The 142,588-nt window shown below is 46.3% G+C and overlaps 3 protein-coding genes and 1 pseudogene across 12 annotated transcripts; 1 reads left to right on the forward strand and 3 right to left on the reverse strand.

Annotated features, from left to right (window-relative positions):
• Positions 1–641: 641 nt before the first annotated feature.
• LOC111162041 (tuftelin 1) lies at positions 642–64,865 on the reverse strand. Of its 10 annotated transcripts, XR_002641556.1 has the most exons (15): positions 64,708–64,804; positions 57,439–57,510; positions 39,655–39,729; positions 39,164–39,265; positions 34,782–34,868; positions 34,139–34,228; positions 32,533–32,598; positions 28,716–28,829; positions 25,054–25,182; positions 24,332–24,426; positions 22,014–22,119; positions 20,508–20,591; positions 19,840–19,940; positions 16,044–19,233; positions 14,383–14,466 (listed from the first exon to the last, which is right to left on the reverse strand). XR_002641556.1 is itself a non-coding variant. In XM_022526217.1 (14 exons), exons 1-14 carry the CDS (start codon positions 64,765–64,767, stop codon positions 876–878), a joined length of 1,191 nt encoding a protein of 396 aa, XP_022381925.1. In that variant the 5' UTR covers positions 64,768–64,805; the 3' UTR covers positions 642–875. The 10 variants fall into 10 exon arrangements, 9 of the variants coding, with proteins under 9 accessions (XP_022381925.1, XP_022381924.1, XP_022381923.1 ...); XM_022526217.1 differs by lacking the exons at positions 14,383–14,466; positions 16,044–19,233 and adding an exon at positions 642–885 and having other exon boundaries at positions 64,708–64,805; XM_022526216.1 differs by lacking the exon at positions 16,044–19,233 and having other exon boundaries at positions 14,411–14,466; positions 64,708–64,805.
• A 1,503-nt stretch (positions 64,866–66,368) lies between these two features.
• Positions 66,369–90,029, reverse strand: LOC111162022 (cingulin). The gene is made up of 21 exons (XM_022526179.1): positions 89,965–90,029; positions 83,055–83,936; positions 82,275–82,375; positions 82,052–82,121; positions 81,857–81,952; positions 79,738–79,865; positions 78,735–78,867; positions 78,219–78,431; positions 77,620–77,768; positions 77,281–77,413; positions 74,055–74,255; positions 73,531–73,737; positions 72,901–73,158; positions 71,746–71,916; positions 70,865–71,026; positions 69,722–69,811; positions 69,214–69,297; positions 68,985–69,103; positions 68,579–68,687; positions 68,052–68,215; positions 66,369–67,757 (listed from the first exon to the last, which is right to left on the reverse strand). The coding sequence occupies exons 2-21, from the start codon at positions 83,919–83,921 to the stop codon at positions 67,619–67,621; spliced, it is 3,594 nt and encodes a 1,197-aa protein (XP_022381887.1). The 5' UTR covers positions 83,922–83,936; positions 89,965–90,029; the 3' UTR covers positions 66,369–67,618.
• A 13,530-nt stretch (positions 90,030–103,559) lies between these two features.
• On the reverse strand, positions 103,560–127,218 carry LOC111162026 (cingulin). The gene is made up of 21 exons (XM_022526185.1): positions 127,154–127,218; positions 120,247–121,128; positions 119,467–119,567; positions 119,244–119,313; positions 119,049–119,144; positions 116,930–117,057; positions 115,927–116,059; positions 115,411–115,623; positions 114,812–114,960; positions 114,473–114,605; positions 111,246–111,446; positions 110,722–110,928; positions 110,092–110,349; positions 108,937–109,107; positions 108,056–108,217; positions 106,913–107,002; positions 106,405–106,488; positions 106,176–106,294; positions 105,770–105,878; positions 105,243–105,406; positions 103,560–104,948 (listed from the first exon to the last, which is right to left on the reverse strand). The coding sequence occupies exons 2-21, from the start codon at positions 121,111–121,113 to the stop codon at positions 104,810–104,812; spliced, it is 3,594 nt and encodes a 1,197-aa protein (XP_022381893.1). The 5' UTR covers positions 121,114–121,128; positions 127,154–127,218; the 3' UTR covers positions 103,560–104,809.
• A 3,209-nt stretch (positions 127,219–130,427) lies between these two features.
• Positions 130,428–131,572, forward strand: LOC111162062 (annotated as a pseudogene).
• The last annotated feature ends 11,016 nt before the right edge of the window (positions 131,573–142,588 follow it).

Genomic DNA, 142,588 nt, shown 5'->3' on the forward strand with positions numbered 1-142,588 from the left:
CTACAACTCTCTAAAAAAAGAAATAGACCCAGCAACGTGTCATAACTTGTCAAAGGACACTCAGCTGATCAGTGGCCAGAACTCAACACTAGTGAAAAAAAAAAAATTAAATGGCTTAAATGAGGCAGTAAGGTATATCATTACCCATGGACTCACAGGTTGAAGAAAGCAAAAAGAGGGCCCTTTTCTTAGCCCCTTTTCCTAATTCTGAGTCTTCTATCCTTCTCACTATTTTTTCTGTACTTTCTCCATGAAGACCACATGAAAATTATTTATTATTTATTTTTTTTGTAAATTGAATAACTGATTTGCAAGAGTGAATAATACCTACAGACTAAGGGGTACGTGAATCAAATTTCTTATAGCTGCAAGTGACAGAAACTTAATCCAAACTAGCTTAAGCAAAAAAGAGAATGTATTGGTTCACATAACTGAGAAGGACACTGGGTATTCATGTTAACTGTAGCTATATAATGAACCATCCCCAAACTTAGTGGCCTGAAACCATCATTTTATTATGCTTATGGACTGTATGTCAGGAATTCAGATAGGACACATAGAGATGACTGGTTTCTGTCCCACAGTGCCTGGGGCCTCAGCTGGGAGGACTCAAAAGCTCAGGGTGACTGGTGGCTGAAGTCATCTGGGCATGTCTTACTCCTGGCAATTGAGACTGGCTGTCTGCTGGGACTTCAGCTGGAGCTGATCTGATGGCCTGACCCCCATGCATAGCCTCTTCATGTGGTTTCTTCTTCTTGGCTTCTTAAAGCTTGGTGTCAAAGCTCCAAAATCAAAGGTTCCGGTGCATGAGATTTTTATGACTCAGCATTGAAAGTCACATGACATCACCGCACCATATTGTTTTGTCCTGGTGGTCACAGAGGTCTGCACAGGTACAATGGGAAGGGACACAGACACAACCCTAGATGAGAAGAGTGTCAATTTTGCAACATAATCAGAGTGGGATATAGCACAGTGGCCATTTCTGAAAAATATAACCTGCCACATTGGGATGGCTCCTTGATTCTTTTTAAGATTTTATTTATTTATTTATTCATTCATTTTTAAAGAGCTTATTTATCTATTTGACAGACAGATCACAAGTAGGCAGAGAAGCAGGCAGAGAGAGAGAGGGAAACAGGCTCCCCGCTGAGCAGAGAGCCCAATGCAGGGCTCGATCCCAGGACCCTGAGATCATGACCTGAGCAGAAGGCAGAGGCTTTAACCCACTGAGCCACCCAGGCGCCCCAAGATTTTATTTATTTACATAGAGAGAGCATAAGCAGAGGGAGCAGCAGGGAGAGGGAGAAGCAAGCTCCCCACCAATTAAGGACCCCAATGTGGGACTCAATCCCAGGACTTCAGGATCATGACTTGAGCCAAAGACAGATGCTTAACCAACTGAGCTACCCAGGTATCACTGGCTCTTTGATTTAAACCAAGCACTATAGAAACCAAGGCCTTTTAAGTGTCAGACACAGAGAACCTGGGGCCACCTAATTCTTTTTCATCTGCCTTTCATTTTTGTTCATCTCTGGTTCTCTTTATCTATTAGCAAAAAACACCTTATTTTTCTCAAAATCCATGTATTATTTTTCAGGAAGGACTTTGGCCCTTTCATGTGCACATTACCTGGACCAATTCAACTTGCCTGGACAATGAAGAAATATGATTGTCCGAACCTGGATCACATACCCAGGTCACATGCCAAAAGAAAGCTTCTGGGTGAACTATAAAAAGTAGCTAATAGAATCTATCACAGGCTTAAGTGAGCATTGGAGTCAGCTTAGTATGTAGTTATAATTATGTTACTTCTCTAGCAGCACCCTATAGTTCTGGTGTCTCAAAGCCCTTCCCCAGCCATCTTCATGTCATGCCCTTGTCTCCCATTTGCTACATACCACCTCTCCAAGATTTGCTGGGCTTCCCATGGGAAAGAAAAGCTCCCTGGCTCTTATAGCCTTACTTGCTGGCTTTTTTCCATCTAGCCCTTCTCATCAGACTTGACTGTTATGTTTCAGCAGATCGTTCCCAAATAACATTTTTCACCATCCTTCCAGTTGTAATGCCCTAGGCAGTTGTCACTCTGTGTCTCTCGTCGTTTTCTCTGGTGCCTCCAACTTTTTCCTCAAAATTGAACTTAATCTTCCACAGGTCCTTTTTGCCAAAAATTACTTCCCACAACCAACAGTTCAGAAATAATACAACAGGTTGGGAGATCGCATAGCAAAAGACCAGTCCTGAGGCATTAGCATCATCCAGTGGAAAAGGGGAGTGAGACTTGCATCTTCTACATTCCTGCTTAGCTGTTATCCTTCAAAATCATTGAGTATTTTTTTAGTTGTAAATACAGAAAATTTAAAAGCGCTTTAAACAGTAAGGAAATTTATGATCTCACATAAGTATCAAGATCAAGGTGGGGGAGTTCCAGTGTTGATTAACTCAGCAGCTTATTCATATCACCAAGGATCACATTCCTTCCATCTCTCTCCTCTGCCATGTCAACATTTGCTAACTCCTCCCATAGTGACAAGATGGCTGCCGAGCTCCGAGCATCACCCACACAGGTGACCACTTTGAGAAGCAGAAACTAGGATGTTTCTTCTTGTGTCTATTTGTAAAAGTAAAGAAACTCTTTCTAAAGGTCTTCCTTCAGCTTTCTCTTATGTCTCTTGGCCAAAAGTGTATCATCTAAACCAGTCATTAGCAAAAGAACAGAAATTACTGTGATTGAGTCAAACTAATCAAGATTTACTCATGGAGCTAAGAGTATTCCCTGGCATAGCTTGCCAGTAATATGAGAACAAAATTGGGGCTCTGACAAAAGAAAGAAGGTTGTGAGGGAGAGAGTATAGGGGGATACAGATTTGGAAAAGCATCCAGTCATATCTGATGTACTTATCTTCTCTTCACTCTTCAACAGTTTCTCTTCAACAAACTCTTCAACAGTTTCTCCAACTGTAAACTAGAGATGATGATGTCTACTTTATCTACACATGGAGATACTTTAAGAAATAAGATTTTGTGGGGCACCTGGGTGGCTCAATCAGTTAAACATCTGCCTTCAGCTCAGGTCATGATCTCAGGGTCCTGGGATCAAGCCCTGCTTCGGGGTGTGGGGGCACCTGCTTCTCCCTCTCCCTTTTCCCCTCCCCCCATTCATGCACACGCTCGCTCACTCTCCCTCTCTCTCAGATAAAATCTTAAAAAAAAAAAAGGATTTTGCAAGATACACTTATGAAACAGTGGTGGCTCAGTCAGTCAAGCGTCCGACTCTTGATTTTGGCTGAGGTCGTGATTATCAGGGTTGTGAGATTGAGCCCCAAATGGGGCTCTGTGCTGGGAATGAAGCCTGCTTAAGATTCTCTCCCTCTTTCTTCCTGTGCCTCTTCCCCTCCCCAATAATAACAATTAACCAGTGAGACAAATGCTACAACATTGATGAATCTTAAAAACATGCGAAGTGAAACCAGCCAGTCACAAAACAAATATTGTATGGTTCCACTTATATGATGCCTAGAGTATTCAAGTTTATATGGAAAGTGGAATGGTAGTTGCCAGTGGCTGGGGGAGGAGGAAATGGGGAGTTCGTGTTTAATGGATATGGAGTTTCAGTTGGGGAAGATGAAGTTCTGGAGGTGGATGGTGGTGACCATCGCACAACAATGTAAATAATACTTATTGCCATAGAATCATACACTTAAAAATCATTAGAATAGTAAGTTTTATGTTATGTCTATTTTATCACAATAAAAAAAATTAATAAAATAGTGAGACTATTTAAGATATACAACAAAGTGGGGCACCTGGATGGCTCAGTCAATTAAGTGTCTGCTTAGGCTCAGGTCATGATCCCAGAGTTCTGGGATCGAGTCCCGCATCGGGCTCCCTGCTCAGCTGGGAGTGTGCTTCTCCTTTTCTCTCTCACTCTGTGTCAAATAAATAAAATCTTGATTTAAAAAAGATATACAGTGAAGGAATTGCACTAAACTTGAAAAAGGTACAAATGTACAATATAAATTCATGGTTCTCTCTGATAACCTAATGTTGAACTTTTGCCCATTTTAATTTGTGGGTGAGAATCATTTCTAGCCTCAGCAATCACTTCTTTCACATTCCTGTGTCGTCCTTCCCTCTTTTCTCAAACCCGCTGTTGTTTTGATTGACATGCAGTTCAAGAAATTCCATCCCCCCAAAGTGCCCTACAAGGGAACCCCCAGCACAGAATGGAACCAACTACGATACCCACTTCCTTTCCCCTTAAAGGTTACCTGCCCCCTTTCTTCCTTTGTCTCCCAGTCCTCTTTTGGTACAGCTGGATCTCCCCACATCCATGCCAAGAGGCTGCGGGACAAGGAGGCAGAGAGGAAGACTCGGAGCCAGAAAGGAGCACAAGGACTTAGCACCAGCAGGTGCTGGCAGTTCTCACAGTCTATTTACCGACAACACATATCTACTAATATTTACTAATCCCTCAGATGTTTGCAGATGAGGCAAAGCTGTGAGGAGCTGTGCAGAGAAGTGACAGTTATGTATCCAACCCCAACACCCATTCACGGAGGGCCACGTCATTCCACAGGAAGCTACCGAAGCCCCACCCCGTGTCCAGTGCCCAGAGCTGAGCAATTCTGTTACATAAACTTACAATCAGAAGTCTCTGTTCATGTTTACCTACTCACTCCAAATAGTCTTTTCCAAAATACATAAATTATGCAGCTCTTCAATAGGGAGTACCCGTCACTCTCTCAAATTCATGTTCCGGAGCTTAATCACATGATCAGAGAAACTCTCCTTACATGTAATCTTGTTAAAATAGATTCTAGGCAAATGGGCTCCATTAAGTTTTGAATGCTGTGTGCCTTCTAAGCACGAACATTGACTGTTAGCAGTTTTCTGCATTTAGTTCCTAATACCAGGCAGAGCTCCAGGGCTCCCTTTAGGAATGGTTTCATTTTGTTCTGTGATCCTGGTCAGTCACCTTGCAAAACACTCTGCTGGTTACAGGAAAGAGAATCCATTTCTGGTCAGCTGGCATTGGCTGAGTATCCACAACGTGCCAGGCACTGGGCCAGGGCTGGGGACACAGACATAAATCATCAGCCCTACCCTTTAGGAATTCTCAGATCTCGGGGGAGAGACAGACATGAAAACAAACAATTTCTGTAGAATGGGATAAGTTTTGTACCAGCTGCTATGGAACTACTGATTAACTGTAGGCGATTCTCTGTGGAGTCGGGGAAGACTTCACCAAACGGTGTCATTTCAGTGGGGGTTTTAAAGGTTGAATAGAAGCTTGTTAGAAGGCTAAGGCAGGGCAGAGAGTGCCAGGCAGAAGGAACAGCATATGCAAAAGCAGAGAGGTGGGGAATGGCACACAGTGTGTTTTGGAACCTCACAAGGTAGTAGAGGTCCAAAAATGAGACTGGTTGAGTAAGGCAGTGGGCAGCTTAATCCCAATCATCACCCCTTCATGGCCCTGGGGGTAGGGGAAAAAAGAAATTGAATTTCTAGCTCTACAACTGATAATTAAGCAAGATTCTCTTTCTATATAAAGCTCATATCCTTACGTTTTTGTTGTGTGGGTGTTGTAGAAGTTTTGCAAGATTGTGATCTGCAATGGGAACTGTCTTCTCAAGGAATCAAGGTTTTTTATATATTTGAAAAAGCCCATGGGAAGGTCATCTGGAAACTCTGGGCTTTTGTGATGATCTGAAATGTGATTATTGGTGACTGGAACTCTGAAGAGGTTCAGCCAAGCCAGTACACGCAGCAGTCCTCAACATCCTCACCAAGCTTCCTCTCCTATCCACACATTAATGTGCCCAGGCTGGTGTTCTTCATTCAATGACACATGATAATTTGGGTTATTTTACCCTCTCTCTCAACAACAACAACAACAACAACAACAAAAAGTGGTGTCTTGGTTGAGTTTCCAAAGAGCTTTGGAAACTTCCAGAACTAATTATTTCCTGAGGAAAGGCTACTAAACATGAGCAAAGGGCACCTGGGTGGTTCAGTTGGTTATATGACTGCCTTCGGCTCAGGTCATGATCCTGGAGTCTCTGGATCAAATCCCACATAGGGCTCCCTGCTCAGCGGGGAGTCTGCTTCTCCCTCTGACCCTCACCCCTCTCATGCTCTTTCCCTGTCTCCCTCTCTCATTCTCCCTCTCAAATAAATAAAACTTTAAAAAATAAAATAAACATGAGCAAAATAAACTGAAACTTCTCAAGTAGCTTTAGGAAACACTGATCTAACACATGAGCCTCAAGTAATTTTTTTATGGTATACTATTTTATTAACATAATGTATTTTTTTTTCAGGGGTACAGGTCTGTGAATCATTGATTCACAGCACTCACCATAGCACATACCCTCCCCAATGTCCATAAGCCAGCCATGCCATCCCTCCCCTACCCCAGCAGCCCTCAGTTTGTTTCCTGAGATTAAGAGTCTCTTATGGTTTGTCTCCCTCCCAGGTCCCATCTTGTTTCATTTTTCCCTCCTTTCCCCCCACAGCCCCCCACCTTGCCTCTCAAATTCCTCATATCAGAGAGATCATATGATAATTGTCTTTCTCTGACTGACTTAATTCGCTTAGCATAATACCCTCCAGTTCCATCCACTTCGTTGCAAATGGCAAGACTTTGTTTTTTGATGGCTGCATAGTTTTCCAGTGTGTGTGTGTGTGTATGCGCCACACCTTTTTTTTTTTTTTAAGATTTTTATTTATTTATTTGACAGACAGAGATCACAAGCAGGCAGAGAGGCAGGCAGAGAGAGGAAGGGAAGCAGGCTCCCTGCTGAGCAGAGAGCCGGATGTGGGGCTTGATCCAGGACCCTAGGATCATGACCTGAGCCAAAGGCAGAGGCTTTAACCCACTGAGCCACCCAGGCATCCCTGCCACATCTTCTTTATCCATTCATCTGTCAATGGACATCTGGGCTCTTTCCATAGTTTGGCTATTGTGGGCATTGCTGCTATAAACATTCAGGTGCACATGCCCCTTTGGATCACTACATTTGTATCTTTAGGGTAAATACCTAGTAGTGCGATGGCTGGGTCATAGGGTAGCGCCATTTTCAACTTTTTGAGGAACCTCCATACTGTTTTCCAGAGTAGCTGCACCAGCTTGCATTCCCACCAACAGTGTAGGAGGGTTCCCCTTTCTCCAAATCCTTGCCAGCATCTGTCATTTCCTGACTGGTTAATTTTAGCCGTTCTGACTGTTGTGAGGTGGTATCTCACAAATAAGTTTTTAAAATCACCTTTAAGCCTGTCATACTTTTTATCAGCCTGTAAAATGCTCCCAGCTCTTCTCAAAGCTCTGCCTCTGATGATGTGAGCTGTAGGCAACTTAAACTAGGACAGGGATACATTTTCAATATTTCATAAAATATTTACTTTCCTAGAATCCAATTTCTTTTTAGGCCTGGTCTTTCATCTTTTTGGTGCTAGACTTAATTTGCAAAATTGCTCCCTCGTCTCACCCTAAGCTTGCTGGCTGCCTTTTGCTAAAGAAGTGAGTTTGGCATTTATAACAGGAAAACTCTGGGACCCCAGGCAAGGTCCTGGAGAGAGCCTGCTTCTCTTCCTGCGGGGCCCACCCGGGCCATCTGCCCCGGGGCTCGAGGACCTGCTGCCCTCTTGTGGCTGCAACCTGCAGTATAGCAGAACCTCCACTTGGCAAACAAAAAATCCTTCTGTTTTTCAGGGTTACTGAGTAAATGTGCTCTGAAAGCATTCCCCACAAGACCCACGCCCTTTTAGAGCTGAAAGAGACCTTAGTCCACCCCCACTTTTTTGGCTTTTTTTTTTTTTTTTAAGAGAAGGAACCCAAGGATCAGAGAAATTCTGTCACTTGGCCATCCTCATTGGAAGACAAGGCAGGAAGAGGGAGCTGCCATTTGAAGTTTAGAAAGACAGGACGATACTAAAGACTTGGTGAGCCAGGCAAGCAGAGAAGATCTGATGGGCTTCTCTCCGTCTGTCCGTGACACCCCCAACCCCATCTTCTGCTCCCCAAGGAAAGCTGCTTTGGAAACGCATGCCGGCGTTGGATAAGGACCATCTCCTGCCTTTTTGGACACTTTCTTTAGGCCAAGGACCCAGTGCTCCAATGCAGGAGTTCTGGATTCTCATCCAAGCTTCCACCTTGAGTGACTCCCCCCACCCCCACTTGGGCCTCAGTGTTCTCACCTGTAAAATGAGGCAGTTCTATGCTCTGTGGTTTCTTTCAGCAGTGAGAGTTCATGATTGTTACTTTGCCTCTGGGCCCACAATTATCTAGTGGCAGCAGCGAACTGGTAGCAACCTGAAGGCGGAGTGTGTCTCTTCCTGGTCACACTCCCGGAGCCTAAGCCTATTCCTCTGACACGTTACATGCTCAAAAATGTTAACAACATTAGCGTATCCAGTGTCTGCTGTGTGCCAGACCTGTGGCACATGATCCTTCCATATGGCTTTGTGGGGACCATGGCCACACCTCTGAGGTTCAAAAGCAGCCCAAGCACAGGAGCCATGGGATTGGATGGCCTAGGACCCACTCCCAGTTCTACACTTCTTACCTGTGCATGGTCAGCCTCTCTGCATATCCATTTCCTCATCTGTAAAATGGGACTCAAATGGCAGTGCCTGGCACATGGTTAGCTCTCGGTAGATGTTGTGAGGTGGACATTATCGTTTTGATTTTATGGATGAGCAAATTAAAGAGAAGATAGATTAAATAAATGTTCCAAGCCAGCATGGCCAGTAAATGACAGATCTAAGATCTAAGATTATAATCAAGATCCAAAGCCCATGCTGAGCTTCGGCTCTATGCTACACCATTCCCCTATGACTAAGCCCATATAAGAACTAATGAATGAATGAAACTCCTCATTGCTGGTGGCAATGCCAATAGTGGCCCTTGACTTTTCCATGGGGAATGCATTAGTACTCAGGATTGGCCGCCTCCTCACTCCCTCGAACCAACTAAGAGAGAAGATGAAAATAATTTTTAAAAAAGAAAAAGAGAAAAGAGAACAAAAAAGAAAACAGAAGTAAAGCACCCTCTTCAGCATGGAGGAGAACACAGGTCTCTTCTAAATCATTAAAGACTTACTGAGCATCTACTTTGCAGCAGTAGTAAGGGCAGGCATTGAGGGGCTTGGAAATAGCCCTGACCTTTTAAAAGCCTGTAGTCTAGGGGTGCCTGAATGGCTCAGTCATGTAAGGGTCTGCCTTCTGCTTAGGCCATGATCCCAAGATCCTGGGATCGAGCCCCGCATCAGGCTCTCTGCTTGACGGGAAGCCTGCTTCTCCCTCTCTCTCTCCCCTGCTTGTGTTCCCTCTCGCTGTGTCTCCCTCTGTCAAATAAATAAAATCTTTAAAATAAAATAAAAAGCTTGCAGTCTAGTTGAGGAAACAAACACTTGCAAAGTCTGGATTATAATGTTGCACCCTAAAATGGGGTGATACAGATTATTTGTGTTAAGTTCAGAAAGGGAACACACAGCTTGAGAATTCTGGGAAGCCTTCCTGGCAGAGGAACCCAGGCCATCTTGAAGCATGAGTGACTTTCCTTGATGTTATCTTTGATTTTTTTCTCCCCATGTCCTGCATTCAGTTGGTCAGGCACCAGGACCTATCCCATCTTTCCAAATGACTATCGCAGCAGTCCCTTACTTTCCAGTTCCGTGGCCATTAGCCCAGGTCAGTCTCTCATTACTTCATGCCTTGGATGTGCCCTAATAGTCTGTTAATTTGTGTCTCTGCCACCAGCCTTGACCTTTTCAGTCTGTGTCATCTACCTCTTTGGGATGAGCCTTCATTCCCACTTCCCTTCAACTGACATTTATTGAGCACCTACTGTGTGCCAGGAACCATGCTTCTATGCACTAGGGATTCAGTGTTGAACAGGACAGACAAGGAAGACCCTTGTTCCGCTGAAACCTACACACTAGTTTTTTAAAAACTCCGTTGGAGACCCGTTATTGTAAAGATTAGAGTCCAGATTCTGGGGGCAAGCCCACCCTAGCTGCCTCCCACACCTCCTAGTCCGCCACTACTTCTCCAGCAGGACTCTTCAGCTATGCCCACTATCCCCCACACAGGCTGATTATTTCTCACTTGGACTTTCTTTTTGCCCTTTCTCCTGGGACCTACCTGCCCAAATCCTTCAGGGTCTGCTTCTAACCCCACATCCTCCCCACCCTTCTCTCACAGCACTACTTGCCTCTCTCGTGTTAGCATTCCACATGTTGTTGTTTTTCCCCTACCCACCTGACTAGATGGTAAGCTTCTGGATTTTTCCAGTCTCCCTTAGCACCTCCCTTAGCCCACTGTGCAAAGAATAGGCGTCTTTCTCTTCCTCCCCACTCCTTCCTTTTTATTTCCTCATGATAAAAACTAACATCTGTAAAGCTCTACACAAAGTGTTTTCTTGTACACTGTGTTCCATGCATTCCACAAATATCCTTGTGTTGATTATCAGTAAATGTCTAACGGGTTAATAGGTCAAAAGAGGAAGGCATTCCAGGTAAAGGAACCAATACCGGAAAATGTACAAAGACAAGACTGATCCCTGCATGAGCCAAAGGCAGTGTGGGAAGCAGCCTTGCTGGAGAGAAAAGAATGAACGCCATAGGAAATTTGGAAAATGAAGGGTCAAGTTAGCAAAAACCAAGCAGAAAAACAAGCCACATTGCACAAGCATGGGGAGTGGTTCAGAGTATTTATTTCTAGCCTTTTCAGAAACATTTTTTTCTTTTGCAAAGCTGTAATGAGTGTCCCTAAAATGTTGTGCCCTACTTTTCGTCACTTAACATTCTAAGCACTGTTCCCTGATGCGACATAGTCTTCATAAAGGCCATTTGTAGTGAATGCATAATATCCCAGGGAAGCCACATTCTCATGTGCCGGACCCATTTCTCTGCTGTTGGACACATGTTGTCTCTCATTTTACACTATTACAAGAAGCACTGTAACAAACCTCTTGTGCAGAGAGAAGAAAGAGAACAAACCCAGGTCTTTAGTGAGACCTCAGAGTACTCTATGGACACTTGCCTGGGCCTACAGTGTCTCTGACTTTCCTGTCACCTGAACCGTAAGACTGACCCTTTATTGCTTAAGCCCATCGGACTTGCAACCCACGTTCTCCACCTCGACACACTTGTCTCCCTTGGTCACCCTAGGGGAATCCTAGGACCAAGGCTACATGGCTTGCATAGAGTGGGAGCTTAATAAACATGTGTAGGAATTATCCATGCTCATATTGACCAGTGGTCTAAGGGGATCTTAGTATTTTGATCATTTTGTTTGAGCTTATCAGTAAAAATGTGACTTTTTTTTTTTCATCTTTGTCACTAAGAATTCCTCATTCTTTTGGCCTTCAGTTTAATTCAGAAGTCACATTTTTGTGAATTAAAAATTTTTTATTGAGGTATAATTGACATACCTTCATGACCTTGAGGACTAAAATTCTAAATGGATCTCCTCTCAGAGTTATTAAATTATATTTCTGCCTACAGTTAACTTGTAATATTTCATTTGCCTGGAATTTATTTAGTTGTACTATTTAAGGATAGAGTCCTCTACCTGCTCCCATGTCCCAAATTTTAACCAACTGTTCAAATGCCTTTCTCCCCATTGTTCTTGTTATTTTTTAAAAAGATTTTATTTTTTTGTCAGAGAGAAAGAGAGCACAAGCAGGGGAAGGGGCAGGCAGAGAAGGTAGAGGGGGCAGAGAGTGAGGCTGGCTCTCCACTAAGCAGGGAGCTCGATGTGGGGCTCAATTTCAGGACCCTGTGACTAGGTCTAGAGCTGAAGGCAGATGCTCAGCTGACTAGGCCACCCAGGAGCCCCCCATGGTTTTTTTTTTTTTAAGATTATTTATTTATTGGGGCACCTGGGTGGCTCAGTGGGTTAAAGCCTCTGCCTTCAGCTCAGGTCATGGTCTCAGGGTCCTGGGATCGAGCCCCGCATCGGGCTCTCTGCTCGGCGGGGAGCCTGCTTCCTCCTCTCTCTGCCTCTCTGACTACTTGTGATCTCTCTCTCTCTCTCTCTCTCTCTCTGTCAAATAAGTAAATAGATGTCTTTAAAAAAAAAAAAAAAGATTATTTATTTATTTATTTGACAGCGATCACAAGTAGGCAGAGAGGCAGGCAGAGAGAGAGGAGGAAGCAGGCTCCCTGCTGAGCAGAGAGCCTGCTGTGGGGCTCGATCCCAGAACCCTGGGATCCCTGGGATCATGACCTGAGCCCAAGGCAGAGGCTTTAACCCACAAGCCACCCAGGCGCCCCCCCCCCCCATGGTTCTTTTAAAAGGCTTATATAAAATTGAGTCTATTTTTGCCTCGCCAGTCTGTTAAATTGATGTATAAGCTATATAATGTTTTACTATTTGCCAAGGCTAATACTCTTCCCAGTTAAGCTCTGTGTTCAACATATTCTTTGCCATCTCCCCTATTTATTCTTCCAGATAAATTTTAAAATAATTATAGCCAATTCTAAAAGGACTCTATTGGGATTTTCACTGTAATTACACAAAGCCTGAAATAAATTAAGAAAGAATTGACATCTTTACAATTTTAACTTTGCCAGTCAGGGAAGTTTTCCTTCATTGATTTTTCCCATATTTCTCAACAAAATTTGGTCATTGTCTTCACGTTGCTCACTGACATTTCCGATAAAGGCGATTGCCAGGTATCTTTTTAAAGATTTATTTATTTGAGAGTGAGCAAGCACAGGGCAGGGGGCAGAGAGGGAAAGAGAAACTCAAGCAGACTCCCCGCTGAGCGCAGAGCACATTGCGGGGCCGATCCCATAACCCTGAGATCATGACCGGAGCTGAAGCCAAGAGTCCAATGCTGAATCAACTGCACCACACAGGTGTCCCAATTTCTAGGTATTTTATATTTCAGAGTGTTTTCAAATTGGGCTATTACTGGTGTCTGCAGGGAAACTTGCCAACTGGACAGGACAGTCCAGTTGACTCTCTCCTTGTCCATGCATTCTTTCGTTTCTTGGCAGTCTCCCACCAAAACCACCCACAGACCCAAGTTCTGCCCTCTGGAGCCAGATGGAGTAAACCTGCCCCTCCTCTTACAGGTAGATTTTCATCTTTGGAGACTGACCTGTTTCCCCTCGGTCTTTTTTCATCCTGGCTGAAGGATGAAACTTCAGCTAATAGGATGAACCTAGTATTGGGGAAAGATTCAAATGATGGTGGTAAGGAGGATGGGCTTGGGATAGGTTAGACTAGAAGGTAGGAAACCAGAAGGCACTGGCTTCTGAGGCAATCCAGCTTTTAAGGCTGACTGAGACAAGGCTGTGGACACAAGAAGAGGCAAGTCTGAGGGATTTCTCAAACAAGGAAGCGTCAGGACATGTTGACCAACTGGACACAAGGGATGAAGGAATGGAAAGAGGAGTCAAAGACAGCCCAAAGTCTCCAGCCTGACTCACTGAAGAGAGTGACTCTTTTTACAAAGAGAAAGAGAATGGGGTAGCACTATTTGGGAAGGTAGTCAATTTCTGTCCTCCTGACCCTGAGATTACAATAGATCCAAGAAGAGAGGTCTGTACTACAGACGAGTTGAGAGATAACAGAAAAATATATATACTTATTGGTTTCAGCTCTCAGTTCCTGGCACAGAGTTCCTAAAAGCCTTGTAATATCCTAAGTGATAAGAGCACTGGGAACATTTCTTGTTCTCATATTTGGTTTTTGGCCTTGGTTCCCAACACAGGGCTCCCGTAACCCTTGCGAATTCCTAAGTGATAGAACACTGGGAGCATCTTTGTTCTTGTGAGGTGACTCTGGGCAAGCTCCTGGGCAAGAGCTGGTCCCAGAAAGATCAAGCCGTGATTAGAAGCTTGGCATTTGCAGCCTCATCCCCAATTCTTCAGAGAGGGAGGGCCTGGAAATGGGAGTTAATAACTGACCATGCCCATTTGAGAAAGCCTCCAAAAACCCAATAGTATATGGGGCTCCAAGAGCTCTCAGGCCAGCAAACATGTGCGCACGTGGAGGGTGGCACGCATCAACCCCATCTCCAGCTCCACGGGGACAGAGACTTCTGCACTTGGGACCTTCCCAGACCTCGCCTTCGGTATCTCTTCACCTGGCTGTTCATCTGTATCTTTTATCATGTCCTGTAATAAACTGTAAACTTCGATGTTTCCCTGAGTTCTGCGATCCACTGTAGCAAATTAATCTAAGCTAAAGACGGGGTTGTGGGAACCTCCAATTTGTAGCGAAGTCAGACACAAGTTGTGGGAACCTGGGGAGCTGCTACTTGTGATTGGCATCTGACGCAGGGAGCAGTCCTGTGGGTTGAGCACTTACCCTGAGGGAGAGGCTGGTGTCTCTGGGCAGATGGTGACAGAATGAGGTTAAATTGCAGAATGCCCAGCAGGGGTCCTCAGTGGGGAAGAGGGGGAAGCCTACCCATTCTGTGACCAGGAGCCTCAGAAGTGAAGTGTCCTGTGGAAGCAGTACAGAGGAAACATAGGTGGAAAAGAGAGGTTTTCCTAAACGACAGAGTTTTTTAGATTTCCCCCCCCAATAATGTTTTCCATAGCAGGCAGCACACACACAAACACAGAGACACATAGAAGAGGTATAAGGGTCCCCAAACTCCTGCAGACACAGTACCCAGAATACCGGGGAGAGGGAAGAAAGGCCTAGGTGTGTAAGCAGCACTGAGCTAGCAGATTAAGTGATGGGGATGAGTGACTTCTTTCCCTCAGCTGTCTGAGATCCTGTGGCCTACAAGTTGGTGACCAAGACCTTGTCAGGAACTGCATTATCCTGTCACCGTCCACCCTCAGTCCCACGTCCCAGGAGGCTCCAGCGGGAGAGAGGTTGCGGCTGGAAGGCCACACACATTTGAGAGTTCAAAGCAGTCTCACTGCCAACCTGCAGAGCACGCAGAGCTATCACTCCCTGTAAGAAACATCTCCTTTGTCCTCAGCCTAGAGGAGGGTCTAGGAACTATTTAGGTCTCCAACTTTGAGTTTCAAGGCCATGGTGCTCAGAACTGGGACAGGGAAGACAGGACACACTTTCTCCTTGTAAAGCCAGAGTGCTAAATCGAAGCATGGAAAAGAGGCCAAGGGCCCTAGGCTAACATCTGCTGTTGGGTCAGAGCTTGAACAAGCTCAGGCCCAAGCTCTGTGATGCTTGGCTCTGAGGAATGAGGGAGCCCAGGGGATTATTAAAAGCCCCACAGAAAACAGCAACACATCCTGAAGAGCTCATTAAAGAGGAGAGGCCGCTTCAGTTCCCTAAGGGACACTGCCCTCCTTGGTCAGATTAAGTTGTTTTAAGCCATATCTTATCAAGAGCATCTTTCCAGAGTAAATCTTGGAACACTTCATAGTGAAAGATTCTTTTAAATAGAGATGAAGATACGCAAACCAACTTTGGGCTTTAGAAATTTATTTATTTATTTATTTATTTATTTATTTATTTATTTATTTATTTATTTGACAGCGATCACAAGCAGGCAGAGAGGCAGGTGGGGGCAGGGAGGAAGCAGGCTCCCTGCTGAGCAGAGAGCCTGATGAGGGACTCAATCCCAGGACCCTGAGACCATGACCTGAGTCCAGCTGAAGGCAGAGGCTTAATACTAAGCCACCCAGGAGCCCGGGCTTTAGAAATTTAGTTAAAAAAAAAAAAAAAAAAAAAAATTGCCGAGGGGCGCCTAAGTGGCTCTGTCGGTTAAGCGGCAGCCTCTGGCTTAGGTCATGATCCTGGGGTCCTGGGATCAAGCCCCCAGAGCCTGCTTCTCCCTCTCCTCCCCACTCATGCTCTCTCTCACTATCATTGTCTCTCTCTCTCTCAAATAAGTAAACAAAATCTTAAAAAAAAAAAAAAAGTTGCTGTGGGTGGGGAGATGGGTTAAATAAGTGATGGGGATTAAGAAATGCAGAACATCCAGTGTTGTGTGCAAGTGTTGAATCATTAAATTGTATGCCTGAAACTACTATTACACTGTATATTAACTGGAACTTAAATAAAAACTAAAAGAAATAAAAATTCCAGAAGTTGCCATGCACCTCTTGGTTGCAATACCATGTCCCTCTTGGGCTTTTTTCTGTTTGCAGAAGGGTACACGTGAAGGGATGTGGGAGCCGAGGAGTGCTCCTGCAAAGCTGCTTTTCCCACGTTGGGGCTGATGCTCCAGGTTTGTAGGAAACTGGTTGCTGACGGCTGCGTGTCCGGGCAGCCCTCAGCACCCAGCTCAAAGAAACAGGCCTTCATGGCAAAGGTCCCGGGTGGGCAGATTCAATCTTCCCTCCACAAAATCATCAGGCAGCACAGAAGAGTTGGCTTACCAGTGACCTAACACAGGCAATAAACAGATTGCTGAAATCAAGGAGCAGCTTGCTCACCACGCCCTTCCTCAGGCTCTGGTCTCCATGTCCTCCTCCCCTCTCTCGCTCTCCATTGGAAAGGTTGCTAAGACATAAATGACCTTTCACTTTCCCACCGCTTTCTCTTCCCATTGTTCCTCCTTAGCCTTGGGAGCAAGCCCCTGCTCCTTTTCAATGGTGAGACAAGTAGACAGGGGCAAATATATAGGAAGGCACGGTTTGGTCCCAGGACTTTCGCAGAGCCCCAGTTCTAGTCTCCAGACCACTTCTTTATTTCCAATCCAAGTCTCTGCTCATCCCACCAAACCCTTGAGGCTCTGGGTGAGAGCATCCCTTTCCTGTAAGGCAGTACATTCACTCCTGCCTTCCAGCTTTGCAAGTCTTGGCGCCACAGGCAACCCCACCCGGCTTCCACCCTCTTCATACTCTGTGAACAAGCACAGTCTAGATAGACCCAGGTCAAGCAAGACTGCCAAAGAAAGAAGAGAACCCTGGGCCGTCAGAACACAGACCTGGGTCTGTAATGGAAGGTTTCCAGTGCATTCTGAAACCTTGGGTGTGAATTTGCTGACAAGCAGAAGGGAAGAAATGTCCTAAGAGAAAAATTTCCAGGCTTCCCAGTGAAGGAGAAAGGGGAATGAGAGGGAAGGGGCCAGGGAATAAAGGCAGCTCCATTTCTAGTTTCTTTGGTCTAGGAAAGATTTGTGTAAACTTGGCTATGCCCCAGGGGGCTCTGCAGTCAACTACATTCTTGGCAGAGAGAAAGAAAAAGATCAGTGGACTAATTGAATGATGCCCAGAGAGAGTCAAACGCAGAATCCTTAAACGGCTGCTGTCAGCATTTCCAGAGTGCTAGGCGTTTCCACAAAGGGCCTAGAGTGGTTCCCACTTCCTCCCATGCTGATTGGTGAATCTCTAAGTGAACACAGAATCTCCGCTGTGACCAGTTCTTCTCTCCCATCAAGGAGGACACACATTGGCTAACTGTAGGGCTCCCACAAAGCCACCACCTCAGATAGGGCCATAGTTGGGGGCCATCTCCTACAATGAAGACCCAGCCCACAAAGCTGAGCTGCTTCAGAGGAACGTTCTAACTCCTCTGAATGCCACAGTCCTATAGCGTTTGGGCTGCTTGGCCCGTACCTTCCAGATGTGGACAACAGGGGGCCCAGCTTCAACAGGCACTAAAATCATGTTTTTTCATCCTCCCAGAAAAGTTGGGGGTGGTGGAGTGGGGCAGGGGAATAGGCCAGCAGCTCAAAGAGACACATTTAACATATTTTATTAAGTTTGCCATACAAAGACTATGCCACAGGAAAAAACATCAGAACTGGGAGGGCCCATGGGAATTATCCGGACCCCCTCATTTTACAAATGAGGAAAGTGAATGAGGAATACCAACATGGCACTCTGGACAGCCCCAGCCTGTCCACCCAATCCCAGCACACAGAAACACGGTATTCGGGCTTCTGGTTTTGAGCCAAAGAGGAGCTAAAGACTTAACCCATGTTAACTTTGAATGTTTCTGTGCCCTACAGTAGTACCACATTCTGATGCATATCTCCTCCTTGAGGCTGCAGGAAGAGCCCTAAAGAAAACACGATGAGTGTCAGGGTCATTCAGAGCCAGGGAAAAAGATGGATTGTGGAGCAGAGGGTGCAGAGGGCTGAGGGGAAGAACTCAATCCCTCCCCCAAGAGTCCTGATCACCCCTTTCCCTCAAACAACACACACTCAGACCCCAAAGCCTCAGGACAAATATGCTTGCCGCCCTGAGGTTCAGATCAGGTTTGAAGGAGGAAGGGAAAGAAGCAGGTAGAAGGAAAAGAGAGAAAGATTTACTTCTGAAATCAACAAGTCCAGTGGGAACACAATTTTTCCCAGCACAGAGCAAATCCAAACACCACAAGAGAAGGCTATAAAACTAGTATTAAATCAATCGTGAGATGTAAGGGAAAACACCAATAACTTAGCAAAATAAATACAATGAGAGTTTCACTGAGATCAATGTAACCCAGTGAAATAGTTTTTAGGCTCTTGAGTCAAAAAGACTGAGGTGTACCTTGCACTGCATCTTAGGGGAAAACCCTAAAAGATGCTGGGAGTCTCCCCAGCAGAGAGAAGTCACACATTACTCCCTGTGGTCCCACAGAACCTTTCCACTAAAAGCTACTCCCGGAATGTACATTTCCTTCTCACAGGAAGACAAGGCTGGCCAGTCAAAGCTGCAGCTCACTGACTCTGTCCCAGGCCATGACAGGTCGCCCTGGGTCTGTCTGTAGGAGGCCTGGGTCAGCAGGGGCTGAGGGCAGAGTGAGTGGAAAAACAAACAATGAGTTGCGAAGAACTGAGCTGTGTTTGTGGAGGGAACTTCATTCCCCCTTCCCCGGACACCCTCCCCTCGCTGCAGACCTTGGTGCCTCCAGCTTCTCTGGATGAGGGAAATCTTGCCACCTCTCCCGACCCAGTGAGGGCCTGGATCCTGGGGCAGCTGAACTCCAGCCTACAAGAGAAGGGCGGCTCTACTATAGAGAAAACTAGTAACTACAGGAATAAGGATACTGCCCTGGCTCTCGCTGGTGGGTGAACGTCCTCCAAGGGCTGCAGTGTCCAGAAGGGGTGTGCATCCTCTGTCTGCCCAGCACACAGGGGACGGGAGCTTGGAAACAGTGGGGCACATGGACCCCCAGCCCTGAGTGTAGCCAGGGATCAGTCAGGAAGTCAAAGTCGGGGTGAGCAGCCTACAGGGGTGGCGGCTTCTCCGCAGGCGAGAAGCAGCGGCAACAGTAGCGTCCAGCTCTTCTGCTCATGTTTCCACCACTCGAATAAGAGGCATGGGCTTATTAGGGCTGGGGGGCTTGGATATCCTCACGCTGAAAGAAAGTGGCAAACACTGAGTGCTGCTTGTCGCCTGCCCCACACGCAGCCACCTCCCGTGTCTGGCCCCCCACCCGGCCCCGGGTTCCACACGTCAGTGCCAGCTGAGTTCTTGGTTCTCAGACTTCAGAACCGTAACTTTCAGCAGTGTCTAAGAGAAGAGAAGGGGGGGGGGTGCTGCTATCTGAGGAATAGGGGTGGCGGAAAAACGGAGCAGTTCAACAGCTGAGAAGCGGGTCTAGCGGTGATTCTTGATTTTTTTCAAAATCTGGGACCTTTCTGTGAGTCTCTTGGAAAAAAAAGGGCCTCTCTCTAAAAATACACACTTTGCTACACCTTCAAGATTTTTGCAAACAATTTCAGGGGGTCCATCTGCATCCAGAGGCTGTTTTGTGAGCCTCCCTGGGGCTGTGCTACCAGGCTCTACTCCGACCTGGTTAGAAAATGGTTCAGGTGGAGAACAGGTCAGATTAGACACTGACAGCAGAAGCAGGATTTAAAGAGCCTTGTCCTTGGCCTCAGCACTAAAGCTTTCCTTCCCACAGCTCTGTCCCTCCTCCCATATTCCTCACCCAGGCCCCACCATGGGCACGCCCACTTACCTGCCCAGGTTTTCAGTCTTGGTCCAGGTCTGGGTGCTAAAATGGCCATGACTGATCTGCTTTTCTATCAGGTGTTCCATTCGGTCATGCATCTCTAAATTCTGTAATACAGGTTGTGGGGTCAGAGTCGGCCAGCTGTGACATTGTCTCTGCACCTCTGTCTGTGCTGTGGTCCCCACTACCCCTGCCATGCGTGCCACCACCAGGGTACCCTCTTCCCTCTTCCCTCATCTTCACCACGCCTGACCACCCTCTTCCTCCAGCTCTCACTCCTGCTTCCTCCCTTTGAGAATTCTGTGTGACACTGATCGTTCCCTGCTGTCCTCCCCAGCTCTCAGAAAAGGGGGGAATTAGACTAAAAACTCATGAGCTGATCGAGGCCACCACCTCCTATGGAATGCCTCCCCCTTTACAGCCCAGCTCGCCGTCTCCTCTTTTGCTAAACTCATGACATGGGATGATGGGCCCCTTTAGAATGGGGACAGGTTTCACCACCATAACTCCCTGAAGGGTTCCAGAAAGCACTGACTCCACAACAATGATCCCAGATGCTCACTTCAGAGCAGCAGCCAGGCAGGACAGACACCCTCCAGAATCTCTCTCCCTCCCTATGTACAGTCCTGTCTTCAAGAGCCTGCTCCCTTCCCAGGGCTGCCCAGTGCACACACCTCTGCTTCCAGATAGGCGATTTTCTCCTTGAGCTCCTGGATAGTGCTGTCCTTTGACTGGACCACAGTTTTTGAATTCTGGAGCTGCAAAGATGTGGGAGACAATAGGGTTCATTTTAAAATGACTCAGTATTATGCTTGTCAAACCTCCCCCCGCTGTTGGGGAGCCAGCAGAAGCAAAAGGCAGACTTTTGCACCTCTTACATGACTTTCTTAGCTTTTCGAGAAAAGCCTCCTTTCAGTCCATATTGAGCTCTTGATTATCCCAGGTGTGAGGGGAGGGGTGGTGAGAACACCATCCTGACGTTCCAAAATCAGGGATGGCTTAAAACCCATTCCGTTTAATGTTGAGAAATACACATTGTTCATTCATTCGTTCAAGAAGTAACTGTCGCGGGGTGCCTGGGTGGCTCAGTGGGTTAAAGCCTCTGCCTTCAGCTCAGGTCATGATCCCAGGGTCCTGGGATTGAGCCCCACATCAGGCTCTCTGCTCAACAGGGAGCCTGCTTCCCTTCCTCTCCCTCTGCCTGTCTCTCTTTCAAATAAATAAATAAAATCTTAAAAAAAAAAAAAAAAAAAGAAGTAACTGTTGGGGTACCTGGGTGGCTCAGTTGGTTAGGCATCTGCCTTTGGGTCCTGGGATAGAGCCCCACATAGAACTCCCTTCTCAGCGGGGACCCTGTTTCTCTCTCTCCCTCTATCCATCCCCTCCACTTGTGCTCCCTCTCTCTAAAATAAATAAAAATCTAAAAAAAAAAAGAAAAAAAAAGAAATACTTCTCGAGTGCTTACTATGAGACAGGCTCTGTTCTAGACACCAGGAAACAGCAGGGAACAAAACAGAAAAATCCTAGTCCTTGTGGAGCTGACAGGCAGCAGATATGCCCTCCCAGTTAGGGTGTTCTAAATTCTGAAGACTATTCTGCAAAACACCATATCCTGAGTTTGGTGGGGGAAGGCAGAAAATCTGCTGTGAGGGTCAAAGGTTGATAATCTGCACCCAGATAAGTGACTTTATTGTGACTTCATTATTCATTTACCAGTGTTCTTCAACATTTAAGAGAGACTAACCTTTTCCTTCCTTCCCAGCAGAAGGCAAATGACTAAAGCCAAAGGGGAAAGACAGGAGAAAAGCAAATACCAATCACTCGAACATAGTAACTGGTAGCCATAAATGTTTTTCTTGTTTTTTTTTCTTTTGTTCTTTATTTTAATTTTTATTTATTTGAGAGAGCAAGAGAAATTCAGAGAATGAGTCAGCGGGAGCAGGGAGCCCAACTTGTGACTCCATTCCCGGACCCTAGAATCATGACCTGTGCTGAAGGCAGACGCATAACCAACTGAGCCACCCAGGTGCCGCATAAATGTGTTAATATAAGGACTATAAGCCAAGCTCCCCAGGAGCATGAACAGCAAAGGCATAGACTTGACAGGAAAATAGGGCCGGACCCCACGTAGTGACTTCCCGAGAGGGTGGGTGGCACAGGGTGACGCGGGCGCAGCTTACCTGCTCTATCATTTGCCGCACTTTCCGCTGCTGGCTCTTTAGCATGTCATCCAAGTGGTGGATCTTCTCCCGCAGCCCGGCCACTTCCTTTTCCAGGTTGGCAGCCCTGGGCAGGAAGAACAGAAAGCTGAGGTGAGGAGGGAAAAGATGCACTTCTCTACCCAGTCACGGAAAGAACCTGGGGCTTGGGGGGTATCCATGACCATGATCCCCTCTGCCTGATGCCCCAGTGGTCTGCCACAAGGAGGAGCTGCTTGGGACACCTTGGAACAGTGTGGTGGAAGCCTCGCTAGAGGTCAGCTAGCCTGAACAAGGGAACTGCGCTCAGAGAGGTAAGAATGGATAAGTCATTCTGGAAAGTTCTAGAAGGTACAACTAGAACCGACAGGTTGATGTCCAGGGAATCAGTCCTCATGCTAACACAGGACAGACTTTCTCAGCATTCAAGCTGTCAGAACATGCCCTGCCTCAGGTGTGATGAGCTCCTCATTCCTGGAAAGATTTGGGTGGGAGCTGGGAGTATGATACCCAATGCCATCAAGCTGTTGGAGAGGACTCTGTGTCAAGAGGGAGATAAGATTCAAGTGTGTTCCTGAATCTCCTGATTTCAAGAGACTGATATATTCTCTGCATCTTCTCAACTGGGCCAAGATCCCCAGAGGTCCAGCGATCAGGCAGGGTGTCCAGGAGTTCAGACTGCTAGCACCCATCTCTCTCCTCTCCTGCCTGAAGAAGCAGGAAGGCAGGGCTCCTGGTGAGGTTGGGGTGGAGTGTAATGCACTCTGAGCCCTGACATCCTCCCTAAGCCTCACACAGTCTGAGTGTCCACCATCAACTCTCCAGTGCCCTACTGACCAGTCTCCTTTTACTAAGAAAACTAACATTTTTGGTGCACAGCCATTTCGTGCCATTCCCAAGCCTCAGTTTTGGATTATCTGGGTCTTTTCTGTTTCTCCTGATGCTTCCTCTCAGTCAGATGGTTCCCATAAGCACCACTGCTGGGAAAGGAGTGCTGAGTAATTTAAAACAATTCCGTGATGACATTGAGCCCAAAAGGAGGCTACGATACAATGTCTGCGTTTCCCGTGCCTAGACTGAGGTTATCCGGAAGGAGGGAAGATACTCTCCACGGACTGTGGGGTCCAAGCAGGCAAGGATCGTGTCTGTAGGGGCACCTGGGTGGCTCAGTTCATTAAGCATCTATCCGCCTTTGGCTCAGGTCATGATCTTAGGACCATGGGATCGAGCCCCACATCAGGCTCCCTGCTGTTTGGGAGGCTCCCATCTTGGGGGAGTTCATTTTCCATGGAGTAGGATGTTTCTGTGTGCTCTTTGGCAGCACACAGAAACTTCCCAGCTTCATCCAGCTACCTGGACAGACAGCTTGGCCCTGCGTTATCCAGGTCCACCTGGCAGCTATGGCTGCTGTTCATGCTCCTGGGGAGCCGGCTTCTCCCACTCCCCCATTTGTGCTGCTCTCTCATGCGCTATCTCTTATCAAATACATAAATAAATTCTTTAAAACAAAAAAGAAAAAAGATCATGTCTGTTCATCTTGAAATGCCTTAGAAGGCCCTCCAGGTGATGTCTGTTGAATTTAAAAAGATCCAACTCACACCATGGAGAGCAGGCCCAAGATACTGATGTTAACTTTGATTTACCATTTGAGGTCTTACTTATTAATTACCAGCAGCATAAAAAATTTCCAAATCTTTAAAGGTCCAAAATGGCCCATTCTTTGCTCTATAGGTTTCACTGGTAGGACCTGGGATCTCTGATCAGAGGGAATCTGTGAACATCTTGGAGCGGAAAGGATCCCAGCGACCCTGGTTCTCAGCTGGAGTAGCTTCAAGGGACAGGAAGTTCTGAATCTCTTCATGAAGATGCTCATTGTATTTTTCGAAGCATGACTTGTGAGGAAGTTATTTGATTTGCCCTCAAATAATTTCCAGTTGGCCTTTGTTTTGAGGGGCGGAAACTGTGGTGCAATACTACCACACGTGCATCCCGTATGACGCCTGTAGAATGATGTGCCAGAACAGCAGGAACTTCACCAGCTCCCACTTGACCTTGGCACTAACACCGTGGAAGCCTTTTCTTTAGGCTCCTACTCCGTGGAAAATGAACTCCCCTAAGATGGCAGCCTCCCAAACAGTATCTCCCTGGGCAGGGCCCCACCCAGAGGAGCCACACTGTGAGTCAGAGCTGGAAGATCTGACATCAGCTCCAGCTTCCTCCTTCAGGCTTGGAGCTTCAGGCTGCGTGGCACGCCCTCCCCTCCCTTCACCCCAGCTTCCCTGGGGAACATGGGCCCTTACTTTTCTCGCTCTGTTTGACAGTCAGTGTTCTTGCTCCGAAGTTCCTCCAGGGCTGTTTCCCCCTCCCTGACCTTCACCAATAAGGCCTGATGCTCCTGGATGGGCCAAAGGGAAGAAAATCTAGGATAAGGAGGTAGCAATGGTTTCTGTGTTTGGGGTGATAGGGGCCTGAGGGCTGGGGCTCAGCCCCTATTGGGCCTGGGATAGCTGCCAAAGAGCAGCAGACCAAGCTGGTTTGCTGAGGCACCCTCCCCTATCAGGGATAACCCTTCCCACCCTCAGCACACAGAAACTTCCCAGCCTCACTCAGCTACCTGGACAGAGAGCTTGGCCCTGTGTTATCCAGGCCCACCTGGCGGCTATGGCTGCCGGTCCCTGGCAAACCAGGCCCTGTGGTTCCTTAAGAGCAGTCCCATCTTTTCTTTTTTTCTTTCCTTTTCAGCACACTTCACAAACCCATAAAGGGCAGCTCTACAAGAACCCAACTGAAATGGAAATGGGTTCAACTCTAGTTAGCAAGGGCTGAGCTTAGCAGAGAGAAAGACCTCTTGTTCCTTAAAGGCTAAAAGGTTCTCGAAAGTGTTTGCTGAGGAAGCGGTGAAGTGTGTTTTACTGGTACTGCTCAGAAAAGCAGACTACAGTGGTCTCAGTTATTCCCAGGACCACCCCCTCCTTCCCCCAGTGCAGGAGTTAGGCCCTGAAGGCAGGACTCCAACTATTACCACTTGCATGCCTAGCAGGCGCTTCTGGAGCTCTCCGACATCAGCCTCCTTCTGCTCCACTCGGTCCTCTGCTCTCTGAAGGGCCACTTGACTCTGTTCTGCTTCTCTCTGGTACCGGCTGAGTGTGACCTAAGACAGGATGCAGATGGGTGAAGGGGATGGAGGGGAAAGAGCAAACGTGGATAAAAACCTTAGGAGAGAACCCAGGACCCAGGGTCCAGGGCGCAGTGATGGGGGAAGGGAGGCACCCCCCTCTTTCCCATTCATGGTTCTAGGATGACTTGGGAAACCAGCAGGTATCTCCACTTCCAGGGTTCACTGGCACATAGTTGATCAAGCTGTATTTTTTAAAAAATTTTTAAAGATTTATTTATCTATTTGAGAGAGAACATGCAAGGGGTGGGGGTGTGGGGAGGGGCAGAAGGAGAGGGAGAGAGAGTCTTAAGCAGACTTCACACTGAGTGTAGGGCTGGACACCAGGCTCGATCTCATGACCCTGAGATCACGACCTGAGCTGAAACCAAGTCAGACACTTAATTGACTGCACCACCCAGGCCCCCTGATCCAGCTCTACTTTAGAATGACATCTGGAACCCATTAGCGCTTTCCAGATGGTAGACTTTGTCAATATCTCCTCTGCCCCCGCCCCCAGTTGGCCAGTGCCACCCAAGATTAACCCAGGGCTGTGACTTCCCTATAAATGCAAATACAAAGAATCCAGGGGAGCATATCTCCATGTCCTTCCTTCTGTGTTCCCACTTCCTCACCCTCACATCAAGCAATACCGCAGCCTGCATAAAAAGGACAAAATAGCACCTAGAAGGGCACCAAGAAGAATTGTTCCATTTCCAAGATGACAGCCAATTTGGGAGAGAAAGAAGCAGAATTTTAGAATGAAAAATTAAGGAAGAACTTGCCTCCCTTCCTCCCGCATGCCAACTTCAGGTCTCAGCTTAGATATCCTTTCTTCCAGAAGCCTCCATGCCTGGTGAGTAGTCCTTCCATTGTGTGGCCTTCCTTCTTAGAGCACTGAGGGGATTTTGCCCAGTCACTTGTGTGCATGCCCCAGTGGGCCACCAGCAAGAACCATTATATTTCCAGAGCTCAGCCCGGTACCTAGCACACAGTTACTGCTCGCTAATGTCATGAGAAGAATTGGTACTCATCTAGTCTAATCCTCTCCTTTTGCAACTAAAGGTCAACTGATTTACCCAAGGTACAGAGCTAGGGAATAACAGAGCCAATGCTAGAACACAATGACTTCATTATTCATCTCAGTTCTTCCCAGATACCCCACACTGACTCCCCAGTCAGTTGCTACAGAAGAATCCATATAACCTCTCAAAAGTCCACACAGCCCTGGGAAAACAGAACACCAAAGTCACCAGTTTGTCTGACCCCTCCCAAAGTCAGACTCAAGAGAAAGCAAAGCCCAGGAGGACATGTGATGAGACACATCCATGCTGCACACCAGCCCTGTGCAGAGCCAACTCTCTGCGAACCCTTCCTGACAGCAGGCTGCTGCTGGTGGAACAGAAAACCCATGCTCATTGGCAGGTTATTTTCACTGTAATTGACAATCTTGCCCTTGCTACCCCCTTTACAGAAATGTAGATCAGAGAGTTTCATTCACTAGAAAGATGGAGAAAAGCCTCCACAAGTCCCTTTTTAGCCTGGAACAGGCTAGCCCCATCGACAGGAACATAAAAACAAAAGCTCTCACTTCTGTACCTAACACTGCACGCAGGTTGGTGTGTCCTCAGAGCACAGCGTTAACGGGTCATGGGCTGATCCTCACTCTGCCGTGGGATCACAAAGGAAAAAAAACATACACCTCTGCCACATTTGTCCCTGTTGCTCTAGTCAGCAATGCCCCGAAGGAGCCTCTTAATCCTGAGAGGGTGTGCCAACCTACCCCAACAGCGGAAACAGCACCTCTGACTGCAGGCAGTGGCTGCTTATTAAGGCCAGCCCCTTCTGGGAAACTTGGGGCAGGTGGCTACAGCCGTCAGGGACCTTCTGGCCTTACGGTTTCACTCTGGACCCTTTTGTTCAAGCACTGAGACCCAGAGCTAGCAGACCCCCCACACAGATGGCCCAAACCAACAAGTGCTTCATAACACCCCTCAGTGTAGAAATTTCTTTCCAGGGCACCTGGGTGGCTCAGTGGTGTAAGCATCTGCCTTCAGCTCAGGTCATGATCCCAGGGGCCTGGGATCGAGCCCCGCATCGGGCTCCTTGCTTGGCAAAAAGCCTGCTTCTCCCTCTCCCACTCCCCCTGCTTGTGTCCCCTCTCTCACTGTGTGTCTCTCTGTCATTAAATAAATAAAATCTTTACCAAAAAAAAAAAAAAAAAAAAAAAAAGAAATTTCTTTCCAAAATTCAGAGTCTGGTCAGTGCCAAGAAGGTAGGGAGCAGCTGATCACCAAAATGATCCATTGTCAACCCACTTATCCAAATTGTGGGTTCTGAAACAGATGCGGCGAACTCCTTTACTGCACAACTACTTTGTTCCAAGAACAAACTTTTCACAGTATCATGTGAAGTCCAAGCTATTTAGGATAGCAAAACCCGCTTAACTAAATTGATCACTAAGAAAAATACAGGGTTATCTTATGTTTCTAAAATCCTATGGAGGAATATATGTACGTACGTGTCTTACCTCTCAATTCACATACCACACTTGTATACTTAAAATGACCCCTTTTTACATAACTTGGAACTGATACTTAGGTTAAATTACTTGCTCAAATAACTGATCATCTCTAAAGGCAATTGATTAGCCCTGTGCCTTCTTCTGCCCCCTCAATATCCCTCTTAAAAATTCTCTCTCTTAGTCCCACAGAAGAGAAGCATTCAGTCTTCGTACCACCAGCTCCTGGCATGCCTGGGAAGGGCACAGCCTATCATTACATATTTATGACACAGAAATTCTTTACACGTGGATGAACAATAGCAGATAACAGATGGTTAATCTCATGCAAAAGCCTAGTGTCTTCCCAATGTAACTCATTTTATACTCAAAGAATTTTCTGGAAAGTATGGCAGACCTCACACACTTTTAAATTGTGGGGGGCTTTCACTCTCAACAGACTTTTGTACTTTTTTAATCTTCCATAATAATTTAGTATTACTTTTGTAACAATAATTGAAATACTCATTCCAAATCACAAAGCTCTGCATATAAAATCAAGACTTGACTTCAAGAAGTCCTCTGACTCCATGGGCACAGATCTTTCTACAGCCATATTGTTATACCCACTTATCCAGTCCACATTTAAGAGGTACCCACTTTACGTCAGATGTTATGCCAGACATGGGTGACCTTGACAGCAACAGTCCCTGCCTGTGAGCTGCCTAGAGCCCAGTAATTCTTACTGTGGTAAGAGTAACGGCCCCTGAGTTACCCGCTATCCCAGACCAGCACTACCACTCAACTTCAGCAGAGAAACAAGTGCCAACCTTTAAACCATGGACTCGAACAGCAAAAACTATAAATGCCCAGGAATGCGAAAAGCAGACAGAAAAGTGCCCAGGCCTCAAAGCCTGGCCTCTCTAGGGGCTGGCACATGGCCAGAAAGACATGAAGTCCATGCTAAGTCATGGCCTATATTCAGCAGCCCAACCCTTGGGGCACTTTCTCCTCGGACCCCGAATCTTACCTCAAAAGCCACTCGGTCTGACTGGTGCTGCCGCTCAGCCTCCTGCAGCTTGACAAGCAGGTCCCGCACAGTCTTCCTCAAGCTCTCGGCATCTTCGCTTATGTAGGCATCCACCTACAGTCAGAGCAGGGAAAAGAAGGTGAAGGCCCCGTGTTTGTGTAAGAGGAGGTTCCCTGCAACACACAGGTGGGCCCTCTTGTCCAGACCACTGAGTTATTCACACGAAAACACTCTTCATATCCTGGGGAACTCAACTAGCCTCAACTCACCTGATGATTTTAGGACACACCCAGTAATTTTTATACAGGTATCAATGGATTAACAGGTAGGCTGATGCCATCCTCACCTGTAGGTCCTGCTTCCATTAGACGAGTTCTCTGAGAGGGGAGACCGTGTTCCCCTTTAGACTACAGTACCCCAAGGGCAGGGACTGGGCCACACCCACCAGGAGGGTGCCCAAAGGCACAAGTTTTGGTCTTCTCTGCAGCTAGCACAGAGACCAGCACACAAAGGGTTACTGATGGACGGGCAGGTTTAGAGCAAAAACACCCAACCAACTACAAGGAATCTGATTCAATTCTTCATCGAGGTTACCACAAGTCTCTCCCCAGACACACCCAGTCGTGGGTTGGTGGTTAGCACTGTGCTGGCATGTGGGGTCTTGCCCCCAGTTACCAGCTCCCAGCAAGTCTGACAGAAAAATCTTTCCCTGTCTTGCACTTTAGGAAGCACGGAGCTCTCAGTTGGGAGGCGGACCGCAGGGCCCTAGTTGCTGCACCATCACTGAGTCCAGTGGGCCTTTGTGAAGCAGCGAGAAGATGCCTTATCATGCCCTGCCTCACAGGCTGACTCAAATATAAGATAATATCCGGCAGGGCTTAGAGCTCGTGAGGAGAAAAAGCTGAACAAATAGTACCAGATGTTATTATAACCTGTTACCAACTATGGTGATTCAGGGGAAGGGAAAAAAATTCAAGCTGCACATCTAGAGTGAGCAGCTAGAATCACAACATGCCAAACTCTAGCCATCAAGAAGTTATCCAATTCATGGCCCTCGATCCATACCTAAGTTGCTGAGCAGGTGAAAACAATTTAAAAGCTCCTGGAGCAAACCACTATGTGCTGATTTCAGACGGTGTTCTAATAAGGCTATTTAATGACATGGAAAATGTTCATGGTATAATATGAAGAGAAAAAAGTTAGTTACAAAACTCTGCATGTAGGAGTTAGAAACACACCAGATTTAAGTACAGCAGTGTGGATAGACCCTAAGAACATGGTGTTGGATAAAAAGGAAAACAAAATTCATTATGAAAATTGAAAACACAGACATATCTAAGCCATACATTGAATATATTAGAATGTATACTTTTTGGCAGGGTAGGCAGAATCAAAAAAAAAAAAAAAAAAGTAAAAGGTTATTATGAGACCAGAGATGATAATATGCCCTAATGGATGGGTAGATTTGATTCAGACCTGCACTCCAGAGCCATAAAAAAACAATCCAACAACAAAACAAAACAAAAAAGCCCACCCAGACAAAAGAAACAAACAGAAAGAAATGCTATATACAGTATAATCTCGATATTGTAACACACATTTGCATTTAAAACTGTCGTTTTTCAGGGGCACCTGGGTGGCTCAGTGGGTTAAAGCCTCTGCCTTCGGCCCAGGTCATGATCCCAGGGTCCTGGAATCGAGCCCCGCGTCGGGCTCTCTGCTCAGCAGGGAGCCTGCTTCCCTTCCTCTCTCTCTGCCTGCCTCTTTGCCTGCTTGTGATCTCTGTCTGTCAAATAAATAAATAAAATCTTTAAAAAAAAAAAAAACAAAAAAAAACTGTCGTTTTTCAGATGAATGGATAAAGAAGATTTGCTATATATACATATACAATGGAATATTATGTAGCCACCAAAAAAATGAAATCTTGCCATTTGCAACAACATGGATGGAACTAGAGGGTATCATGCTAAGCGAAATAAGTCAATCAGAGAAAGACAATTATCATATAATCTCTCTGATATGAGGAATTTGAGAAACAATGCAGAGGATCATAGGGGAAGGGAGGGAAAAATGAAACAAGATGAAACCAGAGAGGGAGACAAACCATAAAAGACTCTTAATCTCAGGAAACAAACTGAGGATTGCTGGTAGGGAAGAGGGTGGGAGGGATGGGATGGCTGGGTGATGGACATTGGGGAGGGTATGTGTTGTGGTGAGTGCTGTGAATTATGTAAGACTGATGAATCATAGACCTATACCCCTGAAACAAATAATACATTATATGTTAATAAAAAAAAAAAACTGGCTTTTCTCTGGGTAGATTCAAATGATATTTTTCTTCTTTCACGTTTGTTTCTGAATTTTCTAAATTTTCTATGATAAGCATATCTTATTACATAATCACAAAAGGTAATAACAAAGCCCCCGCCCCCTTTTTTTCCTAACAACGATAGCCATGTTTATTTCTTAATTATACCTCAATAAAGCTGGGGATAATTTTTTTCAAAAAGGATAGCCAGGATGAGCATTGGGCAATACATAGGATTGTTGAGTCACTATATTATATACCTGAAATTAATGTGACACTGTATGTTAACCATACTGGAATTTTAATAAATAAATAAACAAGGACAGCCATGGAAAGGAATACCACTATGTCATTATTCAAAAGGAGGAGGTAGATCTACATGTACTAACATAGAGAGAAGGCTATAAATTTAATAAACTTTACGTTGATGGAAGCTACGGTTTAAAAAAAATTGAAAAGCAAGCAAGGAATAATGTATTTATCATGACCCTGAATCTGTGCAAAGTATGTGTATATTATACACATGTATTTATACATGTGTCAATGGTATGTATGTATATATTTATATACAAACAAATAGGCATATGTTATCTAGATAAGGTGGTCTATGTATAGAAAAATACACTAGAGGGGTGCCTGGCTGGCTCAGTCAGAAGAGCATGAGACTCTTGATCTTAGAGTTGCAAATTTGAGCCCTACATTGGATGTAGAGATTGCCAAAAAAAAGAAAGAAAGAAAAGAAAAACATATTCAGCTTTAGCTAGACATTAGAATCCCCTAACGAGATATATTCTCTTTTTTCTAAGATTTTATTCTTAAGTAATCTCCACACCCCACATGGGGCTCAAACTCACAACCCCAAGATCAAAAGTTGCATGCTCAGAGTGCCTCAGGGGCTCAATCAGTTAAGCCTCCAACTCTTGATTTCCCATCAGGTCATGATCTCAGGGTTGTGAGATCGAGCCCCAAGTCAGGCTCCACATTGACTGTGGAGCCTACTTAAGATTCTCTCTCCCACTCCCTCTCTCCACAGCCCCCCTCAATAGATAGATAGATAGATAGATAGATAGATAGATAGATAGATAGATAAAAAAAGAAAATTAATTAAATTAAAGTTGCATGCTCTACCCTCTGAGCCAGCAGGCTCCCCCTGAAGAGATTTTTCAAGTCCCAATGCCCAGTCCACGTCTCAGACCAATTAAATTACAATCTCTGTGGCTGACACCAGGCTTGTCTCCTGAAAGCTCCCAGAGCCATTTTAATCAGCAGCAAAGGCCAAGAGCACTGCTCTAAAAGGATCCACCCACTTCAATCTGTTAACAGTGGATCCTTCAAAGGAGTGGAACTGGGCAAGGAGAATTTCCAGTTTGTATTGTTTCTCTGCTTGGATTTTCACAGAAACTTTACTCTTACCTTTAGTGAGAGAGGAAGAGTGATAACAAGGGGATCAGGGAGGAAGCTATCCTGCCTCTTGGCAGTGAAGTAGTTACCATTTTCCCTATTACGTACCTCAGGTGGGCCGCTATACTGGGTTGTGGAGCTTGGATTTAATCCATTTGGCTTTTCTAACACTACCTGTTCAAAGGAAAATAAAATCAGTAGTTAAAACAGCCCAAACAACCAACTTTGAAACATTTAATATCCAAAGAACTCAAATCTCAGTATAAAAGAAAGAGGTGGAGAAGATAGAGAAAGAAGGGGAAGGGGAAGTGGAGGAGGAAGAGAAAGAAGAAAAGGAAGGAAGGCGAGTAGGAGGGCAGGCAGGAAGAGAAAAAGACTTTGAGCGCTCTGTGGAAAATGGAGAGGACAGGCGGTGGAGAAACGTGTGTGGCCTTGGAAGGGAATACTCTATCTAGCCTTGTGGGGAGGATGAGAGGAACCCCAGGCTAAAACCTTTCAGCACACAGAACAACATGCAGGCTGACTCCTGGAAGCCCAGGGAATACATGCAGCTGCCTGCCACCAACAAAGAGCTTCCATTGCCCCTCAGGGATCCTGACAAGGTTTGATGAAGCATAAAGCGGAAGGCAAAGCGGCCTTTGCTGTAATCCCTTCCAGCCCAAAGCCTGATTATTCATCATATGACTCCTGGTCTGTGCAAGCAAGGGCCCTGGACTTTCGGGCCTGTCTCTGGGCACATCAGGCTCTTCAGTCACCTCACAAAGCACCTCCCAGCTGCCAGATGTGAGCTCGGGCAGTGAAAGTCCTACCTTCCGTCGCAGCAAAATGAATTAGGGGGAAACACCACACAAGCCTCATCCACGCTCACGCCAGAGAGGAACCTTGCTGCCATTAGCTTCCAGGTCACTGTTTCCCTCAGGAGAATGAGGGCAGGGGCTGCTGGAGAAAGACTAGCCCCCACCACTCCCCAAACAAAACACAGATGAAGGAGATACAACTCAACATCTAAAGGAGGATGAGGGTGAAATGGAAGGGACGGGTCTGTTCTCCTGAGCACACTTCTAGCCTCCAATTTTAGAAAAGCCAAAAAGCAAGATCCCAGGGTTACTCATCCATCTCAAGAAGACCTCTCCAATAGGTTCAGTATGACATTTACTGATGACCTTCTGCATTGTTGACCCTGTGCTGAGTGTGGGGCTACAGAGACACAGGGTGGGATGAACCCTAACCTCAGGGAGCTTCTGGTGCCTGGGTAGAGACAGCTACATACACAAATAACACACAAGGACCAAGACCTCCAATTCACACCATGGTGCCACCCCAGTTAAGCAAGATCGACTAATGAGAAGTTTACATTTATAGGCAAGTGTCTGCTTCATGAGACTCCATGTCGCAAAAAGATCGATCACAGAATCCTCACAGGGAAGAGGTTTTCATCAATAACTTAATGGTAATTTTATTTACATAAGTTCTGTTTTTACACACTGCTTTGGGAACATGTATACTTCTTATAGGTTGATAGGTGTAAACACCAGTGCCCAACAGCTGGAGAGCACTACGAAGGTCGTGAGTGCTCTGAGAAAGCCAATATTGCCTGTATTCACGCCTTTCCTGGCAGTGGTGGGAGACTCCATACCCACGACTCGACTGGCAAAAGGGACTGCCCGGAACAACCTCTTCCATGAGGATCCGACCATCAACCATTTCCTATTACCTGTATCTCCTGTCCACGGAGAGAATCTCCCGGATCTCTGTCAAGCTTGCTACTTAAGTCCTCCCGGAGCTTCTGCAGGCAGTTCCGGGCCTGGGAGGGGAGGGCAAGAAGCCTGAGCTTTGGGAAAAGGAAAGAGAGCATACCACCTCACCCAGCTTTGTGTCCATCCCCGCCCCATCCTCCTGTGAGCCAGGTCCTGCCCTCAGCACTGGCTGGGGGCAGGAGGGACCCCAGGCAAGTCCCTCCTACACAAACAGGAAGCCCTGCCTGCCAGAGCGAACATTTTTGTTGCAGAGACACACAACGCGAAAGGCAAACACATGAAACATGTAATATGTTATTACATGATGACAAGGGCCAAGGAGCCAACAAGAGCTATAGGGGAGGGTCAGGAAAAGCGGGGGAAAAAAGACCGGCAGTCTTAGAGATGATGTCTGGGGTAGTACAGTGCTGTGCACATGGTAGTCGGTAACTACTGTTGGTGAATGGATTGGCTGACTGATGGAAGGGCAGGAAATGATACCTGACACCAAGGGCCCTGGTGGCATTTTGGGGATGAAGGGAGCAGATGGGAGAGAACCAGACCCTACAAAAGAAGGGAGTCAAAAACATGGGAGGTTCCCACAGAGGGATGGGGGCCCACCTCCTGGATGTATTGCACCTCACTCTTTAGCTGTTTGATATTCTTCTCATGGATCATCTTATCCCCAGACCGCCCCTTCAGGTACACCTGCAATAAGGAAAACAGCACCACTCAGTTACGGAACCCCCTGGTGAGTTCATGGTACACGGGCAGGCTCATACACTGCTGCTGGGAAGGTAAACTGACTGCCTTTCTCATGCCAATTTGACCACTGAAATCAGAGGGCTGAGAACGATACTGACTCTTTGACCTACCCAATCTACTTCTGGAAATTTATCCTAAGGAAATAAATTTAGCCAAACTGGCATAAACACTCATATATATATATGTAAATTTATGCAAAGGAAGTTGTAAAAAGAGATTTACACATTTTTCTCTATACATGCTTGACTCTTTCACAATAAAGAAAATATTTATTACCTGTATTATAAAAGACATCCACAATGTAGTAACATGTTCAGCAAAATATTGTTTATGACTACAAAAATGGAAATAGGCATAATGTCCCACAATGGGGGATTACTTAAATTGTGGTATGTCTATAATAGTATACTATGCAGCCATTAGAATACCAGACATTTACATTTATGGACACAGATGATGTTACAAACCAACATTTAAAGCATTACATTGTTGGGGGGGGCAAGCAAATTCTAGGACAGAATATATACGATACAATTTAACTTTTGAAAAAATACACACATGAAGGAAAATGTCTGAGAGGATACACAACAAAGTAATAACAACAATGACTACATTGATAGAATTATGGGGTGGTTTGGCTTTCTCTAAGGGCCATGCAATGACTTTGAATAAGAAACAGAAATTAATTAAAGGCATTCAGATTGAAAAGAAAAAGGAAAAACTATCTCCATCTGCAGATGAAGTGATCATTTATATAGAATACGCCAAGGAGGGGTGCCTGGGTGGCTCAGTGGATTAAAGCCTCTGCCTTCGGCTCAGGTTGTGTTCCCAGGGTCCTGGGATGGAGCCCCTCATCGGGCTCTCTGCTCAGCGGGGAGCCTGCTTCCTCCTCTCTCTCTGCCTGCCTCTCTGCCTGCTTGTGATCTCTGTCTGTCAAATTAAAATAAATAAATAAATTAATTAATTAATTAAAAAACAAAAATGTTAAAAAAAAAAAAAGAATACGCCAAGAAATCCACTCCAAAACTATTAGAGGTTGTAGCAAGGTTGTAGGATATAAGATCAATATACGAAAAGAAAAAAAAAAAAAAAAACTATTTCTAGACACTAGCAAGGGACAATCTGAAATGAAATTTAAAAACAACTCTATTTACAATAGCAACAAAAAGAAAAAATACTACGTGGATGGAACTAGAGGGTATTATGCTAAGTGAGATAAGTCAACTGGAGAAAGACAAATAGCATACAATTTCATTTATATATGGAATTAAAAAAAGAAAACAGATGAATACTCCCCAAATTGATCTACACTTTCAACATAATTCTTATCAAAATCGAAGCTGGCTTCTTTGCAGAAACTGACAAACTGATCCTAAAATTCATATGGAAATACAAAGGACTCTGAATAGCTAAAGTAATCCTGAAAAATAACAAAATTAAAAATACTAATAAATATTAACAATTTTTTAAAAAGATTATATTTATTTGTCAGAGAGAGAGAGAGTGAGCACAAGCAGGGGGAGCATCAGGCAGAGGGAGAAGCAGACTCTCTGCTAAGCAGGGAGCCCAATGCGGAGTTTGATCCCAGGACCTTGAGATTAAGACCTGAGCTGAAGGCAGACGCTTAATGGACTGAGCCACCCAGGTGCCTCAGTATTAACAAAATGTTAACAAAAATACCAAAGCTACAGTAATCAAGTCAGTGTGGAATTGGCATTAGGAGACCCATAAATCAGTGGAATACAACTGAGAGTCCAGAAACAATAATAACACAATAAAAATATCCTAAACTGATTTTTGACAGGATGCCAAGACAATTCAATGGGGAAAGAATAGTCTTTCCAACAAATGATGTTGGTATAAATGGAGATCCACATGGAAAAGAATGAAATTGGACCTCTTCCTTACGCCATACACAAAAATTAACCCAAAATGGATTATAGGCCTATTCAAAAGGGCTAAAACTATAATTCTTTGAGGAAAATATAGGAATAAATCTTTGTGACCTTGGGTTAGGCAAAACCTTCTTAGATATGTCACCAAAAACCCAACAAGAGAAAAAAAATACGTAAATTGGATTTCATCAAATTAAAAACTTTTGTTTCAAAGGACATCATTACGAAAGTAAAAAAAACAAGGGGTGCCTGGGTGGCTCAGAGGGTTAAGCCTCTGCCTTCAGCTCAGGTCATGATCTCAGGGTCCTGGGATCAAGCTCTGCTCAGCAGGAAGCCTGCTTCCCCCTCTCTCTGCCTTCCTGCCTCTCTGTCTACTTGTGATCTCTCTCTCTGTCAAATAAATAAAATCTTTAAAAAAAAAAAGAAAGAAAGAAAAAAAGTAAAAAACAAAACAAAGAATGGGAAAATTTTTTTAGATATTTCCAAGTCATATATATCATAAGGGTCTAGTTAGTATCCAGAATATATAAGGAACCCTTATATCTAGAAAATTAAAACACAATTGACTTCTTTTAATAAATATGACAATGTTTTATTTATAATATTCATATATCCAAACCCTTTTTGGCCAATTTAATTAATCATCATTACAAGTCTTTTGGACTATTCACTGCTATTTAAAAATTCAAATATAGCAAAGATAACACCATGGAGAAAGTGTGGCCACATCATCACTTGTACCTACATATAAACTCTTTAAACACAACTGAATTTGTATTTATTTAATTTTTAAAAATATTTTATTTATTTATTTGACATAGAGAGACACACAGCGAGACAGGGAACACAAGCAGGTGAGTAGGAGAGGGAGAAGCAGGCCTCCCATTAGCAGGGAACCTGATGCAGGGCTCCATCCCAGGAGCCTGGGATCATGACCTGACCCAAAAGTGGACCCTTAATGACTGAGCCAAGCAAGCATCCCCACAATTGAATTTTTTTTTTAAAGATTATTTATTTATTTGACAGAGAGAGACAGTGAGAGAGAGAGAACACAAGCAGGGGGAGTGGGAGAGGGAGAAGCAGGCTTCCTGCTGAACGGGGAGCCTGAAGTGGGGCTTAATCCCAGGATCCCAGATCACGACCTAAGCCAAAGGCAGACACTTAACGACTGAGCTACCCAGGTGCCTCCTAGTTGAATTTTTAAATGGGCAAACTATTTGGATAAATATTTCTCTGGAGAAGATACACAAATAGGCAATCAGCATATGGAAGCATGCCATCAGAGAAATGCAAATGAAAACCACAAGACATGGCTTAACGTGCAATAGGATGGCTATAATTAAAAAGACAGATAATAACAAGTATCAGTAAAGATACAAAGAAACTGGAACCCTCCTACCTTGCTGGTGGGAATACAAAATGGAACAAATGTTTTGAGAAAAAGTCTGGTAGGTCCTCAAAAGATTAAATACAGAGTTACCAAATGACCTAGCAATTCCACTCCTAGGTGTGTACCAAGAAAACCAAAAACATCCACATAAAAACCTGCTCTTGAATATTCATAGCAGCATTATTCATAACAGCCAGACAGTGGAAACAACCCAAATGTTCATCAACTGATGAGTGGGTAACAAAATGTGATATATATCCATTCAGGGGATTGTTATTGAACCATGAGAAGGATTAAGTATTGACATATGTTACGACATGACTGGATCTTGAAAATATTATGCTAAGTGAAAGAAGGCAGACACAAAGGCCCCATGTTCTAGGATTCCATTTACGTGATCTGCCTGGAAGAGGCAAATCCACAGAGACAGAGAAAATAGATTGGTGACTGCCAGAAGCAGAAAGGAGTGACCGAAAATGTTCTGGAATTAAGAGTGGTGATGATCGCACAATTCTGTGAACATACTAAAAACCTGAATTGTACACTTTAACTGAATCGATTGTATGGTATATGAATTATACCGCAAAGAGCTGCTTTTTAAAAAGAAAAAACAAAAATTGCTTTATTAAAAAAAAAAATAGTAAGTTCCCTAAACACACCTCCCACCTATCTTCACAACCTCCAGCAGCTAAATATGGATAGTGGGATAGGCACCTGGAAAGGTCCTCTCATCCATTCTCTTGCCTGGGGTTGGGTTGCACCAAAGTCACCACACACTGACTGTGGTCTCCTGGTGCTAATTAAGATCTTTGCAGGAAAATACCCAGGAACTAGCATTCCAGGTCTGGTTCCTCCTAGTCAAACCCTGTGGCAAAGTCAGCTGCTCCCTCTCGCAGGCCTATAAGGAGAGAGAGGAGAGAGAGAGAGAGAGAGTGCAGGTGAACTAAGCTTACCTTAATGATCTCCTCATGTCCGTCATTGGACTCCACCAGTTCTGAGGCCAGGGAATGACTGGTCGAGGAGCCAGACACCATGGCATAGGTCTTCTTGCCCGCCTGCCAGAAAGAGAGAGAGAAAAATGGCTCAGAAATCATGACAAGCCCGGAACATGTGCCCCTTGCCCAATGCAGAATACCTGCTCCTCAGAAGATGTAAAGGGTTAGTCTGATTTCCCCGATAAAATTCACTTCAGAACCTCTACCAGAAGCCACACAGCAGCAACACCAGACAAGGAAAATTAGCAGAAATTGCAGGTTAGTTTCACTTTCAGTGGGGTCTCCCCTCGCCTCAAAGCCGTGCGCAACGCCGCGGTCAGGTGGTGTGTCTGAAAGGTGATCCTGAGCAGCAGCGGAGTTGGCTCCCGGCAGCACTGGCATGGGAAGTCAGCAGCAAGGAAGGAGAACTGGCTGAGGGAGAGGCCTCACCCCGCCAGAAACCTCCCTACCTTCTGGGCTAAGTGTTCAAGTTCATCTCCTGTCAGTTCTCTCTGTAGAGTCAGCCTGAGAATGTCCACGCTGCCCTAATAATGACAATGACAGCAACAATAACCCCTTACCTTCACCGTCTGGGACTGGCCCAGGGACGCTTTTGCCAGCCCTGTGGAGTGGGCCTTCTCAGCACCACTGGACAGAAAAGCTGAGGTCTGGAAAGGGGACATTAGCTTGCCTAAGAGTAGTCACTCCTGGGTGGCAGGATGTCCCTGGGGCCTCTGACCGTGCTCTTGATGCCACGCCAGAGACTGTCCAGCATGCTGCTCCATGGAGCTCCAGAGGGGCTAGCCACCCTGATCCTCAGATTATAGCACATTGCACGCACCGCCATTTTCCCAGCCTCAAAGAAAGCACACCCAATCCAAGGTTCCCACACCTGACAGCCAACCAGGAAGCCACCGACGCACTTTACAAGCCTAAGATACCCTTCCTGAACCAAACTATGGGACAGACGCTGAATCCAAACCCTCCCCCTCCTTTTTTTTAAGATTTACTTATTTATTTGAGAGTTGGAGGGCAGAGGGAAAGGGAGAGAGGAACCTAAGCAAACTCAGCACTAAGCGCGGAGCCCAATGCGGGGCTCAATCTCACCACCTGATCACAACGTGAGCCAAAACCAAGAGTCAGAGGCTTAACTGACGTGCCACCCAGGCGCCCCCAAGCCCCTGCTTTTTTTTTTTTTTTTTAAGATTTTATTTGTTTATTTGACAGAGAGAGAAATCACAAGTAGGCAGAAAGGCAGGCAGAAAGAGAGGGGGAAGCAGGCTCTCCTGAGCAGATAGCCCGATGCGGGGCTTGATCCCAGGACCCTGAGATCATGATCCGAGCAGAAGGCAGAGGCTTAACCCACCGAGCCACCTAGGCGCCCTAAGCCCCTGCTTTTACAAGGCATCCAGAAATTATCCAAATGAAAGAAGGCAAGACAATAGATATCTATTTACAGATGAGTCTCATTTCAAAAGAAGAAGCAGGTTTTCTTGCCTAACTCAAAGAAGGTTTAAAACACAAACTGTGGGTCAAATAGAACACATGGAGAGGGAAATCCTATGGTAAAAGGAAAAAGCAGGTGGTGGAGATCTGGGGAAATAACATTAAAGAGAGGGTCAGCAAAGCAGAGAGGACCCAACCCTGCCAGTCACCTGCATTCTGTGTAGAGCTGGATGGGAGATGTAGCCTTGCTGGGTCTCTGGCTTGCACCAGAAAAATCAGGAGTTGGACTAAGTATCTCTAAGGTTCCTCCCAGCTTTGATACCATGAGAGCATGAAAAGGGAGTATATGCTTCCCTTAGGCAATGATGGGAAGATGGATGCTGAGCTACCCAAGGACAACAGTGACCTTGAGGTCCAGGAGTATGAATGCCATCTTGCCCTTAACATGGTTTTAAGGAACCTTCCTAACATTCCAAATGTCTGGTGGAAGGAAAGGAGGAAGAAAGAATGTGCTCCATGGAGGGAGCTGGGAGAAGCTTCTCTGGGCAGGGAACAGTCCTTCCTGTGCAAGGAAGAGAATTTGGGAGAGAAGAAATCACTCTCTGTGGTCAGATACTTAATTCTCAGTGTTCTCGTTATAAAATGGCAACACTACCCTCCAACACTACTAGGGGGTTTTGCTGAAAATTAACTGAAAGTGTATGGAGGTTGTTCTCTGCCACATAAGAGAGAGGTACTCAAATATTAGCCTCCTCCTACTTCTGGAAATGAACCCAAATTTGGGACAGATGGAAGACACTCCCACATGGCTCTTAGGGCTTCCCAATCCTAGCAATGTAGCTGCTTTTACAAAAACACTTAATTCCTACCAAATACAAGTTAGATCCTTAGTGGGGACATTTCAGGCCCTCCAGAGCCTGGGTCAACTCATTTCTTCTGTTACTGCTCCTCATTGCCCCCAGTCCAATACATCCGGGCTTTTCCACCTTGGTGACTTTGCTTTCACCATTCGCCTTAAATGTCCTTTCTTCCCATCTTCACATGGGACATCCGCAAGGCCCTCAAGAGTTCACACTGAAATGCCACATCTTCCATGACACTTCCCTACCTCCAGTGGGAAACATACCCTCCCCTCCCCGAGCTCCCTCAGCATCACAGGGCCTCCCATGGCACCTGCCTCTCAGTTAGTCATGTTCCAGGAGGAATTGCCCCTTCTGCTAACTCCTTGTGGGCTGCTGTCTGCCACAGTCTTTTACACAGGTAAGTATTTTCTGAATGCAAACAAGTACTCCATGACATCTAGGTCAAGAGAACATTACACAAGAAAGAAGAGGAAATGATTTCAAAATAGCCAGAGTGGCTGCCAACTCTTTCTCCCCAGGACACAGATAGGCACTTTGGCTATAATATCCTCTCCATACCTGGAGGCAGTTGAGGAAACCTGGGGCATCCCTCAGCCAAAATAAAGAGGTCATTATTAGCTAGTGAAGATCATCAAGTCTGGTTTATTGTATGAACCCAGGCATTCTAATTGAAAGAGCACAGACAACTAGGCTAGATGGGAGCCTATGAAAAGTTACCTCACCCATACATGTTATCAGAATTCCAGGTGGACAGGAGAAAGTAGGCAACTTGCAAAAGTACTCAAAGAAATAATGGCTGAAAACTTACCGAATTTTACAAAAGATATAAACGCACAGATTCAAGGAGCTGAGCAAATTCCAAACAGGATGGACCCGCAAATCATGCCAAGACACATCATAATTAAACTTCTGATAACTAAAGGCAAAGAAAAAATCTTTTCAAGTCAGAAGGAAAAAAAAAAAAAAAAGATACCTTACTTATAAGGGGAAAACACCCTGAATAAAAAGCAGATTTTTCATCAGAAGTCAGGAAGGCCAGGAGAAAATGGCACACTAGTTTCAAGGAATGAAAAAATCTCTTAATCAACAATCCTATGACCAAAAAATCTTCAAGAATGAGGGGGGAAATCAAGATGTTCTCAGGTAAAGGAAAACTGAGAGAATTTCTTACCAATATAGCTACACTAAAAGAATGGCTGTAGAGAAGTCTGGTGGCTCAGTCAGTTAAGTGTCTGACTCATGATTTTGGCTCAGGTCATGATCTCGGGATCGTGAAATCAAGTCCCACATTGGGCTCTGTGCTCTCAGCATGAAGTCTGCTTGTCCCTCTCCTTCTGCTCCCCTCTGCACCCCCACTCTCATGCTCTCTCTCTGGAATGAATAAATAAATAAATAGATAAAATCTTAAAAAAAAAAAAAAAGTGGGACATCTGGGTGGCTCAGTCAGTTAAGCAGCTGACTCTTCATTTTGGCTCAGGCCATGATCTGGGGTTCTGGGATCCAGCCCTATGTGGGCTCGGCATCCTATGACAGACTCTGCACTCAGCACAGAATCTGTTTAGGATTCTGTCCCTCTCCCCTCTGCCCTTCCCTGCCTCCAGAGCTCTCCCTCCCTTTCTCTCTCTCCAAACAAACAAACAAACAAAAAAGAACAGTTGTAAAAGGTCTTCAAACATAAAGGAAACAGTACAAAAGGAAGTTTGGAAAATCAGGAAGATAAAAACAACATTGATAGCAAAAACATCGTAAATACAATAGGTTTCCCCTCTTCTCTTGGGTTTTCTAAAATACGTTTCATGGTTGAAGATAAAATTATGACACTGTCTGATTCAGTTCTAAATGTACTCAGAGGAGGGGCCACCTCAGTGACTCAGCTGGCTGAGCTTCCAACTCTTGATGTCAGCTTAGGTCACCGTCTCAGGGTTGTGAGATCGAGCCCCACTCAAGCTCCACACTCAGAGGAGAATCTACTTGAGATCCTCCATCTCCCTCTCCCTCTGTCCCTTCTCCACTCTCTCTCTCACTCTCTAAATAAATAAAATCTTTAAAAAAAGAAATAAAAAAGAAAAAACAAAAGTACATAGAGATAATATTTAAATTAATTTTATTATGAATGGGAGAAGGTAAAGGAAGGTAAGGTTTCTATACTTCACTCAACTGGTAAAATGGCACACTGGTATACTGTGAAAAGTTTTATTATATAAATTATTATATAAGAGTAATACCTCGAGCAATCATTAAAAAGTCTATACAAACAGATAACACTCAAAAACAACAAATGAATCAAAATGGAATCCTAAAAAGCTGTCAAGTAACCCACAGGAAGGCAGGGAAAATAAAACAGATAAATGAAAAACAGAGAATGGAAAACAAAAATAAAATGGCAGACTTACCATGCCAATAATTACATTAAATGTAAGTGGTCTACATACACCAATTAAAAAAGGTTGGCAGAGTTGACTAAAAAACATGAATCAATACATGCTGTCTAAAAAAAGCATTTAAACATAAACATATAGGCAAGTTAAAAGCAAAAGGATGGGAATAGATATATCATGCAAACACTAATTAAAGGAAAGCAAGAGTCGCTATATCAATATCAGATAAAGTAAATGTCAGAGCAAAGAGAATTATCAGAGACAGAGAGGGTCATATAATGTAAAAGAGTCAATACACAAAGAAAACATAGCAATCCCAAATGGATAAGCACCAAACAACTAAGCTGAAAAATATGTGAAGAAAAAAAACTAAAGAACTAAAAGGAGAAATACACAAACCCACAATTATAGTTGGAGACTTCAACATGCTTCTCTGAGCAATTAATAGAACTAGGCCAAAATGAGCAAAGATACATAAGAGTTCAACATCACCAACCAACACCATTTAATCAACAGTTATGGAACATTCCCTTCAGTAGCAGAGTAACACATTCTTTGTATGTACCTATAGAACATACAGTAAGATATACAATAATTTGGCCATAAAACAAACCAACAAACTTGAAAGAACTGAAATAATACAGAGCATGTTATCTGACCACAGTGGAATCAAACTAGAAGTAACAGAAAGAAAAAATGAAAATTTTAAATACTGGGAAACTAAACAACATACTCCTAAATAATTCTTTGGTCAAAAAGGAAGTCTCAAGGGCACCTGAGTGGAGACCACTCATTTAAGAGTGGTTGAGTGTCTGACTTCAGCTCAGGTTATTATCTTGGGGTCCTGGGATTGACCCCTATATCCAGCTGCACAATCAACAGGCAGTCTGCTTCTTCTTTCCCTCCCTCTTCCTATGTTCCTCCCCCCACTTGTGTTCAGTCACTCTCTCGCTCTCAAATAAATAAAATAAAAATAGGGCACCTGGGTGGCTCAGTGGGTTAAGCCTCTGCCTTCAGCTCAGGTTGTGATCTCAGGGTCCTGGGACTGAGTCCCACATCGGCCTCTCTGCTTGGCGGGGAGTCTGCTTCCCCCTCTCTCTCTGCCTGCCTCTCTGCCTACTTGTGATCTCTCTCTCTGTGTCAAATAAATAAATAAAATCTTTTTTAAAAATAAATAATAAAAATAAAAAAAAGAAAACAGTACATACTTACTAATGTAAAAAAAAAGGAAGTCTCAAGAGAAATTTTAAAAATCACTGAACTTAAGAAAAATGAAAACACAAAATGTCAAACTTTGTGGGACATATCTAAAGCAGTTCTGTGGCTCGATCAGTTAAGCATCTGCCTTTGGCTTGGGTCATAATCCCAGGGTCCTGGGATTGAGTCCCGCATTGGTCTCCCTACTCAGTGGGGAGTCTACTTCTCCCTCACACTCACGCTGCTCTCTCTTTCATAAATAAATAAATAATCTTTAAAAAAATAAATAAAGCAGTCTGAGAGGGAAATTCCTAACACTAAATGCATACATTAAAGGGGCACCTAGCTGGCTCAATTGGTAGACATGAAATTTTCTCTCTCCTTTTTTTTAAAGATTTATTTATTTTAGAGAGAGAGAGAAAGAGAAGAGAGCACAGGAGTAGGGGGAGGGACAGAGGGAAATAATCTCAAGCAGGCTCCCTGCTGAGCAGGAGTCCCATGTTGGACTTGATCTCACTATCAAGAGATCATGACTCAGGTGGAAATGAAGAGTTGAATGCTCAATTGACTGAGGCACCTAGGCGCACTGAGCACGCGACTCTTGATCAGTCAAGGTCATGAGTCTGAGCCCCACACTGGCCATATAGATTACTCTAAAAAATAAATAAATGCATATATTAGAAAAGAAAAAAATCTCAAATCAACAATGTAAGCTTCTCACTTTTAGATAAAGAACAACAAATTAAACCCAAAACAGGCAGGAGGAAGGAAATAATAAAGATAAGAGAAGAAACGAATAAAATTTAACACAGAAAAGACCAAAGACAATTTTTTTTAAAAGAAAGGAAAGTAGGGGCGCCTGGGTGGCTCAGCTGGTTAGGCAACTGCCTTCGGCTCAGGTCATAATCCTGGAGTCCCAGGATGGGGTGAGTCTTGCATCCAGCTTCCTGCTCAGCATGGAGTCTGCTTCTCCCTCTGGCCCTCTTCCCTCTCATGCTCTCTCTCTCTCAAATAAATAAAATCTTTAAAAAAAAATAATAGAAAGAGAAAAAATACAAAGAAAGAAAAACAAACATTACAGACCAATATCTCTCATGAACATAAAGTTCTGTTTCTTATTATTTTGTTAGAATATGGCTAAAAGACACGAAAATACATTTCACTTTAGAAGATATATAGATGTGAATAAGCACATAAAAAGATGTTCACTGTCACTGAGGTGATACAAATCAAAACCACAGTGAGATACCATTATACACCTATCAGAATGGCCAAAACAAAAAACAGTGACACCACCAAGTACTGACAATGTGGAAAAATTGGATCCCTCACACACTGCTGGTAGGAATGTAAAGTGACAGCCACTTTGGGGCAGAACAAAAAGGTTGGCAGTCTCTTTAAAAACCATACAAATACTGGGGCGCCTGGGTGGCTCAGTGAGTTAAAGCCTCTGCCTTTGGCTCAGGTCATGATCCCAGGGATCTGGGATCGAGCCCCACAACGGGCTCTCTGCTCAGCAGGGAGCCTGCTTCCTCCTCTCTCTTTGCCTGCCTCTTTGCCTACTTGTAATCTCTATCTGTCAAATAAATAAATAAAATCTTTAAAAAAAAATTTTTTTAAACCATACAAATACCATATGACCTAACAGTTGTACTCCTGGACATCTATCCAGGAGAAATGAAGACTTACGTTAACACAAAAACATGTACGCTAGTGTTTATAGCAGTTTTGTCTGTAATACTACAAAACTAGAAACAAACCAGGTACCCTTCAATGCAGACAACAAACTGTGGTGTATCTATATCATGGACTACTTACTACTCAACAAGAAAAGGGAACAAATTATTGTTTGTTTCCTATTGTTGTACACATCCCTATTGATGCATACGTAAATTCCCGGAGAATTATGCAAGGGAAAGAAGCCAATCCCAAAAGGTTACATACTGTATGATTCCATTCATTTAAGGTTATTGAAATGAAAAAAATTATAGAAATGAAGAACTGACTAGTAGTTGCCAGGAGGTAAAGAGAAGATGGGTGAAAGGAAGTATGTGTGAGCTTCAATGTGAAGTGTCTTTGTGGTGATGGACATATGCTGTATCTTGACTGTATGAAGTACATTCTGGTTGTGATAGCATGCTGTAGTTTTGCAAGATGGGATGGGGAATCTCTATTATTGCTTATAATTGCATGTGAATCTACAATTATCTAATAAAAATTTAATTAATACTTTCAGGGACAAAAATTGAAGACTATAATGAAGAAAATAAGTACTTATAATCCTACTACCTCAAAATAGCCACTATTAAAATGTTAGCATATTCCTTATAATTTTTCTACACATTTTTTAAAAACATACTACTGTACAAAGTTATATACTTGCTTTTTCCCTTTCATATTTCATCGTTAATTTCCATCATACTCAACATTCTTCAAAATTGGCTTTTAGTGGCCACTAGTACGCCACTGAATAGATTAAACCAAATAAACTTAGGTATTCAAACTAAGCTCCTTCCCTTGCCCCCACTTTTGTAGATTACTGTCAAGTTCTTTTTATTTCTTACATATTTATTTTTTTATTTCAGAAAATATGTTTTCTTTTGACAGTTAGAACGAGATGATACACAACAGAACCTAGATCACCACCAAATTTATTGCCTGGTCCATTACCCCTCAAGCCCAGTTGGCTTTCTCTCTTCTTTGCAGAAAAAGAATCACCTTTGGAACAGTTGGACTTGTGCTCGAACACTGACACTGGCTTTCATTTGTTGTATGTATTGATTTATTCTCCCCCTTATTAGTTGGTAAGATGGACAGTATAATGCTTAAGTGAAAACACAGTGATTAAAACACGCAGATAAACAAAAGTTTCAGTTCCTCAAAATTTGATGTAATGCTCCTTTTCAAAATACCTGCCACAGTATATGCTTATAAGCTAAAGTAAAAGTGTCTCATTGGAAAAAGACGTATATTAACTTCTACCTCACACCATATCACAAATATCAATTTCAAGTGGATTGCTTATTTATTTATTTATTTTAAAGACTGTATTTATTTATTTGTCAGAGAAAGAGAGAGCAAGCACAAGCAGGGGAAATGGCACACAGAGGGAGAAGGAGGCTCCCTGCTGGGCAAGAAGCCTGATGCGGGACTTGATCCCAGGACCCCAGGATCATGACCTGAGCTGAAGACAGCCACTTACCCAACTGAGCCACCCAGGCGTCCCTGGATTGTAGAGTTAAATGTAAAAAGAAAAAAAAAACTTCCCTATAAAAAATTTGATAAGTTGGACTGTATTAAAGTTTTGAACTTTTGTTAATCAAAAGAGAGTACATGATAATCCACAGAGAAGTTATTCACTCTGTATTTATCTGGCAAAGAATATTCAGAATATATTAAGAATTCCTATAAAACAAAGAGACTAAATACAACATGGCCTCCTGGACTGGATCTGGATCAGAAAAAGTATATTAGTGGAAAAACCGGCAAAGTTCAAATAAAGCCTGTACTTTGTTGTACATTACAATGTTACATGTATACATATATAACATTATGTTACATATATAACATTACATGTTACAATGTATACATACAATGATACAACAATGTTGTATCAGCATTAATTTTCTTAATTATGACAAAGGCACCATGGTTATGTAAGGTGTTAACACTGGAGGAAACTGAGCAAAGATTGTATGAGAATCTCTGTAATATCTTTGCAACTTTCCTAAAAACTTAATATTCCAGAATAAGAAGTATATTTAAAGAAAGAGAAAGGGCAAGGAGGGAAAGAAAGGGAGAGAAAACAGGTGCCCAACAGAAAAATGGGCAAAAGACTTCAAAAGACACATCACAAAAGAGGTTATCCAAATGGTCAATAAACATCTGAAAAGGGTTCAGTCTCATTAGTCATCATTATCAAAGAGCTAGACACTAACCACAAGACAATACTACAGAATACCCATCAGAATGACTACAAATGAAAACAAAAAAACAAGTGTTGGGGGCCATGGAACAATCAGAACTCTCCTATACCGATGGTGAGACTGCTCGTTACCATAATCTCCTTGGAAACATCTACCAAAGATGAACATTTGCAAACCCTGTAACATAGTAATTCTAATCCAATTTATCTACTCAACAGAAATGTATACCTATGTTCCCCCTAAAAACAAAAAAATTCTACCCATAAAAAATGACTAGGGGCGCCTGGGTGGCTCAGTGGGTTAAGCCACTGCCTTCGGCTCAGGTCATGATCTCAGGGTCCTGGGATTGAGTCCCGCATCGGGCTCTCTGCTCAGCAGGGAGCCTGCTTCCCTCTCTATCTCTCTGCCTGCCTCTGTCTACTGTGATCTCTCTCTGTCAAATAAATAAATAAAATCTTTTAAAAAAAAAATGATACTAGATTGTTCACAGTAGCATTTCTCCTAATAGCCAAAAATTAGAATTTATCCAAATGTTCCAGAATATAAAGGATAGGGGCACCTGGCTGGCGTAATTGGTAGAGCATGTGACTCTTAATCTCAGGGTCGAAAGTCTGATGTACAGATTATTTAAATACATACATACATACATAAAACCAAAAAAAATTTTTAAGACTTTATTTATTTGAGAGAGAGAGAGAGAGAGAGAAAGAAGCAGACTCCCTGCTAAGCAGAAAGCCCAATGCAGGACTCAATCCCAGGACCCAGAGATCATGACCTGAGCTGAAAGTAGATGATTACTGACTGAGCTACCCAGATGCCTCTTTATTTTTATTTATTTTTCTTCTTTTTTAAAAGATTTTATTTTTTCCAGAATTATTTATTTTTAGAAAGAACGAGCATGTGGAGGGGGGACAGAGAGAGTATTAAGCAGACTCTGCTGAGCACAGAATCCAACATGGGGCTCCTTCTCACAACCCTGAGATCACAACCTGAGTCAAAAACCAAGAGTCAGCCCCTTAACCGACTGCATCCCCCAGGCACCCCCTAAAGATTTTATTTTATTTTTTAAAGATTTTATTTATTTATTTGAGAGAGAGAGAGAGAGAGCAGGGAGACAAGAGAATCTCAAGCAGACCCCATGCTGAACATAGAGCCTAACACGGGGATCAATCATAACCTGAGCTGAAACCAAAAGTCAGACACTTAACCAACTCTACTACCCAGGGGCCGCTAAATATTTTATTTTTAAGTAATCTCTACACCCCCAACCCTGGGATCAAGAGTCACATGCTCTTCCAACTAAGCCAGGTGCCCCTAAAACCCCATTTTTAAAGATTTTATTTATTCATTTGTCAGAGACAAAGTGTGAGCACAACCAGGCAGAGCAGCAGGCAAAGGGAGAAGCAGGCTCCCTGCTAAGCAGGGAGCCCAATGTGGGATGATCCCAGGACCCTGGGACCACAACCTAAGCTGAAGGCAGACGCTTAACGACTGAGTCACCCAGCTCCCCAAGTAAAAGAATTCTGACACAGAAGTATACTATACAATTCCACTTACATAAAAAGTATAAAAACAAGCAAAACTAATATATACTTTAAAAGTCACGATAGTGGTTACTTGTGGAAGATGGGGGAATGTACTGACTAGAAGGGGATAATGACTAGAAGCAGGGGTTTCTGTGGTGCTAATGATTTGTTTCTTCCTCTAGATGCTGGGTCGAAGAATATGTCCAGCTTGTGAAATTAACTGACTGTACGTTTATGGCACATGCACTTTTCTGTATGTATGTTATTGTTAAATAAAATCTCCTAAAAAAATTAAAATTCCCCATGGCATTAAAGTCCCCTCAGAATTAGGCTTATTATGTGGTATATTATCTATACCACATAATGTCTTGACTCCTCCTACCATCCTACTTGTACCCTACACTCTATCCCAAACTTTCCCGATCTGATAGTAGGAAGGCAACCAAACCAAAGGCATTAAAGTCCCCTCAGAATTAGGCTTATTATGTGGTATATTATCTATACCACATAATGTCTGGACTCCTCCCACTACCCTACTTGTACCCTATACTCTATTCCAAACTTTCCCGATCTAATAGTAGGAAGGCAACCAAACCCAAATCTCTTACAGCTGATGAGTCCTGTAATGCACTATGTGTCTCACCTCCCCATGAATGCACATGTTGCTTTCTCTTTCTGGGACCCTTCCCCTCCCTTTCCTCTTTGGAGAATTCTCAGCTCAGGCATCCCTGCTCCATGGGTCTCACCCCAGCACTCCTCAGTCAGAGCCTGCTCTCTGCACTCACTGCATACATATCGTACACTGTAACAACGATCCCCCTTATAACTACTTATTTATGCATCTCCCCCAGTAAAGTCATAAGCTTATTTAGCACAGTGTCTGACCTAAGTAGGTTCTCAAAAAATACACATTGCATCAATTCCAGATGATGAGACAGAGGATCTCCCCAATTCCCTCTCTTTTGAGAAACAAACTTCTCAGTGTAGTGAAGCAATAGGAAACACTGGAAAAAGCAAACACAAAAAGAGGGGAAACAAAAATAATGAGCAAAGTCTAAGAAAGGTAACTCTAAGAAGAAATATAAGTAGCTAATAGACTAATGAAAAGATACTCTGCATGGAGAAAGAAGGTAGCTACACTTGTGAGCACAGCATAACATACAGACTTGTTGAATTACTCTGTTGTACACTTAAAACTAATGTCACATTGTGCGTCAATTATAATTCAATTAAAAATAATGATATAGGGACGCCTGGGTGGCTCAGTTGGTTAAGCGGCTGCCTTCGGCTCAGGTCATGATCCCAGCGTCCTGGGATCGAGTCCCACATCGGGCTCCCTGCTCAGCAGGAGGTCTGCTTCTCCCTCTCCCACTCCCTTTGCTTGTGCTCCCTCTCTCGCTGTGTCTCTCTCTGTCAAATAAATAAATAAAATCTTTTTAAAAAAATGATATAATAAAATTTAAAGTTTAATGTATAAATAAATCAGTTGGTAGACAGAAGGGTCATATGGATTGATAGATAAAGGACAGGTTTGGTCTGAATATAGGGAGTTGGGTCAGTTAAGTCAAGTCATTCACTATCAAGAACTATGTTGCCCAATGTGGTAGCCATTAGCCACATGTGGCTATCGACCACTTGGAATGTGGCCAGTCCAAATAGAGATATTCTGTACAAAGACACAGTACAAAAAAATTGAACAATTTCTTTTTATACTGATCACTTGGAATGATAATCTTTGCATATATTGGGTTAAATAAAATCTATTATTGGAAAAATTTTTAATGTAAAAGTTAAAAATATATGAAAGATGCTCAACCTCACCAGTAATTAGGGAAATGCTATAAAAAAATAAGGAGTTATCATCTTGGGGAGAATTTCATTAAATTGTAAATTTAAGAAGTGTAGGGGTGCCTGGGTGGTTCAGTCAGGTAAGCCTCTAATGCTGGGTTTCTCAGGTGATCTCAGGGTCCTGAGATGAAGCCCCATGTCAGGCTCTGCACTCAGCCCTTAGAGTCTGCTTGGGAATCTCTCTCCCTCTCCTTCTGCCCCTCCCACTCATGCTCGCTCTCTCTCTCCCACTCTCAAATAAATAAATTAAATCTTTTTTAAGAAAGAACAACAGGGGCCCCTGGGTGGCTCAGTGGGTTAAGCCTCTGCCTTCAGCTCAGGTCATGATCTCTGGATCCTGGGATCGAGCCCCATATCAGGCTCTTTGCTCGGCAGAGAGCCTGCTTCCTTCTCTCTCTCTGCCTGCCTCTCTGCCTACTTGTGATCTCTCTCTGTCAAATAAATAAATAAAATCTTTAAAAAAAAAAAAAAAAGAACAACAACAACGAATAGTAATAGTAGTAGAAGTAGTAGCACCAGTAGTAAAAAGGAGAGGTGCCTAGGTGGTACAGTTAGTTAAGTGTCTGACTCTTGGTTTCCGCTCAGGTCATGATGTGGGGATTGTGAGATTAAGCCCTGCATCAGACTGCATCAGACCATTAAGACTCTGCGCTCAGCACAGAGTCTGCTTGAGATTATCTCTCCCTCTTCCTCTGCCCCTCCCGCTCATGCTCTCTCTCCTCTCTCTCCCTCTCTCTAAAATAAATAAATAAATATTTAAATTTTTAAAAAGAAGAGGGGGGTGCCTGGGTGGCTCAGTTGTTAAGTGTCTGCCTTCAGCTCAGGTCACGATCCCAGGGTCCTGGGATCAAGCCCCACATTGGGCTCCTAGCTCAGTGGGAAGCCTGCTACTCCCTCCCCGACTCCTCCTGCTTGTGGTCCCTCTCTCACTCTGTTCTCCCTCTGTGTCAAATAAATAAATAAAATATTTTTAAAATAAATAAAACATTAAAATTAAAAAAAAGAAGTGTAAAAAGGAAACAAGCAGATGTATGCTCACAGCAGCATCTGGGCAATAGCCCAGATGATCGGCTGACAACAAAATGGATAAATAAAGTCTGGCCTTTTAGTACGATGAACTAGTATTCATCTGTGAACATAACTGAATTACAACTTCATGTATCAACATGAATGAATCTCCAAATTAGTGGTAAGTTTAAAAGCAGGCTATAGAAGGGGCACCTGGCTAGCTCAATTGGAAGACCAAGCTAGTCTCGATCTCAGGGTCATGAGTTTAAGCCCCACATTTGAATATAGGGAATATAACTAATTTAATTAGTTAATTAAATTAATTAACTAATTAAAAAAAAAAAGCTAGAGAATATAGAGAATATCATGAATATAAAGTTCAAAACATGCCAAACCAAGCACTATATCACTTGTCTATGTAGGATAAGTATAATAAAGAACAAAGAAATAAACACAAAATTTGAGACAGTGATCACTTCTGTGGAGGAAGCAGAGCATTATGAACTAGGAAGGAGGACCCCAGGGGCTTCAGAAAGATTGGTAATGTTCTATTTCTTAAGCTGGGTGTTCAGTGCACAGCTGTCCATTTTATTGCTTTGCTTTGTTTAAAACTTCCCATATACTCAAGCCTTCTTTCTAGCTCTCAGTAAAGCAATGGACTTTTCCTCATGTAAATCCTGCAGAAATAGCATTTGTAGACCAACAAATTGGCAAATATTAACGATACTGGGGCACCTGGCTGGCTCAATTGGTTAAGCGTCTCCCTTCAGCTCAGGTCACGATCCTGGGGTCCTGGGGTCCTGGGATTTAGCTCCTCATCGAGCTCCCTGCTCAGCGGGGAGCCTCCTTCTCCCTCTCACTCTCCCCCTCCTCTCTGCTCGTGCTCTCTCTCACAAAATAAATAAATAAGATCTTTTAAAAAAAATAATAAAGATACCGATAAGGTCCAGGATTGGTCTCATGTATTGCTAGAGTGTAAGTTCATACAAGGATCTTGGGAAGTTAATTTGGCAATATTAATAAAAAGTATTTGCATATTTCATAAACCTTTTGACCCAGTAATTCCACTTTTAGGAAGATGCCCTATGAAAATCCCAAAGATACAGTATAAAACTGTTGACAGCAGTACTGTTTACAGTAGTTACAAACTGGGAACAGCAGAACTACCTTCCAGTAGGTGCAGGTATGGTATCATCCACACTGTGGGATATTACACTGCTGGTAAATAAACTTTTATTTATTTAACAGAAAATGATCTCCAAGATAAGCAGGAAAAAAGCAAGGCACTAAGTCATAAAAAAATGACTTCCTATTTATTTAAGTACATATATATATACACACACACATATGTTCATAGTGATTGCCAATTCCTATATATAACAAATACTATGTGCTGAGCCCTACTGGGCTCTGTGCTAAGTGCTTTAAATATATTAACTCATTTAATACTCATAATAATATTATATGGCAAATGTTATTATCAACATGCTTATTTTATAGAGGAGAAAACCAAAGCCCAGACGTTAAGTATCTTGCCCCAGGCCATATAACTAGCAAAGGTCAGAGCCAGGATTCAAACCCAGGTCCTGTGGCTCTAGAGTCTGTGTTCCCAGCCACCATGCCACAGGGTATTTCTAGAATGTAAGCGAATGGGAAAGGCACTGAATGTATACACATTAAACAAGAGGAGGACAAAGGAGTAAAGGGACTTTCAGTCCATGCTTCTACAGTGTTTTAAACTTGAGGAACAGAAAATGTGTTTGTGCAGCACTGGTCTAGTGCAACACATAAATTAAGAGAAGGCAAGGAAAAGTGCTGGAGCTGGAGGTGGGGTCTGAGTCAAACCGACAACTATTAACACTTGAGCAATCACTTTATCTCTCAGGGCCTTTTTCTATCTGCAAAATGGTAGTGATAATAGTACCTTGCCTACATTTAAGGCAGGACAGGTAGAGATGATAGGATAGCGTGAAAATGCTTGGCAAACCATAAATCACTTCACAAAGGTGAGACAGCATTACTTTCCCAAGGAGCTCTAGGAAGACACAGGGAGGAGGGTGGGTGAGCCAAATTGTCTAAATGAAGCATGTGAACAAATCTAGGGTTCTGTGCCACCTCAGCCTCCAGAACCAGAGAATCCAGTCTGCAAGGCCATGAACCTCAACCTACACTCCAGCCCAGAGCTAAGGAGGGAAACCCAGGCTTGGTGCCATTAGCTATTTTCTGGAGCTGGACTCATCTCAGGGCTAGGAGAAGGTTCCAGCGAACTTTAGGAATACCCCAAAATGTCTAGCAGGGAAGTCCCACTGGAGACTCCTCCCTGAAAGGCAAGATAAGAAGTAGAATCTTCTCTAGGGAAAAAGTAGCAGCTAATCATAAGGTAAGCAGCCTCTAACCTCATAAACATTCTTGGGGAGAAGCCCAGCCATGTCCAAATTACAGGCAGCCTCTCGCTTCTGTTCAAACAAATCTCCAGCTGTGAATCACTCCTGAGAGCGGGGAGGGAATAAACACATAGCTGAGGGGTTAGAGATCAAGACGCTGTGGACAAATGATAGGGAGATAAAGAGGGAGGCCCCAGAGGTTCTCACACCCTGGGATCACGTGATAGGGGACAGATCTATGGGAAATTATGTTTCCCTTGCTCGCACTCCCCAGGCTGCTATGGGGACCGTGAGCATGGGCGGCAGGTGAGGATCAAGGCTCTTCCTAGGAGGTAAGGGCAGTAGAGATAGTCCCTGAGCTGGAAACCAGCATCCCTAATTATTCACTCTGTAACTCATTCCTCCAATCACTCTGTCCCTCAGTCCTATCCCCTCTCCTGCCCAAAACGTACGTGGTCTCTCAAACAGCTGCGACAGCCACCTCAAGTTTCCCCTTCTGAGAAATGGGAATAGCCAGCTCCTTGAAACACTGGCTCCCAAGAGGCCAGCACAAGGCCAGATGAGGTGGTTGAGGCTTACCCTCTCTTGGCTGCCACCCCACTCTCAGGTTTTGGACAGCCTTCATTCTGGCCTCTCCAGAGATGGCCCTTTGTTAAGTATGACACAAAGAATTATTCCTCTCCTCCCCACAGATTAGCCAACAAAACAGGTGTCTGCTTTTTGTCTGGCTACCTGCCCAGAGGCATGGGCTGGACAAGCACTATGCAGAGGGCTGACCGGGGTGATTGGGAGGTGAAATGAGAAAAATGATTCGGGGTGGCACTCGAAATGGGGCAGTCTTTCTCATCACCTGGAGACCTGGCACAGGCATCCGCCAGGGCAGAAGAGGCCTAATAGTGAATGTGTACAAGGAAGAGGGGGGCTCCTGAATGCTCTCGAATGTGAAGGAGACACCCTTTTGCTGAGCTAGCCACTCTCTAGGAAACCTGCCAGGTACCCAGCCAGCCTGGGATGGAGGGGCAGTGCCCCCTCCTCCCTCTTGTCATTTTGTCATTTTTTGCTTTTGTGGCCCCAGACCCTAGAAGATCCTTTCCTTTTTCTTCCTTCATCCACCCATCTCCATCAGACCCTGTATTTTTTTCTCCTCTTCCTGCCCCTGCTGGCCAGGCTTAAATCTAGGCCACCAACTTCCCTGGTACATACCTATTCCCCTAACTAAACCTCCCCACCCCTAAGAAACAAAAAAGGATTTCACAAGACTCTGCATTGTGACCCAAAGAGGCATGTACCATAATTACAGGCAGGCGGGGAAGCTCCCTCACCTGCTCTGAGCAATGTGTCTGGAACTGAAACCATCTGAGTGAACACCCCATCCCCCACCCCAGAAAAATATGGCCAACGCTGGCGCCAAATGCCAGGTGATTGGGTAAGCCTCCTAATCCCAGATCCTCTGGCAGAGCCCAGGATTTCCCAAATCCCTGGCAGGCTTGGAGACATCAGTTGTAGTGCACTAGAAAGTAAGAATCTGGCAATGAATGGGGGAGCTGGAATGGTGTGAGGAGGAATTTACGGGCTGAGCTTGAGTGGAAGGAACAGGCAGGCAGTCACCAAACTTGAAAAATCCCTCTGCCCAGGAGTTTCTTCCCTACCCCAGGTGTCACACAGGCAGGGCTCTCACCATTTTGAATGCATTCATTCCTTTGGAGTAAGTATCAATGAATCCTCTTTCAAAATCCACTCCTAGGTGTGTCTCTCCAAAAGAAATTAAAGAAATTAAAATATAAGTCAATGTTCACAGCAGCATTATTCATAATAGACGAAAAACAGAAACTACCCAAATGTCCATGAACACTTATCCCCGACAAGCATATGTGATAATATATCCACACAATAGAATATCATTGAGGTTTAAAAAGGAATGATGTACAGGGGTATCTGGGTGGCTCAGTCGCTTAAGCATCTGCCTTCAGCTCAGGTCATGATACCAGACTTGGGAACAAGCCCCATGTCAGTCAGTCCTACTCCCTGCTCAGCAGATAGCCTGCTTATACCTCTCCCTCTGCCCCTGCCCCTCCCCCTCCACTTGTGCTCTCTCGTTCTCTCTCAAATCTTAAAATAAAATAAAATAAAATAAAATAGAATGAAATCCCAATTCATGTTGCAACATGGATCAACCATAAGGACATTATGCTAATTGAAAGAAGCCAGTCACAAAGGATCACATATTAAATGATTACATTTACATAAAATACCTAGAACAGGAAATCTCAGAGAAAGAAACCAGTAGTTGCCTAGGGCTGGGGTGCGGGGGAGCAGTTAAGAGAAAATGGGGAGTGACTGCTAATGGATCAGGATTTCTTTACAGCTAGACAAAATGTTCTACAATTGATTGTGTTGATAACTACACAACTCAGTGAGGACACTAAAAGCCACTGAATTATACATTTTAAATGGGTTACTTGTGCAGTCTATGAATTATAGCTCATTAAAGTAGTTACAGAAAAATTAGGCCCAGAGTAAACCTTCAATAAATCATAGCTTTAGTTAAGAAAAATTTGGGGGGCACCTGGATGGCTCAGTCGTTAAGCGTCTGCCTTCGGCTCAGGTCAAGATCCCAGCGTCCTGGGATGCAGCCCTGTTACAACTGGCTCCCTGCTGGGCGGGGGGAGGGGACCTGCTTTCCCTCTCCCACTTCCCCTGCTCATGTTCCTGCATTCGCTGTCTCTCTCTCACTGTCAAATAAATAAATAAAATCTTAAAAAAAATTTTTTTTAAATTTTTTAAAAGATTTTATTTATTTGCGAAAGAGAGCATGAGTGAGGGGCAGGCAGGGAAAGGGAGAAGAAGGCTCCCTACCAGGGAGTCCAATGTGGGGCTCAATCCCAGGACCTAGGGATGATGGACCTGAGCGGAAGGCAGGCACTTAAATGACTGAGCCACCCAGGCACCACCTCACCCCGCAAAATTTTAAAGGAATGGAATTCAGGAAAGACTTGATATTAAACTAATTCAGCTTCTGAGATCCTAAAGGAATAACACCTATTCCAGGGTAAAGACAAAGGTTCAGGCTGTAGCTGATGAAAAAATTCCAAATCCACCCAGGTGTTGTTTAGAGAAACTCTCTGGCCAAGACTGATCAAGACAAAAAAAATTAGAGAGGCGCCTGAGTAGCCCAGTTGGTTAAGCAACTGCCTTAGGCTCAGGTCATGATCCTGGAGTCCCAGGATGGAGTCCTGCGGACTACCGGCTCACCAGGGAGTCTGCTTCTCCCTCTGACCTCTCCCCTCTCATGTTCTCTCTTTCATTCTCTCTCTTTCTCTCTAAAACAAATAAATAAAATATTTCTTTAAAATTAGAGATGAATAAAGTATAAATATTCTGAGGAAGGGTAATGTTGATAGATTACTTAAAGGCAATCACCTTACCAAAGAGTCCAGAGCATCATGGGACATCAGCTACTTCCGCCATGAGTCAGAAAAAGCAGGAAGAGAAAAGGGGCCTAGAGCAGGATACCAAAATACGATCCCTGACCATCACTCCTCCAAGACCCATCCTGGCTGAGCTGGTGCTGGCAAAGGTTACTCTAGGCCAACTAAGGACCCCATCTCCTCCTCGAGACCTTCCACTGGCAGAGGCAAGGGGAAAGGAACAGAGAAGCATAAATGTGAACATAATGAAAAGAAGCACACCTCGACCAGACCAGAGAGTTCCCAGACTCTTCCTCCACCCCTTGGGCAGGGGTCTCACGAGAGGCTGAAACAGTCTTATCTCATCTAAGCCAGTAGGCAGAGCAAACAGAAAATAACAGCTAGCACCTGAGCACTTACCATGGTCCAGGCCTGGGGCTTAATGTTTCACATACATTTTTTTTTTTTAAGATTTTATGTTTTTATTGACAGAGATCACAAGTAGATAGAGAGGCAGGCAGGGGTTGGAGGTGGGGGGATCCAGGACTCTATCCCAGGAGCCTGGGATCACGACCTGAGCCGAAGGCAGAGGCTTTAACCCACTGAGCCACCCAGGCGCCCCTTCACATACATTATTTTATTTAATACTCACAACAACCTTAGAAGGGTGCAATTAATATCCCTGTTTTACAGATGAGGAAACTGAGATGGAAAAGATTAAGTAATTTACTGAAATGATCTTGGGCGAAGCCAACTTCAAAGCCCTGACTACAACCCCACTGTAGAGTCAGAGGCCCAGGACCAGGCTCTTAACCACAATGCTATTAACAGAAATCAGAGTTTAGCCCAAAATTGTGATGTAAATACACTGGGAGGATGGGAGAAGGGAAATAGAGTATGTAAGGGGTGGGAGTATAAACTTTCCTGTAATTCCTACAGCAGGAAGTCAATAGTTGTCTGAAACTGATTAAGTCAAGAAGAATCACTCTAAGCATATTATTTAGAAACATGGGAGTAACACCTGACAAAAGTGCCAAAAGCTGAAAGTGGTCTCTCCCATGGGGCAGGGATTGGGGTAGGAAACTTCTTGCTACTTTCTCTTAAAAAGTCTTTTGATAATATTAGTCTTTTAAAAATCATGCACATATATTTGATTAAAAAATGATTTATAAAGAAAAAAGAGGGGCACCTGGGTATCTCAGTTGGTTAAGTGTCTGACTTCAGCTCAGGTCATGATCTCAGGCTCTTGGGATCGAGCCCCACATTAGGCCCCAAGCTCACCACGAAGCCAGCTTCTCCCTCTGCCCTCCCCGCTTGCTCAGCCTTGAGTGCTCTCTCTCTCTCTCTCACATAAATAAAATCTTTAAGAAAGAAAGAGAGGAAGGAAGGAAGGAAGGAAGGAAGGAAGGAAGGAAGGAAGGAAGGAAAAACGAGAGAGGGGCGCCTGGGTGGCTCAGTCAATTAAGCATCTGACTTCGTCTCAGGTTATGCTCTCAGGGTCCTGGGATTGAGCCCCATGTTTGGCTCTGCACTAAGCACGGAGTCTGCTTGAGATTCTCTCTCCCTTTACCTCTGCCTCCACTCGCTCATGCTCTCTCTCTCTCAAAATAAATAAATAAAATCTAAGGAAGGAAGGAAAGGAGGAGTGCCTGTGCCTGGCTGGCTCAGCAGGTGGAACATGCAACTCTTGATCTCAGGGTCAACGAGTTCAAGGCCACGTTGGATACAATGTGGAGCCTACTTAATAAAAAAAAAAAAATTTTTTTTTTTAAAAGAAAAAGAAAGAAACAGATCATTCAAACTGGAGGCTAACATAGTAAACTTCTGTTGCTTTTACCACACAGCTTCCATCTTCCTCTACCAGTAACAGCACTTGGGTTTTGCTTTGCACACTCTCCCTCCTTTACAGGAGAATCTGGTGGGCCTGTCCATCAGGGAACACCGTATTGCCCTGGCCAAGGGGGGTGAGGGGCCCATGAAACCCTCTCCTTAGAATCTTGGACAGAATGGCAAAAAACACTGGGAACCAATTCACCCAGATGTAGAAACCCTCCATTAGTCCCTTCCACTTAGCCAGATCCAAGACCCTCCAAGTACAGCTGACACAATGTTCCATTAGTCTCAAGAGTACCACTTAATGCCTTGACAACTCTGTGGTTATGCTATGCTCACCAAAAGTGTAACTACCATCTGTCACCACACACTGCTATTATAGCAACACTGAAAAACAGGGAAGGCTTCACAACTTTGAGTGCCACCCTGGCACAGGGGCCATGCCAATCTTCTCCGTATCCATTCAATTTTAGTACATGTGTTGCCAATGCAAACAGCCTTGGTCCACACTTTTTAAGCTTTCCCTTAAATTCTGATTGCCCATTTCCTTCTAATAAATTCCTCTTCTGCTTAAGTTAGCTAGAGTCCCTCTATGCTGCTTATAACCAAAGGAACTTAATGGAATGTCTAATAAAAATGTTTGAGGTTACTTTGTGCTTCCATCTGTCAGTATAATTTACTACAGTAGCTTGCAGACTCCTCTGACCTAAAAGATTTACCTCAAGATCTAATAAGCGCACACACGCACACAAACATATACTATGTATATATATATTTAACTGAAACCACATCTTTGCTAAAAATGTCCACCCTAATACTCTGATAGTGCTAATTCTATTTCTTTTGTTTTGAAGACTTTATTTTGTTTAGAGCAGTTTTAGATTTACAACAAAATCTACAGGAAGGTACAGAGATTCCTCATATACTCCCTACCCCCACACAGGCATAGCTTCCTCCATTACCTACCTCACTCACCAGAATGGCACATTTGTTACCAAGAATGAACATACACTGACACATCTTAATCACCCAAAGCCCCTGGATCCCCTTAGAGTTCACTCAAGTAAAGTAAATAATGTACATTTTGTGGGTTAGGGAAAAAAAAAATCCTCTGCGCTCTATTTCTTTTCCCTCTAACCTCAAAACTCCTGGCAGCCATTGATCTCTTCGTTGTCCCCCCAGTTTTGCCTAGTCCAAAATGCCATGTAATCAGAATCCATTTCTTTTCTAATACTAGGGCTCGAACCCACTAAGTTGACTTCAGACCCGCTGTAGTCATGATCTGCAGTATGAAAAACATTGGCTCACCCTACCTGCTGCATCTGCCTCTAACAATAAAAAACCAAAGAGGTATTAGCTGTATTTCCACGTCCAAGTGTGATGCACCAACTCACTCAGCCTGCCTGGTAGGGAAACACCAACAGAGTCCCAGGATCCTCACTAGCATGCAGGAGCAGGTTAAATTGTCTATACCCCTGACACCAAGGAGGAACATCTGTTCATTTGCATATTCATTCACTCACTTTGAGCAAGCACTGAGCACTCACTCGGTGGTGTGAATATTCTACAGCTTCCTGGGGACTGTCCAGAGCCATAAAGTCGATCTTCAGGCTGGCTCAGAGGAGAGGAATCCAGGGACAAATCCTATCTCCTGACTGATTGATTGTTTTCCATTTCCTCCCCGCTCCTGAACAGCTCAGGAATGTCTCCAAGAACAGATTCCAGCAATGCTTATTTCATTCACATCTTTGAAGTAAAATACCTCTAAAGTCTAGCCTATGAAGAAGGAATAAAAGGAATTTCTGTTTTCCCTTGTTCTAGAGATCTCTGATTAGGTTTAAACTAATCCATGGTTGTATACTGACTGAATTCCTTGCTCACTATTCTACGGACTCTTTCTCCCTCACGAGGCAAGCAACAAAATATCAAGGGACAGAAGAGTGTGTCAAATCATTCTCAACAGTACCAATACATTGGTCTTAAGATCTTTCCGGATCTCTTTTTTACAGCAAACAAAAAGAAGCCCAACACCCCTCTCCTTTATTTTCCTCATACCCTTTTTCCTGCCTCAACCATTCCAAGACAGTAAGAGCACATAGTAGGTCTTAGGGCTGACATAATAGAGGATGGATTTCTTTATTATCTTCAGAGTTGCACTGCTGGGGGAGTGGAGGGTTGGGCAGTAGCAAGACCTGTAATGTGGGCAGAAAGACTCACAGAGGGCGCCTGGGTGGCTCAGTGGGTTAAGCCTCTGCCTTCGGCTCAGGTCATGATCTCAGGGTCCTGGGATCAAGCCCTGCATTGGGCTCTGCTCAGCAGGGAGCCTGCTTCCTCTTCTCTCTCTGCCTGCCTCTCTGCCTACTTGTGATCTTTCTCTCTGTCAAATAAATAAATAAAATCTTTAAAAAAAGAAAGAAAGAAAGACTCACAGACCGGACAGAAATGGAGAAGGGACTGTGAACAAATTAAGTGATTATCTGTACCCTAAACTTGAAATGAGAAACGATTCTATGAGTTATTTTGAGTAATTTTGAAGAGCCATAATCCAGGTGCAGCTGGCTTAGCTCCCCCAGGGAACATGCTGAGACTGGAACCCAGAAAGGGAATCAGATACAGAGTGGAGGGAGGGGAAATGGAGGGATACAAACTCCCCATCATCTTGACTCCCATTTCACGCTCATCCACAACAGCTTGAAAATCCATGAAACAGTACACACCCTTTCTGGGTCAAGTTCCCCAGCAAAGCCTAGAAACATTCAGCCACAAGTTACCTTCCTCTGCCTCTGGAGAGAAAAAATCATATGGTCGGTCACCTGCGGTAGGGAGAACAAGGACAGGGGGCCAGGGAGTGAGGGAAACAGAGCAGATGTATTAGCGCTGGAGAACGCCCCTATCTCCCCCAACCTCACTTCGTCCGGAAGCTCTCGCGTGGGTCACTTCCTTCCCTTTCCAGCCTAGGTTCTGGCATCTCCTTCATCCACTTGCCCAGGGCTTGGTAGCTGGACCCGGAAACGAAGTGAAGAAACCGTCCCAGGAAGCTACCGGCTGGCCGATGGGGGAAGGGGAGGCAGGAGGACTGCAAGGGGAAGAAGAAATCCGAGCAGAGAGGTGTCCCCCAAGCAGACAGCCCTATCCCTCCCAGCGAAAGGTGGATTTCCTGGCCAATGTCGACGTACCTAGAGTCCTACCGCCCCACCCTTTGGTCCAAGCCCTGGGATTTGACTCTCTACCCTGTCTTCTTACCGATCACCCAGAGCACCATTAAGTTATCTGAAGGGCCTCTGAGAACACCAGGACCCACAGAAAAGGCTAATCTCCCCCCGTCGGGGACTCAAAGTACAAAGAGCGCAAAGACCCCGTTCCAGGAGCTCGTTTCTCCCACGACGCAATCTACTGCCCACAGGACGCCTGCGTAGCGCGCCCCGGATATTCGCGGGGGTCCCGGGCAAGAGCCGCAGTGTCCTTCCAGAGGGCAGGGACGCCCCGAGTCCCGGAACAGCCTTCCTGCCGCGACTCCCCAAGACCCCCACTGCCAGCCACGCGGCGGTAGAAAAAGAGAAAGAGAAGTGCGGCGAGGGGCCCGCGGCACCCAGCCGGCCCCAAGCCGGCCCCAGGTGATGTCAGCAAACTCAGCGAGGGGCACGGGAGGGACCGAACGGGAAACCGAGAATACCGGGCGGGGGAGGCGGTGGGCCACTCTCTCTTACCGCGGCCTGCCCCTCCGGGTGCACGTCCACCAAGGTACACCAGTTCTGTGTCCCGTTCATCTTATTTCCGCGGGGGTCGCAGCGCGGAGGACTAACCTCCGCCCTGCCGGCCTGCGCCTACTAGGCCGGCGCGCGCGGAACAGCCCCCTTGTTATAGGCGCGTCGGGGGGCGGTGACTGCCGATTGAACATGCCCCAAAGATTCCGCTCGCCAATGTGAGCGAAAGAGCAGGATGGGCGTGACCGAAACCATCAGGACACGCCCATCTGCGCTAGCTCAGATTTACCTAAAGGTGGGGCTCGGAGGCTATCTGAGGCTGCTTAACCCAAATTTTGTCCAGTGTGTGTTGTAGCGTCTCAAACATTCTTCGTTAATCTTGCTGTTGTTCCCTTTTCAACTCCAAGGTCAGTGTTGGTGGAAGAGAATCACCCTACCTGCCCCTTAGAGGATGAGTTGGAAAAAAGCTTCCATACGTTCTCCTCTCCCTATGTAGGCCACCTTTGTGGAACTGAGCATGGTAGAAATGCAGGCACCAGAAGCCAACTCACTCAGACTGGCCTAAGCCAGTCTGGCAGGTGCCCTGCCCTGGCAGGAAACAGGCCAAAGTCAAAGCCAGCTTGGATCTGGGTGGGGCTTGTTTTGTAGAAACTATTATACCAAAGCTGCCCTTATATGGTTGGGAGAGGCGGGACATGTTGCCTTAAAAGGATTTTATATTCTTGAGGAAAGATGAGCCTCAACTTCTCCAATGGCATCTGCTCCCCAAACCCAGATTACCATTTTAAGGGCCCTCAGGAGAGGATCACCCAAGGATGGAGTTTCTAACAGCCTGGCTTTTTGCTGCAAGTTGGGGACTCCATGGGGCTATGGTCCACCTAGAAAGCAGGCAGGAGGTCTGGCCCACTCTTGAGTGGGCAGTGTCCCTGAATCTGACAATGGCTCTGATGAACAGCGAGCTCCCTCATCAAGGCAACACAAGAGCAGGAATGACAGGGGTGCCTGGGTGGCTCAGTGGGTTAAAGCCTCTGCCTTTGGATCAGGTCATGATCCCAGGGTCAAGGGATCGAGCGCCACATTGGGCTCTCTGCTCTGCAGGGAGCCTGCTTCCTCCTCTCTCTCTGCCTACTTGTGATCTCTGTCAAATAAATAAATAAAATCTTTAAAAAAAAAAAAAAAGAGCAGGAATGACAGAAATTCTTCTACTTCCCCAGGTAGGGACTGGGTCCCATACCAGATGGGAATGAAATGTCTTTGTACATGGGAGGTGAATGCTGGGGACATCCCTGTGCCCCAAAGGAATAAAACCCAGTTCTGGTCTGTCTCCTTTAACCCTCAGATACAGCATTTACTGGCCTTTCTATTCCCAGAAGGTTGTTTAGGAGAGAATGCAGGTGCTATAAACACTTACACGTCGTTCCCCAGGGTCCATCTAATCTGCTGTAAAGAGCCTCTAAAAAGTGAGATAAAGAAAACCCCAGCTTCAGCCTCTAAGTTCTCTAGTTAAAATGGTTTCTGCATAAAACAGACCTCCAAATAAGCCAGGAAAAAGAATGAGAAGTCAAGGATTTCAGTATAGATATATAATTTTAATGTTTAATTTAAAATAAAATCAAGGCTGGGTTGGTTTGGGAGAAAATCTCTAACTTGCAGAATAGAAGATTTAAAAAAAAAAATCATGAAATTACAAGTCATTGGTGAAAACAGCTTTCTTCTTCCCCTAGGCTCCTTACAGAACCTGCTCAGGAAATAAGCAGGCTTACCTCCTCCCTACCAGGGCTTGGCTCTTCCCAAAACCCAAGAGGGGAATAAATCTTCCATTGCCTCTACCCATTTCTACAAAGAGTCCATCTTTAGCCCTAGGCAGGAAGCCCTGTGTCAGGTCCAAGCTCCTGAGATAATGAGGATCCCCTGATTCCCTACTGAGGTTGGGCACATCTGGGTCAGAGAAGCCACGAGAAAGACCTCTGCTTTTCAAACTCATGCAGACAGTTATCAGGGTTCCCAGATGCAAGTCCCTTACAAACACATCCATAGTCACAGAAAGACAGGAGGAAACATGGAAACCCTGAGCAGAACCAAGCCCCACAACCTTATCACAGTCCTACCAAAGTCCCTCCCGCAAGGGCTCATCAGTAAATGAGCCAATAACTCTCTAGACTGGGGCAGCCGGGGAAGCTGAGGGCCCTGGTGGGGGAAAGGTTGGTCCTTGGAGAGGTATGCATGTGCAGGTATAGAAGGCAAGAAGAACATCCTTATTTCCTCACCCTGTCTAAGGCACCAAAAGGAAAGGAAGGTAGGATGATGAAGACAGGAAGGGGAGAACAGATCCCTTGGATCCACTGGCTTGAGGAAGACAAAATATAAAGGAGTGGAGAGGGGTGGGGACTACCATATGGGTCCCATGACTGTGCAAAGAGGAGCATCCATGAGCTGGATACAGCCACCCCAGTGTGTCTATTATCCATAATGTTCCCTTCACCCTGCTCCAGAGTGGGAGGAAAACATACTGCAGGAGTCATGGGAGCAAAAATCACAAAGGTATTTCCCTGAGCCTGAGGGTTAAGGGCTAAAGAAATAAAGCTTTATATACGTGGCAATGTCTATCCCTTCCTAACATGCTCAATCCTCCTCAGCCTCTATGGTGACCATCCTATTGCTGTGAGGGAAGAAAAAGACTTAAGGGAAGGGCTCAGTTGGCCTAAAATACCCACTCCTCCAGAGGAAAGGGAAAGCCTGTTCACCGGCTTAGTGCCAATGCCTTTTTTATCACCATCACACATACCCTTCCTGTTCTTAGGGCTTAATAATTGGGTTCCCCCTCCAGGAATGAGGAATTCGAGGCTTGGCAGGGCAGTGCAGGCCTGGCCAGGGCAGGCTGCAAGTGTGGTCTCTGGTCCCTCGTGGACCCAAGCTAACAAGAGCTGGTCTGCAGGTTGCTTTCCGTAAGCAGTGATGCAATGGAAGAAGGGTCGTAGACGCTGTCATATTCCTCATCTGAGCTCAGCCCTTCATGCTGGGTTGACTCAGCAGCTGAGTGGGAAGCTTTGCGCCTAAGAGAGAGGAATACTTGTAAGGGAGGGAGACAGACTGAGACAACCATGCTTTTCATGCTAAGGAAACTCCCAGCTTTTCTAAGGCCTCAAGGTACAAGCTCCCCCACCTATGTGAGATCTGGGGAGATGGGGTATATATAGACAGTGGGCTGAGCTAAAGAATAACCATACAGTCTTTCAGCCAGAAAGGAGTGACTGCAGAGGTCCCATCTTAGAGATCCTCCTCCCTATTCAGTTCAGGAGAACCCATTCCCGGGGTTCAGAAGAGGGGGAAAGAAAAGCAGCCCATACCAGGAGTCCTTTTCTAGGGTTTTGATCCGGGCCTGGAGCTGTTCATTGACCTCATGCTGCTCTTCCAGCTCACGCTGGGCCTTCTTCCTCAGGCCATCGAGTCGTTCAATCTCCTCTTCTGCTTCATCCACCTGCCGCTTCAAAGCCTTCACCCTCAGGCTTAGCTGGGCAGAATACAAAGTCCCCACATTAGAAAAGCATCTGCTGCGACCATGGACTGGGACCCAATTCTGACAAGGAATCGCTGCCCTAGAAAAATGTCATGACCATAGGCAAGTTCCCTAACGTCACAGGCTTGTTTTGGGGATGAAACGAGCTCACACATGTACAACAGAATGAGAACCTAGCACATCACAGACACTCAATGCATGTGCTTACTATGATTGTTTTAATCCAGGGCCTCCAGTCTAGTCTCCATCCCTACATGAAGCTGGGAAGACCTATGAGATGGGGCCTCCCTTTGCCCTCATGCAAACACACAGTAAATGCTTACCATATGACTTCCTGTCCCTGGTTCCCGTCCTTACCTGGTCCTTCTGGTCATTGACATGCTGCCGCTCATCATCGATTTGGATGGACAGCTCTTTAACCCTCCGTTCCAGTTTTCGGTTGGTAGACTGCAGAACAGTCTTCTCCCTAGGAGGGTATGGTAGGGGGGTGTCTGTGGCTGTAGCCATTTCCAGAGAAAACCCTATTTGGCTCCCTCCAGCCTCCATGAACTCCTTCCTCTCAGTCATGTCACACTATGGAAGATCTAGGGGCATAATAGGTCATTCACATTTCAGAAGTTTCATAAGTTTCAGAAGTCCTACAGCTCCCTCTGCTCTTTACCAAGAGAAAAGTTGCCCCTGAAGATCAGGTTAGGGTGGCCATGTCTGACATGCAAGACAGAGAAGAGCCCAGAAGGAAAGAGGGAAGATGGGCTCACATCACCTCTCTTCAGTTTGCAGCCGCTCCTGCAACTCCCGATTCTGGGATTCAAGCTGAGAGATGCTGGCGCTGGGTTTCTGGAAGCCTTCTGAGCTAGCCAAGCGGCTCTTCAAGTCCTTGTTCTGAGAGGGACAGAAAGTCTCCGTGGTCACTCTCCACTTCTGATCCCTCCTGTGGTCATTCTACCTGCCTCCTGGTGTCTATCCCCAAGACTCCTTACTCCCCTGCTTACCTGTCTCTCCAGGGAGATTTTGTCACACTCCAGGTCCTGTCGAGCGGACCTCTCCTGCATGAGCTCTGCCCTCAGCTGGTCCACCTAGTGGAGATGGATGAGAGGATAAGATTTGGGTAGGGCTAACAATGAACCAGCAGGTGAACCATGTGAGGCAGAGAAAACTGTAGGATGCTCTATGAATCCCCACAATTCTTAGGTAACTAAGAAATCACAGCCTTTTCAAATGGGAGGAGCCACAGAATTTAAACAGGGCTGCCTCCATCTCGCCAGGAACCAGCATCCCCTCTGAATGGAAGCAGCCTGGACTCAGGTCAGAGAGGATCCCAGGCCATCAGGATTCCTTCTTCCACTCAGATCCCTGGCTCCTTTCCACCCATCCTAAAGGAGAGGAGACCCTGAAGTAGCACCAGCCACGCACAGATTCAACAGCCAGAATTCCCCAGATTATGAAACATGGGTGGGCAGAGGTGTTCTTGAGAGGGCTGAGAGCTAAGGAAGGGGGTACCTGGTCCCGGCCACGATTCATGCGTTCTGTCAGCAGCTCCACGGTGCTCCTCTCCTCATCTAACTCCGCTTCCAGCCTTGAGACTTTCTCCTGTGGCACAGAAGCAACAGGTTCATTCTGCCCCACATGCTGGACACCAGAATGCTAAACCCCCACCAGGACCCTCCCAAAGCCCAGCCTCCACAGACCTTGCTGTTTCCCATGTCCCCACAACCAGCTGTCTTCGCCCCTGCCCAGAGCCACCACGGAGCTAGCACCCCCTGCTGACCAGGCGTGGCATTGAGGGGAGAGGGTGGTGGCGCCTGCTCTAGTCTTGGCCCTTGGCAGGATGACAAACCCCCGAATCGATTCCTCAGTGGGGCAGCCCGATTTCCCTAATGGGATAACAGACAGAAACCAAAGTGTCCAAGCCAAAGCTGGGATGGAGTCAGATCTACCACTTCCTAGCAGAAGGGCCATGGCCAAGTTGCTTAACCTCTCTGTGGGTCTGTTTTCCTCATCTATAAAATGGAGAACCTATCCCACAGGTTTTTTCTCAGGATTAAATGAGTCTTCAGTGCCCAGCACATGGCATAATATGTGTTTGCTGCTGCTATTGTCACTGTTTTTTGTTACTGTTGTTGTTGTTGCTCCAAGGGAGCAGGAGAGGGAGCAGCAGCCTCCCCGCTGAGCAGGGAGCCAGATGCAGGACTCAATCCCAGGACCCGAGCCAAAGGCAGACGCCCAACTGACTGAGCCACCCAGGCGTCCCTTGTCACTGTTTTTATTATTGTTGCCAAATATAGCAAACTGAAGACCACTATTCACTCTAAAGGGGAGATGCCACTGCTCAGTTCCAGCCAACTATTGCCATGCAGACAACTCGGGATTAGAAGCTCAGGGTGAACATATTTTCCACATGTACAAAAGGAGCCAGAAATCGGTAAGATATAAGTGACATGTATAAATTTCTAAACACTGGCAATTAACTCAGTCATTTAAAACACTGCACTCAAACAAAACCCATCAGCTGTGGGCCACCAGCTTTCAATACCCAGCAGAGAAAGGGGGCTTGGTGTGTCCTGGCTACTTTCCCCCAAGGAAGTCCCACCTGTGCCAGGACCTGGACACCCCTCCCCCTCCCTGCCACCCTCACACCGTCACCTCAAGACCCTTGAGTTGCCGGGTCCTGTCATCCTGGGAACGCTTTTTGCTCTCTGCCTCTTGCTCCAGCCCTTGCAATCGCTGGGCCAGCAGCTCTTTGTCCAGCCGGGCTGTGTCCCGGTCAGCCTGAGACGCCTGCAGGGCCTGCCGTAGCCTCTGGGTCTAGGCAGGAGGGAAAATGCAACAGCTTGGAGAAGTAAGGTGGGAGCAGAGGGGCGAGAGCAGTCCGCCCCGTGGGGAAAAACGTCACATCACTGACATTCTTTAGAATTGCCAGAGCCTGGTGGTAATAAAAAGCAGGCCAACTTTTAGTCCCTTTTCTTCTCTTTGAAGATCTAGTTAGCTTTCTTTAACAATTCAGGAATCAGGCAGCATCCTATCTATCAGGCAGAAAGGAGCTTAGTCCATTTTCTTTATTGTTTTAAAATGCCCTACACAAATTAGTATCAGTTAAGTCATTTTTAGACAATTGATCCTGGGCCCCAGCCCTAGGAGTTGTGATTTAAGCGATATGGGACCCAGGTAGGGTACTGGGACTTTTTTTTTTAACAAAACAAAAAGGGTTTAATGTAATCGCAGAACAGAAAATTATAACAAATTGTTACAGTAAAAGATTGTGAAGTATTAAAACTAGCTATCATCTTTAAAAAATAAAATAAAACTAGCTATCATATTTCAAGACATGCCTCTGTTTTGATACTACGTTTCCAATAACCTTGCAGTGTTGAGGTTCTTTTGGTACTGTGATTTTTTTTTTTTTAAGATTTTATTTATACTCTCTCTCAAATAAATAAAATCTTAAAAAAAAAAAAAAAAGAGGCAATGACCTTCAAACCAAGGACATTGGGCAGGTTCCCACCCCCTGCCATTTCTCCTCCTACCTCATCCTGAAGCCGGCTCAGCCCCCCTGAGTTCTTCTCAGCCTCACTGGCCCACTCCTTGGCCTGGCGCTGGGCATCCGCCACCTCCCGCCGGGCCTTCTCCTTGTAATCCTCCAGCTGGGCCTGCAGCTCCTGCAGGGCCTGCTTAGAGTCATTCCCAATCTGCTCCAACTTAGAGGAAGAGAAAAGAGCCTTTTCAGCACCATACCTCTGGCCCTCCTCTGAGCCAAGACTCCCCAGATTCTCCTTACTGCCAAAGCAGCCCTCCCTTGCTCTCCCTGGGCCTAGGTCCCTATAGTATGGCTAGTAGTAATATACAGATTGCCTGGGCTCAAATCCTGGTTCTACCACTTACTAGCTGTGTGATCACAGACAAGTTACTTATCCTCTCTAGGTCTCAGTTCCCCATCTATAAAATGGGGAAATAATGGTACCTACATCACAAGGTTATTGTGAGAATTACATTAATGATACAAAGTACTTGTAAAAGTGTCTGATACCAAGTAAACCTTAAATGATCACATTTCAACAAACCCAAGATGCCAATAGATCGTAAGATATACCACTAAGAAGGAAAAACCTGCCAACTGACCTGTAACATACCATCAGTTACAAGATGCCAAGTCAACTTCAGAGATGACGCAATGTGCACTTTAGAAGTGACAAAATATGTGTTTGCTCTAGCTTTATAAAGTAAGAGATTACAGGGACGATCTTACCTACAAAAATGCAATTTATTTTTCCTTTCTTCTTGCCCTCCCCCAAATATAAAATTCCACCCACAAAAATTCCTATGTTTAGGTCTTAAAGTCAGCTAGGGAGAGATGATGGAACTTTCCTTTCCCTACCCCAAACAGAAAATTCTACTAATGAAGATTCTTACATTCAGATCTTACAGATGTCTTAAGAGAATCCCAGGAGACATTCTCCAAGGACCAAGACCACATGGAATGGGATGTGGAGGGAGGACATGAACACTGAGGAGCAGTAGGAAGGACACCGCTCTCTCAAGATTTGGCCTTGGCCTCCCCAGCAGTGAACTTGAGGCAAGCAAACACCACACATTCTGACCCCTTCCCGACCCCTCGCCCCCCAGGCAAGCTTCCATTAAGAGCTGGGACTCTTCCTGAGAGTTCAGGACATCCCATGCCCCACCTCTTTGTTCAGCTGGCAAACAGTCTTGTCCAGCAAGCGCTTCTGCTCCTCCAGCTCAGCCTTGCCCCGCCGGAGCGCCTCCCGCTGCTTCCCCTCCTCCTCTAAAGCCCGGTTCAGTGCCTGCTGCTCCTGCCCCAAGCGGGCCAGCCCCCGCTGGGCCTCCTCCAGCCGGGCCTCCAGTGCCCGCTTGGCAGCTGCCAGGCTCCCCGACTCTTCCTGAGCTGCATTCAGGGCCTCATCCAGCCGCTGTTTCTCAGCCTGGGAGAGGGAAGACATAGGCCATTTGGAAGGGAATAGATGGGAGGGAAGAAGAGTGATTTATGAAAAAGGTGGGCAGTGAAAACAGGCTCAAGGGAAGCAGCAAAGAAATCAGGACACAGAGAACAAGCACAAGGTGGGAGATAAGAGACAAAAGTACCAGTGCAAGGGTCAAGACATCCACAGCAAAGCATGCTCCAGGAAATAAAGCCAAGTGTAACACTGGACTGGGAAGGCCAACAGAAGCACACTCGGCATAAAATGAAACTGATAGCTGAGGATTTAGCTGAAGTGTTCAGCCAGGGACAAGAGGAGAGAGGGCCGGGGGGTGGGGGCGGACAGGGAGCCAACGACGTGGGCAGAAGCACTGACCTCTAGCCGCTGCACCTTGCCCCGAAGCCTTGCCTCCGCCACTTCCCCACCTTCCGCCAGGCCCCGGGCCTCCTTCAGCTGCTGCTCCAGACCCAGGATGCTCCGTCGGAACTCGTCATTCTCCTCCTGGGTCTCCCGAAGTGTGGTTTCCATGGCTGCCCGCCGCTGCCCCAGCACTGCCACCTCTGCCTCTGCTGCCGCCTGAGCCTGCGGCCAGTTCAGGGAGTGGTAGCTCAGACCCCAGGGCTCCAAGTCCCTAGCCACCCCCAGGAGAGCCACCTGGAAGACCATCCATGAGAACTGGACCTAAATAGTGGTAGTGCCTCTGCGAATCCCACCCCTACAGAGCCATGCTGCAGCCCTGCCTCCCCGCTGCCCAATCCTAGCTACTTTTCACCACACACCTAGGACCAAGGATCTGGTCTGTACATACCCATGATAGGTAATTTTCCATGCCCTCTGGCTCCTCTGCCCTCCAGACCCCTCAGCCTCCACTTCCTAAGCCCTGTGCCCACTCCCCTTGCCTTGGAAGCCTCTTCACAGTCCTGTCTCAGTTGCTGGACGATCTTTTGTAGCTGGAGGTTCTGCTGTTCCAACCCCCGACCTCGATCAGACTCAACCTTCAGCTGCTTCTCCAACTCCTGCTCCCGGTGGTGCCCAGCCACCTCCTGGCTCTGCTGCTCTTCTCTCAGTTCCTTAAGTTCCCACTGGGTCTGGCGCAGCTCCTGGAAGGGAAGGGGGACAGTGACAGGGCACAGGGGTGGCCTGGGATATCAGACTGTGCAGCAACTGGAACTCTCATGTTTTGCGGGGGCAATGAAAGATCTTTGTGGCTACTTGGGCAAGGGGTCTGATAGTTTCTCAAAAAGTTAACCATAGAATGACCATATGAATTCCATTCCGTGGTATATAATCAAGAGTACTGAAAACATGTTCCCAAAAAACATGTTCACGTGAATGTTCATTACAGCATTACTCACGATGGCTAAAACAGAAATGACCCAAACGTCCACCCATTGGTGAACAGAAAAAAAAATGTGATGTATCTATATAGAGTATTATTCAGCTATAAAAAGTACTGATACATGTTACAACATCAGTAAACCTACAAAAAGATTATGCTAGGTGAAAGAAACCAGACATACAAGGTCGTATATTATGACTCAAGTTATATGAAATTGTGCAGAATAGGCAAATGCATAGAGACAGAAAGTAGATTAGTGGTTACCCAGGGCTGGGGAAAGTGACTGCTAATGGATATGGGGTTCTTTTTTGGGGTGATGAAAATGTTCTCTAATTAGATAGTGATGATGGACATATAACTTTGTGTATATACTAAAAACCACAAAGGGATTCCTGGGTGGCTCAGCCAGTTGGGTGTCTGCCTTTGCAACAGGTCATGATCCCAGGGTCCTGGGATCTACTCCCACATCGGGCTCCTTGCTCAGTGGGGAGACTGCTTCTCCCTCTGCCTGCCGCTGACTGTGCTCTCTGTCAAATAAATGAATAAAATCTTTAAAAACAAATAAGCAAAAAACCCCACTAAGTCATACACTTAGAAAGGGTAAATTCTATGGTATGTGAAATAAATCTACACACACACACAAAATCAAATCACATTAAGTGAGAGTAGATGAGGGTGTGGATAAAACAGGATTGGCTATTTCAAAAATAAAATATGTTGAAAACCAAAACATATTACACAATAAATAGTGGTGCTGCTCTTATTTTTTTTTTTTTAATTAAAATACTGGGGAGCCTGCATGACTCAGTAGGTAGAGCATGCAACTCTTGATCTCAGGGCTGTGAGTTTGAGCCCCAATTTGAGGGGGTGCCCAGGTGGCTCAGTTGGTGGAGCATCTGCCTTCGGCTCAGGTCATGATTCCAGGGTTATGGGATCGAGCCCCACATCGGGCTCCCTGCTCCGTGGGGAGCCTGCTTCTCCCTCTCCTTTTGCCTACTGCTCTGCCTTGTATTCTCTCTAATAAATAAATAAAATCAAAAATAAATAAAATTTTGGGGCGCCTGGGTGGCTCAGTGGGTTAAGCCTCTGCCTTCGGCTCAGGTCATGATCCCAGGGTCCTGGGATCGAGCCCCCATGGGGCTCTCTGCTCCGCAGGGAGCCTGCCTCCACCTCTCTCTCTCTGCCTGCCTCTCTGCCTACTTGTGATCTCTGTCTGTCAAATAAATTAAAAAAAAAAAAAAATCTTAAAAAAATAAATAAATAAATAAATAAAATTTTGAGATATGAACTCTCGTGCTATCGTTCTTTAGCTATCAGCTATTTCTGAAATTCAGAAAATACCATAATTAGGCTGAAAGGTTATATAATATACTTTGAGTTTTCGGTATAAAATAACAAAACTAACTGCAAAGAAAAAAACAGCACAGCGTGTGATCTATACTGGATGGGGTCTGTTTTCCTAATGCATATGTTGTCTGAGTGGGTACTTGATAAAATACACTTCATATATGAGATAAATCAAGCACTAGTTACTTCTTCTTAGCTTTTCAGCTTTATCTCCTATGATAGTCAACTGAGATTGTCCAGAGGAATGTCCACTAATATAGCAAACAGACTTCAGACATTCTTGATAATTTAACTTCATACTAACATAGTAAAAACTTAAGAGCACTTTTCATTTACAATCACTAAAAGTACACTTGGTTAACGTTCATTATGTTTTTCTCCAAGTATTTTGTGTAAGCTCAGACTTTTGTTTATCTGGAAAATCATCACTTAGAGCTATACTTCTTTACTCATTTAATAAATATGACTGCCTTGATTATAATTAGGCAGCTTATGGCAAAGGAATGATAAACAAGCAATGATTAATTAATACTTGTTAAATGAGCACCAACTACATATCCAGCATAGTGACTCAAAGAACTATAAACCTAGAAGGATCCTTAGGAGGCCATAAATGCCAGTTCCCTATACTAACAAAATATTTTCTAAGTTTCTAAATCATCCAAATTAGATGCTTTCTTGTCCTCCAAAAACTAATACCAGGAATATGAAGAAATTATCTGTATTCGCTTCAATCTGATGACCTTATCATTTATAAAATATCCATGCATGATAAAATCCCTGTGTCTAGATTCTATACTCTGAGCAGCCTTCACTATACCATCTGGCTTCCCAGTAGGTCAGCTGGCCATGCCACTGCAAATATTCCAGTCTGTCTGATGACATTTCATGTTACAAGTTAATAAACTGCCATTCTAACTGTAAATGTTGGTTTCATAGATATAGTTAATGAGTCCATCCCCCTGCCCTACTCCCCATTGCCCCACCCCCTCCAGACAGAGCAACTCTCCCTGTGCGGACCAAATTTGAAGCTTCAAAAATGACCCTGGAGTTTCACAAATCCATCTAAATGCTGCTTCCCCTGAGGTCTCTTGGGAGGCAGCCAGCAGCCTCTGGCTTGAACCCAAGTAGGAGTCCTTCCCACTGGAAACCTGTACACTCAATGAGAACAGCCCAACTGCATCAGAGAGTGTGTAGGGGAAAGAGCTGGCTGAGCAGGAAGGTGGGTCCTGAAAACCAAGCACAGAAGAGGCAGCCACTAGTCTGGAGATCCTCATGGGTAGGTGAGGTCAGTGCCCATCACCCCAACCTGCTCTTCCACACCCCAACTCCAAGTACCTTTTTTTTTCTTTTCTTTTTTTAAGTAATCTCTACACCCAGCATGGGGCTCAAACTCACAACCCTGAGATCAAGTCCCAGCCAGGTGCCCCTCCAAGTACCTTCTTGAGCTCCTCCATTTGGCGAGTATCTGCAGCACCAGCCCGGGCCTGCCCTAACTCCCTCTGTAAGACATCCATCTTCTCCCCAAGCTCCTCTTCCATCTCCTCCTTCTCCATCCGCAGCTGCAGGAGTCTGAGCCCAGCCAGGTGAATGCAAAGGAAAAGGGAACAAGGTCAGCCCACCTGCCTGTGAAAGGTTAGTGGGACAATGCAAACCACCTCCTCAGAAGCCAACAGGCTGGGCACCCACTCTCAGCAGAGTAAAGGGCACAGCATGGGTAGAAAAGCAGCAGGATATAGGAAACACAGATAAGCATTGCTGACAGACAAATTCCTTACTCCTGCTTGGTGGCTCTAAGCTCCTCCTTGTTCTTTTGGAACATGCTCTGCCAATGCCCTGTCTCCTCTGAGGTCTCCTCCAGCTCCCTCTGCAGCTCCCGCACCAGGGTTGACATCTTCTGCCTCTCCACCTCTAAGGCAGCATGGTCCTAGGGAAGGAGACAATTGGGGGACAGGAGGCTCAGAGGGAAGAACTCGCTTCAGATCAAAGTCTAAGCATGTGGAAGGGGAGGCTCAGGACCAGAGGGCAACACACTGGTGACACACTGTGAGAACTCAGGGTGCCTGGTGTGATGTTAGCACAAAGTCTCCCCAGGTCAGAGTGTCCCCCCACCCCCGCTGTCGCTGACAGGATGCCTCCTCCATTTATTTCCCCATGGGACTTTGGTCACACACCCTCATGGTACTCCTGGCCTACATTTCCTCACTCTGCCCTTGTAGGTTTCCTGGCCAAGGTTTTCATTACATCTCACATTTGTCTTTCAGAGGGAGTTCCAGTTATGACATGGAAAGTCCCCAAATACCAAGAGACCTCAAGGCAGCCCCTTCTGGGGGTGAGGGGCTGTCCTCTTCCAGCAGTCCCTGCTCTGGTCACATGCCTGGGTGGCATCCTGCATACTCTGGCGAAGCTGTTCTGCATCTCGCTGGTACTGCTGCCGGACGCTTTCCAACTCCTGGTCACGGGAGGCCACCTCCTCCTTCAGGGCCCCCTTCAGGGCTGTCAGCTCCCGCTCCCGCAGTCTCAGCTGCTCCTCTATCCGCTGTTTCCCCTCCAACACCTCTTCCAGAAGCTGCCGGGTCTCTGACAGGTCCTGGGGAAAGGAAGACAGAAGTAAAGAGGTGACTCTGCCTGTCCATTCATTTGGTCAATCAAAAATATTTATTGAGCAGCTTAAACCTGTCAGGCTCAGTACCCGGTGCTCTCTGCTCTCTAGGATGCCCACCCTTCTGGGCTCTACCCCCCATCTGACCACTGAACCTGTCTGAAAGCACACTAAGGGGTACCCATAATCAGCTATCTTCTGCCCATACTGTGGGGAAATTGGAGGTGAACAGATCTGAGGGTGTTCTAGCTGAAAGGAAACAGAGGCTGTAGGAGCCATCCTCCTCCCTACCTTTCTTAGCACCTCCTTAGCAGACTCTGATCCCTGGGCCTGTTTCAGCTTGTCCTGCAGCTCCATCACTTGGGTCTCCAGCCCATGTCTTACCCTTTCACCCTGATCCACAAGGAGCTTCATGTTCTGGAGCCTAATAATTAATAAAAAATAATATCATCAAGCACTGGGTGTCAAGCAGTTTTCTAAACCCTTTACATATATTAATTCATTTAAACCTCCTTCTTTGTTCAAATCTAAATGAGGCCTCCCCTGACCACTTTGTTTCTTTTTAAAAGATTTTATTTATTTATTTGAGAGGGAGGGAGAGAGAGAGAGAGAGAGCACAAGCATTTCCTCACTTGTAGGACAAACAGGCTCTGCACTGAGCAAGGAGCCTGATACAGGGATTGATCCCAGGACCCTGGGATCATGACCTGAGCTGAAGGCAGACACTTAACTGAACCCCAAGGTGCCCCCTGACCACTTTATTTAATACACAAACTGGCTCCTCCACCACCAGGCCCCCCAATCTACTTTGACCTACTCCATTAATCGCCTTCTCAAATGCTACAGATTTACTTATCTAATATGCTCACTATTTACTGTCTGTCTCCCCAACCTCCCCCCCTACACACACAAGAAACTATGCTTCTGGACAGCAGCGCTCCTTATCTCAATGGTTCACTAGTATACCCCAGAAATCTAGATCAGTGCCTGCCAAACAGTATTCATTGCAAAAACATCTACTAAATGAACAGTCCTGTGAGGTAGGTACTATTATTAACCCATTTTACAGATTTAGAGCCTGAAGTAGAGAGGCAAAGCCAGGTAACCCAACTCAGGCACAATCACCATTACCGACAGAGAAAGCAAAGAGAAAGGTCCTATCTTTAAACTATCTCTGTCTGCCCCTTATAGCTTCTAGATATCTAGATTCTCTGTCTCTCCCACCCAGGGGACACCTCCAACTCTGGCCTCCGTCCCCAAGCAGCCCCATGTGTGCACCATCAGCTGCACTCACTCTTTGGTGCTCTGCTGGGCCTCCCCCTTCTTCCTCTCCAGCAGCTGCTGCAGCCGGCTGCACTCTTTTTCCTTCTCCTCCAGCTGCTGCTCCAGACCAACCTGGGATGGCTCTAGCTTTTGTCGCTTCTGGAAAAGGCAGGGAGAGTAAAGCAGCTGGAGAGAAGGGAAAGCCTCTCAGAGGACCAGGAGTAATGCAAATGTCTAACATTTACTGACTTACTACATGACAGGCACTGTACTACAGACCCTGTGTTTATTATCTGCATTTAATTCTCCTAACGAGCCTTGGGACTTGTGATGGATGGTATAAAGTATGTCCACTAATTGTCTGACATTCCTTTCAAAAGGTGAAGTTTCTCCCCTCTTTATTTTTTAATTAATTTTTTTTCAGGATTTTATTTATTTATTTGGCAGAGAGAGAAAGCGAGAGAGGGAACACAAGCAGGGGGAATGAGAGGAGGAGAAGCAGGGATCCCGTTGAGCAGGGAGCCTGATGCAGGGCTCAATCCCAGGACTCTGGGATCATGACCTGAGCTGAAAGCAGACGCTTAACTAATGAGCCACCCAGACACCCTTAAGAACACTCTTCTAACAAACAGAAAAAGGATGCAATGATGCATCCTGCAACTCATCCTAAAAAGGCACCGCAGCTTCCTCCTTACCTTCTCTCTTGGATCATTGTGGGGGAAGGTAGATGCCATACTGTGCAGACACTCAAGAAGCCCCAGGAAGAGGTCCACACATCAAGGAAGTGAGTTCTCCAGCCAATAACCACTGTCTTCTGACTAGAGCCCCAGCCAACACCTTGACTGGAAACTCCTAACAGACCCTGAACTACCCAGCTAAGGTGCTTCCAGACTCTGGGCCCTCAAGACACCAGGAGATGACTGAAACTGCTGAGTTTTGACGTAATTTGTTACACAGCCATAGATAAATAAGATAGTACAATTATTATCCCCACTTTATAGTTAAGGAAACAGCAGCTTAGAACATGTAAAGAACATGCCCGAAGTCAGTTACGCAGCCAACAGTTACCAGGATTTGAACTCAGTTTGATTCCACAGCTGACCACTTAACCAGTATACTATACTGCTTTCCAGGAAATAAGGGGAGTTACAATCCAATACTTACTAACTACATGCAAGGCAATACTGTTAGAGGTGGGAGCAATATTTTTTAAAACTTTTTAAATTTTTTTTTTTTTTTTTTTTGAGAGAGAGAGAATGTGGGGTGGGGGAAAGGGCAGAGGGAGAATCCCAAGCAGGCTCCATGACAAGCACAGAGCCTGACACGAGTCTCGATCCCACAACCCTGAGATCACAACCTGAGCTGTAATCAAGAGTCTCACACTTAACCTACTGAGCCACGCAGGTGCCCCACAATATTTTTTTTTAAAGGGATTACACAGACTTTCACATAAGGCTGACCTGAATTTTTAAATTCCATCTCTGTTACTTAGTACCTTGAGCAATTCACTTAACCTGGCTGATCTTCAGTTTCCTTACCACAAAAAGGTCCACAATATCTACTTTATAAGATCACTATAATTATTATGTATTATCCAGGACAGTACCTATTACAAGAAGTATACTCAATAGGAGCGCCTAGGTGGCTCAGCTGGTTAAGCATCAGACTTTGGTTCCAGTCATGATCTTAGGGTCCTGGGATCCAGGCTCCACACTCCACAGGAGTCTGCTTGTCCCTTTCCCTCCCTCTCTGCCCCTCCCCCCATTCATGCTTTCTCTCTCAAATATATATATATATATATATATATATACACAGAGAGAGAGAGAGAGAGTGTACACTCAATAAATGACAGCTACTCGTATTGCCATCATCATAATGACAGTGAAAAAAACTGAGGTAAGTAATCCCGGTGAGCAGCAAAGCCAGGATAAGAACTTCCAAAGGAAATGAATGGAAGGTAGTCAGAGCTCTGATGACTGTGCTCTTCTCCCTAAGCTCCAGGGAAGCCCAGAAGTCCTTGTGGGGACCAGCACATACTCATCTCCTGTGTCACAGAACATATGAGTGCTCATTTGATCACATGGAAGAGCAACCCAAGCACTGTTTCTCCCGTGCCCCATGTGCCTCCTGCACCTCTAGTCTCCCCTCACCTTCACCTCGTCATCCAGCTTTTGCTGCAGCTCCTCCACTTTTCGGGTGAGCTCGCTCTGCCCAGCCAGGGCCTTAGCAGACACAGGAGAAGTCATCTGCCAGAAACAGGGCAGGAAGGAATGGGTCAACATCCAGATCCAGGCCCCATAGGCCCTAACCCTGCCTCCTGGTCCCACTGGGAGGTGGTCACTCACCACCAGAGGCTGCATCTGTTCCAGCACCAAACTGACCTTCCTCCTCACAGACGTTTCGCTTTCTGAGCTTCTGGAGGATAAAAGGGCAGAAGCAAAGGCTAAGAGAGGGAAGAGGTAACAGAGATGAGAGAAGGAAGAGCTAAGGACAGGGAAGATGGGGAAGGAAGCCAGAAGGAAAAGAGGGGAGGTGTCTGACTGCGCTGCTGGGAGGGCCCCCACTTACCCCTCCCTCAGGATGCTGTAGATGGTGGCCTTCACATGGTCCACACTGCCTGGTGGTGCTGTCTCCTGCTGGTCTCGGAGAAGATCTGGGGTTGATTTGAACTGCAAAACATAAACCCAGAGAAACAGGAAAATGAAGCCAGTGGCATTTTGTGGGGTTCAGATGGTGCATAAGCAGCAGGTGGGAGACGAGGCCCTCCCAGCATGCCAAACAGGCCTCACAAAGAGGCAACACTGCGGAGGCCTGAGCAGCAGGCCCAGGAGAGGTCCAAGCAGGGTACACCTCTCACTATTGCTGCAAGCCAGATTCTCCTTGACAAGCAGATCTCAACTAGCTGTGAGCCCTGTGGTAAGCTGTTACTACTGACAGTTAATGTATTAGAACTTATAAATGAACAGGCTTAATGTTGTCTCCAAGAAGCTACTGCCCTACTCACTTACACTCCTGAGTGGGAGACAGAGATGGGAGTTTTGACCAGAGCACTGGAAGCTGGTCATATTACCTGGCCTGCCTTACGGACGCTGCAGACCTAGCAAATGCTAGTGACTGAGGCACAGTCCATGGCCAGGCAGTAAAAAGTGACTCTCATGCTTGTGAAGGCTGATTTCACATCAGTTCCACTTCCATGGAAGCATCTCGTACATGTGAATATCATCTATCTAGAAGATGGGTAAAGTGGAGGACAAAAGTAGAAACCTTCTGCCTTAAGTTATTGAATCAGCAAGGGGTCCCGGGGCTGCTGGGCTGGGGATCGGAAGCCACAGAGGAGTGGGGTCTGACCTGCAGTATGCCAGGATCCTGGGCTCTCCCCCGTGGCTCCTCAAAACTCTGCAGAACCCAGTCCTGGGTCTGATGGGAATGACTAAAGTCACCAAGAGAGCTCTGGCTCTGGGTCAACTGCCTAGAGCTGCCCATGTGGCTGTCATGCTTTGTGTTAGGAGTCCAGTGGTTGGGGGACCGACGCTCCCGTTCCTCAACGGTATCCCGTGGGAGCCGGTTGTCCAGGCTTTGGCTCCGCTTGCGTTGTTCAGGGGGCAGAGTACGCATGCGCCGGCCAGTCCGCCCCCGGGCCTGCCCTCCATGGTGACCGTCAAACTTGTTGATGAGTGAGTCCACTGAAGACAGGGGTGCAGTGTCAATGGTGCTCCCTGGGGAAGCTCCCTGGGGGGCCAGCTCCAGAAGGCTAGTGCTCCTGGTGCTCGGACTCACAGGGGCAGTGCCTGTCAGTGAGGCCTGGGACTGGGATCTGAGTAGCCTTCCATTCCAGTGGGCCCCAGGCTCCTCATCAGACATGCTGCCCTGTGAGCGGGCAGGAAATTCCTTGGCATGAGAGTAGGAGCTCTCAGGGAATTCCGAGTCAGAGCTCAGCGCTCCCGGAGCCCCTATGTTGTTGGACCCCTTGATCTGGACTCCAAAGGAGTCACCACCTTGCTCCCCACTGTTGAGCACTACAAAGGGCTGTCCAGCAATGCCCTGCACACGCACAGCAACCCCATAGGTATTGGCTCTTGCATCCTTAGCTGGACGTCGCCCACCACGACGTAGGGTGCCCATCTCTGCATCACCCACTGGCTCTGTAATGAAGCGAATCTGGACTCCATGGTCTACAGGGCCCCGGGGCTCAGCCATGGTGGATGCCTGCTCCATGAATGGGAGGGGGTCCTAGAAAATCAAGAAAACAGTTAAAGCTGAGAGACTGGAAGCAGAAACCCAGAAACCTCCACCTGTCCGGCTTTTGTGTGGCTTATTATTTTGTCGTTCCTTCTACACAGAATAGTGGTTCTCCTATTTTATCTGAAAAGTATCTACTGGACTCTGTCCCCAGAGTTTCTGATTCAGTAGGTCTGGATCTGAATTTCTATCAAGTTCCCAGAAGATACTGACACTGCTGGTCCAGATTCCAGGTTTTGAGACCCACTGACTTAGAAGAATCCATTTCCTCTAATATAGTCTTAGGGAGCCTGGCTTTGTCAAGAGTTCAACAATTTTGCTTGATCTTCACACATACGCCTATAGCATGGTGTGCCTCCTCCAACCCCAATGAAGGCAGATCCCAAACCCTGCCTAACAGATACCTTTATCCCAATGGAGAAAAGGGGCCCTCTACTCCCAGAGTTCATTTAAGATACACAAAACTACCCCCCTACACACAAGATATGCCATCCTATTTCTGGGATGATAGCAGTGAAGCCTCTGGGTTGGAAGACCTGGGGGCTGAGGACAAGGATGGGAGAGTAACTAGCTTTCTACTGTGTATCCTTTGTCCCTTTTAAATTTGGAACCATGTAGATGTATTGCTTATTCAAAAAAAAAAAAAAGATTTAAGCAGGGCGCCTGGGTGGCTCAGTGGGTTAAAGCCTCTGCCTTCGGATCAGGTCATGATCCCAGGGTCCTGGGATCGAGCCCCACATCAGGCTCTCTGCTCAGCAGGGAGCCTGCTTCCTCCTCTTTCTCTGCCTGCCTCTCTGCCTACTTGTGGTCTCTGTCAAATAAATAAATAAAATCTTAAAAAAAAAAAAAGATTTAAATAACATTTAAGAATGTCCATTCCAAGGGCCCTAGGATAGGCAGACTTGTCCCACCTGAGGACCAGAGCCAGGACAACCCATAGGCCAACTCCTCTGGTCCCCATCAGCCTAAGATTAGAGTGGGCAAATGGAATATATTCCAGGTGTGCTCTGGCTCCAGGAACTGGGGAGGGCAGTTTCTCCTTGAAGCAAATAACAACTCCAGTTTCTGCAGCCCTACAACTAATCTCCACCACAGCCTAGTACCAAACTGGAGGAGGAGTATCTGAAGAGCCAGACAGACACAAAAACATACCCAGCTCAATCTTCCAGTGGAGCTCTGGGAAAGCTGGCAAGGCCCCCTTCAGGGACTGTAGTCTTGCTAGAAGTCCAGAAAACGAGGGTGAGAGGGAAAGGGAGTGGCCTAGCAGCAGGTGAGAAAGGGCTTGGTGGGAAGAACATTCCTAACATTCCCAGCCCTTCCCTTCCAGGGAAAGGAACTGGAGGGAGGAGCCCTTATTGGCAAAGGTTCTCAGACTCCATTTGAGGGAATGAAGTAATGCACCTACCCCCCCCCCCCCCCCCAAGAAACAGTCCACACAAGCTTTTACCACAGAATCTCAAGAGTTTCATTAAGACCTCCCAAGTCCACCCTGAACTAAAGGACCCCTGTCCTTCTTCCATTCCGGCATTGGGGAGGACTTTAACCAACCTCAGATACTCCAAACAAAAGGATATTAAATCGGCAGGGTCCTTTGTTAGAATTCAAGTAAGAAATGGGATCAGGAAAGAAGCTACAAGGCAAAGGTTATTCAAACCACTCATCCAGTAAAAAAAGAACCTAGCCCTCCTCTTCACTGAATGTATATAACCTTGAGCAAATCACAACTGTTCTGAGCCTCAATTTCCTCATCAGTAAATAGGTATAATGATAATACCTCCTGAGGAAATACTTGTAAAAATTAGACAATAATAATTACAAGTGTATACAGCTATAAAAATGTTATCATGTTCTACATTTCAGATTCTTGCATGTAATTTACTTAGGTTCCTTTTTCTTTTTTTTTTTCTTTTTTTTTTTTTTTTTTTTTTTTTTTTTTTTTAATAAAAAGAGGGAAGGGCCCCTGCGTGGCTTAGTCGTTAAGCGTCTGCCTTCATCTCAGGTCATGCTCCCAGGGTCCAGGGATCGAGCCCCACATCAGGCTCCCTGTTCGGCAGGAAGCCTACTTCTCCCACTCCCCCTGCTCATATTCCCTCTCTGGCTGTGTCTGTCTCTGTCAAATAAATAAAATCTTAAAAAAAAAAAAAAAGGGAAAATAGGGGCGCCTAGGTGGCTCAGTCAGTTAAGCATCTGACTCTTGGTTTCAACTTGATCTCATGGTTGTGGGGCTCCAGATCCATGTTGGCCTCTGTGCTCCGCACGGTGTCTGCTTCAGATTCTCTCTCCCTCTCCCTCCCACTCACTCACTTTCTCTCTTACAAATAAATAAAATCTTTAAAAAAAAAAAAAAAGAGGGAAAATGACAAGACATGAAACATAGCTAGCAGCACCTATGCCTGTCACAAAGCTGATAATAAATTCACCCTGCATACATGCACTCCTTCTAACAGGCCCCTCCTGGCTCCACATGCTTCACAGAAGGATGTCACTTCCTCAGAGCCCTTCCCAACCACCCCCTCCCACAAACTAGATCAGAACCATGTTATATGGGGTGCCTGGGTGGCTCAGTGGGTTAAAGCCTCTGCCTTAGGCTCAGGTTGTGATCCCAGGGTCCTGGGATTGAGCCCTGCATCGGGCTCTCTGCTCAGCAGGGAGCCTGCTTCCCCTCTCTCTCTCTGCCTGCCTCTCTGCCTACTTGTGATCTCTGTCAAATGAATAAATAAAATCTTAAAAAAAAAAAAAGAAAAGAACAATGTTATATGTTCTATAGTTGTCCTTCAATAAATCTACCTCAGTTTATTATTTTTTAAAGATTTTGTTTTTAAGTAATCTCTACACCCAATGTGGGGCTCAAATTTACAGCCCCGAGATTAAGAGTTGCATGCTGTACCAACTGAGCCAGCCAGACACCCCTGTTTATTTTTATATATTTATCAGAGTGATTTGCTTCCTGTCTGTCTCCCCCACTAGATGACACACTCCTGGAGGGCAAAGGACATGGCTCTCAGCTGACTCCAGGCCTCCAGGACCTGGTGACACAGTATGTATCAATAAATATGTGTTTAAGTTTGTATCCTGAACCAAGGCACTCTCGAATAGCAGTGGGGAGATTTACCCAATGATCCCCCTCACAGCCATTTCTCATGTGCCCTCATAACAAGACCTCTCCCTGCCCCATTCAGTCTTAATTTTGGAGCCAGATGTGCCTAGACTGCCAGCTCTCAGAAGTCCCATGATTTATTCATTATCACAGTTCTACTCTGTCAGTACATCAACTGATCTTCCAGATCCAGATCGAGGAGCTCCCAGACTAGGCCCAGCAGAGTGCACCGTCCCTCACCCACCCAAGAGCACCAACTTGTTCAGAGGCAGTGCTGAACGTGCCCCCAAGTCCCAATGACTCCCTAATTTCAACGGACTGTTAGTCCTGGGACAGTGGGTCAGGGGCAAGCAGGATTGACGTGATCTTTGGGGTGGTGGGTCAGAAAGCAGAGCTCTAAATGATTCAACATGGAAAACCCGAAACCTATCCACCTTTAGTTACAGAGGACAGTGGGGCGTGGCTAGGGGAGCCAAGCAGCTCCAAGGCCTTGCGTAAGCCCCAGAGGCAGGTAAACAGCAATCTGGTGCCAGGAAACAGGGAGTACACAGGTTTCGCTCTCAAAGCCTGCCCCTGCTTTTCCCTCCTCAGCATGTGCCCAGGGCATTTCTTATCAACTGTATTCTGGGAAGAGCCCAGGCCACAGGTTAATTCAACTTCATCTGTCTGCCTCTCCATTCCTGCCTGTAAGGAGAGGGAGGATACGCTGCACCTGTACCAGACAGCCACTTCTCCCTCAGTTACTTATTAGCCTACCCTGCCCCAATTCCGTCACCTCACCCAGCCATAAGCATCTGGCTTCCAACTAGGAGTGACAGTCTCTGAACTTCTGGCAGGAAGTGGGGGTGGGGTAGTTTGGGGTGTGTAGAGGAAGAACTGACATATACAGGGCCAGGCAATATGTTAGATGCTACGTAACTGGCCGATTTAGAAAATGGAAGAAAGAGAGTTATAGAGATTAGACTCCCCTCAGAGGGAACAAGAGAAATAAATGGCCAAAATAGAAAAGGACAGCTCAGTGACCTTGATGGATTGGTTATTTTCTCAGAAAGAGTTACAAAGATAAGAAGGTTCCCCATGGATCAAAAAGAACCGGCCCCAAGTGGACTCCTGACCCAGTCCACTGAAAAAGCAGAAACCTGAGAGCCAGGCTACAGCAGCTTGGCCAGTGGAGGAAAAAAACACAATGGTGAACTGGGCCCTGCAAACTGGCTGGACTGGTTTGAGAGGCAAGGGGAAGGGGAGGGCCAGAGAGACTCCACTGGCAGCTCATAAAGTAGACCAGAGAAACTCCACACCACAGAGGCGGCAGGGGACAAAACCATTGGCATGGACTGCCCAGTCTAGATGCCAAGACTGTGAAGGAGGCAGAGAGTGGAGAGGGAACAGGGAGAAACAGATGCACAAAGAACCTGGTGAGTGACAGGCCAGTATGTGATAGGAAGACTTTGTGTCCCCCACTCCTCCCTCTCAAGTTCCGGAAGCTGCATTCCTCATCCCACACTTGCCTTGGCCCACTCCCTGGCCCTTAGTTCTCCCCTCCCCTGCAACAACCAAGAGAAACAACCCTACCTTCTCCTCTCCTCCCACAGGGCTGATAGCATGCGGGTCAGCCTTGGGAAATAAGAAAGGGTTCTAGAAAGCCAGAATCCTCTTAGGGTCAGGGCAATTCTCTGGATTAGCAGTCCCCTAAGCCAGCCCCCGACTCGAAATATCAAGGATAAAAGAAGAGGTGCAGAGGCACATGTAGGCAGCCTATGGACAACATAGCGGTTGCTAATTATTTCCCAATTACAACAACTTTCCTCAGGCAGGGCATCAAAGGGGCCAAGCTAAGACTGGCTCTGGTTCCCTTACCTGCCTAAGGCAAGGAAATCTGCCTCAGAAGCCTTGTCTGGGCCGCAACATGCAGCTCTCATCCAGTGTGGAGTCCCAGAGGTGCTAATTCCCCTAGTCTTATGGTCTCCTAAGGAGTCCTATTTCCCACACCCCTGGTGCCTACTGACAGTATGACAATCATCATGGTCCTGGACTCAGGGACGCCCTGTGGGGTTTCATGGAGTAATAAGGGATCTTCTGGGAGGCATCAAGGGAATGGGTTAGGCTCCTAAACTGCATCCAATGGCCCCATCTAGAACCACAGAATAAACTATGTGTGCTTGGGGAGAGGGTCCGACATTAGCCCCAGCCAGAAGCCTCGTTAGAAAGTATTTCTACATATTCTGTAAGCCTAGGGATCTATGCTTCCTCATACCCCTCTCTTGGCGAGCACTCTCTCAAGAGGAAGAAGGAAAAAAATCTCCTAGGCATTAAAGCAAAGGCTGACAGAAACTGAAGGCTTAAACAGTTGCACACCTAGCAAAGAGATGGGGGTGCCTTCTTGTTTTGTCCCTCAGTATCTCCATCTGTAGGTGAAGGGTTAGAGCAAAACACACCTCACACCTCTCAAAGCCTGAAAGGAGGTGCCAGCGCCACCTCAGAACGGCAGCCAGGAGGAAAACCTGAGGGAAATAGCACCTCTGGACGCCTTCCCGCTTCCGTCTCTGAACCCCAGGTAGTTGTTCCCCCTGTTCAACTGACACTAACTACTCCCCCCTAACACCGCGGTCTCCAACAGAAATTCTTGCCCCTAGGACCGGCGTCTGACCTCCAGAGATAACCAGGCGCTGAAACGCTTTCGTGTCCTCAGAGTAGCGTTAGCCTCAGGTGCCCCTCACCTGGCACGTTCCCAGCCACTTGTCTCTGGTACCTGAGTAGGAGCCAGCTCTTAACCAGTACTCCCCACCCTAGCTTCAGCTCCCCTCCTCCTCTCTTCAGTGCAGCACCTGTACCCCGGAGAAGGGTATCTCGGATCGCCTCGTCCCTTACCCCTCAGGCCCGCTTGCCTTTTCAGGGGCTCTTGCCCCCTCCGCATTCACTCACCCCAACCGGGCTCGGCGCTCCCGGGCTCGGCCTCGGCCTCGGGTTCGGGCTCGGGCTCGGGCTCGGGCTCGGGCTCGGGCTCGGGCTCGGGCTCGGGCTGTAGAAGTAGTAGCACCAGTAGTAAAAAGGAGAGGTGCCTAGGTGGTACAGTTAGTTAAGTGTCTGACTCTTGGTTTCCGCTCAGGTCATGATCTGGGGATTGTGAGATTAAGCCCTGCATCAGACTGCATCAGACCATTAAGACTCTGCGCTCAGCACAGAGTCTGCTTGAGATTATCTCTCCCTCTTCCTCTGCCCCTCCCGCTCATGCTCTCTCTCCTCTCTCTCCCTCTCTCTAAAATAAATAAATAAATATTTAAATTTTTAAAAAGAAGAGGGGGGTGCCTGGGTGGCTCAGTTGTTAAGTGTCTGCCTTCAGCTCAGGTCACGATCCCAGGGTCCTGGGATCAAGCCCCACATTGGGCTCCTAGCTCAGTGGGAAGCCTGCTACTCCCTCCCCGACTCCTCCTGCTTGTGGTCCCTCTCTCACTCTGTTCTCCCTCTGTGTCAAATAAATAAATAAAATATTTTTAAAATAAATAAAACATTAAAATTAAAAAAAAGAAGTGTAAAAAGGAAACAAGCAGATGTATGCTCACAGCAGCATCTGGGCAATAGCCCAGATGATCGGCTGACAACAAAATGGATAAATAAAGTCTGGCCTTTTAGTACGATGAACTAGTATTCATCTGTGAACATAACTGAATTACAACTTCATGTATCAACATGAATGAATCTCCAAATTAGTGGTAAGTTTAAAAGCAGGCTATAGAAGGGGCACCTGGCTAGCTCAATTGGAAGACCAAGCTAGTCTCGATCTCAGGGTCATGAGTTTAAGCCCCACATTTGAATATAGGGAATATAACTAATTTAATTAGTTAATTAAATTAATTAACTAATTAAAAAAAAAAAGCTAGAGAATATAGAGAATATCATGAATATAAAGTTCAAAACATGCCAAACCAAGCACTATATCACTTGTCTATGTAGGATAAGTATAATAAAGAACAAAGAAATAAACACAAAATTTGAGACAGTGATCACTTCTGTGGAGGAAGCAGAGCATTATGAACTAGGAAGGAGGACCCCAGGGGCTTCAGAAAGATTGGTAATGTTCTATTTCTTAAGCTGGGTGTTCAGTGCACAGCTGTCCATTTTATTGCTTTGCTTTGTTTAAAACTTCCCATATACTCAAGCCTTCTTTCTAGCTCTCAGTAAAGCAATGGACTTTTCCTCATGTAAATCCTGCAGAAATAGCATTTGTAGACCAACAAATTGGCAAATATTAACGATACTGGGGCACCTGGCTGGCTCAATTGGTTAAGCGTCTCCCTTCAGCTCAGGTCACGATCCTGGGGTCCTGGGGTCCTGGGATTTAGCTCCTCATCGAGCTCCCTGCTCAGCGGGGAGCCTCCTTCTCCCTCTCACTCTCCCCCTCCTCTCTGCTCGTGCTCTCTCTCACAAAATAAATAAATAAGATCTTTTAAAAAAAATAATAAAGATACCGATAAGGTCCAGGATTGGTCTCATGTATTGCTAGAGTGTAAGTTCATACAAGGATCTTGGGAAGTTAATTTGGCAATATTAATAAAAAGTATTTGCATATTTCATAAACCTTTTGACCCAGTAATTCCACTTTTAGGAAGATGCCCTATGAAAATCCCAAAGATACAGTATAAAACTGTTGACAGCAGTACTGTTTACAGTAGTTACAAACTGGGAACAGCAGAACTACCTTCCAGTAGGTGCAGGTATGGTATCATCCACACTGTGGGATATTACACTGCTGGTAAATAAACTTTTATTTATTTAACAGAAAATGATCTCCAAGATAAGCAGGAAAAAAGCAAGGCACTAAGTCATAAAAAAATGACTTCCTATTTATTTAAGTACATATATATATACACACACACATATGTTCATAGTGATTGCCAATTCCTATATATAACAAATACTATGTGCTGAGCCCTACTGGGCTCTGTGCTAAGTGCTTTAAATATATTAACTCATTTAATACTCATAATAATATTATATGGCAAATGTTATTATCAACATGCTTATTTTATAGAGGAGAAAACCAAAGCCCAGACGTTAAGTATCTTGCCCCAGGCCATATAACTAGCAAAGGTCAGAGCCAGGATTCAAACCCAGGTCCTGTGGCTCTAGAGTCTGTGTTCCCAGCCACCATGCCACAGGGTATTTCTAGAATGTAAGCGAATGGGAAAGGCACTGAATGTATACACATTAAACAAGAGGAGGACAAAGGAGTAAAGGGACTTTCAGTCCATGCTTCTACAGTGTTTTAAACTTGAGGAACAGAAAATGTGTTTGTGCAGCACTGGTCTAGTGCAACACATAAATTAAGAGAAGGCAAGGAAAAGTGCTGGAGCTGGAGGTGGGGTCTGAGTCAAACCGACAACTATTAACACTTGAGCAATCACTTTATCTCTCAGGGCCTTTTTCTATCTGCAAAATGGTAGTGATAATAGTACCTTGCCTACATTTAAGGCAGGACAGGTAGAGATGATAGGATAGCGTGAAAATGCTTGGCAAACCATAAATCACTTCACAAAGGTGAGACAGCATTACTTTCCCAAGGAGCTCTAGGAAGACACAGGGAGGAGGGTGGGTGAGCCAAATTGTCTAAATGAAGCATGTGAACAAATCTAGGGTTCTGTGCCACCTCAGCCTCCAGAACCAGAGAATCCAGTCTGCAAGGCCATGAACCTCAACCTACACTCCAGCCCAGAGCTAAGGAGGGAAACCCAGGCTTGGTGCCATTAGCTATTTTCTGGAGCTGGACTCATCTCAGGGCTAGGAGAAGGTTCCAGCGAACTTTAGGAATACCCCAAAATGTCTAGCAGGGAAGTCCCACTGGAGACTCCTCCCTGAAAGGCAAGATAAGAAGTAGAATCTTCTCTAGGGAAAAAGTAGCAGCTAATCATAAGGTAAGCAGCCTCTAACCTCATAAACATTCTTGGGGAGAAGCCCAGCCATGTCCAAATTACAGGCAGCCTCTCGCTTCTGTTCAAACAAATCTCCAGCTGTGAATCACTCCTGAGAGCGGGGAGGGAATAAACACATAGCTGAGGGGTTAGAGATCAAGACGCTGTGGACAAATGATAGGGAGATAAAGAGGGAGGCCCCAGAGGTTCTCACACCCTGGGATCACGTGATAGGGGACAGATCTATGGGAAATTATGTTTCCCTTGCTCGCACTCCCCAGGCTGCTATGGGGACCGTGAGCATGGGCGGCAGGTGAGGATCAAGGCTCTTCCTAGGAGGTAAGGGCAGTAGAGATAGTCCCTGAGCTGGAAACCAGCATCCCTAATTATTCACTCTGTAACTCATTCCTCCAATCACTCTGTCCCTCAGTCCTATCCCCTCTCCTGCCCAAAACGTACGTGGTCTCTCAAACAGCTGCGACAGCCACCTCAAGTTTCCCCTTCTGAGAAATGGGAATAGCCAGCTCCTTGAAACACTGGCTCCCAAGAGGCCAGCACAAGGCCAGATGAGGTGGTTGAGGCTTACCCTCTCTTGGCTGCCACCCCACTCTCAGGTTTTGGACAGCCTTCATTCTGGCCTCTCCAGAGATGGCCCTTTGTTAAGTATGACACAAAGAATTATTCCTCTCCTCCCCACAGATTAGCCAACAAAACAGGTGTCTGCTTTTTGTCTGGCTACCTGCCCAGAGGCATGGGCTGGACAAGCACTATGCAGAGGGCTGACCGGGGTGATTGGGAGGTGAAATGAGAAAAATGATTCGGGGTGGCACTCGAAATGGGGCAGTCTTTCTCATCACCTGGAGACCTGGCACAGGCATCCGCCAGGGCAGAAGAGGCCTAATAGTGAATGTGTACAAGGAAGAGGGGGGCTCCTGAATGCTCTCGAATGTGAAGGAGACACCCTTTTGCTGAGCTAGCCACTCTCTAGGAAACCTGCCAGGTACCCAGCCAGCCTGGGATGGAGGGGCAGTGCCCCCTCCTCCCTCTTGTCATTTTGTCATTTTTTGCTTTTGTGGCCCCAGACCCTAGAAGATCCTTTCCTTTTTCTTCCTTCATCCACCCATCTCCATCAGACCCTGTATTTTTTTCTCCTCTTCCTGCCCCTGCTGGCCAGGCTTAAATCTAGGCCACCAACTTCCCTGGTACATACCTATTCCCCTAACTAAACCTCCCCACCCCTAAGAAACAAAAAAGGATTTCACAAGACTCTGCATTGTGACCCAAAGAGGCATGTACCATAATTACAGGCAGGCGGGGAAGCTCCCTCACCTGCTCTGAGCAATGTGTCTGGAACTGAAACCATCTGAGTGAACACCCCATCCCCCACCCCAGAAAAATATGGCCAACGCTGGCGCCAAATGCCAGGTGATTGGGTAAGCCTCCTAATCCCAGATCCTCTGGCAGAGCCCAGGATTTCCCAAATCCCTGGCAGGCTTGGAGACATCAGTTGTAGTGCACTAGAAAGTAAGAATCTGGCAATGAATGGGGGAGCTGGAATGGTGTGAGGAGGAATTTACGGGCTGAGCTTGAGTGGAAGGAACAGGCAGGCAGTCACCAAACTTGAAAAATCCCTCTGCCCAGGAGTTTCTTCCCTACCCCAGGTGTCACACAGGCAGGGCTCTCACCATTTTGAATGCATTCATTCCTTTGGAGTAAGTATCAATGAATCCTCTTTCAAAATCCACTCCTAGGTGTGTCTCTCCAAAAGAAATTAAAGAAATTAAAATATAAGTCAATGTTCACAGCAGCATTATTCATAATAGACGAAAAACAGAAACTACCCAAATGTCCATGAACACTTATCCCCGACAAGCATATGTGATAATATATCCACACAATAGAATATCATTGAGGTTTAAAAAGGAATGATGTACAGGGGTATCTGGGTGGCTCAGTCGCTTAAGCATCTGCCTTCAGCTCAGGTCATGATACCAGACTTGGGAACAAGCCCCATGTCAGTCAGTCCTACTCCCTGCTCAGCAGATAGCCTGCTTATACCTCTCCCTCTGCCCCTGCCCCTCCCCCTCCACTTGTGCTCTCTCGTTCTCTCTCAAATCTTAAAATAAAATAAAATAAAATAAAATAGAATGAAATCCCAATTCATGTTGCAACATGGATCAACCATAAGGACATTATGCTAATTGAAAGAAGCCAGTCACAAAGGATCACATATTAAATGATTACATTTACATAAAATACCTAGAACAGGAAATCTCAGAGAAAGAAACCAGTAGTTGCCTAGGGCTGGGGTGCGGGGGAGCAGTTAAGAGAAAATGGGGAGTGACTGCTAATGGATCAGGATTTCTTTACAGCTAGACAAAATGTTCTACAATTGATTGTGTTGATAACTACACAACTCAGTGAGGACACTAAAAGCCACTGAATTATACATTTTAAATGGGTTACTTGTGCAGTCTATGAATTATAGCTCATTAAAGTAGTTACAGAAAAATTAGGCCCAGAGTAAACCTTCAATAAATCATAGCTTTAGTTAAGAAAAATTTGGGGGGCACCTGGATGGCTCAGTCGTTAAGCGTCTGCCTTCGGCTCAGGTCAAGATCCCAGCGTCCTGGGATGCAGCCCTGTTACAACTGGCTCCCTGCTGGGCGGGGGGAGGGGACCTGCTTTCCCTCTCCCACTTCCCCTGCTCATGTTCCTGCATTCGCTGTCTCTCTCTCACTGTCAAATAAATAAATAAAATCTTAAAAAAAATTTTTTTTAAATTTTTTAAAAGATTTTATTTATTTGCGAAAGAGAGCATGAGTGAGGGGCAGGCAGGGAAAGGGAGAAGAAGGCTCCCTACCAGGGAGTCCAATGTGGGGCTCAATCCCAGGACCTAGGGATGATGGACCTGAGCGGAAGGCAGGCACTTAAATGACTGAGCCACCCAGGCACCACCTCACCCCGCAAAATTTTAAAGGAATGGAATTCAGGAAAGACTTGATATTAAACTAATTCAGCTTCTGAGATCCTAAAGGAATAACACCTATTCCAGGGTAAAGACAAAGGTTCAGGCTGTAGCTGATGAAAAAATTCCAAATCCACCCAGGTGTTGTTTAGAGAAACTCTCTGGCCAAGACTGATCAAGACAAAAAAAATTAGAGAGGCGCCTGAGTAGCCCAGTTGGTTAAGCAACTGCCTTAGGCTCAGGTCATGATCCTGGAGTCCCAGGATGGAGTCCTGCGGACTACCGGCTCACCAGGGAGTCTGCTTCTCCCTCTGACCTCTCCCCTCTCATGTTCTCTCTTTCATTCTCTCTCTTTCTCTCTAAAACAAATAAATAAAATATTTCTTTAAAATTAGAGATGAATAAAGTATAAATATTCTGAGGAAGGGTAATGTTGATAGATTACTTAAAGGCAATCACCTTACCAAAGAGTCCAGAGCATCATGGGACATCAGCTACTTCCGCCATGAGTCAGAAAAAGCAGGAAGAGAAAAGGGGCCTAGAGCAGGATACCAAAATACGATCCCTGACCATCACTCCTCCAAGACCCATCCTGGCTGAGCTGGTGCTGGCAAAGGTTACTCTAGGCCAACTAAGGACCCCATCTCCTCCTCGAGACCTTCCACTGGCAGAGGCAAGGGGAAAGGAACAGAGAAGCATAAATGTGAACATAATGAAAAGAAGCACACCTCGACCAGACCAGAGAGTTCCCAGACTCTTCCTCCACCCCTTGGGCAGGGGTCTCACGAGAGGCTGAAACAGTCTTATCTCATCTAAGCCAGTAGGCAGAGCAAACAGAAAATAACAGCTAGCACCTGAGCACTTACCATGGTCCAGGCCTGGGGCTTAATGTTTCACATACATTTTTTTTTTTTAAGATTTTATGTTTTTATTGACAGAGATCACAAGTAGATAGAGAGGCAGGCAGGGGTTGGAGGTGGGGGGATCCAGGACTCTATCCCAGGAGCCTGGGATCACGACCTGAGCCGAAGGCAGAGGCTTTAACCCACTGAGCCACCCAGGCGCCCCTTCACATACATTATTTTATTTAATACTCACAACAACCTTAGAAGGGTGCAATTAATATCCCTGTTTTACAGATGAGGAAACTGAGATGGAAAAGATTAAGTAATTTACTGAAATGATCTTGGGCGAAGCCAACTTCAAAGCCCTGACTACAACCCCACTGTAGAGTCAGAGGCCCAGGACCAGGCTCTTAACCACAATGCTATTAACAGAAATCAGAGTTTAGCCCAAAATTGTGATGTAAATACACTGGGAGGATGGGAGAAGGGAAATAGAGTATGTAAGGGGTGGGAGTATAAACTTTCCTGTAATTCCTACAGCAGGAAGTCAATAGTTGTCTGAAACTGATTAAGTCAAGAAGAATCACTCTAAGCATATTATTTAGAAACATGGGAGTAACACCTGACAAAAGTGCCAAAAGCTGAAAGTGGTCTCTCCCATGGGGCAGGGATTGGGGTAGGAAACTTCTTGCTACTTTCTCTTAAAAAGTCTTTTGATAATATTAGTCTTTTAAAAATCATGCACATATATTTGATTAAAAAATGATTTATAAAGAAAAAAGAGGGGCACCTGGGTATCTCAGTTGGTTAAGTGTCTGACTTCAGCTCAGGTCATGATCTCAGGCTCTTGGGATCGAGCCCCACATTAGGCCCCAAGCTCACCACGAAGCCAGCTTCTCCCTCTGCCCTCCCCGCTTGCTCAGCCTTGAGTGCTCTCTCTCTCTCTCTCACATAAATAAAATCTTTAAGAAAGAAAGAGAGGAAGGAAGGAAGGAAGGAAGGAAGGAAGGAAGGAAGGAAGGAAAAACGAGAGAGGGGCGCCTGGGTGGCTCAGTCAATTAAGCATCTGACTTCGTCTCAGGTTATGCTCTCAGGGTCCTGGGATTGAGCCCCATGTTTGGCTCTGCACTAAGCACGGAGTCTGCTTGAGATTCTCTCTCCCTTTACCTCTGCCTCCACTCGCTCATGCTCTCTCTCTCTCAAAATAAATAAATAAAATCTAAGGAAGGAAGGAAAGGAGGAGTGCCTGTGCCTGGCTGGCTCAGCAGGTGGAACATGCAACTCTTGATCTCAGGGTCAACGAGTTCAAGGCCACGTTGGATACAATGTGGAGCCTACTTAATAAAAAAAAAAAAATTTTTTTTTTTAAAAGAAAAAGAAAGAAACAGATCATTCAAACTGGAGGCTAACATAGTAAACTTCTGTTGCTTTTACCACACAGCTTCCATCTTCCTCTACCAGTAACAGCACTTGGGTTTTGCTTTGCACACTCTCCCTCCTTTACAGGAGAATCTGGTGGGCCTGTCCATCAGGGAACACCGTATTGCCCTGGCCAAGGGGGGTGAGGGGCCCATGAAACCCTCTCCTTAGAATCTTGGACAGAATGGCAAAAAACACTGGGAACCAATTCACCCAGATGTAGAAACCCTCCATTAGTCCCTTCCACTTAGCCAGATCCAAGACCCTCCAAGTACAGCTGACACAATGTTCCATTAGTCTCAAGAGTACCACTTAATGCCTTGACAACTCTGTGGTTATGCTATGCTCACCAAAAGTGTAACTACCATCTGTCACCACACACTGCTATTATAGCAACACTGAAAAACAGGGAAGGCTTCACAACTTTGAGTGCCACCCTGGCACAGGGGCCATGCCAATCTTCTCCGTATCCATTCAATTTTAGTACATGTGTTGCCAATGCAAACAGCCTTGGTCCACACTTTTTAAGCTTTCCCTTAAATTCTGATTGCCCATTTCCTTCTAATAAATTCCTCTTCTGCTTAAGTTAGCTAGAGTCCCTCTATGCTGCTTATAACCAAAGGAACTTAATGGAATGTCTAATAAAAATGTTTGAGGTTACTTTGTGCTTCCATCTGTCAGTATAATTTACTACAGTAGCTTGCAGACTCCTCTGACCTAAAAGATTTACCTCAAGATCTAATAAGCGCACACACGCACACAAACATATACTATGTATATATATATTTAACTGAAACCACATCTTTGCTAAAAATGTCCACCCTAATACTCTGATAGTGCTAATTCTATTTCTTTTGTTTTGAAGACTTTATTTTGTTTAGAGCAGTTTTAGATTTACAACAAAATCTACAGGAAGGTACAGAGATTCCTCATATACTCCCTACCCCCACACAGGCATAGCTTCCTCCATTACCTACCTCACTCACCAGAATGGCACATTTGTTACCAAGAATGAACATACACTGACACATCTTAATCACCCAAAGCCCCTGGATCCCCTTAGAGTTCACTCAAGTAAAGTAAATAATGTACATTTTGTGGGTTAGGGAAAAAAAAAATCCTCTGCGCTCTATTTCTTTTCCCTCTAACCTCAAAACTCCTGGCAGCCATTGATCTCTTCGTTGTCCCCCCAGTTTTGCCTAGTCCAAAATGCCATGTAATCAGAATCCATTTCTTTTCTAATACTAGGGCTCGAACCCACTAAGTTGACTTCAGACCCGCTGTAGTCATGATCTGCAGTATGAAAAACATTGGCTCACCCTACCTGCTGCATCTGCCTCTAACAATAAAAAACCAAAGAGGTATTAGCTGTATTTCCACGTCCAAGTGTGATGCACCAACTCACTCAGCCTGCCTGGTAGGGAAACACCAACAGAGTCCCAGGATCCTCACTAGCATGCAGGAGCAGGTTAAATTGTCTATACCCCTGACACCAAGGAGGAACATCTGTTCATTTGCATATTCATTCACTCACTTTGAGCAAGCACTGAGCACTCACTCGGTGGTGTGAATATTCTACAGCTTCCTGGGGACTGTCCAGAGCCATAAAGTCGATCTTCAGGCTGGCTCAGAGGAGAGGAATCCAGGGACAAATCCTATCTCCTGACTGATTGATTGTTTTCCATTTCCTCCCCGCTCCTGAACAGCTCAGGAATGTCTCCAAGAACAGATTCCAGCAATGCTTATTTCATTCACATCTTTGAAGTAAAATACCTCTAAAGTCTAGCCTATGAAGAAGGAATAAAAGGAATTTCTGTTTTCCCTTGTTCTAGAGATCTCTGATTAGGTTTAAACTAATCCATGGTTGTATACTGACTGAATTCCTTGCTCACTATTCTACGGACTCTTTCTCCCTCACGAGGCAAGCAACAAAATATCAAGGGACAGAAGAGTGTGTCAAATCATTCTCAACAGTACCAATACATTGGTCTTAAGATCTTTCCGGATCTCTTTTTTACAGCAAACAAAAAGAAGCCCAACACCCCTCTCCTTTATTTTCCTCATACCCTTTTTCCTGCCTCAACCATTCCAAGACAGTAAGAGCACATAGTAGGTCTTAGGGCTGACATAATAGAGGATGGATTTCTTTATTATCTTCAGAGTTGCACTGCTGGGGGAGTGGAGGGTTGGGCAGTAGCAAGACCTGTAATGTGGGCAGAAAGACTCACAGAGGGCGCCTGGGTGGCTCAGTGGGTTAAGCCTCTGCCTTCGGCTCAGGTCATGATCTCAGGGTCCTGGGATCAAGCCCTGCATTGGGCTCTGCTCAGCAGGGAGCCTGCTTCCTCTTCTCTCTCTGCCTGCCTCTCTGCCTACTTGTGATCTTTCTCTCTGTCAAATAAATAAATAAAATCTTTAAAAAAAGAAAGAAAGAAAGACTCACAGACCGGACAGAAATGGAGAAGGGACTGTGAACAAATTAAGTGATTATCTGTACCCTAAACTTGAAATGAGAAACGATTCTATGAGTTATTTTGAGTAATTTTGAAGAGCCATAATCCAGGTGCAGCTGGCTTAGCTCCCCCAGGGAACATGCTGAGACTGGAACCCAGAAAGGGAATCAGATACAGAGTGGAGGGAGGGGAAATGGAGGGATACAAACTCCCCATCATCTTGACTCCCATTTCACGCTCATCCACAACAGCTTGAAAATCCATGAAACAGTACACACCCTTTCTGGGTCAAGTTCCCCAGCAAAGCCTAGAAACATTCAGCCACAAGTTACCTTCCTCTGCCTCTGGAGAGAAAAAATCATATGGTCGGTCACCTGCGGTAGGGAGAACAAGGACAGGGGGCCAGGGAGTGAGGGAAACAGAGCAGATGTATTAGCGCTGGAGAACGCCCCTATCTCCCCCAACCTCACTTCGTCCGGAAGCTCTCGCGTGGGTCACTTCCTTCCCTTTCCAGCCTAGGTTCTGGCATCTCCTTCATCCACTTGCCCAGGGCTTGGTAGCTGGACCCGGAAACGAAGTGAAGAAACCGTCCCAGGAAGCTACCGGCTGGCCGATGGGGGAAGGGGAGGCAGGAGGACTGCAAGGGGAAGAAGAAATCCGAGCAGAGAGGTGTCCCCCAAGCAGACAGCCCTATCCCTCCCAGCGAAAGGTGGATTTCCTGGCCAATGTCGACGTACCTAGAGTCCTACCGCCCCACCCTTTGGTCCAAGCCCTGGGATTTGACTCTCTACCCTGTCTTCTTACCGATCACCCAGAGCACCATTAAGTTATCTGAAGGGCCTCTGAGAACACCAGGACCCACAGAAAAGGCTAATCTCCCCCCGTCGGGGACTCAAAGTACAAAGAGCGCAAAGACCCCGTTCCAGGAGCTCGTTTCTCCCACGACGCAATCTACTGCCCACAGGACGCCTGCGTAGCGCGCCCCGGATATTCGCGGGGGTCCCGGGCAAGAGCCGCAGTGTCCTTCCAGAGGGCAGGGACGCCCCGAGTCCCGGAACAGCCTTCCTGCCGCGACTCCCCAAGACCCCCACTGCCAGCCACGCGGCGGTAGAAAAAGAGAAAGAGAAGTGCGGCGAGGGGCCCGCGGCACCCAGCCGGCCCCAAGCCGGCCCCAGGTGATGTCAGCAAACTCAGCGAGGGGCACGGGAGGGACCGAACGGGAAACCGAGAATACCGGGCGGGGGAGGCGGTGGGCCACTCTCTCTTACCGCGGCCTGCCCCTCCGGGTGCACGTCCACCAAGGTACACCAGTTCTGTGTCCCGTTCATCTTATTTCCGCGGGGGTCGCAGCGCGGAGGACTAACCTCCGCCCTGCCGGCCTGCGCCTACTAGGCCGGCGCGCGCGGAACAGCCCCCTTGTTATAGGCGCGTCGGGGGGCGGTGACTGCCGATTGAACATGCCCCAAAGATTCCGCTCGCCAATGTGAGCGAAAGAGCAGGATGGGCGTGACCGAAACCATCAGGACACGCCCATCTGCGCTAGCTCAGATTTACCTAAAGGTGGGGCTCGGAGGCTATCTGAGGCTGCTTAACCCAAATTTTGTCCAGTGTGTGTTGTAGCGTCTCAAACATTCTTCGTTAATCTTGCTGTTGTTCCCTTTTCAACTCCAAGGTCAGTGTTGGTGGAAGAGAATCACCCTACCTGCCCCTTAGAGGATGAGTTGGAAAAAAGCTTCCATACGTTCTCCTCTCCCTATGTAGGCCACCTTTGTGGAACTGAGCATGGTAGAAATGCAGGCACCAGAAGCCAACTCACTCAGACTGGCCTAAGCCAGTCTGGCAGGTGCCCTGCCCTGGCAGGAAACAGGCCAAAGTCAAAGCCAGCTTGGATCTGGGTGGGGCTTGTTTTGTAGAAACTATTATACCAAAGCTGCCCTTATATGGTTGGGAGAGGCGGGACATGTTGCCTTAAAAGGATTTTATATTCTTGAGGAAAGATGAGCCTCAACTTCTCCAATGGCATCTGCTCCCCAAACCCAGATTACCATTTTAAGGGCCCTCAGGAGAGGATCACCCAAGGATGGAGTTTCTAACAGCCTGGCTTTTTGCTGCAAGTTGGGGACTCCATGGGGCTATGGTCCACCTAGAAAGCAGGCAGGAGGTCTGGCCCACTCTTGAGTGGGCAGTGTCCCTGAATCTGACAATGGCTCTGATGAACAGCGAGCTCCCTCATCAAGGCAACACAAGAGCAGGAATGACAGGGGTGCCTGGGTGGCTCAGTGGGTTAAAGCCTCTGCCTTTGGATCAGGTCATGATCCCAGGGTCAAGGGATCGAGCGCCACATTGGGCTCTCTGCTCTGCAGGGAGCCTGCTTCCTCCTCTCTCTCTGCCTACTTGTGATCTCTGTCAAATAAATAAATAAAATCTTTAAAAAAAAAAAAAAAGAGCAGGAATGACAGAAATTCTTCTACTTCCCCAGGTAGGGACTGGGTCCCATACCAGATGGGAATGAAATGTCTTTGTACATGGGAGGTGAATGCTGGGGACATCCCTGTGCCCCAAAGGAATAAAACCCAGTTCTGGTCTGTCTCCTTTAACCCTCAGATACAGCATTTACTGGCCTTTCTATTCCCAGAAGGTTGTTTAGGAGAGAATGCAGGTGCTATAAACACTTACACGTCGTTCCCCAGGGTCCATCTAATCTGCTGTAAAGAGCCTCTAAAAAGTGAGATAAAGAAAACCCCAGCTTCAGCCTCTAAGTTCTCTAGTTAAAATGGTTTCTGCATAAAACAGACCTCCAAATAAGCCAGGAAAAAGAATGAGAAGTCAAGGATTTCAGTATAGATATATAATTTTAATGTTTAATTTAAAATAAAATCAAGGCTGGGTTGGTTTGGGAGAAAATCTCTAACTTGCAGAATAGAAGATTTAAAAAAAAAAATCATGAAATTACAAGTCATTGGTGAAAACAGCTTTCTTCTTCCCCTAGGCTCCTTACAGAACCTGCTCAGGAAATAAGCAGGCTTACCTCCTCCCTACCAGGGCTTGGCTCTTCCCAAAACCCAAGAGGGGAATAAATCTTCCATTGCCTCTACCCATTTCTACAAAGAGTCCATCTTTAGCCCTAGGCAGGAAGCCCTGTGTCAGGTCCAAGCTCCTGAGATAATGAGGATCCCCTGATTCCCTACTGAGGTTGGGCACATCTGGGTCAGAGAAGCCACGAGAAAGACCTCTGCTTTTCAAACTCATGCAGACAGTTATCAGGGTTCCCAGATGCAAGTCCCTTACAAACACATCCATAGTCACAGAAAGACAGGAGGAAACATGGAAACCCTGAGCAGAACCAAGCCCCACAACCTTATCACAGTCCTACCAAAGTCCCTCCCGCAAGGGCTCATCAGTAAATGAGCCAATAACTCTCTAGACTGGGGCAGCCGGGGAAGCTGAGGGCCCTGGTGGGGGAAAGGTTGGTCCTTGGAGAGGTATGCATGTGCAGGTATAGAAGGCAAGAAGAACATCCTTATTTCCTCACCCTGTCTAAGGCACCAAAAGGAAAGGAAGGTAGGATGATGAAGACAGGAAGGGGAGAACAGATCCCTTGGATCCACTGGCTTGAGGAAGACAAAATATAAAGGAGTGGAGAGGGGTGGGGACTACCATATGGGTCCCATGACTGTGCAAAGAGGAGCATCCATGAGCTGGATACAGCCACCCCAGTGTGTCTATTATCCATAATGTTCCCTTCACCCTGCTCCAGAGTGGGAGGAAAACATACTGCAGGAGTCATGGGAGCAAAAATCACAAAGGTATTTCCCTGAGCCTGAGGGTTAAGGGCTAAAGAAATAAAGCTTTATATACGTGGCAATGTCTATCCCTTCCTAACATGCTCAATCCTCCTCAGCCTCTATGGTGACCATCCTATTGCTGTGAGGGAAGAAAAAGACTTAAGGGAAGGGCTCAGTTGGCCTAAAATACCCACTCCTCCAGAGGAAAGGGAAAGCCTGTTCACCGGCTTAGTGCCAATGCCTTTTTTATCACCATCACACATACCCTTCCTGTTCTTAGGGCTTAATAATTGGGTTCCCCCTCCAGGAATGAGGAATTCGAGGCTTGGCAGGGCAGTGCAGGCCTGGCCAGGGCAGGCTGCAAGTGTGGTCTCTGGTCCCTCGTGGACCCAAGCTAACAAGAGCTGGTCTGCAGGTTGCTTTCCGTAAGCAGTGATGCAATGGAAGAAGGGTCGTAGACGCTGTCATATTCCTCATCTGAGCTCAGCCCTTCATGCTGGGTTGACTCAGCAGCTGAGTGGGAAGCTTTGCGCCTAAGAGAGAGGAATACTTGTAAGGGAGGGAGACAGACTGAGACAACCATGCTTTTCATGCTAAGGAAACTCCCAGCTTTTCTAAGGCCTCAAGGTACAAGCTCCCCCACCTATGTGAGATCTGGGGAGATGGGGTATATATAGACAGTGGGCTGAGCTAAAGAATAACCATACAGTCTTTCAGCCAGAAAGGAGTGACTGCAGAGGTCCCATCTTAGAGATCCTCCTCCCTATTCAGTTCAGGAGAACCCATTCCCGGGGTTCAGAAGAGGGGGAAAGAAAAGCAGCCCATACCAGGAGTCCTTTTCTAGGGTTTTGATCCGGGCCTGGAGCTGTTCATTGACCTCATGCTGCTCTTCCAGCTCACGCTGGGCCTTCTTCCTCAGGCCATCGAGTCGTTCAATCTCCTCTTCTGCTTCATCCACCTGCCGCTTCAAAGCCTTCACCCTCAGGCTTAGCTGGGCAGAATACAAAGTCCCCACATTAGAAAAGCATCTGCTGCGACCATGGACTGGGACCCAATTCTGACAAGGAATCGCTGCCCTAGAAAAATGTCATGACCATAGGCAAGTTCCCTAACGTCACAGGCTTGTTTTGGGGATGAAACGAGCTCACACATGTACAACAGAATGAGAACCTAGCACATCACAGACACTCAATGCATGTGCTTACTATGATTGTTTTAATCCAGGGCCTCCAGTCTAGTCTCCATCCCTACATGAAGCTGGGAAGACCTATGAGATGGGGCCTCCCTTTGCCCTCATGCAAACACACAGTAAATGCTTACCATATGACTTCCTGTCCCTGGTTCCCGTCCTTACCTGGTCCTTCTGGTCATTGACATGCTGCCGCTCATCATCGATTTGGATGGACAGCTCTTTAACCCTCCGTTCCAGTTTTCGGTTGGTAGACTGCAGAACAGTCTTCTCCCTAGGAGGGTATGGTAGGGGGGTGTCTGTGGCTGTAGCCATTTCCAGAGAAAACCCTATTTGGCTCCCTCCAGCCTCCATGAACTCCTTCCTCTCAGTCATGTCACACTATGGAAGATCTAGGGGCATAATAGGTCATTCACATTTCAGAAGTTTCATAAGTTTCAGAAGTCCTACAGCTCCCTCTGCTCTTTACCAAGAGAAAAGTTGCCCCTGAAGATCAGGTTAGGGTGGCCATGTCTGACATGCAAGACAGAGAAGAGCCCAGAAGGAAAGAGGGAAGATGGGCTCACATCACCTCTCTTCAGTTTGCAGCCGCTCCTGCAACTCCCGATTCTGGGATTCAAGCTGAGAGATGCTGGCGCTGGGTTTCTGGAAGCCTTCTGAGCTAGCCAAGCGGCTCTTCAAGTCCTTGTTCTGAGAGGGACAGAAAGTCTCCGTGGTCACTCTCCACTTCTGATCCCTCCTGTGGTCATTCTACCTGCCTCCTGGTGTCTATCCCCAAGACTCCTTACTCCCCTGCTTACCTGTCTCTCCAGGGAGATTTTGTCACACTCCAGGTCCTGTCGAGCGGACCTCTCCTGCATGAGCTCTGCCCTCAGCTGGTCCACCTAGTGGAGATGGATGAGAGGATAAGATTTGGGTAGGGCTAACAATGAACCAGCAGGTGAACCATGTGAGGCAGAGAAAACTGTAGGATGCTCTATGAATCCCCACAATTCTTAGGTAACTAAGAAATCACAGCCTTTTCAAATGGGAGGAGCCACAGAATTTAAACAGGGCTGCCTCCATCTCGCCAGGAACCAGCATCCCCTCTGAATGGAAGCAGCCTGGACTCAGGTCAGAGAGGATCCCAGGCCATCAGGATTCCTTCTTCCACTCAGATCCCTGGCTCCTTTCCACCCATCCTAAAGGAGAGGAGACCCTGAAGTAGCACCAGCCACGCACAGATTCAACAGCCAGAATTCCCCAGATTATGAAACATGGGTGGGCAGAGGTGTTCTTGAGAGGGCTGAGAGCTAAGGAAGGGGGTACCTGGTCCCGGCCACGATTCATGCGTTCTGTCAGCAGCTCCACGGTGCTCCTCTCCTCATCTAACTCCGCTTCCAGCCTTGAGACTTTCTCCTGTGGCACAGAAGCAACAGGTTCATTCTGCCCCACATGCTGGACACCAGAATGCTAAACCCCCACCAGGACCCTCCCAAAGCCCAGCCTCCACAGACCTTGCTGTTTCCCATGTCCCCACAACCAGCTGTCTTCGCCCCTGCCCAGAGCCACCACGGAGCTAGCACCCCCTGCTGACCAGGCGTGGCATTGAGGGGAGAGGGTGGTGGCGCCTGCTCTAGTCTTGGCCCTTGGCAGGATGACAAACCCCCGAATCGATTCCTCAGTGGGGCAGCCCGATTTCCCTAATGGGATAACAGACAGAAACCAAAGTGTCCAAGCCAAAGCTGGGATGGAGTCAGATCTACCACTTCCTAGCAGAAGGGCCATGGCCAAGTTGCTTAACCTCTCTGTGGGTCTGTTTTCCTCATCTATAAAATGGAGAACCTATCCCACAGGTTTTTTCTCAGGATTAAATGAGTCTTCAGTGCCCAGCACATGGCATAATATGTGTTTGCTGCTGCTATTGTCACTGTTTTTTGTTACTGTTGTTGTTGTTGCTCCAAGGGAGCAGGAGAGGGAGCAGCAGCCTCCCCGCTGAGCAGGGAGCCAGATGCAGGACTCAATCCCAGGACCCGAGCCAAAGGCAGACGCCCAACTGACTGAGCCACCCAGGCGTCCCTTGTCACTGTTTTTATTATTGTTGCCAAATATAGCAAACTGAAGACCACTATTCACTCTAAAGGGGAGATGCCACTGCTCAGTTCCAGCCAACTATTGCCATGCAGACAACTCGGGATTAGAAGCTCAGGGTGAACATATTTTCCACATGTACAAAAGGAGCCAGAAATCGGTAAGATATAAGTGACATGTATAAATTTCTAAACACTGGCAATTAACTCAGTCATTTAAAACACTGCACTCAAACAAAACCCATCAGCTGTGGGCCACCAGCTTTCAATACCCAGCAGAGAAAGGGGGCTTGGTGTGTCCTGGCTACTTTCCCCCAAGGAAGTCCCACCTGTGCCAGGACCTGGACACCCCTCCCCCTCCCTGCCACCCTCACACCGTCACCTCAAGACCCTTGAGTTGCCGGGTCCTGTCATCCTGGGAACGCTTTTTGCTCTCTGCCTCTTGCTCCAGCCCTTGCAATCGCTGGGCCAGCAGCTCTTTGTCCAGCCGGGCTGTGTCCCGGTCAGCCTGAGACGCCTGCAGGGCCTGCCGTAGCCTCTGGGTCTAGGCAGGAGGGAAAATGCAACAGCTTGGAGAAGTAAGGTGGGAGCAGAGGGGCGAGAGCAGTCCGCCCCGTGGGGAAAAACGTCACATCACTGACATTCTTTAGAATTGCCAGAGCCTGGTGGTAATAAAAAGCAGGCCAACTTTTAGTCCCTTTTCTTCTCTTTGAAGATCTAGTTAGCTTTCTTTAACAATTCAGGAATCAGGCAGCATCCTATCTATCAGGCAGAAAGGAGCTTAGTCCATTTTCTTTATTGTTTTAAAATGCCCTACACAAATTAGTATCAGTTAAGTCATTTTTAGACAATTGATCCTGGGCCCCAGCCCTAGGAGTTGTGATTTAAGCGATATGGGACCCAGGTAGGGTACTGGGACTTTTTTTTTTAACAAAACAAAAAGGGTTTAATGTAATCGCAGAACAGAAAATTATAACAAATTGTTACAGTAAAAGATTGTGAAGTATTAAAACTAGCTATCATCTTTAAAAAATAAAATAAAACTAGCTATCATATTTCAAGACATGCCTCTGTTTTGATACTACGTTTCCAATAACCTTGCAGTGTTGAGGTTCTTTTGGTACTGTGATTTTTTTTTTTTTAAGATTTTATTTATACTCTCTCTCAAATAAATAAAATCTTAAAAAAAAAAAAAAAAGAGGCAATGACCTTCAAACCAAGGACATTGGGCAGGTTCCCACCCCCTGCCATTTCTCCTCCTACCTCATCCTGAAGCCGGCTCAGCCCCCCTGAGTTCTTCTCAGCCTCACTGGCCCACTCCTTGGCCTGGCGCTGGGCATCCGCCACCTCCCGCCGGGCCTTCTCCTTGTAATCCTCCAGCTGGGCCTGCAGCTCCTGCAGGGCCTGCTTAGAGTCATTCCCAATCTGCTCCAACTTAGAGGAAGAGAAAAGAGCCTTTTCAGCACCATACCTCTGGCCCTCCTCTGAGCCAAGACTCCCCAGATTCTCCTTACTGCCAAAGCAGCCCTCCCTTGCTCTCCCTGGGCCTAGGTCCCTATAGTATGGCTAGTAGTAATATACAGATTGCCTGGGCTCAAATCCTGGTTCTACCACTTACTAGCTGTGTGATCACAGACAAGTTACTTATCCTCTCTAGGTCTCAGTTCCCCATCTATAAAATGGGGAAATAATGGTACCTACATCACAAGGTTATTGTGAGAATTACATTAATGATACAAAGTACTTGTAAAAGTGTCTGATACCAAGTAAACCTTAAATGATCACATTTCAACAAACCCAAGATGCCAATAGATCGTAAGATATACCACTAAGAAGGAAAAACCTGCCAACTGACCTGTAACATACCATCAGTTACAAGATGCCAAGTCAACTTCAGAGATGACGCAATGTGCACTTTAGAAGTGACAAAATATGTGTTTGCTCTAGCTTTATAAAGTAAGAGATTACAGGGACGATCTTACCTACAAAAATGCAATTTATTTTTCCTTTCTTCTTGCCCTCCCCCAAATATAAAATTCCACCCACAAAAATTCCTATGTTTAGGTCTTAAAGTCAGCTAGGGAGAGATGATGGAACTTTCCTTTCCCTACCCCAAACAGAAAATTCTACTAATGAAGATTCTTACATTCAGATCTTACAGATGTCTTAAGAGAATCCCAGGAGACATTCTCCAAGGACCAAGACCACATGGAATGGGATGTGGAGGGAGGACATGAACACTGAGGAGCAGTAGGAAGGACACCGCTCTCTCAAGATTTGGCCTTGGCCTCCCCAGCAGTGAACTTGAGGCAAGCAAACACCACACATTCTGACCCCTTCCCGACCCCTCGCCCCCCAGGCAAGCTTCCATTAAGAGCTGGGACTCTTCCTGAGAGTTCAGGACATCCCATGCCCCACCTCTTTGTTCAGCTGGCAAACAGTCTTGTCCAGCAAGCGCTTCTGCTCCTCCAGCTCAGCCTTGCCCCGCCGGAGCGCCTCCCGCTGCTTCCCCTCCTCCTCTAAAGCCCGGTTCAGTGCCTGCTGCTCCTGCCCCAAGCGGGCCAGCCCCCGCTGGGCCTCCTCCAGCCGGGCCTCCAGTGCCCGCTTGGCAGCTGCCAGGCTCCCCGACTCTTCCTGAGCTGCATTCAGGGCCTCATCCAGCCGCTGTTTCTCAGCCTGGGAGAGGGAAGACATAGGCCATTTGGAAGGGAATAGATGGGAGGGAAGAAGAGTGATTTATGAAAAAGGTGGGCAGTGAAAACAGGCTCAAGGGAAGCAGCAAAGAAATCAGGACACAGAGAACAAGCACAAGGTGGGAGATAAGAGACAAAAGTACCAGTGCAAGGGTCAAGACATCCACAGCAAAGCATGCTCCAGGAAATAAAGCCAAGTGTAACACTGGACTGGGAAGGCCAACAGAAGCACACTCGGCATAAAATGAAACTGATAGCTGAGGATTTAGCTGAAGTGTTCAGCCAGGGACAAGAGGAGAGAGGGCCGGGGGGTGGGGGCGGACAGGGAGCCAACGACGTGGGCAGAAGCACTGACCTCTAGCCGCTGCACCTTGCCCCGAAGCCTTGCCTCCGCCACTTCCCCACCTTCCGCCAGGCCCCGGGCCTCCTTCAGCTGCTGCTCCAGACCCAGGATGCTCCGTCGGAACTCGTCATTCTCCTCCTGGGTCTCCCGAAGTGTGGTTTCCATGGCTGCCCGCCGCTGCCCCAGCACTGCCACCTCTGCCTCTGCTGCCGCCTGAGCCTGCGGCCAGTTCAGGGAGTGGTAGCTCAGACCCCAGGGCTCCAAGTCCCTAGCCACCCCCAGGAGAGCCACCTGGAAGACCATCCATGAGAACTGGACCTAAATAGTGGTAGTGCCTCTGCGAATCCCACCCCTACAGAGCCATGCTGCAGCCCTGCCTCCCCGCTGCCCAATCCTAGCTACTTTTCACCACACACCTAGGACCAAGGATCTGGTCTGTACATACCCATGATAGGTAATTTTCCATGCCCTCTGGCTCCTCTGCCCTCCAGACCCCTCAGCCTCCACTTCCTAAGCCCTGTGCCCACTCCCCTTGCCTTGGAAGCCTCTTCACAGTCCTGTCTCAGTTGCTGGACGATCTTTTGTAGCTGGAGGTTCTGCTGTTCCAACCCCCGACCTCGATCAGACTCAACCTTCAGCTGCTTCTCCAACTCCTGCTCCCGGTGGTGCCCAGCCACCTCCTGGCTCTGCTGCTCTTCTCTCAGTTCCTTAAGTTCCCACTGGGTCTGGCGCAGCTCCTGGAAGGGAAGGGGGACAGTGACAGGGCACAGGGGTGGCCTGGGATATCAGACTGTGCAGCAACTGGAACTCTCATGTTTTGCGGGGGCAATGAAAGATCTTTGTGGCTACTTGGGCAAGGGGTCTGATAGTTTCTCAAAAAGTTAACCATAGAATGACCATATGAATTCCATTCCGTGGTATATAATCAAGAGTACTGAAAACATGTTCCCAAAAAACATGTTCACGTGAATGTTCATTACAGCATTACTCACGATGGCTAAAACAGAAATGACCCAAACGTCCACCCATTGGTGAACAGAAAAAAAAATGTGATGTATCTATATAGAGTATTATTCAGCTATAAAAAGTACTGATACATGTTACAACATCAGTAAACCTACAAAAAGATTATGCTAGGTGAAAGAAACCAGACATACAAGGTCGTATATTATGACTCAAGTTATATGAAATTGTGCAGAATAGGCAAATGCATAGAGACAGAAAGTAGATTAGTGGTTACCCAGGGCTGGGGAAAGTGACTGCTAATGGATATGGGGTTCTTTTTTGGGGTGATGAAAATGTTCTCTAATTAGATAGTGATGATGGACATATAACTTTGTGTATATACTAAAAACCACAAAGGGATTCCTGGGTGGCTCAGCCAGTTGGGTGTCTGCCTTTGCAACAGGTCATGATCCCAGGGTCCTGGGATCTACTCCCACATCGGGCTCCTTGCTCAGTGGGGAGACTGCTTCTCCCTCTGCCTGCCGCTGACTGTGCTCTCTGTCAAATAAATGAATAAAATCTTTAAAAACAAATAAGCAAAAAACCCCACTAAGTCATACACTTAGAAAGGGTAAATTCTATGGTATGTGAAATAAATCTACACACACACACAAAATCAAATCACATTAAGTGAGAGTAGATGAGGGTGTGGATAAAACAGGATTGGCTATTTCAAAAATAAAATATGTTGAAAACCAAAACATATTACACAATAAATAGTGGTGCTGCTCTTATTTTTTTTTTTTTAATTAAAATACTGGGGAGCCTGCATGACTCAGTAGGTAGAGCATGCAACTCTTGATCTCAGGGCTGTGAGTTTGAGCCCCAATTTGAGGGGGTGCCCAGGTGGCTCAGTTGGTGGAGCATCTGCCTTCGGCTCAGGTCATGATTCCAGGGTTATGGGATCGAGCCCCACATCGGGCTCCCTGCTCCGTGGGGAGCCTGCTTCTCCCTCTCCTTTTGCCTACTGCTCTGCCTTGTATTCTCTCTAATAAATAAATAAAATCAAAAATAAATAAAATTTTGGGGCGCCTGGGTGGCTCAGTGGGTTAAGCCTCTGCCTTCGGCTCAGGTCATGATCCCAGGGTCCTGGGATCGAGCCCCCATGGGGCTCTCTGCTCCGCAGGGAGCCTGCCTCCACCTCTCTCTCTCTGCCTGCCTCTCTGCCTACTTGTGATCTCTGTCTGTCAAATAAATTAAAAAAAAAAAAAAAATCTTAAAAAAATAAATAAATAAATAAATAAAATTTTGAGATATGAACTCTCGTGCTATCGTTCTTTAGCTATCAGCTATTTCTGAAATTCAGAAAATACCATAATTAGGCTGAAAGGTTATATAATATACTTTGAGTTTTCGGTATAAAATAACAAAACTAACTGCAAAGAAAAAAACAGCACAGCGTGTGATCTATACTGGATGGGGTCTGTTTTCCTAATGCATATGTTGTCTGAGTGGGTACTTGATAAAATACACTTCATATATGAGATAAATCAAGCACTAGTTACTTCTTCTTAGCTTTTCAGCTTTATCTCCTATGATAGTCAACTGAGATTGTCCAGAGGAATGTCCACTAATATAGCAAACAGACTTCAGACATTCTTGATAATTTAACTTCATACTAACATAGTAAAAACTTAAGAGCACTTTTCATTTACAATCACTAAAAGTACACTTGGTTAACGTTCATTATGTTTTTCTCCAAGTATTTTGTGTAAGCTCAGACTTTTGTTTATCTGGAAAATCATCACTTAGAGCTATACTTCTTTACTCATTTAATAAATATGACTGCCTTGATTATAATTAGGCAGCTTATGGCAAAGGAATGATAAACAAGCAATGATTAATTAATACTTGTTAAATGAGCACCAACTACATATCCAGCATAGTGACTCAAAGAACTATAAACCTAGAAGGATCCTTAGGAGGCCATAAATGCCAGTTCCCTATACTAACAAAATATTTTCTAAGTTTCTAAATCATCCAAATTAGATGCTTTCTTGTCCTCCAAAAACTAATACCAGGAATATGAAGAAATTATCTGTATTCGCTTCAATCTGATGACCTTATCATTTATAAAATATCCATGCATGATAAAATCCCTGTGTCTAGATTCTATACTCTGAGCAGCCTTCACTATACCATCTGGCTTCCCAGTAGGTCAGCTGGCCATGCCACTGCAAATATTCCAGTCTGTCTGATGACATTTCATGTTACAAGTTAATAAACTGCCATTCTAACTGTAAATGTTGGTTTCATAGATATAGTTAATGAGTCCATCCCCCTGCCCTACTCCCCATTGCCCCACCCCCTCCAGACAGAGCAACTCTCCCTGTGCGGACCAAATTTGAAGCTTCAAAAATGACCCTGGAGTTTCACAAATCCATCTAAATGCTGCTTCCCCTGAGGTCTCTTGGGAGGCAGCCAGCAGCCTCTGGCTTGAACCCAAGTAGGAGTCCTTCCCACTGGAAACCTGTACACTCAATGAGAACAGCCCAACTGCATCAGAGAGTGTGTAGGGGAAAGAGCTGGCTGAGCAGGAAGGTGGGTCCTGAAAACCAAGCACAGAAGAGGCAGCCACTAGTCTGGAGATCCTCATGGGTAGGTGAGGTCAGTGCCCATCACCCCAACCTGCTCTTCCACACCCCAACTCCAAGTACCTTTTTTTTTCTTTTCTTTTTTTAAGTAATCTCTACACCCAGCATGGGGCTCAAACTCACAACCCTGAGATCAAGTCCCAGCCAGGTGCCCCTCCAAGTACCTTCTTGAGCTCCTCCATTTGGCGAGTATCTGCAGCACCAGCCCGGGCCTGCCCTAACTCCCTCTGTAAGACATCCATCTTCTCCCCAAGCTCCTCTTCCATCTCCTCCTTCTCCATCCGCAGCTGCAGGAGTCTGAGCCCAGCCAGGTGAATGCAAAGGAAAAGGGAACAAGGTCAGCCCACCTGCCTGTGAAAGGTTAGTGGGACAATGCAAACCACCTCCTCAGAAGCCAACAGGCTGGGCACCCACTCTCAGCAGAGTAAAGGGCACAGCATGGGTAGAAAAGCAGCAGGATATAGGAAACACAGATAAGCATTGCTGACAGACAAATTCCTTACTCCTGCTTGGTGGCTCTAAGCTCCTCCTTGTTCTTTTGGAACATGCTCTGCCAATGCCCTGTCTCCTCTGAGGTCTCCTCCAGCTCCCTCTGCAGCTCCCGCACCAGGGTTGACATCTTCTGCCTCTCCACCTCTAAGGCAGCATGGTCCTAGGGAAGGAGACAATTGGGGGACAGGAGGCTCAGAGGGAAGAACTCGCTTCAGATCAAAGTCTAAGCATGTGGAAGGGGAGGCTCAGGACCAGAGGGCAACACACTGGTGACACACTGTGAGAACTCAGGGTGCCTGGTGTGATGTTAGCACAAAGTCTCCCCAGGTCAGAGTGTCCCCCCACCCCCGCTGTCGCTGACAGGATGCCTCCTCCATTTATTTCCCCATGGGACTTTGGTCACACACCCTCATGGTACTCCTGGCCTACATTTCCTCACTCTGCCCTTGTAGGTTTCCTGGCCAAGGTTTTCATTACATCTCACATTTGTCTTTCAGAGGGAGTTCCAGTTATGACATGGAAAGTCCCCAAATACCAAGAGACCTCAAGGCAGCCCCTTCTGGGGGTGAGGGGCTGTCCTCTTCCAGCAGTCCCTGCTCTGGTCACATGCCTGGGTGGCATCCTGCATACTCTGGCGAAGCTGTTCTGCATCTCGCTGGTACTGCTGCCGGACGCTTTCCAACTCCTGGTCACGGGAGGCCACCTCCTCCTTCAGGGCCCCCTTCAGGGCTGTCAGCTCCCGCTCCCGCAGTCTCAGCTGCTCCTCTATCCGCTGTTTCCCCTCCAACACCTCTTCCAGAAGCTGCCGGGTCTCTGACAGGTCCTGGGGAAAGGAAGACAGAAGTAAAGAGGTGACTCTGCCTGTCCATTCATTTGGTCAATCAAAAATATTTATTGAGCAGCTTAAACCTGTCAGGCTCAGTACCCGGTGCTCTCTGCTCTCTAGGATGCCCACCCTTCTGGGCTCTACCCCCCATCTGACCACTGAACCTGTCTGAAAGCACACTAAGGGGTACCCATAATCAGCTATCTTCTGCCCATACTGTGGGGAAATTGGAGGTGAACAGATCTGAGGGTGTTCTAGCTGAAAGGAAACAGAGGCTGTAGGAGCCATCCTCCTCCCTACCTTTCTTAGCACCTCCTTAGCAGACTCTGATCCCTGGGCCTGTTTCAGCTTGTCCTGCAGCTCCATCACTTGGGTCTCCAGCCCATGTCTTACCCTTTCACCCTGATCCACAAGGAGCTTCATGTTCTGGAGCCTAATAATTAATAAAAAATAATATCATCAAGCACTGGGTGTCAAGCAGTTTTCTAAACCCTTTACATATATTAATTCATTTAAACCTCCTTCTTTGTTCAAATCTAAATGAGGCCTCCCCTGACCACTTTGTTTCTTTTTAAAAGATTTTATTTATTTATTTGAGAGGGAGGGAGAGAGAGAGAGAGAGAGCACAAGCATTTCCTCACTTGTAGGACAAACAGGCTCTGCACTGAGCAAGGAGCCTGATACAGGGATTGATCCCAGGACCCTGGGATCATGACCTGAGCTGAAGGCAGACACTTAACTGAACCCCAAGGTGCCCCCTGACCACTTTATTTAATACACAAACTGGCTCCTCCACCACCAGGCCCCCCAATCTACTTTGACCTACTCCATTAATCGCCTTCTCAAATGCTACAGATTTACTTATCTAATATGCTCACTATTTACTGTCTGTCTCCCCAACCTCCCCCCCTACACACACAAGAAACTATGCTTCTGGACAGCAGCGCTCCTTATCTCAATGGTTCACTAGTATACCCCAGAAATCTAGATCAGTGCCTGCCAAACAGTATTCATTGCAAAAACATCTACTAAATGAACAGTCCTGTGAGGTAGGTACTATTATTAACCCATTTTACAGATTTAGAGCCTGAAGTAGAGAGGCAAAGCCAGGTAACCCAACTCAGGCACAATCACCATTACCGACAGAGAAAGCAAAGAGAAAGGTCCTATCTTTAAACTATCTCTGTCTGCCCCTTATAGCTTCTAGATATCTAGATTCTCTGTCTCTCCCACCCAGGGGACACCTCCAACTCTGGCCTCCGTCCCCAAGCAGCCCCATGTGTGCACCATCAGCTGCACTCACTCTTTGGTGCTCTGCTGGGCCTCCCCCTTCTTCCTCTCCAGCAGCTGCTGCAGCCGGCTGCACTCTTTTTCCTTCTCCTCCAGCTGCTGCTCCAGACCAACCTGGGATGGCTCTAGCTTTTGTCGCTTCTGGAAAAGGCAGGGAGAGTAAAGCAGCTGGAGAGAAGGGAAAGCCTCTCAGAGGACCAGGAGTAATGCAAATGTCTAACATTTACTGACTTACTACATGACAGGCACTGTACTACAGACCCTGTGTTTATTATCTGCATTTAATTCTCCTAACGAGCCTTGGGACTTGTGATGGATGGTATAAAGTATGTCCACTAATTGTCTGACATTCCTTTCAAAAGGTGAAGTTTCTCCCCTCTTTATTTTTTAATTAATTTTTTTTCAGGATTTTATTTATTTATTTGGCAGAGAGAGAAAGCGAGAGAGGGAACACAAGCAGGGGGAATGAGAGGAGGAGAAGCAGGGATCCCGTTGAGCAGGGAGCCTGATGCAGGGCTCAATCCCAGGACTCTGGGATCATGACCTGAGCTGAAAGCAGACGCTTAACTAATGAGCCACCCAGACACCCTTAAGAACACTCTTCTAACAAACAGAAAAAGGATGCAATGATGCATCCTGCAACTCATCCTAAAAAGGCACCGCAGCTTCCTCCTTACCTTCTCTCTTGGATCATTGTGGGGGAAGGTAGATGCCATACTGTGCAGACACTCAAGAAGCCCCAGGAAGAGGTCCACACATCAAGGAAGTGAGTTCTCCAGCCAATAACCACTGTCTTCTGACTAGAGCCCCAGCCAACACCTTGACTGGAAACTCCTAACAGACCCTGAACTACCCAGCTAAGGTGCTTCCAGACTCTGGGCCCTCAAGACACCAGGAGATGACTGAAACTGCTGAGTTTTGACGTAATTTGTTACACAGCCATAGATAAATAAGATAGTACAATTATTATCCCCACTTTATAGTTAAGGAAACAGCAGCTTAGAACATGTAAAGAACATGCCCGAAGTCAGTTACGCAGCCAACAGTTACCAGGATTTGAACTCAGTTTGATTCCACAGCTGACCACTTAACCAGTATACTATACTGCTTTCCAGGAAATAAGGGGAGTTACAATCCAATACTTACTAACTACATGCAAGGCAATACTGTTAGAGGTGGGAGCAATATTTTTTAAAACTTTTTAAATTTTTTTTTTTTTTTTTTTTGAGAGAGAGAGAATGTGGGGTGGGGGAAAGGGCAGAGGGAGAATCCCAAGCAGGCTCCATGACAAGCACAGAGCCTGACACGAGTCTCGATCCCACAACCCTGAGATCACAACCTGAGCTGTAATCAAGAGTCTCACACTTAACCTACTGAGCCACGCAGGTGCCCCACAATATTTTTTTTTAAAGGGATTACACAGACTTTCACATAAGGCTGACCTGAATTTTTAAATTCCATCTCTGTTACTTAGTACCTTGAGCAATTCACTTAACCTGGCTGATCTTCAGTTTCCTTACCACAAAAAGGTCCACAATATCTACTTTATAAGATCACTATAATTATTATGTATTATCCAGGACAGTACCTATTACAAGAAGTATACTCAATAGGAGCGCCTAGGTGGCTCAGCTGGTTAAGCATCAGACTTTGGTTCCAGTCATGATCTTAGGGTCCTGGGATCCAGGCTCCACACTCCACAGGAGTCTGCTTGTCCCTTTCCCTCCCTCTCTGCCCCTCCCCCCATTCATGCTTTCTCTCTCAAATATATATATATATATATATATATATACACAGAGAGAGAGAGAGAGAGTGTACACTCAATAAATGACAGCTACTCGTATTGCCATCATCATAATGACAGTGAAAAAAACTGAGGTAAGTAATCCCGGTGAGCAGCAAAGCCAGGATAAGAACTTCCAAAGGAAATGAATGGAAGGTAGTCAGAGCTCTGATGACTGTGCTCTTCTCCCTAAGCTCCAGGGAAGCCCAGAAGTCCTTGTGGGGACCAGCACATACTCATCTCCTGTGTCACAGAACATATGAGTGCTCATTTGATCACATGGAAGAGCAACCCAAGCACTGTTTCTCCCGTGCCCCATGTGCCTCCTGCACCTCTAGTCTCCCCTCACCTTCACCTCGTCATCCAGCTTTTGCTGCAGCTCCTCCACTTTTCGGGTGAGCTCGCTCTGCCCAGCCAGGGCCTTAGCAGACACAGGAGAAGTCATCTGCCAGAAACAGGGCAGGAAGGAATGGGTCAACATCCAGATCCAGGCCCCATAGGCCCTAACCCTGCCTCCTGGTCCCACTGGGAGGTGGTCACTCACCACCAGAGGCTGCATCTGTTCCAGCACCAAACTGACCTTCCTCCTCACAGACGTTTCGCTTTCTGAGCTTCTGGAGGATAAAAGGGCAGAAGCAAAGGCTAAGAGAGGGAAGAGGTAACAGAGATGAGAGAAGGAAGAGCTAAGGACAGGGAAGATGGGGAAGGAAGCCAGAAGGAAAAGAGGGGAGGTGTCTGACTGCGCTGCTGGGAGGGCCCCCACTTACCCCTCCCTCAGGATGCTGTAGATGGTGGCCTTCACATGGTCCACACTGCCTGGTGGTGCTGTCTCCTGCTGGTCTCGGAGAAGATCTGGGGTTGATTTGAACTGCAAAACATAAACCCAGAGAAACAGGAAAATGAAGCCAGTGGCATTTTGTGGGGTTCAGATGGTGCATAAGCAGCAGGTGGGAGACGAGGCCCTCCCAGCATGCCAAACAGGCCTCACAAAGAGGCAACACTGCGGAGGCCTGAGCAGCAGGCCCAGGAGAGGTCCAAGCAGGGTACACCTCTCACTATTGCTGCAAGCCAGATTCTCCTTGACAAGCAGATCTCAACTAGCTGTGAGCCCTGTGGTAAGCTGTTACTACTGACAGTTAATGTATTAGAACTTATAAATGAACAGGCTTAATGTTGTCTCCAAGAAGCTACTGCCCTACTCACTTACACTCCTGAGTGGGAGACAGAGATGGGAGTTTTGACCAGAGCACTGGAAGCTGGTCATATTACCTGGCCTGCCTTACGGACGCTGCAGACCTAGCAAATGCTAGTGACTGAGGCACAGTCCATGGCCAGGCAGTAAAAAGTGACTCTCATGCTTGTGAAGGCTGATTTCACATCAGTTCCACTTCCATGGAAGCATCTCGTACATGTGAATATCATCTATCTAGAAGATGGGTAAAGTGGAGGACAAAAGTAGAAACCTTCTGCCTTAAGTTATTGAATCAGCAAGGGGTCCGGGGGCTGCTGGGCTGGGGATCGGAAGCCACAGAGGAGTGGGGTCTGACCTGCAGTATGCCAGGATCCTGGGCTCTCCCCCGTGGCTCCTCAAAACTCTGCAGAACCCAGTCCTGGGTCTGATGGGAATGACTAAAGTCACCAAGAGAGCTCTGGCTCTGGGTCAACTGCCTAGAGCTGCCCATGTGGCTGTCATGCTTTGTGTTAGGAGTCCAGTGGTTGGGGGACCGACGCTCCCGTTCCTCAACGGTATCCCGTGGGAGCCGGTTGTCCAGGCTTTGGCTCCGCTTGCGTTGTTCAGGGGGCAGAGTACGCATGCGCCGGCCAGTCCGCCCCCGGGCCTGCCCTCCATGGTGACCGTCAAACTTGTTGATGAGTGAGTCCACTGAAGACAGGGGTGCAGTGTCAATGGTGCTCCCTGGGGAAGCTCCCTGGGGGGCCAGCTCCAGAAGGCTAGTGCTCCTGGTGCTCGGACTCACAGGGGCAGTGCCTGTCAGTGAGGCCTGGGACTGGGATCTGAGTAGCCTTCCATTCCAGTGGGCCCCAGGCTCCTCATCAGACATGCTGCCCTGTGAGCGGGCAGGAAATTCCTTGGCATGAGAGTAGGAGCTCTCAGGGAATTCCGAGTCAGAGCTCAGCGCTCCCGGAGCCCCTATGTTGTTGGACCCCTTGATCTGGACTCCAAAGGAGTCACCACCTTGCTCCCCACTGTTGAGCACTACAAAGGGCTGTCCAGCAATGCCCTGCACACGCACAGCAACCCCATAGGTATTGGCTCTTGCATCCTTAGCTGGACGTCGCCCACCACGACGTAGGGTGCCCATCTCTGCATCACCCACTGGCTCTGTAATGAAGCGAATCTGGACTCCATGGTCTACAGGGCCCCGGGGCTCAGCCATGGTGGATGCCTGCTCCATGAATGGGAGGGGGTCCTAGAAAATCAAGAAAACAGTTAAAGCTGAGAGACTGGAAGCAGAAACCCAGAAACCTCCACCTGTCCGGCTTTTGTGTGGCTTATTATTTTGTCGTTCCTTCTACACAGAATAGTGGTTCTCCTATTTTATCTGAAAAGTATCTACTGGACTCTGTCCCCAGAGTTTCTGATTCAGTAGGTCTGGATCTGAATTTCTATCAAGTTCCCAGAAGATACTGACACTGCTGGTCCAGATTCCAGGTTTTGAGACCCACTGACTTAGAAGAATCCATTTCCTCTAATATAGTCTTAGGGAGCCTGGCTTTGTCAAGAGTTCAACAATTTTGCTTGATCTTCACACATACGCCTATAGCATGGTGTGCCTCCTCCAACCCCAATGAAGGCAGATCCCAAACCCTGCCTAACAGATACCTTTATCCCAATGGAGAAAAGGGGCCCTCTACTCCCAGAGTTCATTTAAGATACACAAAACTACCCCCCTACACACAAGATATGCCATCCTATTTCTGGGATGATAGCAGTGAAGCCTCTGGGTTGGAAGACCTGGGGGCTGAGGACAAGGATGGGAGAGTAACTAGCTTTCTACTGTGTATCCTTTGTCCCTTTTAAATTTGGAACCATGTAGATGTATTGCTTATTCAAAAAAAAAAAAAAGATTTAAGCAGGGCGCCTGGGTGGCTCAGTGGGTTAAAGCCTCTGCCTTCGGATCAGGTCATGATCCCAGGGTCCTGGGATCGAGCCCCACATCAGGCTCTCTGCTCAGCAGGGAGCCTGCTTCCTCCTCTTTCTCTGCCTGCCTCTCTGCCTACTTGTGGTCTCTGTCAAATAAATAAATAAAATCTTAAAAAAAAAAAAAGATTTAAATAACATTTAAGAATGTCCATTCCAAGGGCCCTAGGATAGGCAGACTTGTCCCACCTGAGGACCAGAGCCAGGACAACCCATAGGCCAACTCCTCTGGTCCCCATCAGCCTAAGATTAGAGTGGGCAAATGGAATATATTCCAGGTGTGCTCTGGCTCCAGGAACTGGGGAGGGCAGTTTCTCCTTGAAGCAAATAACAACTCCAGTTTCTGCAGCCCTACAACTAATCTCCACCACAGCCTAGTACCAAACTGGAGGAGGAGTATCTGAAGAGCCAGACAGACACAAAAACATACCCAGCTCAATCTTCCAGTGGAGCTCTGGGAAAGCTGGCAAGGCCCCCTTCAGGGACTGTAGTCTTGCTAGAAGTCCAGAAAACGAGGGTGAGAGGGAAAGGGAGTGGCCTAGCAGCAGGTGAGAAAGGGCTTGGTGGGAAGAACATTCCTAACATTCCCAGCCCTTCCCTTCCAGGGAAAGGAACTGGAGGGAGGAGCCCTTATTGGCAAAGGTTCTCAGACTCCATTTGAGGGAATGAAGTAATGCACCTACCCACCCCCCCCCCCCAAGAAACAGTCCACACAAGCTTTTACCACAGAATCTCAAGAGTTTCATTAAGACCTCCCAAGTCCACCCTGAACTAAAGGACCCCTGTCCTTCTTCCATTCCGGCATTGGGGAGGACTTTAACCAACCTCAGATACTCCAAACAAAAGGATATTAAATCGGCAGGGTCCTTTGTTAGAATTCAAGTAAGAAATGGGATCAGGAAAGAAGCTACAAGGCAAAGGTTATTCAAACCACTCATCCAGTAAAAAAAGAACCTAGCCCTCCTCTTCACTGAATGTATATAACCTTGAGCAAATCACAACTGTTCTGAGCCTCAATTTCCTCATCAGTAAATAGGTATAATGATAATACCTCCTGAGGAAATACTTGTAAAAATTAGACAATAATAATTACAAGTGTATACAGCTATAAAAATGTTATCATGTTCTACATTTCAGATTCTTGCATGTAATTTACTTAGGTTCCTTTTTCTTTTTTTTTTTCTTTTTTTTTTTTTCTTTTTTTTTTTTTTTTTAATAAAAAGAGGGAAGGGCCCCTGCGTGGCTTAGTCGTTAAGCGTCTGCCTTCATCTCAGGTCATGCTCCCAGGGTCCAGGGATCGAGCCCCACATCAGGCTCCCTGTTCGGCAGGAAGCCTACTTCTCCCACTCCCCCTGCTCATATTCCCTCTCTGGCTGTGTCTGTCTCTGTCAAATAAATAAAATCTTAAAAAAAAAAAAAAAGGGAAAATAGGGGCGCCTAGGTGGCTCAGTCAGTTAAGCATCTGACTCTTGGTTTCAACTTGATCTCATGGTTGTGGGGCTCCAGATCCATGTTGGCCTCTGTGCTCCGCACGGTGTCTGCTTCAGATTCTCTCTCCCTCTCCCTCCCACTCACTCACTTTCTCTCTTACAAATAAATAAAATCTTTAAAAAAAAAAAAAAAGAGGGAAAATGACAAGACATGAAACATAGCTAGCAGCACCTATGCCTGTCACAAAGCTGATAATAAATTCACCCTGCATACATGCACTCCTTCTAACAGGCCCCTCCTGGCTCCACATGCTTCACAGAAGGATGTCACTTCCTCAGAGCCCTTCCCAACCACCCCCTCCCACAAACTAGATCAGAACCATGTTATATGGGGTGCCTGGGTGGCTCAGTGGGTTAAAGCCTCTGCCTTAGGCTCAGGTTGTGATCCCAGGGTCCTGGGATTGAGCCCTGCATCGGGCTCTCTGCTCAGCAGGGAGCCTGCTTCCCCTCTCTCTCTCTGCCTGCCTCTCTGCCTACTTGTGATCTCTGTCAAATGAATAAATAAAATCTTAAAAAAAAAAAAAGAAAAGAACAATGTTATATGTTCTATAGTTGTCCTTCAATAAATCTACCTCAGTTTATTATTTTTTAAAGATTTTGTTTTTAAGTAATCTCTACACCCAATGTGGGGCTCAAATTTACAGCCCCGAGATTAAGAGTTGCATGCTGTACCAACTGAGCCAGCCAGACACCCCTGTTTATTTTTATATATTTATCAGAGTGATTTGCTTCCTGTCTGTCTCCCCCACTAGATGACACACTCCTGGAGGGCAAAGGACATGGCTCTCAGCTGACTCCAGGCCTCCAGGACCTGGTGACACAGTATGTATCAATAAATATGTGTTTAAGTTTGTATCCTGAACCAAGGCACTCTCGAATAGCAGTGGGGAGATTTACCCAATGATCCCCCTCACAGCCATTTCTCATGTGCCCTCATAACAAGACCTCTCCCTGCCCCATTCAGTCTTAATTTTGGAGCCAGATGTGCCTAGACTGCCAGCTCTCAGAAGTCCCATGATTTATTCATTATCACAGTTCTACTCTGTCAGTACATCAACTGATCTTCCAGATCCAGATCGAGGAGCTCCCAGACTAGGCCCAGCAGAGTGCACCGTCCCTCACCCACCCAAGAGCACCAACTTGTTCAGAGGCAGTGCTGAACGTGCCCCCAAGTCCCAATGACTCCCTAATTTCAACGGACTGTTAGTCCTGGGACAGTGGGTCAGGGGCAAGCAGGATTGACGTGATCTTTGGGGTGGTGGGTCAGAAAGCAGAGCTCTAAATGATTCAACATGGAAAACCCGAAACCTATCCACCTTTAGTTACAGAGGACAGTGGGGCGTGGCTAGGGGAGCCAAGCAGCTCCAAGGCCTTGCGTAAGCCCCAGAGGCAGGTAAACAGCAATCTGGTGCCAGGAAACAGGGAGTACACAGGTTTCGCTCTCAAAGCCTGCCCCTGCTTTTCCCTCCTCAGCATGTGCCCAGGGCATTTCTTATCAACTGTATTCTGGGAAGAGCCCAGGCCACAGGTTAATTCAACTTCATCTGTCTGCCTCTCCATTCCTGCCTGTAAGGAGAGGGAGGATACGCTGCACCTGTACCAGACAGCCACTTCTCCCTCAGTTACTTATTAGCCTACCCTGCCCCAATTCCGTCACCTCACCCAGCCATAAGCATCTGGCTTCCAACTAGGAGTGACAGTCTCTGAACTTCTGGCAGGAAGTGGGGGTGGGGTAGTTTGGGGTGTGTAGAGGAAGAACTGACATATACAGGGCCAGGCAATATGTTAGATGCTACGTAACTGGCCGATTTAGAAAATGGAAGAAAGAGAGTTATAGAGATTAGACTCCCCTCAGAGGGAACAAGAGAAATAAATGGCCAAAATAGAAAAGGACAGCTCAGTGACCTTGATGGATTGGTTATTTTCTCAGAAAGAGTTACAAAGATAAGAAGGTTCCCCATGGATCAAAAAGAACCGGCCCCAAGTGGACTCCTGACCCAGTCCACTGAAAAAGCAGAAACCTGAGAGCCAGGCTACAGCAGCTTGGCCAGTGGAGGAAAAAAACACAATGGTGAACTGGGCCCTGCAAACTGGCTGGACTGGTTTGAGAGGCAAGGGGAAGGGGAGGGCCAGAGAGACTCCACTGGCAGCTCATAAAGTAGACCAGAGAAACTCCACACCACAGAGGCGGCAGGGGACAAAACCATTGGCATGGACTGCCCAGTCTAGATGCCAAGACTGTGAAGGAGGCAGAGAGTGGAGAGGGAACAGGGAGAAACAGATGCACAAAGAACCTGGTGAGTGACAGGCCAGTATGTGATAGGAAGACTTTGTGTCCCCCACTCCTCCCTCTCAAGTTCCGGAAGCTGCATTCCTCATCCCACACTTGCCTTGGCCCACTCCCTGGCCCTTAGTTCTCCCCTCCCCTGCAACAACCAAGAGAAACAACCCTACCTTCTCCTCTCCTCCCACAGGGCTGATAGCATGCGGGTCAGCCTTGGGAAATAAGAAAGGGTTCTAGAAAGCCAGAATCCTCTTAGGGTCAGGGCAATTCTCTGGATTAGCAGTCCCCTAAGCCAGCCCCCGACTCGAAATATCAAGGATAAAAGAAGAGGTGCAGAGGCACATGTAGGCAGCCTATGGACAACATAGCGGTTGCTAATTATTTCCCAATTACAACAACTTTCCTCAGGCAGGGCATCAAAGGGGCCAAGCTAAGACTGGCTCTGGTTCCCTTACCTGCCTAAGGCAAGGAAATCTGCCTCAGAAGCCTTGTCTGGGCCGCAACATGCAGCTCTCATCCAGTGTGGAGTCCCAGAGGTGCTAATTCCCCTAGTCTTATGGTCTCCTAAGGAGTCCTATTTCCCACACCCCTGGTGCCTACTGACAGTATGACAATCATCATGGTCCTGGACTCAGGGACGCCCTGTGGGGTTTCATGGAGTAATAAGGGATCTTCTGGGAGGCATCAAGGGAATGGGTTAGGCTCCTAAACTGCATCCAATGGCCCCATCTAGAACCACAGAATAAACTATGTGTGCTTGGGGAGAGGGTCCGACATTAGCCCCAGCCAGAAGCCTCGTTAGAAAGTATTTCTACATATTCTGTAAGCCTAGGGATCTATGCTTCCTCATACCCCTCTCTTGGCGAGCACTCTCTCAAGAGGAAGAAGGAAAAAAATCTCCTAGGCATTAAAGCAAAGGCTGACAGAAACTGAAGGCTTAAACAGTTGCACACCTAGCAAAGAGATGGGGGTGCCTTCTTGTTTTGTCCCTCAGTATCTCCATCTGTAGGTGAAGGGTTAGAGCAAAACACACCTCACACCTCTCAAAGCCTGAAAGGAGGTGCCAGCGCCACCTCAGAACGGCAGCCAGGAGGAAAACCTGAGGGAAATAGCACCTCTGGACGCCTTCCCGCTTCCGTCTCTGAACCCCAGGTAGTTGTTCCCCCTGTTCAACTGACACTAACTACTCCCCCCTAACACCGCGGTCTCCAACAGAAATTCTTGCCCCTAGGACCGGCGTCTGACCTCCAGAGATAACCAGGCGCTGAAACGCTTTCGTGTCCTCAGAGTAGCGTTAGCCTCAGGTGCCCCTCACCTGGCACGTTCCCAGCCACTTGTCTCTGGTACCTGAGTAGGAGCCAGCTCTTAACCAGTACTCCCCACCCTAGCTTCAGCTCCCCTCCTCCTCTCTTCAGTGCAGCACCTGTACCCCGGAGAAGGGTATCTCGGATCGCCTCGTCCCTTACCCCTCAGGCCCGCTTGCCTTTTCAGGGGCTCTTGCCCCCTCCGCATTCACTCACCCCAACCGGGCTCGGCGCTCCCGGGCTCGGCCTCGGCCTCGGGTTCGGGCTCGGGCTCGGGCTCGGGCTCGGGCTCGGGCTCGGGCTCGGGCTCGGGCTGGAGCTGCACCCGTCGCTCCCCGGCCCTCCCCCTCCGTCCCTCCGCGCTCCCTCCCCCCACCAACCTGTTACTCCCCTCCGAAACTCCACCCTCATTGGCCGTCACCACCCGCCCGCCTTACCCTTCTCTGGTTGGCCCGTTTCCTTCGAGAGGCGGGGCCGTTCGCCGCAGGGAATTGGACAGGGGGTCGCAGGCCGGGAGTGGGCCGGGTCACGTGGGCCGGCGGGCGGTGGAGCGCCGCGGGCCGGGCGACAAGGGGTAATGGGAGGCCATTTTGGGGGCGTAGTGGTTGGCGTAGTGGTTGGCAGTGTGTGACCACCCCTGCCCGACCCCAGGAGCCGCTTGCCAGGGCATCTTCTTGCCCCTGCTGGAAAGCAGTCCTCTGCCTCCGCGATTCTCAGCGGGAATCTCTGTCTAGAACGCTTTCTCCCCTTCACCCATCTCGGCATAAATCAGATAGCTCTGATGTCCTTTCGCAGAGGGTATCTCCCTGGTTCTCAAACGCCAGAGCTCCGCGACTTCGGCTCGTGTCACTTCTCCCCAGCCTGAGCCGTAGCCCCTATCTTCTGGGCTCCACAAATCATTGTCCAGCCTGGTACCTTTTTCTCTGTAGTATTTTATCACTTTCCAAATTACCTCATCAATTTTTTAAAATCATATTCATCGTTTGTCCCTCGTCCAATGTCAAGCTCCACTGGGGAAAGGATCTCTTGTTTTGTTCGCTGCTATCCCAAGCCCCTACTACAGGTACCGGCACACGTTAGGCGCTTAATTCGTTGAATGAATGGGAATTGGGTAAATGACTATGTTAAGTTTACATTGAAGGGGGATGTACGTTTACAATGAATAGGAATGACCCTAGCTCTATAAACAAAAGGGGACTCAACCCCAGATTGTGAATCCACTTTAGCCTTTCAACAGATGGAGGAATTTTTTTTTTTTAAGGTTTTGTTTATTTGACAGAGATCACAAGTAGGCAGAGAGAGGCAGGCAGAGAGGAGGCAGCAGGCTCCCTGCTGAGCAGAGAGCCCCTTGTGGGGCTTGATCCCAGGGCCCTGAGATCATGACTTAACCCACTGAGCCACCCAGGCGCCCCGAGATGGTGGAATTGATCCCAGGCCCCAGAAGAGTAAATTAGAGTCAGGCTGCTCAGAGAACCATAGGCCCCAGCTAAACGCTAGCTGTGATTAAACAGCGTTAAAGTCGGCTTCCTAGATTTTAACCGTTGAGATACGTAAAAAGGAGATTAGTTTATGTGGCTGGACTGAATATTGTTTTCAACAAATATTTACCGTGTATCTATTTAGGGTTGAAGAGGAATCTTAAATGCAGCTGACAGTCGGGTGCACTCGCTGGCGCTCATTTCCTTACCCTCCCCTCCCCGCCCTTCAATCCTTCAGGAAGCTAGGTGTGGGTCCTGGAGGGTAAAGTCCACCTACCAGTTCCTTAGCTAGGAACCAAAGTCTCTGCGTTCCAAGAGAAGCATTATACCCGGATTAGAGTGAACAAACCGGCCAGTGCCTAGGGGAGGGAACAGCAGAAAGATGTGGGGGTGGGGATCCGAAGAGGAAGTATCCCTCCAGAATGTGTTATCTCCAGACCAGTGGGAAAATTTAAACAAAAAATTTTTTTGAAATGGGAGAATGATAATTGACCCCGCTATTGGAAAAGTGGAAACACCTAAAGTCTCATGGATAACACCTTAATAATTAGGGTACTTAGTATGTTCGTAGTAAATATGAAGTTAGGATGGTAAAGACGACTCCACACCGGAGCACTCTGGACACAGATTCCAAGAAAAACCAGGAGGCCTCAAAGTTATCATCAGTGTCATCTATTTCTCAAGGAAGCACTCAATCTCTGAAGGACACCATCATCAGGCAAAGGTAGTAAAGGTGACACCAAAAAAAAAGTCTTTTTACAGAGTTTGTGGTCCCTTCTCCTTAAGAAATGTTACAATTTGGAAAAATTGGCCAATTTACAAGTATGGCAAAGGTAGGAAAGCAGAGCAAATACAATATTCAGAAAGAAGGAATAAATTACACTGATATATATTTAAGTGGGTAATTATACTTTTTGTGAAATGGTATAAAGGAGTAAGTTCTAGGTAAATTGGATTAGTTTTCACTAAGTGAATTTGATACCAAATTCCTGTCCTACAGTTCTTTCCTCTGTTCTTTCCTGAGTTTCCCAGGCCATCACCACTACCAGTAACAACTCTACTGAAATTATTGTCTTAAAGATCACCTGTTGGGGCGCCTGGGTGGCTCAGTCGGTTAAGCATCTGCCTTAGGCTCAGGTCATGATCCCAGGGTCCTGGAATTGAGTCCCCCATTGGGCTCCCTTCTTGGAAGGGAGCCTGCTTCTCCCTCTCCTTCTGCCTGCCGCTCTGCCTGCTCATTCTCTCTCTCTCTCTCTCTCTCTCTCTCTCTCTGTCAAATAAATAAGTAAAATCTTAAAAAAAAAAAAAAAAGAATCTACTTAGAATTAAAAAAAAAAAAAAAATCACCTGTTAATCTGTGGCCAGTTCTTGAGGAGCTGCAGGGAAGACTGCATAGGACGAGTAACTCAAAGGTAAGTAACTGGAAGAAGGTGACACCATTGGCTGAGATTGAAAGGACAGGAGACAGAAGGGATTTGGGGAGGACCCAAAAGAGGAAGAACATAATAAATTAACTTTGGAATTTGCCATGTTGGAGAAGTAAGTGGGACATAAACACACACACACACACACACACACACACACACACACAAAGTAGGAAGTGAAGCTTAGAAGAGATGTAGGGCTAGAAACAGATCTAAGAATCATCCTCAAAGATATGCAAATTTGCAAAGAGGACCAAAGAACAAACCTTGAGAAATATGAGACAGAAGGGAGAAACACAAAGTCAGAGGGAGGATTCGGAGAGGTAGGTGACAAAGTCCATGGAAGAGAGGTGTTGAAGTAGGAGAAGAAATGGAAATTTGACATTTTGAATTTTTGCTGATCTTCCAGGTGTAAGTTTCAGCAGAGGTCAGACCCTCAGCTCAGACTGCAACAACAGAAGTATATATCAAGAAAAGAGAAGGAAAAAGGTAACTTGACTTAAAGAAAACCAGAATAACTTCTGCCTGTGGACACCGTGGAGTAAGCATCTTAACCGTGGAGTAAGCATCTCCCCTCCCACCGCCGTCATGTCTAAGTCAGAGTCTCCCAAAGAGCCTGAATAGCTGTGGAAGCTCTTCATCGGAGGTCTGAGCTTTGAAACAACTGATTAGAGTCTGAGGAGCCATTTTGAGCAATGGGGAACACTTACAGACTGTGTGGTAATGAGAGACCCAAATACCAAGCGCTCCAGAGGCTTTGGGTTTGTCACATATGCCACTGTGGAGGAGGTGGATGCAGCCATGAATGCAAGGCCACACAAGGTAGATGGAAGAGTTGTGGAACCAAAGAGGGCTGTCTCAAGAGAAGATTCTCAAAGACCTGGTGCCCACTTAACTGTGAAAAAGATTTTTGTTGGTGGCGTTAAAGAAGACACTGAAGAACATCATCTAAGAGATTATTTCGAACAGTATGGGAAAATCGAAGTGATTGAGATCATGACTGACCGAGGCAGTGGCAAAAAGAGGGGTTTTGCTTTTGTAACATTTGATGACCATGATTCTGTAGACAAGATTGTCATTCAAAAATACCATACTGTGAATGGCCACAACTGTGAAGTAAGGAAAGCGCTCTCTAAGCAAGAGATGGCTAGTGCTTCATCCAGCCAAAGAGGTCGAAGTGGTTCTGGAAACTTTGGTGGTGGTCGTGGAGGTGTTTTTGGTAGGAATGACAACTTTGGTTACGGAGGAAACTTCAGTGGTCGAGGTGGCTTTGGTGGCAGTCGAGTGGCAGGCAGTGGATATGGTGGCAGTGGGGATGGCTATAATGGATTTGGTAATGATGGAAGCAACTTTGGAGGTGGCGGAAACTATAATGATTTTGGCAATTACAACAATCAATCCTCAAATTTTGGACCCATGAAAGGAGGCAATTTTGGAGGCAGAAGCTCTGGCCCTTATGGTGGTGGAGGCCAGTACTTCGCCAAACCAGGAAACCAAGGTGGCTATGGTGGTTCCAGTAGCAGCAGCAGCTATGGCAGTGGCAGAAGGTTTTAATTACTGCCAGGAAACAAAGCTTAGCAGGAGAGGAGAGCCAGAGAAGTGACAGGGAAGCTATAGGTTACAACAGATTTGTGAACTCAGCCAAGCACAGTGGTGGCAGGGCCTAGCTGCTACAAAGAAGACATGTTTTGGACAATACTCATGTGTATGGGCAAAAAAAACTCGAGGACTGTATTTGTAACTAATTTTAGTTTCTGTTCTGTGGAAAGTGTAAAGCATTCCAACAAAGGGTTTTAATGTAGATTTTTTTTTTGCACCCATGCTATTGATTGCTAAATGTAATAGTCTGATTATGACGCTGAATAAATGTGTCTTTTTTTTTTAATGTGCTGTGTAAAGTTAGTCTACTCTGAAGCCATCTTGGTATACTACCCCAACAGTGTGAAGTTAGAATTCCTTCAGGGTAATGCCAGGTTCTATTAGAAATTTATTTGCAGGGGCGCCTGGGTGGCTCAGTGGGTTAAAGCCTCTGCCTTTGGCTCAGGTCATGATCCCAGGGTCCTGGGATCGAGCCCCGCATCGGGCTCTCTGCTCAGCAGGGAGCCTGCTTCTTCCTCTCTCTCTGCCTGCCTCTCTGCCTACTTGTGATCTCTCTCTGTGTGTCAAATAAATAAATAAAATCTTTAAAAAAAAATTTTTATTTGCAACCTGCTTGGGCACAGAAGCCATTGTCTCCACAAACCTTGGTGTAGCTGAACTGACAGTTAATGTGTTGTGACCTGGAGTTCACCATTTAAAGGTCACCCAAGCAAAAAAAAAAAAAAAAACACAGAGTAAAAGGGGAAGTTTTATGTTTGTTTTATTTTGTTTTTAGGGATGAGAGACTTGGTTATATTTTGAGAATAAGCCAAAAGGGTGAGCAAGATTCAAGAAATAAAGGAGAGGGGCGCCTGGGTGGCTCAGTGGGTTAAAGCCTCTACCTTGGGCTCAGGTCATGATCCCAGGGATCCCAGAGTTCTGGGATGGAGCCCTGCATCAGGCTCCCTGCTCAGCAGGGAGCCTGCTTCCTCCTCTCTCTCTGCCTGCCTCTCTGCCTACTTGTGATCTCTGTCTGTCAAATAAATAAATAAAATCTTAAAAAAAAAAAAAAAGAAAGAAAGCAAAGGAGAGAGAGAATGTGAGCAGGCAGTCAAAGCCTGGACATAGAGGAAAAGATGAAGTCTGTACTCTGGAACTTAAATTGGAAGACCAGGTAAGGAGTGGGGCATAAAGTGGAGTCGGATCACTTTAGTTCACCACATTGCACAACCTGCCAAAAAGAAGGGTGATTCTGAGGCCTAGAGACTTTCTAAACCAGTTTTGGAACTATTGGAATTACCCAGAAACCTATGGAAGAATACAGTAAGTGCCAAATAAATGGTTCAAATGAAATGCTACCCGGAAAGCCTTCCTTTCAACTAGAAGAGAGTGGTATCTAATCTGAGTGTTGAGAAAACAGGTAAGTGAAGGAAGAGGAGGAATGAGGACCAGAATTGTGCAAAGGTCCTGGGGCAGGAAAGCATAGTGTTTGTTGTAGGAGTTGGAAGGAGCCCCTACAGGCTAATCAAAGAGACAGGGACAGAGTGGGAAGTAAGACCAGAGAGGCAGATTCTGGGATAGATTGTACAAGCCTTGAATATCAGAATAAGGCATGTGGGCTTTATTTGTAATGAAGAACTATCAAAGGGTTTGAGGGAGAAGGAGGCAGTACTCAAGAGGGTTAAGCTAGTTCAATATGATAAATGCAGGGGGGCAAAGCTTGGTTGAGGTGGCATGCCCCACACTGGAGTTGTGGCAAGGGAGAAAGAAAGGGACCACTCACCCTAATGTCCCTTAGCACACTGCTCATCATTTCTTTCTGGAGCTTTGTTTACAAGTACTTTGCCCTTCAAGAGCAATGATAACTTGCAATTTACAAACGCTTGGAGCTTTTCTTGGTTGAGTAAAATTTCTGTTACGGGAATTGTTAGGGAAGACAATAAGAAAGAGTCACTTTACATACTTACTTGATACACTCTTCCAGTATTTGGGTTCGGGATCTCTAAGAGTTCCCCAAAGATATTTCATTTTTCTGACCCATGTGTTCCAGTCTTTCCACAGAGATTTTATAAATGGACATCATTGAGGCAGAGCACTGAATCAGGAGTCAGAGATCTGTATTCTCATTTTTCTTCTGGGAAATCCATACTATTAGCCAAGTCTCCTAAATCTCTGGGACTCAGTTTCCTCTGAAAAACTAAGAAAATGATCCCTGATTTCATAATTACATTGTTTCCTTAGAGCTTCTTTAGGGAAGAAGAGTCATGTTCTATCTTCCAGCCCCTCTCTTATCATGGGCTGGGAACATGAATATGTGTAACCATATCTGATATGTAACAGGATAACTGTTTTGGACAAAGAATTCCAAGCAACCTTTCAGTCTAATCAGAGTCACTCCCTAACAAGGGAGAGCCTCATCTCTAAACTCCTCCTGTCGGTCCTACATTCACCCATTTGTGCTCCTAGCTGCCCCACCTCTAACACTCTGAGCAACCAAATTCCAGTATGTTTAAAGTTTCCAATAGATATACAAAATAAGAGTATCATTTAAAAGGGAAAAAAAGAGCAAGAAGGCTACATATCTCCAATTCCAAGGGAAATTAAAAGGAACAGATTTCTTCTGCATAATTTTTCTTTCTGAGTTGTTAAGATGCTGTTTGGAGGAGAGAGCCAGCTTGCCTCCACACACCCAAACAACAGCTGATTCCACCCTCCCATCTTGCTTTACTTTCCTCATCAGTGAAGGAGGCAGAAGCTTGGCAGCCTAAACCTGTATACACATTTCCAAAGCCCCAGGTTCTCTCCCAGGCAGTTATGGCAAGAAGTTTCAGCGGGGTCCCACCAACTGCTGGATTTGCTTAGATTCTTTATGTGAATTTTTTTTTTAAATATGTATCTCAAATACAGAGAAAGGGAAGATGATATGTGGACAGAGCACTGAAATCAGAGACAAAATACCTGATGTGGCAGCCACGGAGATTGTATGGCTCAGATTTTCCTGTGACAAAGAATCTGCCATTCATCTACCAGCGCCCGGTTAGCTGTCAGCCTCCAGCTACATCACTTCCGGGATCTGTTACAGTGTCAGAGGTAAGGCCCCCCTCTCCCCAGGCAGCCCCTAGCCTAGGACTAGGCATGGTATGCGGATCAGGACTTGGCCATTTCTGTCCACTATTGGATTCCTCTGTCAGACACTCTGCTCTGGAGCTTTCCATTCAGTTGACTGGAGCTTGGAAGGACCTGCATCATGGCTTGCCCAATTTTGCTTCCTACATCCTTCCTTTCAGGGGTGTCAGATCTGTATGCTATCTAAAAGCTCTCCGTACCCTTTCCTGCTTCCTTCCCCTTTTTCATTCACAGGCATTAATACCCATGGAGCCTCTTGCACTCCTAATTTTGCCTCAGCATGTGCTTCCCAGGCCACCTGAATGGACTCAAGTTGGTTCCAGGAGTGGTCTGAAAAAGCAGACAATTAGATAGGGTTTGGGAACTGCAGTACTCACTGCCTGGCTGACAATAAGAACCTCTCCCAAATAGTATGTGGGCTACAGATAGTCTGAGATAAGATGGTGGCCCAGTTGCTTTCACTAATGATGAAGTGGGAGAATGTTCCTGTGATGTAACAATTCAAGCATACAGGGTAGGCAGAGGGGTAGTAGTGAATACAAAACAATGGAATTGGCTGGCTGTTATTAAGTTGCATTGAGCCCTGTCAAGAGATAATGAAAAGCTGAGAGCAGTTACCAAACATTGAAAATTAACTATGAAGGGCAGATAGCTTCTTTGATGGGTTACAAAGAGGACCTTATCTGTAGCAGGTGGAGAGCAAAAGAAGCTGAAGACCAAACTTGGGATTTAATAGAGTTCCAGGAGGCAGATCGGTAATCAAGGTCAGGGCCCAGGTGGGGAAAACCCAGGACTCTGGTACACAGAATGGAGGTATCTAAGTGGTGCCCTGTCCCCCAAAATTTTGGCTCTCATACTTCTCTGAACCTTCAGAGCCTTAAGAAGGGGCCCTCACCTCCTTATTAAGATCAAGCACTCCCTCCACATGAAAAGACACTACGGAGGCCTCCCCCTGCCAGAATTTGCCTGTACCTCCTCTCCTGACTGCCAACACCTTATTTAAGGTTAAGTTACAGTATAGTACAGCAAGAACATGCTGGTCCTAATGAGAGAAGAAAGGGACTATTGCCCCAAGCACTGCATGTGCTGTGTAAGAACTAACCAGCGGGTACTGGTAAGATCTGAGGAGTATCTGTGACCAAGGGACTGAAATACAAGACTGGATAAGGGACAGTTTACTCACTGGGGCCTACTCTCTTGGGGTAGAATTTAACTTCCTGGTAAGGACCTGCCCCAGTGACTCCTAGAAACATGGAGGAACCCTTGCTGCATGAAGTTCATCTGCCTGGATCGCCATGGCAATTTGGAGAAGAAAGGATTACATGGCTCGGTGAAGTGGGCACATGCTAGAGTCTAGAGGAACCAATTTACCAAGGCCATCAGGAATGTGCTGGTGAGGGCAGTACCAGCATTGCTATGAAGCTCAGCGTGGCTTTCTTCTGCAAGCCAGGGCCAATAAGATGAGATGCTGTCACAGCTTGGCTCTTTTATAGCAACAGAAATAAAGGAGTCCCAAAGCAACGAGGCCAAGTGGCAGCACTTAAACTTAACTGCCAGAAGCCTGGGGGTTACAATTATCCTAATGACTGGCAAGGTCAGAGTGACAGCCCAGGGAGTTTGACACAGAGGTGTAGAGATGGTTAATAGAATGCAGCATCCCTAGGGGCAAAGCCCAGGAATTACTGAATATATGTCGTTGAAAGCAAGCAAAAATAAATAAGCAGGAACCTAAGGATGGAGGTCCCAAGAAAAAAAAAATCCTGATTCCTTATCTAGTTCCCCAACTCGAGTCGGTTTTCAGACCTAATGTGCATTGGTTAAAGAGGTGGCAGGATCTCCAAGACTAGCAATACCATGGTAAGTATATACTACAATAATTCCCCAGTCTTTCTACAAAGGGACTTATGACTGTTTTCCCGGGTGACTGTAAACAGGGGAGAGGAGAAGAGGCCAAGCATTTTGAGGACTGTTGGATGCAGGACCTGAGTTGACATTGTTATCTGGAGACCCGAAGCATATCTTATCCCCCCACCCCCGTTGAGTAGAGCTTATGAGAGCCAGGTAGTGGGGCGCCTAGGTGGCTCAGTTGGTTAAACAGCTGCCTTTGGCTCAGGTCATGATCCCAGCGTCCTGGGATCGAGTCCCACATCGGGCTCCTTGCTCGTCAGGGAGCCTGCTCCTCCCTCTGCCTCTGCCTGCCATTCTGTCTGCCTGTGCTCGCTCTCTCTCCCTCTCTCTCTCTGACAAATAAATAAATAAAATCTTTAAAAAAAAAAAATGAGAGCCAGGTAGTAAATAGAATCCTGGTTTACAATGGAGTCAGCCCATCTAGTCAGAAACAATCTGGACTGTTGGGCCTTCCTGCAGAACATCCCTTTGATCTGTTGATGACATATGCTGATCGGTCAGGAGAAGCAAGAGCAGCTTGCGTACTATAAGCTTCCATAAGCTTCTGTGGAGACACACATGCCCCAGAGTGTGAAAGATAATCCCCACGAAGATTCCAGGGCCTATTGCATCAAAACCACAGTGAAGTTTTTAGGAGTCCAGTGTTTAAGAACATGCCAGGACATCCCCTCCAAAATCAAAGAAAAATTGCTACATCTTGCATCTCCTAGGACAAAGAAGGAATCACAGCACTTGACAGGCCTCTTCACATTGTGCAGGCAACACATGCCACTCAAGAAACACTGCTCTGGGGACGCCTGGGTGGCTCAGTTGGTTAAGCAGCTGCCTTCGGCTCAGGTCATGATCCCAGCGTCCTGGGATCGAGTCCCACGTCGGGCTCCTTGCTCGTCAGGGAGCCTGCTTCTCCCTCTGCCTCTGCCTGCCATTCTGTCTGCCTGTGCTCGCTCTCTCTCCCTCTCTCTCTCTGACAAATAAATAAATAAAATCTTTAAAAAATAAAAAAAAAAAAAAGAAAGAAAGAAACACTGCTCTGGCCCATATACCCGGTGACACAGAAGACAGCTCCTTCTGGAGCAGGAATGAAGTAGCCCTACTGTCTTGCTCAGCTCATGCTGCTGTAACAAAATGCCATCAACTGGGTGACTTATAAACAATAAGCACTTATTTCTGACACTTCTAGAAACTGGGTAGTCCAGGATCATGATGCCAGCAAGTTCCATGTTTGGTAAGGGCTTCCTTGTACATAGATGGCTGTCTTGTCTTTTCTCCCTCTCCCTCTCTCTCTCTCTGTCAAATGGATGAATAAAATCTTTAAAAATAAATAAATAAAATAAGGATTTTATTTACTTATTTATTTGACAGAGAAAGCACAAGCAGGAGGAGCATCAGGCAGAGGCAGAGGGAGAAGCAGGCCGATGCAGGGCTTGATCCCAGGACACTGGGATCATGACCCAAGCTGAAGGCAGTCGCTTAACCAACTGAGCCACCCAGGAGCCCAAAGACTGTCTTTTCATTGTGTTCTCATATGGTAGAAGGAAGAGGGGATTTTACTGGTTGTCGTCTTATAAGGACATTAACTGCAGTCATGAAGGCTCTGCCTCTTGACCTAAATACCTCCCAAAGTCCCCACCCCTAAAACCATTACATCAGGTATTATGATTTCAGCATATGAATTTTGGAGGGAGGGAAACATTCAGACCAAAGCACCCACTTACCATCTCACTCTCAGTGACCTACTGGAGGTCTTTCTGCTTCCTGTTCCTTCTACTCTGGGCTTTGCAGGATTAGAACTTCCGGTCCACAAAGAGGCACGCTCTTTCCACAGGGATCACATTAAACTACATACTACGGCTGCCCTTTGGGCCTATAAGGAGCTGGGCTCCTTATGTAGCAGGCAGGATATGAAACTACTGTGGTGCCAGGGGTAATGGATCCTGATCAGGTAAGAGCTAGGACTGCCCTTCCAAAGCTGGGGCAGGATGGAGGTCCCGGTAACTCACCAGCATCCCAGTAAAAAAGTGTGTGGTGACCTATCTAGGCACCTCATGGTCCTTCCTTGTGTAGTTGTGACCATGAATGAAAAGGTGCAGCAACCCCAACCTGCAAAGGGACCCCATACTACTCGGGAATCAGGGTTTGGGCCACTGAGAACAGGAGAGAGAATGGCTGAGAGGGAGGGAGATTTGCAGTGGGGAGGAAGGAAACAAAGAGGACCGGTTGCAGCCCTGAGACTAATGGCAGCACCAGGGACAGTAGTTTATTCCATTAACCTGCATCTGAGTTCCTCCTCAGGAAGAGAGGCCCACGGAAAACAAAAATGTTGTTGTTGCCACAGGACACAAGAAGGGGGCTGTAGCAGCCATGGAGGGCCCCAGTTGGAGTGCCTTCAAGAAAGTACTTTCTACCTGTCTCTTTCTCTCTTTCTCTCAAAATAAATGAAATCTTAAAAAAAAAAAAAAAAGTTGGGGGGAGCCGGCCATGCCTCAGTGGTTCAGTCAATTGAGCTGATTACCTCTTGATTGGGGCTCAAGTCCTAATCTCAGGATCTTGGGTTCAAGCCCCGCTCGTGCTCAGCATGGAGTCTGCTCAAAGATTCTCTGTCCCTCTACCTCTACCCCCACCCACATACACGCTCCCTTTCTCTCAAAATAAATTTTTTTTTTTAAGATTTTATTTATTTATTTGACAGAGATCACAAGCAGCCAGAGAGGCAGGCAGAGAGAGAGGAGGAAGCAGGCTCCCCGCTGAGCAGAGAGCCCGATGTGGGGCTCGATCCCAGGACCCCGAGACCATGACCTGAGCCGAAGGCAGCGGCCCAACCCACTGAGCCACCCAGGCGCCCCTCTCTCAAAACAAATCTTAAAGAAAAAGGAGAGGGGAGCCTGGGTCAGTCAAGCATCTACGTTTAGCTCAGATCATGATCCCAGGGTCCTGGGATTGAGAACCCCCAGTCTGCTTCTCCCTCTGCTGGTCCCCCTGCTTGTGTTCTCCCTCTCTCTCTCTCTCTCAGTCTCTCTCTCTCTCTCCCCTGTCAAATAATAAACTCTTAAAAAAAAAAAAAAGTACCTTCTGTTCAGCTGCCAGAAGTACAGTCATTCCCCCTCCTCCCCTTCCAGGAGCAGCACCTCCAGGATTCACTATTATGTTCCAGTTGAAAGCATACTCTTCCCTGGCAACCCCAGCCAATAACTGAGCATGACTGGGTACTAGGACCTGGTCATTTCTGCTCAGCGTGGGACTCCTATACTAGCGGTTTTCCCCCAGGCCTCTCTTCTGGGTGGTCCAAAACTCTATCAGATGTGCATGGTGCTGAAGGCTCTCCTTTGCTCTGTCCTGCATCCTCCCTCTTTCACAGGTGTTAGCTTAATAAACTTACATTCCTAACTTTGTCTCAGCATCTCTTTTCCCAAAGGACCCAAACTGACACACTCAGGCAATAAAATAATGTTAAACAGAAAAATGAAAAACTACATGTTTTCATCCCCCAGGGATTTTAGTCTCTAGCCTTTCTGAATTTCAGGTCAAGATCAAGAACCAACCTGCTCTTTAGGATTAAGAACAACACCCAGCACTGATGCATGCATGTTGTTTGGCATAAAAGCCCTAAGACAGCAATGCTATAGCAGAGACCAATTGGGAGTAATTTTTTGTAAAGATTTTATTTATTTATTTATTTATTTATTTGAGAGACAGAGCACATGCAGAGCGAGGGGCAGAGGGAGAAGCAGACTCTCCAGTGATTCTAGGATCCTGACCTGAGCCTAAGTCAACCGCTTACCCAACTGAGCCACCCAGTTGCCCCCAACTGGGAGTAAATTAAATCCTCAGCCACTTAAATTTGATTCCTGTGGCCATAATTTCCAAAACATTTTCAGAAAAGTTTGAAGTGGGGGCACCTGGGTGGCTCAGTGGGTTAAAGCCTCTGCCTTCGGCTCAGGTCATGATCCCAGGGTCCTGGGATTGAGCCCCACATCGGGCTCTCTGCTCAGCAGGGAGCCTGCTTCCTCCTTTCTCTCTCTTTGCCTGCCTCTCTGCCTACTTGTGATCTCTGTCTGTCAAATAAATAAATAAATAATCTTTAAAAAAAAAAAGAAAGAAAAGTTTAAAGTGGATGGGCCTCAGCAAGAGTTCCATTCATCACAGAGTCCTGGGGTCAGGGAAACCAGGTCTTGATCCATCCATTCAGTGAATTGTACTCACATCTCTCAAGTTCTGTAGTGCCTCAGTAGGCCTATGAAATGAGACCCTGGGACCAGCAGAAGGGAAGAGCAACTAGCTTCCCTAGGGAAGAAAACATCTTTCTACGTTGTAAAAGGGAGGTTTTTATGTATAGTGGTGGGGACAAGGAGAGCATGGTCTCAAGGAGTTAGCCAGCTAAATAAGGAATTACAAAAAGAACACAACATTCTCACCCCAGCTAACGGAAGACTCTCTTCTTCAGTTGTTTGCTCCCCACCCCACACTTCAGAAAATGGTTAGTTTATCCTGGTGTGTGGCTGGGATTCCTGCAATGACACTCTTTGTAGCTTGTCTCCCTGGTTGTCCTTTTTTCCTCCAAAATAATATTTCAAAATGATTTTATCTTTGATTGCAAAGATAAGTTAGATAAATTGATATACACAAGTAAACATGCACAAATTAAATACCCTAACTCTGTGATTATAAAAATATTTTATATAAGATTCCTGTTTTCCTTTTTCTAAACAGCTTTATTGGGGTATAATTGACATACAGTAAACTGCATAAATGTAAATGTACAATTTGATCCCTCTGAGATATATAGAGATAGTATCTATATCTATATCTATATCTATCTCTATATCTGCATCCATGAAATCCTCACTGTAGTCAAGACAGTGGACATATCCATCCACCAGAAATTGGAAGTGGATGTGCAGGTGGGGGTGAATATGTTCTCCCTGGGTTTTAATCTCTTGTTATCAGCTCACAAATTTGTACTTTGGGTAATGAGACTAGATGAATCATTCACAAAAAATTTTTTCTACAAAAGTGGGCAGAAAGAAAAATTCCCATCCACTTGGCAAGTGACCAGTGGTTCATTAACCTAAATCATGTCACTTCACTGTCAGTTCCCTTTCTTCACTGTGCATGGGACTCAGCTAAAATGCAAAGGTCTGGGAAAGGAGCCCAGATGGTGTCCGAGGCCAGCTCTTGGCTGCCCTGGATGGAAGCAGGGGGAAATTTTTGCCCTCAGTTCCCTGAGAAGCCTGCAGTCCATCTCCACTGGGTACCATGTCCTTCAGCCCAGGGCTTCAGGCATGAGTTCCCTATCTATTCCCAGCTCCTTAATCTTCCTGATGGCCTAAGAGGAAGAGACACATTTAGCCTTCATTCTAAAATCAGTCTCTCTTCCTGGTATCTAGGTTTAATAATTCCTGTTCTTCTCAGTTCTTTAGCAATGTTGACTGAAGACCTACCAGGTACCAGGCACTGTTCTAGGCTCCTGGAATATGGCAGAAGTCAACACAGAAATCCTTGCCTTTGTGAACTTACATTCTGGTGAAGCAGGGAAACTACAAGAACCTAAGTAGAACCTAACTTCCACCAATTTTCCTTTCCCCTCTATCATCTTCACTAACTCACTCTCAGAGTTACTTTCCTTCTGACCTCAGAGATGTATAGGAGAACCATATCCCCTTCCTTTTGCAATTTGTAGCTGCTCCCCTATCTCCTTCCTTTCCATTCACCATTGCTTGTGTCAGTTTATAATCAGTGGTTCTGAGTCCCCTTATCCCTCTACAGTTGAGCTCAGAAACTAAAGACCTCTTTTCAGTTGCTCCTTCTACTGGATGTCTCTTGTTCATCTGCTTCCTAGTCTTCCATACTCTTTTCTCCATGGGTGCCAGCCCCTCCCCTGTCTCCATCACGGACCCTCCCTCCCAGTCCCGTAACTGTAGACAAGGCTCTCTCTCCTCTGCCCTCAGCTCTTCTCCCTCATTCCCATGCTTTCTACTGCCACCTTCAAAAGCAGGTAACTCACATCTCTATTTTAAATGCTGACCTCTCGGGGCACCTGGGTGGCTCAGCGGGTTAAAGCCTTTGCCTTAGGCTCAGGTCATGATCCCAGAGTCCTGGGATCGAGCCCCACATAGGGCTCTCTGCTCGGCAAAGAGCCT

This window comes from Enhydra lutris, unplaced genomic scaffold, assembly GCF_002288905.1.
Source record: "Enhydra lutris kenyoni isolate GAN:26980312 unplaced genomic scaffold, ASM228890v2 scaffoldscaffold88, whole genome shotgun sequence".
Taxonomy (NCBI): domain Eukaryota; kingdom Metazoa; phylum Chordata; class Mammalia; order Carnivora; family Mustelidae; genus Enhydra; species Enhydra lutris.

Excerpts from the sequence above, each read along its gene's own strand:
- LOC111162041 (XM_022526212.1), bottom strand. The coding sequence starts at position 64,767 with ATGAACGGGACACAGAACTGGTGTACCTTGGTGGACGTGCACCCGGAG. Across the intron at positions 28,830-32,532 it reads AGTATAGCGGCCCACCTGAG|GTGGATGCCTACATAAGCGA; the intron begins GTACGTAATAGG and ends CTCTGACTGTAG. Across the intron at positions 19,941-20,507 it reads TCGCCTATCTGGAAGCAGAG|AATTTAGAGATGCATGACCG; the intron begins GTGTGTGCACTG and ends CCTGTATTACAG.
- LOC111162022 (XM_022526179.1), bottom strand. The coding sequence starts at position 83,921 with ATGGAGCAGGCATCCACCATGGCTGAGCCCCGGGGCCCTGTAGACCAT. Across the intron at positions 81,953-82,051 it reads AACAGATGCAGCCTCTGGTG|ATGACTTCTCCTGTGTCTGC; the intron begins GTGAGTGACCAC and ends TGTTTCTGGCAG. Across the intron at positions 78,868-79,737 it reads GCCCAGCAGAGCACCAAAGA|GCTCCAGAACATGAAGCTCC; the intron begins GTGAGTGCAGCT and ends ATTAATTATTAG.
- LOC111162026 (XM_022526185.1), bottom strand. The coding sequence starts at position 121,113 with ATGGAGCAGGCATCCACCATGGCTGAGCCCCGGGGCCCTGTAGACCAT. Across the intron at positions 107,003-108,055 it reads GGCAACTCAAGGGTCTTGAG|GAGAAAGTCTCAAGGCTGGA; the intron begins GTGACGGTGTGA and ends TCTGTGCCACAG. Across the intron at positions 105,407-105,769 it reads TCAATGACCAGAAGGACCAG|CTAAGCCTGAGGGTGAAGGC; the intron begins GTAAGGACGGGA and ends TATTCTGCCCAG.